General features: G+C 40.4%; 1 protein-coding gene and 1 pseudogene across 4 annotated transcripts; both read right to left on the bottom strand.

Moving 5' to 3' along the window:
- Positions 1 to 21494: 21494 nt before the first annotated feature.
- LOC143441685 (uncharacterized) lies at positions 21495 to 98091 on the bottom strand. Of its 4 annotated transcripts, none has more exons than XR_013109293.1 (6): positions 93963 to 94035; positions 42078 to 42171; positions 41133 to 41228; positions 27913 to 30638; positions 23678 to 23829; positions 21495 to 22405 (listed from the first exon to the last, which is right to left on the bottom strand). XR_013109293.1 is itself a non-coding variant. In XM_076930799.1 (4 exons), exons 1-4 carry the CDS (start codon positions 97917 to 97919, stop codon positions 30564 to 30566), a joined length of 303 nt encoding a protein of 100 aa, XP_076786914.1. In that variant the 5' UTR covers positions 97920 to 98091; the 3' UTR covers positions 30510 to 30563. The 4 variants fall into 4 exon arrangements, 1 of the variants encoding a protein (XP_076786914.1); XR_013109294.1 differs by lacking the exons at positions 21495 to 22405; positions 93963 to 94035 and adding exons at positions 22413 to 22775; positions 97882 to 98091; XR_013109295.1 differs by lacking the exons at positions 27913 to 30638; positions 93963 to 94035 and adding an exon at positions 97882 to 98091 and having other exon boundaries at positions 21506 to 22405.
- On the bottom strand, positions 76813 to 77253 carry LOC117706336 (large ribosomal subunit protein eL30 pseudogene; annotated as a pseudogene).
- Positions 98092 to 144179: the final 46088 nt, after the last annotated feature.

Genomic DNA, 144179 nt, shown 5'->3' on the forward strand with positions numbered 1-144179 from the left:
TTTCATGCCTAGTTGGGTTTTAAATGTACAAACAGCATTCCAAACTTCACCCAGATGGGTCATGAAAAATAAGATGGTAAAAGGAACCGGAATAAGCACAGTGTTCCTTCTCAAACTCCGGAGAGGCAAAACACCGTGGACCCCTGAAGCTGCCAATCCCATGTACTCTGGGCACTGAGCTGAATAATGCTTGGCTCCAGTCTGCTCTCCTAGGGCCAGAAATACCAGGTCCCTGGAGAGTAAAGAAATGCTCAGAACAGGCTCAGAGTAGGACTTTAAACTGCTGGACTCATCACCCATCCGGAACAACTGACAGATGGAGCCAGGTTTGCCGCCAGTGGGAGGCTGAGCTTCATTTCAGCTTCCCGCCCATCAATTCATCCTTCTGCTACGCTGAGATGTCCCAGCAGGAAGCCCAGCAGCAGCAGGGATTCAAAAGGACTGACAACACCTTAGCGAACCTTCTAAATCAGACACACAATGTAGCCAGCCTCTGAGAATACAAGCCCCTTTGTGGTTAAGGGGGGAAAAAAAGATACTTCTCTGCAGTGGACTGTGGAGGGGTTGAATATGTCTTGTCTTTATCCTATAGGTATGATTAAATATAAATGGGCAAAAAGCCATGAAGTCCTCGTCTTAACTATAAATAAAAGGATCTTTTAAAATTATGTTGCATGTATTTATATCTCTTTTTACTTGGATAAGCACACTACATGAAATGTACCCTCTTTTAAAATGCGTAAGTGAACATTATGCTACTAGTGACTCAGGATATAATGTCATACAAAGCATCCCTGGGGTTCATTCATCTTACTCATTTGAAACTGCATGCCCATTGATTAGTAAATTTTGTTTCTTCCTCTTCCAAGGTCCTGGAGGACAAAGGGGTTTTAGACATGTCTGAAGCATCCTGCCCTCTTTAATCCTCCAAACAACTGTGGCTCCAAATTCCAGCTCATCTCTTCTCTTTCACCAACCATCAATCTCCAAACATCAGTCTTTCTAATGCTTTGAACTTTATCCATTCATTTTCCTCTCTGATCATATTCTCTTTTTTGCAACAAATGGAATTTAAAATACATAATTGTAGGAGGAGCTAAGGTGGGAGGAGTAAGAAGAGGAAGAGGAGGAGTAAGGGAGAAGGAGGAGCTAAGAGGGGGGGAGAAGAGGAGAGAGAGGTGAGCATGGAGGCGGATGTTCACGTGTCTCTACCAGTCAAAGGTAGTTGGTATATCTAGTTTGGGTATTGGGTTACACCTCTGATTGTAAGGGCATCTTGTTATTGATCATTACCAAATATATAAGCCTTTGATTAATCTTTAAGCATTAGAGTCTCATTTTTCTACCAGGCCTGCATGGATGGCAGGATGGTCTGGGCAATGCTCAGCCTTGCAGAGACAGCATGGAAGACTGGCAGAGCTATCCCCCATGCTGGCGTCTCGTGGTTCACAGGGCTAGTGTTTCTGGCTGGCCATTTCTAGCTGCAGCGCACACGTGGCCTCTTGCCATGCAACATGGCGGCTGAGCTAGGCAAAGACGCCACAGCTTAGATATTCGGATTGACCGGCGGCCATATTTTAAATAATTATTACAACACATAAACCCCCTATAGATTAGATACAGAAATACTGTTCTCACTGCTGTGACAAAATACTTGATAAAAGCAGTTTAAGGCAGAATATGTTTATTTTAGCTGATGACCCTTTGTGGCTAGAAGGTGTGACAGAAGGAATTTGAGTCATTTGGTCCCATGTGTCCATAGTCAGGAACCAGAGGATAATTACCAATTGGACTCAACATCCTTTCCTTTCCAGTCCCAGATGTCAGCCACAGACTGGAGCAACCCAAGCTCATAGCTGGTCCTCCAGCTCAGTTCATCCTGATCTAGGCAATCCCTCTCAGACCTTCTCATAGATTGGTTACCATGGTAATTCTATATCTCATCAAGTTAACAATCGAGTTTAAGTATCACAAGTCGGAAGGCACGTTTAAATGGAGAACACATGCCTGCCAATAGCCATAAAAAATTAAATATATTTGGGGGAAAGTAGGTTGCTCTCATTTGCAAATCAAACTAGCAGATATTGATGGGTGTTTGCTGAACTGGAGATGCTAAGGTTGGTGTTATAAAGAATTCAAGCTTATTTACATTATAATTCCTACCCTCAGCAGTCTAAAGTTTGTCTTGAGAGTTATACAAATATAAAACAATGGAGAATCAATGGCATGGTGACTTATCACCCACGGTACACTTCTTTTCAGAATCCATTATTATATTTCTGATCTTGACTTTTCATGTGAGGAAAGATGTGGTGACAGGTTTCTTACTATTATTTTTTAAGTGAGAATTTGGGCTGGAGAAATGGCTCAACAGCTAAGAGAGGGTACGAGCACTTCCTGCCTCACTGGTCTCAGGAGATCGGGAACACTTTCCTGTCAGGTACCTGCCTTGTGCATCAGTTTGACTGAACTGCTGCAAGCCAGAGGAAAGACTTGTGGCATACATTACAGGCTCATTTGGGGTCAGATGAGCATATGGGACCTGCAGAAAGTTCATGGGTAAGATGTGTGCTAAAGTGTGGGTGTTAGATATGTCTGAGAAGCCTGTGTGTTGAAGTGTGGTCTTGTGTAGTGCTAGAAAGTGCTGGAAAGTGGTGGAAAGTTTAGAAGATGAAACCCAGTGGGGAATCATTAGGTCATAGGGACGGCCTTGAGTAATCACTCCACTTATTTCTGTCCCTTGCTCACCAGCTAGTAAGACATGTTAATCCAGCATGCCCTCCTGCCACCAGCAACTGCCCTGTCAGACCCATTAATCATAAATGAAAATCTCCAAGGCTATAACCCAAATAAATCATTTCTCCTTATAAGACAAATACCTCCAGTATCTCTTTGTGATTAGCACAGTACATGACCAACACACACACACACACACACTCACACACACACACACACACACTCACACACACACACACTCACACACACACAGGACTTCTCTGTGGCCTTCAGCTACACATTTATTAAAGTTTGTCAAAATAAAGTCAGTTTTGACCTTGGTAACTTTCACAGTATTGAATGCTCTCATGTTGCACTTACATTCTGCCTCTATGCGACAAGAAATCATCTCAGTGTGCATGCCGTCTAAGTTTTCTCCTCTGAGGCAGGGGTACAGAGAAGGTTAGGCAGGAAGCAGCCACAGTGAAAGCAGTAGCCAACAGTGACATATGCATGCTTGCCACAAAATCCTGTCTTCCATCACTAACTAGCTGTGCAATTTTTAAATGGAAGGCCTGAATTCTTCTTCTCTATCAAAGTATTTGGGGTTTTTTGTTTGTTTGGTTGGTTGGTTGGTTGGTTTTACTTTTGGCAAACAAATTAAGAACAGAGTTGATTTTGCTTACATATGAAAGGTATGGAAATTCATTGGAAGTGCGAGATTTTAATTGGTATGAAGGGTAGAGGATAAAGTGAAGATTCCCAGAGTATCTAGTGTAAACGCCTCATAAGAATTGAGTGATGTTTGCTAAAGCATTCGTACCTGGGTGAACACCAAGCTGGAATTCACCTGAGCACCTTATGATCTGCTGTAGTAACAATGGTCCAACAAGCCAACCTTGAACCAACAAAGCAAGAGAGTTGGAGAAGATGCTTTAAGATCATATCTGGACAGTTGGGAAAGTAATACTAACAACAGCACCAGGTGCTAGAGACCTCCAACCACTACATAGGGTCCAGAGAAAACCAGGTGCTATACCTCTAATTAGAAGACATAGCTTCATGGCTCAAATTAGCAGCCAGCCTCATGTATGGGCATTTTTCACAGTGGTCATTAAAACTGGCCATCTTTCTTTAGACTCCAAAGAAGTAGCTGACATTTTATTTCACCCAAACATTTGGTGTCTGTGTTTGAAGAACTGTTATTAACGTTCTTGTTTTCATTTACTGAGAATTTCAGATCCCCTCATGGTAAAGTTGGACAGAAGTTTTCTGAACTCTGTTCTTGTCTTAGTCCCTTCTCTTTTGCTTTGTCAGAAACAGTCTGTTTAGATACATACATCTGTAGATGCAGAAAGGTCCAAGCTGTGTTGCCATCTTAACAATTACTAAATTTGGGGATTGAATGGACTCATTAAGTTGGCCTCAAACTTTTAAAACACTACCATTTTTAAGTAGAGAAAGAGAAATATTTTGTGATTCCCCAAACACCCCTCATCTCCTTTTGTTCCCTCCTAGGGAAAAAGGCGGCATCCAATCAGAGACCAACTGAATATTTGTAGACATGGTACCAAGGGGAGGGATTTTCTTGTCTGGTTGGCTACCATTGCTCATTTATTGATGGTTACATTGTTATCTCAGAAGTAACATAAAGATAGACAAGTAACAAAGCTGGACAAATGAAGCGATAATAAATGAGAAGAGTATAGACAGACCAGCATGGAAAGCCTGGGTGGGCAGCACCCACTCTGGTAACATTGCACCACTCCAAGGCATGACAGTACAAGAGCTACTTTCTGTATGAAACTGAGGCCAAGGCATCACTGTCTTCAGATGTGAGCTCTACATCTGGCTTAGAGCTCTAACTTAGGTGTGCCAGCATTCATAGCTATATCAAGAGCTAAATGGTTTATTCAACAACCACCCCTTATATCACTAAATGGACACCCAGAGTAAAATCAATAAAAAATTCAATCAAATTCACCTTGCATTTTCATTTGCAACATAATGGTTTTACTGACTGAAATCATGACGATAGCCTCTTACAACAAGCCAAACACCACCTCTAAGTCTTTGTGCATTGTCACTATTAATTAATCCTGTGAAATACTATTATCACCTTTTAAAGGACAGAAAAACAGACACTGGACAGTTAGATAACTTTTGCAAGTCATAGTGGTGTAAGCAGAGGAGCTGAGATTTGAATAGAGGAAAATGATCTTGATTAACCTCTATTGTCTCACACGTGCATTGTAAATACAAAATAGAAACAAAAACATGGAAATTGAAGTTCAAAGTTGCACCATCCTTCTTCCATGGTTTTCTGTACACTCTGTCCTTTTCTCTTTGTTTCTCTGCATGACTAACTTCTCAATTTTTCATTAACTTACTTATTTATGCTCTTTACATTCCAATATCAGCTCCCCCCTCCTCCCAGTTCCCACCTCTCAGAGCTCCTTCTCCCCATTCCTCCTCCTCTTCTCCTCTGAGAATGGAGAGCCTCACCCCCTGGGTAACACACACACACACACACACACACACACACACACACACACACACACCTCACATTATGTAACTGCAAGGCTAGGTATATGCTCTCTCACTGAGGTCAGACAAGGCAGCATACTTAGGGGAACAGGGTTCACAGGTAGGCAACAGATTCAGGGATAGACCCTGCTCCAGTTGTTGGGGGACCCACATGAAAACCAAGCTGTGTATCTGCTACATATGTGCTAAGGTCCTAAGTCCAGCTCACGTCCACTCTTTGGTTGGTGGTTTAGTCTCTGGGAGCTCCCAAAGGCCCAGCTTAGTTGACTCTGATGGTCTTCTTGTGGAGTCCCTGTCCTCTTTAGGTCCCTCAATCCTTCCCCCAACTCTTCCAAAAGACTCCCTGAGTTCTTTCTAATGTTTGGCAGTGGGTCTCTACATCTGTTTGGTCAGCTGTTGAATGGAGACTCTCAGAAGACAATTATGCTAGGATCCTGCTGCAAGCATAATGGAGTATCGTTAATAGTGTCAAGAATTGGTTCTTGCCCATGGGATGGGTCTCAATTTGGACCAGTCATTGTTTGGCCATTCCCTCTATCTTTGTTCCATCCTGTAGGGAGAACACATTTTGGGTTGAAGGTTTTGTGGGTCAGTTGCTGGCCTCATCCTTCCACCAGGAGTCCTGCCTGGCTGTAAGAAGTGGCCACTTTAGAATCCATATCCCCCGTGGTTAGGAGTTTCAGCCATAGTCACCTCTATAAACACCTCAGGCACAGCACACTCTGGTGAGAATGTAGAGCAAGAGGAACTCCTACACTGCTGGTGGGAGTGTGAACTTATACCATTCTGGAAAATGATCTGGTGGTTTCTCAGAAAATTTGGAATAGTTCTACCTCAAAACCCAGCCATACCGCTCCTCGCATATACCCAAAAGATGGTCCTCCATCCCACAAGGACACAAGCTCCACTGTGTTCATCACAGCTTTATTCATGACAGCCAGAAAATGGAAAAAAAAAAACCTCAATGTTCCTCAACTGAAGAATGGAGAAAGACAATGTGGTTCATTTATACAATGGAACACTACTCAGCTACTAAAAGTAAGGACATCATGAAACTTGCAGGCAAATGGATGGAACTAGAAAATATCCTGAGTGAGGTAACCCAGATCCAAAAGGATAATGTATGATATGTACTCACTTATAAGTGGATATTAGCCATAAAGTAGAGGATAGCCATGCTACAATCAACAGGACCAACGTAGACAAATAACAAAGAGTGCAAAGGGAAGATGGTTGAATCTTACTCAGAAGGAGAAATAAAATAGATATCAGAGGAGGTAGATGAAAGAAGGGAACTGGGTGGGGGTGGGGGAGCAGGAATGGGGTCAGATCACATGTTAGGAGAGCATGAAAGAGAGAACTGAAATTGGCTGTGCTGGGGAGTGGGCATCTCTAGGAGATTCCAGAGACTTGGAACAGGTGAAGGCCCCAGGATAATTTTTCATGTTTTTAAAGCACTAAAAACTTAGAACCCACAGGCTACTCTGATCATGGAAACAACTAGGCTAAGTACAAAGCTTTATCTCTTGTTCCTCTCCTCCAAATGCAATCCCACAGTCTCATCCCCAGCTCTGCAGCTGATCACCTGCTCTGCTATCCCTGTACCCCATATCCACTGAATCACACATACTCTCCTAACCTCACGCCCAGTGGACAAAGCAGATTCTGATAGAACACATTGCTCTCCTCCATCCATTCAGCCCCCACCTCTAGCCCAGCTCCATTTCTAAGTGTTAGCTACCAATACCTAGAAATACATTATACCTGAAACCCCTAATGGATATGCCTAGCAGTATTCCAGAAGAATTTCTTCTGGGCAGCATACAGCCACAACATTCTCCTAATAACCAGAGAAAACAACAAAAACCAGGGGGTGAAGAGATAGACAAAGACAAGACCAGATATCAATACCTAGATTTATAGTCTTCCCAAACTCAGATGCCTAGAAGTCAGTGCAAACCAGAATCAATACCATCCAGGACAATATGTTTTCTACTATTGTCCAGAAAACCTACCACAATATGCCTTTGAGTATTGCAGCATAATTGATGCACACACACACACACACACACACACACACACACACACAGAACTTAAAACGGTCTTTAGGATAAGCGACCTTAACATTTCACCAGAAAACTCCTAAAGCTGATTAACATATTCAGCAAAGTACCTGGATATAAAATTAACTAACAAATAAAACCAGTATCTCTTCTATGTACAAATAACAAATGGACAAATTAAGAAATCAAGAAAATAGCACCTTTTACAACACTCTCAAGTAATATAAAATCTTGGGGTGACTCTAACCAAGCAACATAAAGATTTCCATAATAAAAAACTTTAAAACATCTAAGAAACAATTGAAAAAGATATCAGAAGGTGGAAAGATTTCCCTGCTCATGGTAGGATTAGCATAGTAAAAAAAAAATGGCCATCAGACAAGAGCAATTTACAAATTTAATGCACTATCCATTAAAAAACACAGTTGTTCACAGATCTTGAGAGGACAGTTTTCAGCTTCATGAGGAAACATAAGAAGCCCAGGATAGTAAAAACAATTCTGAATAGTAAAAGAACTGCAGGAGGCATTACCTTCCCTAATTTCCAGTTGCATTACAGAGATATAGCAATAGAAATAGCATGGTATTAACCCAAAAAACAGACATACTGATTAATGGAATCTAACTGAAGACCCAGAAATTAGCCCATGGTTAATCTAGATGGCAGAAGGTAGAAAAATCCAAATAGATCCATACTTAGCATCCTGCACAAAACTCAACTCCAAAAGGTCTCAACAGAAAGCCAGATACACTGAACCCGATAGAAGAGAAAGTTAGAAACAGCATGAATTCACTGGCACAGGAGACAACCTCATGAACAGAAAGAACAGTGTTAGCACAGGCAGTAAGATCAACAAGAAATAATAAATAAGCAGGACTGAAGTGGAACATTCTGGTTGTGTCATGTGATGCAGACTCATGCAAGTGTTTTGCATCACATAACACACCAGAAACTTTGGCTTCACAGGACCTCATAAAACTGAGAAGCTTATGCATGAAGAATTTCATTTTTCCAGCAAAGTCACAGCTTACAAATGGAAAAAGATTTTTACCAAACAGTGGAGGGTTAATATCCAAAGTATATAAAGAACTCAAAGACTAGATGTCAAAAATTGGGCACAAATCTAAACAGAGAATTCTCTAAAAAGCAAACTCAAACATTCACCATCTTTCATTGCTAGTGGGAGTGCAAACTTGTACAACCACTGTGGTAATCAATATGGCAGCTACTCAGAAAGATGGGAATCAATCTACCTCAAGATCCAGCTATACTACTCTTGTGCATAAACCCAAAGGATGCTTCATCATACCACAAGGACTCTTGTTCAATCATATTCATTGTTGTTGAGTTTTTGTTTGTTTGTTTTTGCTTTTTCCCCCAAGGCAGGTTTTCTCTATGTAGCCTTAACTGTCATGAAACAAACTCTGTAGACCAGGATGACCTTGAACTCAGATATCTGCCTGCCTCTGCCTCTAGAATGCTGTGATTAAAGTCATAAGCCACCACTACCTGGCTCTGCTGTATTATTAATTTTGAAAACAAACTAGATGCCCTTCAATAAAAGAATGAATAAAGAATGTACACAATGGAATATTACTCAGATAGTTTTTTTTAATGTCATGAAATTTGCAGGCTAATGGATAGAATTAGGGGGAAAAACAAATACATCCTAGGTAATCCAGACCCAGAAAGACAAATATAGTATGTGTTCACTTGTAACTGTACAATAGCTGTTAAATAACCAAGTTACAATCTGTTTTTGAAATATTTAATTCCAATGTGGGGCTTCTACCCTGCCTTTGATCATTAATTCCCCAATAAAGGACACATAACTTTTATTATTCACAATAATCCTTAATCATCATTAGAACTGAGCAGACATCTACCATCCATGCTACTAGAATCTACTTTCCTATTGATAATCCCAAGTTCTTACTTATTATGTTTCATCTGGGCTGCTCTTAACTCCAATTGCTCATGCTTTCTTGACTCCTAACCCATGGCATCTTGCTTCTCTCTTCACCTTCTTTTCTTCCCCTCTCATGGTTCTCCTCCAACCCCAACCCCAGGAACCCTAAAACTAACCTGTCTTTTCTGCCCAGCCTTTGGCCATCAGCATCTTTATTCACCAATCAGAAATAACTTGAAGACAAGGTTACTTATTGTCATTTGCATCTACGTGTGGACTCTCTTATCTCTGGGGCAACCAGGGTTTCAGGGCTTGTATTTAGAATTATAATACATAGCAACAAACCAAGCCTCAACAATAATCCATAGACCCAGAGAGGTTATATACAGTAAAAGGATTCAAGGGGGATACATGTATTTCTCTGAGAGGGAAAAATAGAACAAATTTTATGGGTAGATTGATGCTGTGGATGCAGAGACGAGAACAGGAGGATCAGGTGAAAGGGGGGTGAGAAATAGGATTGGGAAATAATAAGAGTGGAGAGATATCTAGAATTGGAGGACATTGGGGGCGGTTGTTATGGAAACCTAGTACAGTGGGAACTTCCTATAATATATAAAGGTAATCCTAAGGAAGTCTCCAAATGATGAGGAAGACAGAACCCCAACTGGCCATCTCTTGTCACAAAACAAAACTTCCAGTATCAGGAATGGATTTCATCCAATGGAGTTGTTGGATGAAGGGGTCCCATGGAAATTCCAAAACAACCCAGGCTGTTGCCAAGACAACAAACTGGCAGCAAGGTTCCATTGCTGAAGATAACACACACACAACTCACCCAACATGAAGAAGCTAAGTTGGTACCTACATTGAGGCTTCACACCTATGTTCTTGTGTCCTTGTCATAGAAAGATACTCTGCAGGCTACCAAAAGAGGAAATGTAAACACCAAGCCAACCACAAAACTTGTGATTTACAATCTGTCCTGCCTGCAAAACATGCTAATGCAATGGTGTCACAGAGTTTGTAGGAGTGACCAACCAATATCTGACTTGATTGAAGACCTACATAATCCATACCTGACATTGGGTGACCAAACAAGAGATTAACTAGTCCAGGGACTAGGGTAAAATCAGATACTACTGGTCTTTAAAAGAGTAGCAATAAAAGGAATCCATGAATCCTATTCATATTCTGTTATATCTATAGATTAGTGTCATCTTTAGAGATGCTTCCTCCTGAAGCAAATGGAAATAAATACAGAGACCCACAGCCAAACATTATGCAGAGGATGAGAGGCCTTGGAACAGTCAACTTTAAATTGGATGTCTCTATCAAAACCCTCCGCTCAGAAAACGAGGAAGAAAGATTGTAAGAGCCAGAGGGGATGGAGGACACCAAGAAAACAAGGCTTTCTAAATCAACACAATCAAAGCTCATATGAATTCGTGGAGACGGAGGCAGCATGCACAGAGCCTGCACAGGTCTGCATCATGTCCTCTGGATATATATTATGGCTTCTACTTTAGTGTTTTTTATGGTATTCCTGAGTATGCAAATGATTAGGTCTCTGACTTTTGTGACTTTTCTTAACCTCTTTTCCTTCTGTTTGTTTGTCTTGTCTAACTCCCATGTATCTATATATTTTATATTTTTTATCATTATCACTTAGAAGCCTGTTTAGTTTCTAATCAAAGACAGTGTGGGAGTAGATCTGAATGGAAGGGGACATAGGGAGCAACCGGAAGGAGTAAAGGGAGGAGAAATACCCTACCTCCACCTAACTTGAGAGTTGTGATTGTGGGCAGGCATCATACCCAGCCAGTTTTTATGTAAATGCTGGGGTCTGAACCCTGAGCTACACACTTACACAACAATAGATTTGTCCACTGAGCCATCTTCCTACCCAAAAGAAGTATTTATTGAAATTTTGAGGGAAAAAAATGGAAGAAAAGGAAATAAAAGATAGAAAGTTTTAAAGATACTTTGAACTGGACTGCCTTGTCTGGCCTCAATGGAAGAGGAAGCGCCTAGGCTTGCAGAGACTTGAAGGACCAGGGTAGGGGAGACACCCAGGGGCCACCACCCACTCAGAGGAGAAGGGAAGAGGAGATGAGGGAAGGATTATGGGAGGAGGTGACAGGGAGGGGGATGTAAAGTAAGTAAGTAAAAAAATTAATTTTTAAAAAAGAAAAGAAATTGCTTACACACAAGAAAGCAAGCCAGCTCCCTATCTCTGGTACTCTCATCCAAATGAGATATTTCGCTGATTAAAGCAAAAGCTGCTTCACTTCCAAAAGCCTGCCCACTATTTATTATCTTTCATTCTGTCTAGAGGTTAAAGTATGCAAACCTTCCGTTGCTCGCATACCTCATGTCTTGGAGACAGGCTTCAATTGCAATTAGCCTCTCTGCTTTTGCTGATGACAGCTATGCCCTTCATCTGTCTTGCTCTTTACAGCCATCTGCAACGTGGCCTGGCTCAGTCAACAAAATCATGCAGAGTGGCCCTAAATTTCCATTTTCATGGGACCCAAAGACATCATCTGTTCTCTAAACAAAGATTCCAGTGACCCCCTACTTCTCACCATCTTAACCAATATTGCCTGAAATTATTTGTCTTTCTTCATCTACAACCTCCAGTGGTACCATTCTGCATCTGCCTTACCCAGGATGCAATGTGCTCTTCGTTATCACTAGGTTCACTTTTCTACACAGCTTCGTGTTTAAGCAACATTTTCTACTTTGAGAGTTGTTTCAACTGGGCCAAAGGTTTGTGTTACTTTCCTATAAATGTCAAGCAGTGCCTAGGATGAATTAGTTTGGAGGCGCCCAGATCCATTACAAGGCTGACCCAAGAGAACCAAGATCCCAGCAGCAAAGCCAAAATGGGTTGAGGGTGGGTGGCAGGGTAGAGCCTCCATATATTTTATACAATGAAATGATAAAAGCTATTTAGTACTGCAGTGAATTCCATCCATTAATCTGACAGTATTTTTTTTAAAGCCAGTCCCCTATGTTTGTCTCTCTGAAAAGCCATTTGTACCAACAGAATAATTTGTTAAAAGCCTATGAGTAAGCAGGACAAACATTCTCTCCCTGGTCTCAGATGATTGTCATGTTCAGTTTTACAACTATTTTTTATAATAAAGTTTTAGTTGAAATAGAATTATATCGCCTTCCCCCACTCTTTCCTCTTTCCTGGCTCTCCCTCCCTCCAATCCTTCTCATATCACCCCACTCTAAAGTTGATAGTTTCTTTTAATTTGATTATTGTTGTTATATATGTATGTGTGCACAAATACATAGTTATAACTGAAATAGTCCATTTTATTGTTTTAATATATACAGTTTCGGAGTAGTATCTCTTACTCCCATTTTCCATGTTGGAATTTATATTTTTCCTGATTTAAATGTTTCACACATAACTTCGGGGGGAAAAGCCCACTGGTTTTCCTCTTTATTTTATTTCATACAAAAATGTTAAGTTCATGAACTTTATTTTAGATTCAAGTAACTTAACCTGACAGACCAGATGTAACACCAAGTTTTTTCATGATTTTAAATGCTTTATGCTATTCTTATTTGTGTGAGGGGAGGCTGTGTGCCTGAAGTGGCCAGATAAAGATATCAGATCACCTATAATAGGAGCTGATGGCCAAACTCTAGTCCTCTGAAATACTGACTAGTGCTTCTAACCATTGAGCCATCTCTCTCCTCTCCCCTTTTTGAGATCTTGGTCAATGCTAAGCCTTACTTTTCTTGTCTAAAATGAGCATAATAGTGTCTACATGTCCAGATTGCAAGAGTTATCAGAAGCATATGCAAGATCTCTGTAGTTAAGCATATGCAGTCCTCTGCAAATGACAGCTGCTAATAAAGCACTGAGTGACTCTCAGAGGACTTTCTCATCTCTCTTTCCCCTCCGATTTCTATTTCACTTAAAGATAACCATCACTAGCTTTGAGAATTTTTTTATACAATCAAATTCCTTTACTTGTAAAAAACAAAACAAAACAAACAAAAAAGGCACACATTAACCTTCATTATACTGTACATTACTACACACCGTACTACAACTGCAGCTGGAGCAGAGGACTATGTTCATCACTGGGCCTTTGGGATCAGGAAGGCCAGATGACAGAAGGGGGGCTCCACATGAACTCAGAATATTGACAAATCACTGTCTAATCCTTGGGTTTTTCATTTATGAAGTGTGAATAAAAACAATTTCTTCAGCAAAGCCCAACAAGGAGGCTCTGAAGAGATGGCTCAGTGATTATGAACATTGGCTGCTCTTCCAGATGACCTGAGTTTGAATCCCAGCACCCACATGGATGAATATACCTTCTCTAGTGTCAGTTCCATGAGTATCTGAGACCCTGTTCATATGGTACATATGCCATCACGTGTAACAGGCATGTAAGTAGTGAATATATATAAATACTAAGTCTATATACATAAAATAAAGATAAAATAATATTTTACAAAACAATAAAAATATCAAATTATACAACACATATGAAGTACTCAATAGACACTTACTAACTTTCATTTAACCTTTTAGTGACTGGGCAAATAAAAATGAGAAGATCCATCCAATTCTCTAGTAACCAAAGAAAGACAAAATACAACAACTCAATATGTCTGTTGTTGCAAGAATTGACATTAACTAGGGGTGTTGAGACATGAATTGTGTACTCCAGCAGAGAGGAAAACTAAGCCAGAGCAGCCATTTGGAAAAACACTCCATAAATCTTGATGGAATAATCTTCATATCTATGAACAAGCAGACATTGCAATGGAAATAGTCTTGTGAAATTCTCATTCAAGTCCATAAGGACATTGAAATGAGAATTATGACAGTGTGGTTTACCAAGTGTGGTGACAAAAGTAAGGTGTCACCGTCAAATTCTAGTGGTTTGCTTTATAGAATTCTATACTAAGCTAAAAAGAATGAACTAGATATGCAGGTGACACATAGTTTATAGTAAGAAAAGGAGGGAATATATGTTGTTTATACAAATTAAAGACACACGTAAAACAACTCTGAGTATTTTACAATGTGCATCAAAACCCTAGTCCATGTACCAAAGCCCCTGGAGCAGGTGGCTATGGGAGAGAATGGTAGTGAAGAGACAGTGGGGAGAGATTACAAGGTATGGAGAGCTTTGGTCATTATACAGACCAAAGTCAACTGTCATCATGAACTAAGGCTTTATAAGTGCCTGGAGTCCAGAAACCAAAACTGGAAAAAAATACGTGAATAAGAAAAAACACCTCTGAAAGACCCCATGGTTATGTGTGTGTGCGTCTATACTCAGGAGAAATTCTGTAATAACACACACTAAATTACAGTGCCTTTTTAAAAGAGAAAGTCAAGCTGGGGTTAACAAAGAAGTAGGGAAGGATAACTGAATATTTTTACACAGTATTTAAATTCGTGTCATCCATAGAAATAACATCTATTTGACATCACCTTTAATTAACCTCCTGTCTCCATTCTTTCTGCCTCATATCTCAATATTCATATTTACACCCTGCTGTGTCAGAACCTTTATGAAACTGACACTGGGATTCGAAGTTTTCACTTAGGAGCCTTTCGGGGGCTTCATTTCCTGCTATGTAATTCCTAAATTTGTAACATGACAGAAAAACAGCCCTGAGCAAGCTGTTACACACTCTCCAGACCAGATCTAAGTCCACATAAGCTTTATATTTGAAAAATTAGGCTCCTTGTCTATTTCTACACTATAATCTCTCTTATATTCCATTTTTCTCATGCCTGAACTGCTGTGCCCTTATTACACAATCAGACAAATTCCCCCACCTACTTCTGCCACAGCTACATCATTTCATCTCCATTGTAGAGTAGTCTCTCAGCCCCTGCTTCCCTGATCAGGCATTGTTACCTGCCCTCACATCGATTTTTTTTTTTCACGCTTTTAAATAATCCTCAAAGAAGCCTGAGCTCAGTGACCCAGGTTAATTATCACCAAAATCCACATCCCTGAATACATCATGAACTGGGTTTTCTGTAAATTTTAAAATTCTAGTAACCTGCAGGGCCTGGCACTCACACACACAATGGATACAGAATAACTATTGAATTGAATTGCAAATTTTATTCTCAGACTATTTCTTTAAATGAACTGCAAGGCCATTATTTTGAGCAAAGTGTAGGGGAAATGAAAAATTATATCCTACGTATCAAGATTAAAAGAATCTGATAGAGCTCCCTTTCCTATAAATTCAAATAAATATTCCCCCAAAAGTCATAATAGTCTTTTGCTATTGGGCCATAAAAGAAAGAACAAGGAAGGCTGACTGGCTAGGCTTTGAGAGTTGACACAGTAGTAAGTTCTCTGCTTTTTCCATCTCTCTGTGGTATACACTTTCTAAGAGATAAAGGTTAAATAACTCAGGCTTCTAACAAACGAAAAAGAAAAAGAGTTGGATGTGGAAGAAGAGAGAAAAGTGAATAGAAGTGAGAATAGAAGGAAAGGTACATGGTACCATCCCAAGACATTCTAATCAAAGGATAAGAGACACAGGAACCCCAAAGCAAAAACCTTTGTGGCAGTACTGATTCTATGTAGCCAAAAGTCATGACTGACAGCCTCTGCACAAGGCTGTTAGTGCCAGCAGAAAATGAACAGGGAATTCCATACCCTAATTAAGGTTTAGTGATTGGAAGCATCTTCTTTTCCTATTGATGGAACCAGTGGAAGCCAGTCAGGGCACTGAGAGGATTAGCACCACCCTTCTCTATGAATCTTTTGTCAAAGACCAGCTTTTCATTTTGAATGCCTACATCTATCAATATACCGCCCTCCAACCAAAAGAGTCAGGAGAAGATCTAAGAGAAAAGAGGGTGTAGAAGGGATTCCTACCTAACAGTACAATGGCAAGCCTACTGAAGTCAGAAATGCAATGGGCCAGAATCTATATTCCAAGTTTGAGAACTGTTTATGGCACAGGACTCCACTCATATCTTCACGGTGGAATCAAAAGTATAAAAATGGTGGACATGCTACAACCACAGGGTGCCTGAGAACTCAAGTGACATTGGTGCTTCATCCTCTAAAATGCACCCATGCAATCTGCAGAAACCTAAGCAGAATCACTTTTTCTGAGGAAATAGAAAATGCTGAGAGCTGGGAAAATTAACACTTGAGTGATAAGAGAAAGTTAACAGATGTCACCACTAAGTTGACTGACAAGAGCTTCTAAGCTCCTCTTACAAATGACCTGAAGAGACATTTCTCCAAGCAGATGTTGTGATGGCCACAAATACATAGGAAAATGCACAGCATCACTAGGAAATGCAATGAGAAGTCTCTCTGACCCCACAGCAAGGTTTTTTATCACAAAGGCAAAAAGTCAGAATTCCTAGCGAGCACAGAGGAAGGGAGCTGTGGGTGAGAGGGGGAATTAGAGGAACCATTATGGAAAACAGTATGGATGTCTCTTCAAAGACCAGAAATAGAATCACCATATGATCTGGCAATCCCACTCTAGGGCATACGGCCAAGGAAATGAAGTCAATATGTTGAATACATCTGCACTCGCATGTTTACTACAGCACAGGAACAAAGCACGCATTCAAAGTATGTGTTGATTGACAAATGAATGTATAAAAAATGTAGTGTGTTTATGTATAATGGAATATTACTTCTTTATAAAATGAATAAAATTCTATCATTGGTAGTAATATGTATGAAATTGGAAAACATGTTAAATAAAATCCCCAGCACAGGAAAATAAATAATGCATGTTCCACATTATATGTGGATGCTAAGATGGTAATTAGAAGGAGGGATGCTGGGAAGATGACTCAGTCAGTAAAATGCTTGATGTGAAAGCAAGAGAACCTGAGTTTAGCTCTCTCCAGCAGCCAATGAAAATTCAGGCACAGTGACGTGACACATGCTTGCAATCCCAGCACTGGGAGATGAAGACCGAGATTCCTGGGGCTTGCTGGCTAGCCAATCTAACAGAATAGATGAGCTCCGGGTTCAGATAAGTGCCCTGTCTTAATAAATCTGGTGGAAAGTAACATAGAAAGGCATCTGGTGTCAACTTCTGGTCTCCCACACATGTAAGCAAACATACTTACATGAACACATGAATACACATGCACACACACACACATACACACACACACATATGAAACAATAGCGGTTACAAGAACCTAGAACAGATATGGCAAGGAGGGGGAGTGAACGGAGATGGTTAATAACACAGGAACGAGCAGTTAGAACAATAACTTCTGTTGCTCTTAGGACAGTAGCATTACTATGGTTGACAATATTCTGTGTATTTTAAACTGCCTAGCAGAGATCACTTTCAATGTTTTGTTTCTTTAAAACTAATGATAAATATTAAATGAAATGGTAAATATTTCAGCCACCTTGATCTGATCATAGCACAACGAATAGATGTATTGAAATGTCACATTATATCCTAAAAGATATATTCTGATCAGTTAGAACTAATAGCACCAGTAGAAATGAGCATCTCTGTGTTTCAGGACAGATCATCTATGGAAATGGAAGGAAAGAAAAAGATAGGAAAGAAATTGGTATCAAAGACTTGAGAAACAATAACAAAAGATTTAGTAATATCTACATTATTATAGTTCCAAAAAAAGGAGAAATGTAAAGCTTAAAAAATAGCCACAGAAATAAAAGTTAAAATTACTCCAAATGTGTGGAAACTGAGGAAACCTCAAAGACTTTACCCAAAGAAACTCACGCCAAGATACATTACAATGAACTTTCTAAAAATAAATTTCTGGGAAATGTTGGAAATCTTGAAAGAAGCAGCACATACGGGTGACACTGATCTGGGACAGCAGGCTCTTCACCCAGAATCACTTAGTAGGAGGGAATTGGAACATTTTAAAATTCTATACGAATTGATAGCATGGATCCCTGTGATCACCATAAGTATTCTAAACAATGAAGAGAAAATAAAAATTACTCAGCTAAAAGAAAACTAAGAATTTATTGCTATTGTGCTTACTCTGGAAACAAAGCTGAAGAAAATTCTGTAAACAGAAAGAAAGTACAGAAGAAAGAGACATAGAGGTGCAGAAAGGATTCCCCCACAGTGCTTGGCAGGATGGAGCCACACTCCAGCCATAGGCTCCTGCTGGTTTTCCTGAGGATCATTGTTCTTTTTGTCTGTAAACTGTTTTATCATGTGGGGGTGTAAAGCTCATCTTTGCTATCACATGTTAACTAGAAGTTCAAACCCCCTGACTGTGCAGAGACTGGGGATTCAGTAGGGGTCCACAGACCCCCAGACACCCTGAATCTGGGAGGCAGAAGTTAATCTGAAGAGAGGAAACAACCAGATAACTCAGGTCCTAGCTCAACGAAAGAGATACCCTGTGTGTGTGTGTGGGGGGGGGGGGGGGGGAGGGACAGAGATCTATGAAGGGGGAATGCTGGGAATTGATATTTCAGGTACATGCACGGTTGACATTGCCAAGGCCAGAACAAAGAACCATCTGAAGATTAGAGAAATCAGAAACAGGTGATTATCTGGAATGCTTTGTTATCTCCAGATAGACAGGAAACTTTTTGCTTCATAGTGTAGTGGGATTCTGAGACCAGCTTTGACGTCATAGTGAGAAATGTTGTTGCTCTGATCTCACCTAACAAATCATAAAGTCAAGACACCCGAGGACTAAACTGTTGCCAAGAAACTTCAATATGTGGCAAATCTTACAGAATTTTAATATTATAGTACTCAGAGTATTTATATAATATTTATAATTAAATATATATAATAACTAAATAGTTATAATGTTTTAATATTACACTGTTCAGAATACTTATAATAATACAAAAATATCCATGATCCAATAAGGAAAACTCTGCAATGTCAGCATCCAACAAAGTGTACAAGTCGTTCAAGAAGGGGGAGGCTGTGACACACAATGAGACGGCTGATCATTCTGTCCCTCCCATCTTGTACATGGCCTGGACAACTGACATTTATCATTGAAAAAAATAGGACTTATGTACTTTACATTGTTTACTTTACATGTAAGATCTCCTTTTCAGGACATCATGATGAAGCCATGCACTTCATAATGATCTTGAAGGCTTATGCAGGTTGTTTTAATTATCAACTTGGCATAAACTAGAACCATTCGGGAAGAAAGTCTTAATGTCCTGTAGGGTTGTCTGTGGGGGAAATTGTCTTGATTCTTATTTGATGAAAGAACTAGCCCTTTGTGAGAGACACCATTACTTGGGGTCAGGGGGTGTCTTAAGGTATATACTACAAGAGAAGGCTAGATGGGAGCAAGCAAGGAAGGATCCATTCATTTCTCTCTGATCTTGACTGTGGTTGTGTTGTGCCTAGCTGCTTACGTTTCTACCCAAACTTCACCTTGAATTACAAGCCAAATAAATGCTTTCTCCCATGTGTTGCTTCTTACTAGAGTATTTTATATACTAAATATACATAAAAGTAGAATGGAACGTAAATTTGTCTGACAACAATATGCCCAAACTTACTCAAGGTTAGTTGTGGCTGTCAATCAAACTGCATTCTAAAAATAACCAGCAGGGATCTTACTCCCTCTCCCCAGCAGTGGATTGAAGGTCAAAGTCTTGTTTTTGCTTGTTTTCATCAGGAAGGTCTCAGCTCTGATACGTCAACATCACAAGACACTTGAGTGGCTCTTATACAGCAGCATGCTGGAGCTGAAGAAGCTCCATAGCTAAGCACAAACTGAACAGGAGCGGTGGAAATTTGCCCATGGTTATGCTTACCCTGCCCAGCAGGTGGGAAGAGCCAAGTGGAAAGTCAATGCTGACCCTGTGTTCTAAAGATTGATAGTGTTGACGACTGAACAGATTACCTCCTGTACAGAGTGTACTTTGCTGAAACAAGCCCTCAAGAATACACAGGGGAAAGACTCCCAGATACTACTTTAGTTGGCATCAGCCAGCAACTTGAAAGTCCTCTCAAACCATTTGATTTGCTTCTTTGATGATGACCCAATATGTCAGCTTTTCACTCTCACTCTCAAGTGACCTTGAACAAGTCATGAACTATCATCGGGCTTGTGGGAATAGAAATCAAGACAGAATGGAATCTATTTCTATTAATTTCTCATGGGGAGAATGAAATAAAACTGTGTACTCTTTGCTTTCCCTGTGCCAGAAAGGCCTCTGACAAATATATAACGAATTATTGTTCTTGGAACCAACCCCAAACTGCTGCCTTGAGAAAAGAGGCTCATAATCAATACTGCAGCCTGATAGATTGAGTCACCAAGCAGAGGTGTCCATGCGAGGAGACTATCCTGGGAAATTGTCCCCAGTAAGTATGTAAGCAGCCATTCTACTGGGCTTGCAGTCTTGGTGCCCTCCTCAGAGTCAAGAGGAAATCTTACAGGAACAAGTAAGACAACAAAGAGAGTGTGTAGAGCATGTCCTTGAGGCAAGAAGACTCAGGTGAATATGTCAATCCAATGACACAAAAATCCCTAAAAAGGTGCTGGAGAGCTGGCCCAGTGGTTAAAAGTACTTGCTGCTCTTGCAGAGGCCTTAGGTTTGGCTCCCAACACCCATGTAGAACAGCTTGAAACTGTTCATAGATGCACTTCTAGGTATACACAATTCCTGTTTAATATTTATTTTTATTATTTTTAATTATGTGTATGTGTTTGGTGTGGGGTCAGTGTGTGTACATCTGAATGCAGTGGTATTGAATTCTTCTTCTGGCTTCCTCTGGCACTAGGCCTGCACGTGATGCACTCACATACATACAGGCAAAGCACTCATCCACATACAAAATAAAAGTAAATGATTTCGTTTGCCAATTTCAAAGAAACCACTACTAGATATTTACAAAACATGTACTTTCATTTCTTGGAAAGACTTAAAACTCTATAAGAGATCTACATGAGGTACCTGTCCGATAACTCCCCTAAACAAGCAGAATTACTATCCTCATGGCATGTGGTAGTTACCTCTACTAGTTCTTTTTGTTTAGGAAAATATGACCCAGAATCTTACAGAGTCTAGGAAATAGTTTCAGCTAAACATTCCTCTGTATACACAATTCTTTTATACTATTTCTTTTTATTATTTCAATTTTGTGTGTGTGTGTGTAGTAGGTGGCATGTATATTTGAGTGCAGTACCCATGAAAGCCACAGGTATTAGATCTCCCTAAAATGGAGGTACAGGTGATTGTGAGATACCCTTCCTGGGTGCTGAAACCAAACTTGGATTCTCCAGACATACAGTACACCGCCCTTAACTGCTGAGCCACCTTTCCAGTATATATAATTAGAATTGTACATATAATTCTAATGATCCATGCACAATTCATTAAACTTACATGCTAAGCAGAGGTGTGTCTGATCATTTTATTTTATTTATTTTTTTAATTGGTTATTTTATTTATTTACGTTTCAAACGTTATCCCTCTTCCCAGTTTCCCCTTCATAAACCTCCTATCTCATCACCCCTACCCCCTGCTTCTATGAGGGAGCTCCTCCACTCACCCCCCACTCCTTCCTTGCTACGCTAGCATTACCCTACACTGTTGCATCAAGCTTCCACAGGACCAAGATCATCTCCTCCTGTTGATGTCAGATAAGGCAATCCTCTGATACATATGCAGCTGGAGCCATGAGTCCCTCCATGTGTACTCTTTGGTTGTTGGTTTAGTTGGTAGGAGCTCTGGAGGGTCTGGTTGGTTGATATTGTTGAGCTTCCTATGGGGTTACAAACCCCTTCAGCTCCTTCAGTCCTCCTAACTTCTCCATTGGGGTCCCCATGTTCAGTCCAATGGTTGGCTGTGAGCATCTGCATCTGTATTGGTTGGGCTCTGGCAGAGCCTCTCAGGAGACAACTCCTGTCAGCTAGCGCTTCTTGGCATCAGCAATAGTGTCCAGGTTTGGTGTCTGCAGATGGGATGGGATGGATCCCTAGGTAGGGCAGTCTAGGGATAGCCTTTTCTTCAGTCTCTCCTCCACTCTTTGTCCCTGCATTTTCTTTAGACAAGTCCAATTCTGGGTCAATAATATTTTTTAGATGATTGGGTTGGACCCATTCCTTCAGAAAGAAGAGAGGGGATCCATTTTGCTGTTTTGGAATCTTATAGGAAAATGGCAGGTTTTCTAAACACAAATAACCTGGAGAGAAGAAGAGATAACAAGTTCCATTTTGTCTTAGAATAGTCACTACGTCTCAAATGCTTTTTAATTACTATGAGTGAGCAGTTGTTTAGAAAATAAAATGAGAGTATCATATGTTGCCTCCTCCTAAGCAAACATGGAAAAGACTGTTTACTATGATTTGAGATACAGTCAAACAAGACAGTGCTTCAGCTGTGAGGGACTTGCCTCTCGATTATGAACATGGACCTGCTCAACACCTATCCACAAGCATTCCTGTCCAGGAGGCAATGGCTGTAGAAATCAGAGGACTGGTGAACATGGAGTGGATGCCTCATGCCAAAAGCTAATGGAACCCTGCAGATGAAGTTAGGCCTGGAGGCTGACCCTGTAATATAGAAGATGAAAAATGAACTGATGCCATCCGAGTGGGGGGCAGATTCAGCCAACTCGACTTTGACAAACGATTTTGACTTTGGTTCTAAAACAAAAGGAATGCATTAAGTACGTGCCTCAGGACATGCCACGCTGCACTTGCATTAATCAAGGCAAGTGAATTCTCATGGCAGACCCGATTCACAGGAGTATGCCACAGTGTTGTAGAAAAGGGAGGTGCATCAGGAGGTAGCTGCAATCATTACTGAGTGCCTGCTGTTTGACACACACTCCACTAAGCACTTTACCAGTAAAATTCTACTCCGTCTTCCTAGGACTCCCTGTGACAGGCAGAAAAGGGCCAGCTTGCATCATCCTGTGAGGCCATCTCTTTGTGTTTGGATCTCTTTTACAGCTCCCTGCCTAGTGACATCATAGTAGTAGCACCAAACCAGAATGCTACAATTTCGGTCTCAGTTTTTTTTTTTCTTTCTAATTCTAGGAAGTTGGCTATTTGGAGTTTGTCAGCACACATGTCTGGTGACAAATGTCATTATTGCTGGAGTTATATGATTAAGAACATAGACTCAGAGACATTATACAGCTCAACAATGCTATCCAGCCAAATAGTACTGAACCTAACCTTAAGTCTGAATCCACAATCGATGCCTGCACCTCATATGGTGGGACCACTTGGACCAATACCTGCTCTGATGCCTCAGAATTCATCTCTAAGATTCTCTGAACTCAAGCATCCCACTCAGTAAATTGGACCAGCTGGATGGAAAGACCTGGGGTTTCATGTAAATTCTGTAGTCTTCTGTGACAGTATCTGTCATGATTAACACATCACATCAAAATCTTCCAAGAGGGAGAGGGTGATACTGAACTCATGTATCACATACGTGTTCTTACCTCCTCAGTATCTTCTCTTCTCACTCAGCATCTTGGTTTTCAGAATTCCTGATGGACACCTTCATCCTTCAGGAACCAGCTCATCTTTCCCTGCTCAGTGAGTCTACATGTGCTGTGGTCATAAGACAGTTACGTGGTACATTAAGTGTGACCTAGAAAAATATTTTGATGGGAGTCATATGACAGTATAAGGAATATGATAGATTCTTTTAAATATGAACAGGATGCCTTTCTTCAGTGAACATGCAAAATATACTTGTGAAACAATTTGATGGTTGGAATACAAAGACAGGTAATAACTACCAATTAACTTTTTCTGAGACTGATTTTTACATAGTCCACGCTGGCCTCTCACTTACTATAGAGCTGAGAGTGACCTTAAACTTCTGGTCCTCCTCCATTTACCTCCCAAGCCCTGAAACTTGGAGTTTCAAGACTTATCTTGCCAAGGATCAAAGCCAGGACTGTGTGCATGCTAGGCACGTTCTCTGTCTATTGAGCTACATCCTCAGCCTTAAAAGTAATTTTTAAATATACAAATGTTAACTATTATTACTCTCACATTTTGCACTCAATAATTTTAACTATTGAAACTATTACTATTTAACTGTAGGAGGAGCTAAGGTGGGAGGAGTAAGGAGAGGAAGCAGAAAAGGAAGAGGAGGAGCTAGGGAAGAGGGATGAAAAAAGGGGGAACAAGGAAGTGGATGTGCTCATGTCTTTAGCAGTCAAAGGTAGTTGATATATCTAGGTTGGGCATTGGGTTACACCTCTGATTGTGTGGGCATCTTGTCATTGAGCATTACCAATCATATAAAGCCTTTGGATAATCTAAGCATTAGAGTCTCATTTGTATCAAGCCCACGTGGATGGCAGGATGGTCTGGGCTCAGCCAAGCATTGTGGAGACAGCATAGTAGATTGGCAGAGCCATTTCGTGGGTGGCAGGGCTGGTGTCTCTGACAGCCTGAGCAAACAGCCCGAGCTCAGCAGCGGTATGGCTGCAGCCGCTCCTGGCCACAGGCCTAGGCTATTTGGGAACATGGCGGCTGATTAAGAAAAGTCAGATTGAATGCCGCGGTTTTAAATATCTATCACAATATTTAACTATTGGAACTAAAACTTTAATGGAAACAAAGGGGGACTGTCTATCATGTTGTCTGCTTGGTTTTTAGTTTGTTCCCCAATTTTAGTTAATTTATATTTTTTTACTGTTTGAGAATTTCGTTCATGCATGTAATGTGTTTTGGTCAAATTCACCCCATTCATTCTCCTCTCTGATTCTTCCCCTATCCATGCCCATCACTTCTCCATCCCTACTTAATGTGATCAGAAAACAAATAAACAAACAAAACCTTAGTCCTCTTAGTGCTGCCTATAAGCACATGAGCATTAGAACCAATTCCAGGAGAATGAGTACCCACTCAGCTGCCACATCTTTAAAGCAAACAGACTCTTCCTTCCACAGCAGCAAGATCTTATTATAGAACCCAGGCTGACCCAGAACTCCAGATCCTCCTGTGTCTACTTTTCCGGTGCTGGCATTATAGATGTATACTACTGAGCCTGGTTACATCAGCATCTCAATGTTGAGCTTAAGCCTCTTCTTGCTCCTCCCATATTGTGCTCAAATAGGATTCCCTAGTTACTGAGATCACCAATAATTGGCATAGCAATAGCCTAGCAAACACTTCAATATTTGAGAGTAACAGACAAAAAGATAATACAGAAGCAAATACTTAGAGAGATTGACAACTGTATAGACATTCATGTTTCACATTAACTTATGTTAAGTCCTTTAACACAATTATCTGATCCGTAACCAAATTCTGAGAAGTCATCTTATGTGTGACTCTCTCTCTCTCTCTCTCTCTCTCTCTCTCTGTCTCTCTCTCTGTCTCTCTCTCTGTCTCTCTCTCTCTCTCTCTCTCTCTCTGTCTTTCTCTCTGTCTCTCTCTCTGTCTCTCTCTCTCTCTCTCTCTCTCTCTCTCTGTCTTTCTCTTTGTCTCTGAATCTTTTTGTCTCTCTGTTTCTCCCTGCTAGTGTAAAACTCCTATGCTTGAAAGAATTCACTAAGAATTCAGTCTTCAACAATAAATCTTGAATAAATTGCTAAAATCTGACCATCCTGCTAACTTATCAGACTTTACAGACTGAAGCATTTTCATGGGCTGCTGCTTCTTTTGCTCCTCTCTACCCTGTGAACAGTGGGGGCACCTGGCTTCACATTAGCACTGACTGTCCCTCTCTGACATTAAGCGTGTCTTTGGCTTTAGGCAAGCCACTTAGCCTCTTTGAACATTTCCTTTCTCATCTGTAAAATTAGGTTAATTGTTCCCTTTTTTTACCCAATTCTAACTAAATTCAAACAGAATATTCTATAGTTTGTCAGCCATAATCACTCAGATTTGTTTTTGCTGAGAGCACTGGTTTCTTTTGAGTTCAGTCAACCTGGTAAACACTCAGATCCTGGGCATCAACATGTTCTGATACCAGGAGCATCCATATCAGCCTCCTCCCAAGTTCCTCTTCTTGTTCTTGGTTGTCTTGAAACTTAGGAACTCCAAGACTTATATCATACATCCTACATAGTTGTTTTTAAATTCATGTGTGTCATATACATGTACACTCATGTATATGAATGGATGCTGTAACCTTGAATATTATTATTCAGGTGCCAGCTATCTTGATCTGTTCAATAAGGATGCTGACTGGCCTAAGGCTTGCCAATTTGATTGAGTTGGATAGCCAGAAAACTGTAGGGCAGTGGGCTGTGAGAAGCAGCTGGATGTTTGGTTGAGCATGAGTTTCAAACTCCAGAACCTTTATCAGACTGCAGGAGTTCAGCTCTGCTCCCAGGTCCTGGTTCTTTTCACTTAGCTTCAGTCCTCCAACAACCCCTCCCACAGAGAGGTTTATGACCATCAGTCACGAGGAATGGTCCCTCGGTCCCTCAGGCTCTCCCACATGCAGATGAGGTATCTCTAAGCTCTCAGGTCAAGCCAATAGACATTATCTGTTGTCAGACCCTAACCCACCCTGAAACTGTATATAAGGGCTCTATTTAGGGGAAGTAAAGCACACTCAAGAATCATCCTGGTGTCCGAGAGTTTTTGTCCCAAGAGCTGTAACACTTGGGGAGAACTCTGCTCTCCTGGAACCTGCCTGAGACACCAAGCTGCCTCCTTGCCAGCTAGCCAGCTCCTTATCGGCACAGCCTGGGCCTAGACTGGCTCAGCACGGAGAGACAGGTACAACACCTGGGAGAGACCGGTCAGCGACATCGACGTCAGGAGATCGTCGTGGGACACTCCCCCAGAACAAGGGACCGACAGAGAACCCCTAGGACCTACATGGATTACCAGTGCATGCCACCATAACAGTATATGATGCTCATGTCTCATGTCTGTCATACTCATGTCCTCATGCTCTGCAGCAAATACTCACTGACTGAGCCATTGGTCCAAACCCTCTATATAGGTTTGAACACAACCCAACAGGTATCTGACACCTCATCACCACAAAGGATGTAGTTACTAAATGCATTCTCTGCCTAGCTGATTATTTTAAGCTTAATAAGGGCAGGGACCACACACTCTGCCTGTTATGAAATAGAATGCAGCGAATAGCATCCTCGGCAGGCCAGTGCCAAGTATGCTCCTAAGAAAATAGGCCACAAACAGACCTGGCATAAAAGAGGCTTACTGGGAGGAGTGGGAGACATGTGAGAGCCTGGGGAAGGGGTAGAGACAGATGAGTAGACACGTAGACAGGTAGACAGAGGGGAGCAAAGGCATGAGCACAGAGAAGAGGGGACAGAGGGGGAGGGAGGACAGACAGAGAGAGAGCTAGAGTGGCAGATGGGTCCTTGCACCTCACCGCAGCAGCTCACGTTGTAAGCGATTGCTAGGTTCTTGAGAGCCAGCCAGCGGAATGCCTGAATATTAACACAGCCATTTTCTAGTCTTTTTACTAAGAAGTATCGCATGATGGATTTAAGACAGGGGTTAAAAATCAACCAATCCAAGTTTAACAACAGGCTCCACCCTGTGTTCGTTGCATGAGTTGGAACAAACTCTTTAATGCCTATGAACATTAGTGAGGGTGGTGATATTTCAGAAATTTTGTTGTACGAAGTGAAAGCACATTACAAACAGGTGAGCACTAGACCTAATATAATGTCTCTGCACTTACTAAATGTCACACATTTCTATCCTGTGGTGATAAATTGTTTACCTAATGCCTTTTTTTTTTTTCTGCTGTTGGACTAATTTTATTTCATTTTGATTTATCAGAGAAATAGCCTATCCGTGGGCTAAGAACAAATCTGTTCGGAGGTCAGAAGAGAAAAGCAGTCGTGGGAGGACGTTCTCTCCGGAGCCAGTGGCCAAATGGACTTATTTCTTTGCAGAGAAAATGAAGCATTGAGAAGACAGGTTCTCCCTGGAAGGTCTGTTCATGAAATTTGTTCCTGTAGTCTTGTTCAATAGGACCGAAGACTGTCCTAATTACAATACATCAGGATTAAGAAACACACTGGCCTGCAAGCAAGAAAACATTTATCTTGCTCAAAAACAAAGTAAAGCACATGAACATTCCTAACACAGAAATAAGTCATGGAGATCACCAAGTTGATCGGAGACATTTAGAAGAACATTCTAGAAAGAGTCTTACTTTTAAATACTGGTGTAAAAACCAGAAAGTAGGAAGATTAGACCCAAATGACCTTAAGTAATTGAAAAGACCTGCTTAAATTCTTTCTGTCACCTCTTCCTCAGGGCCTGTACCTCTCTCTAGACCCAGAGGCCAATGGTGGTTTTCTGTTGGAATTCATGAAAGACAAAGGTGGGTTTTGCTAGATCAAGTCTTGCTTGCTGCTGTGAGAGGGATTATTTTTTTTACTAGGGGTAGGCAAACACCTGAAAAATAAGTATATTTTGGAAGAGCTGACATGCCAAGTTATCAGCTGAGAGCTCTTTCCTGTTCGGGTCTTTGTACATCATAAGAACAAAACTAGCAGGTGACTCAAACTGAATTCTCTAAGCTGTCTTTCTCATCCCTGCCCCTTACTGTGAAGCCCAGTCCTCAGCAACCTGGCCTTCTGCTTTAAAGCATCCAATCGATTTCCCCAGCCAAGGGCTGTCTCTCTGGAATGGAGGATGCTGTGGAAAGTTCAAAAGACTGACATTTTTAAACACCTTGGGGAGAAGCTCCTGGTGGGAAAAAAAAAAAAAAAAAAAAAAACAGTGCATAACTGAGTGGGCTTCTCAATGTGTTGAAAATCTTCAGCAGATGGGAGCTAGAGATGCAGCCATGCTTTGGCTCAACTCAAGGCCATGTGATGCATCTGGGGAAACCTCTGCATTTTCTGAGAGTTAATTTCCTCATGTCTCCTTAGTCAGAGGTAAACATCCATCACTGGGTATTGGAAATATATAAGTGATTCCCTGGGCAAGATGCTCTGACTCAAGAGGACACAGTGATGAGCCATTGTGGTTATGAGTCAGGGGTCATTCTCAGCAGATAAAATAAGCCCAATTAAGATGGGACATGCAAGATCTACTGCCACCGGAAAGGCTGTTAAGAATAAAATGAAAGGTGATGTCATTTAGTCAACTCCCAACACTGAAATTCAGTCACCAGGTAGGTGGCTAAGTAAAAGACTCTTCAAGCAAACCTGCCCCAAGCAGTGAGGGGATTCAGTTACGTTTTAGTGGTTTCAAATCTGTGGCAGTAGAATGCTAGGAGTCTCAGCAAGAAGAATGAAAAGAACTGGCTAATTCTCATGAGACTAGTTCTAAAAAGTATTTGTTAAAGAGTTGTTTCCAACAACCCCAGTAAGCCTGGTTCTCCTTGAGCCTGCTCCCACATGAGTCTTAGTTATCATAGTAGTTTGTCTCCCATTAATTCACTCCACCATCAGATTTCTTCTTGAACTCATCAACACCATATTATGAGATGGAATATTTCAAAAAATCTGCTGGAAACTTCCAGTAGTTGAAGATGAAAACTGAATCGTCATTTATATAATGGGCAGAGTGTGTGTTCTTCTCAATATCATGAAGCTTAAACATGACCATTCATGGATTCAGCTATAACATCTAACACTACTATACAGTAGTTATAAGAAACAGAGGTAATAGTTGTGCAGAAGCATGTGCATTTCTCCCTTATAACTGAAGTTACCAGACAATGCACAAATATCAGTGGCAGGAAGCAGACAGATCTTAGGTTTAGTTGTTAGCAAATTATTCAGCCCATTATGGACAAAATGGCATGATGTCTGTGATGGCATCATGTTTTAATTGCTAACTTGATATAGTCTAGAATCATCTGGAATCATCTATAGGGTTTCTCAATGAGGCTTGTATAGATCAGGTTGGCCCATGGAGATTTTTATGGAGGTTATCTCTACTGCAATGATTGATATGAGAAGACTCAGGCTAAAAGTGAGTGGTAACATTTCCTGGTATTGGTCCTAAACTGTATATAAGGGGGGAGGAAGCAAGCTGAGGACAAGTATGCATGTGCTCTCGTGCTCTCTCTCTCTCTCTCTCTCTCTCTCTCTCTCTCTCTCTCTCTCTCTCTCTCTCTCTCTCTCTGTGTGTGTGTGTGTGTGTGTGTGTGTGTGTGTGTGCTCTTGACTGTGGATGTTAACTAGTCGCTTCAGGTTCTTACCACCTTGACTTTCTACAATGATGGTCTGTAACCCGGAATTGAGAACTAAAATTGACCCTTCCTCTCCTAAGTTGCTTTTGTTGCGGCATTCAATCACATTAATAGGAAGTAAACCGAGACAATGCATCACGTGACAGACTGAGAACACATCTTCACAAGGCTATCAATGTTCATATTTAGAAGAAACAGAAGGCTGGAGCGAGGGAAAGCTATGGTATGAAAGGACTATTCCATGTCACATCTGTTTCACCACTGCTGGGCAGCTGTTCAGGGGCACCATCACTCTAGAAGAGAAAAGACAGCAAGTGATGAGCTTCCTGGTGCATGAGTCATAGCTCACCATGGACAGGGATTCCCAAGCTCAGCTACATGCTGGAATCACTTGGGACTCTTAAGAAATATCGATGCCCACAGCCCCTTTTCCCCCAGAGTCTAATTTAACTTGGTATAGTCAAGCTTAACTATAATGCAAGAAAAACTAAAACACAAATACAGAAGATTGGCTCTTCCATCAACAGCTTCATGACAGAAGAGACACTAATGTGTGTTCCTGGCTCCTGCTGCACTCCCTAAGGCACAGGACATACAGCCTCCTCTAGGGCAGATGGTGAGGAAAGCTTCGGGAAGGGATAGACTGGGGTACCCCACAGATATGGTCATGTGTAATAGGCCTCAGTTAGCTCCAAATGCATCAAGAGAGATTTCTTAAACAGGTCCAGTTTTTCATACACTGGTCACAATTTGAAAAGAAATGTTAGAACTCTAACTTGTTAAACTTTTTAAACCATAAATACAAAATCATTAGCATGGTTTCCTGAAGCAAAGAATATTAACAATTATAAGTTGAAAAGCAATTGTTTTGACTAATTTTAATGGCCTTTTAGAATTATTTATTTTATTTTTATTGAAAATAAATTTTATAGTATAGTGATCATGATTTTCCCTCACCCCTCTAATATTAGCCTTTTAAATTTAATCTTGAATTAAAACTAAAATAAATTTTGTATAATATATTTTCTCAAATAAATAAATAAATAATAAGAGGTATATATTTTACACCATAGTAGAGCATTTTCTAAATATGTATAAAACTCTGGGGTCAACCCCCAGCACTGACAAAAATAATAATAAATGTATCTATATACAAATAAAGAATTCTAGCAGCACAGAACTGGAATGATATTGTTAATACACATGCTTTCACTGAACTTTTTACAATAATTTTTAAATTTTTTATGTTGTCACATTTGATCCATAAACATATAAAGTAAGAAAGATAATTTATTTCTCAGACAACAGAGCAAAGGTACTGAAAAGCAATAATCTTCTCTAATAGTTAATATTTGAAATAGTATGGTCATATTTGCATGGGTTGCATGTTTTTAGGGGAGGCTGAGTGACAGGAAAAAGTAGGAAAATGAACTAAGATTTTTGAACCCCTATTCTCCATGAGACATCTTTTATAGAATGAATAGTAACACCTTTAGCCAAAGAACTGAGAGTGACAGTTATTATTGTCCATTTGTTAGACTGGAAGATTTAAAAAACATATTTGGGGCTGTGTGCATGAGGACATGTTTTACAACCACTGCAAGAGGAACACTGGCGCTGGAGTCTAGATGGAGAAAAGAGACAAGAGATTCAGAGCAATGGCTGGATACGAATTTGCATGAAAGGACAAATGATTCTGATGTTTTGGTGCACTTGTTATCCTCATGGCGATGGAAGGAAGAAGCCAATGTACTCCACAGTGTGCTTTTCTGGGAGCATGGGTTTTCAATGTCTAGAGAAAACCAAAATATGCCATAGACTTTCAGAGAGATCACCCTATTCAGAAGGCTCTAGTAGCCTTTTTCTCGGAAACCTCAACTACATACTGCAGACTTTCTAGACTTTCTAGACTTTTCTATCCTACCAACTATCTTTCAAAGTTTTCTGTACCCAGTTAGCTTTAGACCTGTCCAGAAATTTCACATCAAGCTCACAAGACTAATCCCATTTTATGCTAGCCTGATTGTTTAGCCAGGATAGAGCAAGGTCTTGCTGTAATAGCAGAGGCATGTCATTGGGAAAATACATGTGGCCTTAGCTCCTGGCTCAGGTTTCTCCAGCAGTACTCTCCCTTCCCAAGCTGACCCCTTCTGCCTTGTCCACAGCACACAGGCAATGTTGTCTTAGCCTGAGTCTCATTCCTCTGCTGACATTCTCATCTCAAAGACCAACATAGAGAATGTACTCCAGCAATGTACTTCCTAGACAGCCCTCCATATCCTTAACAAGAAAGGGGACATCTAGATAAACCAGATTTACAACAAATATAGTAAATCCTAACATTATAATACTCATTTCCTGTGATAGTGTACAGGTTAAAACAAACATTTCCTTTAATGCGACTCTGGAGATTTCCAAAGATGAGTAAGATATTAGTAAGGAAAGCTCTGGCGTGTCATGACTCTTTCTTATGCTGTGAAACCATGCTCTTCAAAGTCCTGCAAATTGTCTCCCAGTGTTTGTGACTAGGAATTTACTATCACTCTTAGCCTCTAATTTTTTTAGATAATAAATTGCGAGTGGTGAAGCACATATAACAGACCATGCCAGGTGCAATGCTTTCTGGTTAAAAAGAAAAACAAACAAACAAACAAACAGCTGTCATAAAAGATACTGAACTTGTCACTACATTTCAAGACATTTCTATGGTGCCACTAGGTTTTTCAAAAGAACATAATTCAATTAGAAAGGAGTGACCTTATTCTGATTGAAAAGAAAATAAAGCCAGGAATTTGAGAATGCACAGTAAGTAAGGTTGTGTGCTTAGGCTATTTCTCCAATGAACAGGATGAAGAACACAGCAGAATAACAAAGACTGTCAGGAGGGCTCCTTGGTTTTTTATTTCAGCTTTTATTCTCACCCAGGATCCACTTGTTTTACTTAATGAGGATGGCTTTAGAAAACATCTGAAAGTAAACTTGAAGTGGTTACAAAGGCCCAGGTAAAGATACATAATCATTGCAAAAATGCTAAAGGCATCTTTTATGCAGTACTCTCCCAGGGGATTTTCAGTCATTGATTTTTCAATACATCTTTAATGAACAGCTATTATAAGAAGCATTGCTGGATACAGTAAAGGGAAACAAGGATTAATCTGGAGGAAAGAAATTTAAACTACTAGAGAAGACAATATAAATAGACACATGATGATAACTGATCAATTAGAAATAGAGGTAATAATGAAGATAATAGATGATAGATTGATAGGTTTACAATAAAGATAGATAGATAGATAGATAGATAGATAGATAGATAGATAGATAGATGAGAGACAGACAGACAGACAGACAGACAGAGTGAGTACTGGCTGGTTATGTGTGTCAAATTGACACAGCTTCAGTTTTCACAGAGAAAGGAGCCTCCCTTGAGGAAATGTCTCTATGAGATCCAGTGATAGGGCATTTTCTCAATTAGTGATCAAGAGGGGAGGGCCCATTGTGGGTAGTGTCATCCCTGGGCTGGTAGTCCTGGGTTCTATAAGAAAGCAATCTGAGCAAGCCAAAGTAAGTAACGTCCCTCCATGGCCTCTGCATTAGCTCCTGCTTCCTGACCTGCTTGAGTTCCAGACCTGACTTCCTTTGGTGATGAACAGCAATGTGGAAGTGTAAGCTGAATAAGTCTTTTCTTCCCCAACTTGCTTCTTGTGTGTAGGAATAGAAAACCTGACTAAGACAGTCAGACAGACAGATAGACAGGACAGACAGATGGACAAACAGACAAATGGATGGATGGGTGGATAGATGACAGATAGATAGATAGATAGATAGATAGATAGATAGATAGCACATGAACATGTGCAAACACACACATATGAGAAAAGAGAAGCACATCGATGTGATAAGCATCAAGTTTTTGAAGGTCATAGGAAAGATTTTACTGGCCACCAGTGATGGCCAGTGGTGGCTTAGAACCTAGAAGGGGTAAAAGGAAAGAGGTTACACATGAAGCATAATAATGTACACTTTTAGAGGATCCTGTTGGAGCAGAAAATGTCGGGGACTGCATATAAAACAGGAAGCTGACTAGGCAAGAGAAAATGTCTCTATTAGGTGGGGCACAGAAAGTAGAAAGAAATTGCAAAAAACATCACTAATGTTGTAATTTAGCGATTTCAGGGAACCAATGTTTCATGAATGGACCATTACCCACAAAAGCAGTGTCAGAAGCAAATAAAAACAGATAAATAAGTATTTTATTTCTCTTATGTATTAAGACATTAGTGTAACCAACTCTAAATCTCCACAAAGTAATTAGGATTATGAAAATGAAATGTTATTAGTATAATACCAGAGATTTAAAACAAGGGTAGATTCTGCAGTATTCACAACACTGTTTTGTATATAATTCCAAAACAGAGGACAGGGGTTTCCTCTGAGGGCAAATTAAGATAATTTCCCAGTTCTACATGGCCCACACCAAAGCAAACAACAGAAGCCAAATAGGAAAATTAGCATACGATGCACAGAAAAAGACGCCAGTATTGGTCTAGAAGCCAAGCATCTATCTGAGGCACTTCTGGTCCCTGCTGTATTTCACTGTGTTTTTAAAATTGGAAGATATGGTCCTGTCACAATTGCTGCTGGCAGATGTACTTTTTATTGCAATTTCATTTGTTTTACCAGCAAAGCCAGAGCAAAGAGACCAAAAACCCTTCCATCCAGCCCTGATCTTCACAAGGGTATGTAAATGAAACTATAAAAAAGGGCACTGAAAGTTGGCATCTGGCAGTAAGTCAAGATCTCTCCATTATGAAATTAAATGGCTCAGCCGCTCCAGGAATGGGAGGTTAGGGGAAATTTGGAAGACCATTGCTTTAGCCTTGCAACCCAAGGCAGACGGTTTTAAAAGCTAAGTGTCCCCCTCATGAGTAACTCTCAATGAGTTACTGTGGATCTGAAAAAAAAAAAAAAAAAAAAAGGAGGGGGGATGTGAGCTATCCACACTGTTGGGATATGTCCTCATATATAGTCTTAGAGTAAAATACTAGCTCATTACATATTTTACTTAAAGAACAAGCATGGTCACAAAAGGCCCTTAAGCATGCTTAGAAAAAGGCTTAAGATAATCTTTAGAATGAATAGGGAATCCAGAGTCTCAAATCATATGTGAAAGAATTTTTCTGGACCAGGAAGATGTCTCAGTGGGTAAAGTAGCTTATAGTGCAAGCCTAATGAAGGAGTTCAATCTCTATAACTCATGTGAAGGTGGAAGGAGAGAACCAATCTCACAAAGTTGCACTGACCTCCATATACATATCATTAGCTACACAACAGTGATCGCTATTTTTTTAAACTATCTATCCATTTACATAGACCAAGAGCAATCCTCATCTGTCTTTTTTTTTTTTTTCTACAAGCTCAATGTAAATCAAAAGCAATGATTCTCTTGTCATAGATTAACAAAGTTTATGCAGGCCAGATCTATAGTTTTGGCTTATCTTGGCCAAATTGGCCTATATAGGACAATCTGTATTTACCAAGGTACAAGTCGTCTGTCTTATATCCTATGTTTGATGTCTTGATCAGCTAGACTGGATAATCAGCTAGTCTCTGTTTTATAATAGAATTGTTTATTCTTTATTCATAACCTTTCTAGTTCATGGTACACACCAAAAACCTGTTACCACATCCCTAGATCACAAGACTAAGGAACTCAGGCCCAACCTAGGGTAAATGCTCTCTTTGATCATTAACTTGTCCGAAGCCTATTTTTCTTGCTACTACGATTACTTACAGTGGATGAACAGTCATTGTACTCCTTTCTCTAACTCATGCAGCTATTGCCAGCCTATGAGGGAGGGACACATTTTATTCTTGATTCTAACTGTAGGCTTTCTGTCAACTTCCCTAACTTCCCAAAATTATTTAAATCATGCTAACCTCCTAAAACTATTTAAATAAATCAGAAATTCCATAAAATCATTAATTCATTTAACAGCATTATCTTAATAAGTTTCATCTTCACGTGATCTGCCAGGAGTCAAGACTTTATTGCCCTCCTGCCAGGGAGAAAATATTAACCAGATAAGCAACTTGAGCAAGAAATGTTTTATTGCCCTCTTGTTAATGAGAAAATATTTAGTTAAGTGGTATGGGCTAAGGAATGCTTATGGGCGTAAAGAACTTTGCAATTATGGGATGGCCCTGGACGCTGACTGTTAGATGACCTGCTTGTTTTTATAAGGGTGGCCTGAACAATAAAGTTTAAGCACTTGATCAGACATTCAGACTAGTGCTTCTTTTTTGTGTCTCTTGTCCTATCATTCTTTCCCCTCCCCAACCCCCCTTCTCTAGGGTTCTATTGAATCCCTGCAGGCCAGGGCATTGATCTGCAGAAAACTTACCCCAATAGAGTTAGTTGTCATCCAGAAAGTAATCACACCAGGCTATAGGCAGGGAGAGTCTCCTGGTATCCTCTCAGACTAAGCCAAGTAAATGAGGAATATGGCAATAACCAACATGAGAAGGCACATCAGTAGCAAGAAGCAGTACTGGGACAAACATGGCAGCCACATCTTTCCAGAGTGCACCCATCCATCATAGCCAAGTGAGATGGTGGGCCGGGAGCTCACTTGTCACTGTAGCTCTTCCTGCTAGGCGCCTGCCGGAAGACAAGGACCCAGGAAACCTACACAATCCTGAACCTCTCCTCAAAATGTTCTAGCCACTCTGTATCAGATAATTGCTTCCATCCTTCCCCATACAGGAGCCATGAGCTGCCAAAGTCTCCCTTGTATGCTTGGAGACAGAGAACATGCCTTAAAATTGCTTAGAGTTTTCAAAATTCTGTTCATGAAATAAACACACAGAAAGATTTGTGAGATTAAGGGAGTAGAGCAAGGTGAGAATGTAGGAAAGATGAAGTGTTCTTCTTGCAAGGAAGGAAGACCAACCCCTGAGCATCTGGCCTAAAGGCCTTATACTGTTAAGAGCTTCCAGAAACACCTACTTGGGTCTTGAGAAAATTCAGTAGGTAAAAACACTTGTTGCTAAACCTAACAGCAACCTGAGTTCAATTTTCAATTCCAAGATCCCACATGATGGAGAGAACCAACTCCCTGTAAGTTTTTTGGCTTCCACATGTACACCATGGTGCATGCAGTTACACATATGAACAAGAGAGAGAGAGAGAGAGAGAGAGAGAGAGAGAACATGAAAAAAAGAAGCAGAAATGCATAAGCATTTCTTGAGTTTTTGATAGAGCAACAAGAAACCAAGATGCTTAGTTTATTTTATTTTTTCTTATTATTGGTCAGGTGGGAAGTGGAAAGAGGTTCAGATAGAAACTTGAATTGATATTCACAAAAATGTCTTTAGCAACTATGTGTGCCAGCTGGTACCTCTTTCTTAGCTAAACTTCACTTTTATATGCAGAGGGAACTTGGTTTAATTACACAGATTGGGCTTATGGAAATGACAAATCAGAAATTATCCTTTAACTTATGTTAAAGTAAATTCCATCTGCTCATAATTTGAAAGAGAACAGGCAGAGGGTTCTCTGGGGAAGATTTCAAAGGTCTCCTCTCTATTTTCTTAAGTCTCCTTCTCTCCTGTTCTTTCCCCTCCAGTATTTAAATCAACACTGAGTAAACATAATCTAAAAATGGAAGATTTTATAAAAACATCTTGCCTCAAATATTTGAACAGCTATAATAGAGAGTCTTAGTTCTTCATTCATCTTGGGTTTTTTGACCTTTACATATCAAAGTACAGGATGAAGGAACACCCTGCCCAGCTCCACGGTGGTAAGGAGGAGCTTTATTAACTCAGATGCTGTTGACATGTCAAGCTGAGAGAAGTCCTTGTGGATTTCATTATTTTTTAGTTTCTTTTTTCATTAACTGTTTTATTTATTTACATCTTAACTGTTTCCCTCCTCCTGGCTCCTCCTGGCAGAGTTCTTCCCTCTTCCCCCATCCCCTTTGCCTTGAGAGGATACCTCACCCCAACATTCCTTTTCCCTGGGGAATCAAGTGTCAACAGAATTAGGTGTATCCTCTCCCACTGAGGCCAGACAAGGCAGTCCTATGCTAAATAGGAGAGGGATAAGGATAAGGGGAGGGGGCATTAAACCAGCTCTTTGGTTGGTGGCTTAGTCTCTGGGAGCTCCCAGAAGTCCAGGTTAGTTGACACTGTTGGTCTTCCTATGAGATTGCCATCCTTTCCTTAAATCTTTCCCCTAACTCTTTCTTAGGGGTCCCTGACCTCAGTTCAGTGCTTGGCTGTGAGTATCTGCATCTGTCTCAGTCAGCTGCTGCTAGAGCCTCTCAGAGGACAGCCATGCTAGGCTCTTGTCATGTATATCCTTTGGGGTTTAGGTTACCTCACTCAGAATGATATTTTCTAGTTCCATCCATTTGCCTGCAAAATTCATTGTGTCCTTGTTTTTAACAGCTGAATAGAATTCCATTGTGTAAATGAACCACATTTTCTATATCCATTCTTCAGTTGACAGACACCTGGGTTGCTTCCAGTTTCTGGCTATTACGAATATAAGGCTGCTATGGGCATAGTAGAGCATGTATTCTTGTGATATGGTGGAGCATCTTTTGGGTACATGCCCAGGAATGGTATAGCTGGATCTTCAGGTTGAACTATTTCCAGTTTTCTGAGGAACCACCAGATTGATTTCCAGAATGATTGTACCAGTTTGCAATTCTACCAGCAATAGAAAAGGTGTTCCCCTTTCTCCACATCCTTGCCAGCATTTGCTGTCACTTGAATTTTTGATCTTAGTCATTCTTATTGGTGTAAGGTAGAATCTCAGGGGTGTTTTGATTTGCATTTCCCTGTTGAACATTCTTTAAGTGCTTCTCAGGCATTTGAGGCTCCTCTGTTGAGAATAGCTCAGTGGTTAAGAACACTGACTGCCCTTCCAGAGATCCTGAGTTCAATTCCAAGCACACACAGTGAGGTGGCTCACAACCATCTGTTGTTTGATCCAATCCCTCTTCTGGTGTGTTTGGAGACAGCTACAGTGTACCCATATTTGCCTGTCTTGAGACAGAGTCTCATATAGCCTATGCTGCCCTTGACTTCCCTCTGTAACCAAAGATTAAGTTGGACTCTTGACCCTCTGGCTACTGAGTGCCAGGATTGCAGTAAAAATACACACTATGCCCAGTTTACATGATGCTGGGGATCAAACCAAACTTCTGCATACCTGACAAGTGCTCTACTGAGTGTGAAATACTATACTAACAGTGCTTGAGAGATGCAGGACAAGATAGAGTCCAGACTAAGGACAATGCTTGGTGTTTGCTTTATTGCTAACAATCCAGTGCTGTACTTCTTACATCAAAATGGAAGATTCTTAAAGGCACAATAAACTAGTTATTTTGTGTTCAAACAACACTGGTTATGGTTATGTTAGACATTTACTGAACATATGTAATTGATTTATTTGTTGAAAGATGTCTGAAATGTATTTACCCAGAAAAGTGGCATTTTGGAAGTTTATTTTTATTACTATTTAAAGAACATTCTCAGCCACCTGTGGTGGCGCACATGAGTTAGAGGCAGGAGTAATTCTGTGAGCCTGGTCTACACAGAAAAGCCTTGTCTCAAAAAAACAAAAAAAAAAAATCTTTAAAACAAGAATTTTTTTCATAAGGTGTATAATTTTTCTCAACGTTGATCACAACATTCGTCTATAATTTTAATTGATACTTTATTTATTCTTTGAAAATTTACTTAACATATTCAATTATGTTCATACCCATTTCCACAGACTCCTCCATTCCATCCCCTCCCATCTCATTTTTATTTTATTTTTTCTTTTTAATAATTCAGGGGAGGCCATTATTGCTGGCTACATGGATGAAAGTCCATTCACTGGAACATGGGTAACATTTGCCTCCTTCTTCCCCAGCAGCCATCAACTGCCAGTAACAAGTCATTTAGAAATGAGGCCTCCTGAGCTTCTCCTGTATCCATAGTGAAGTTTCGGTTGGCTTGGTCTTGTACAGACCTTATGGAGGCAGCCCTCGATGCTGAGAGTTTATAAATCCAATGGCATTTCACAGAATTTGACACAGTCCTCCCTATCCTCAGACTTTTCCTATTCCCCTGACCATTTTCTGCAACATTTTCTGGGCATCATGGTGGTGGATACGGAACAACCATCTAGGGCTGAGCACTAAACAATCAGTTCATCTCAGCTCTTTGCCCTGTTATGAGTCAGAATTAACCACCACCCACTGCAAAAGTGAGCTTCTCTGATCAAGGTTGAAAGCAACAATAATCTAGGGTTACCGACATAAATAAATAGAAGGACTGACCATAAATTTTAAGTCAATTTTACATTCTCAAAACAACATCTATCTTCTCTCTTTCCAAATGTTTAATTACTTATATACTATCACAACTTCATTTTGGAAAAGTAAGACTTTGATCCTTCTCAAATCCAAATCTTAAAACAACTAGAACAAAATACTTTTAGAGTACAGATAACCACTGTCACCCCTGGCTTAGTCATTCACCTCTATGATTCATACACAGCATTGTTGTCTGAGTAAAAGCTACACATCAACTAACCAAGTTATAAGTAGAGATACAATTAATGTAAATGTAAGCCATCTCACTGATAATGTGGGGGCTGTGGGTGTTGTATTTTAAATTCCAGACATACATCAAAATGTTCTTTTCAATTTTCTGGAAGCATGAGGCATGGAGAGAAAACATACAAAACACGAGAAGCTCCAAAATGTAAAGAAATGTCTACAAACCAATCTCTCCATATCCTTGTTAGTGCCTGTGGCATCACAGGAGGAGTAATCAGTGGGGTGGACACAGAAGATCAGGGAAGCCAGCTGGCCAAGGTTCTGTGGAAACAAAATTGCTGTCACAAGCAAGAGCGATAAAGATCCATAATTTTTCCTAACCATAAACCACCAAGCAAAAGTGCTTGCTACTGAGCTAGAGAGACAGCTCAATAATTAAGAGCTCTTTCAGCTCTTCCAGAGGTCCTGAGTTCAGTTCTCAACATTTGTCCACATCAATAGGCTCATTACTGCCTGTAACTCTATTCCAGAAGACCTAAATATCTGTCTTCTTCAGGCACCTCCAATCACATGCACATACCCACACAGAGACATGCACACCTATGCAAAATTAAAATAGTAAAATTATGATAATTTTTGTTTACTTATTGTATGCACATCAGTGTTTTGGTTACAGATAGGTGCTGAGAAACTCAGGACCTCTGGAAGAACATTCAGCATCTTAACCATCAGAGTCATATCTCTAACCCCATAAAAATAAATATTTTTTTTAAGGCTAGATATGCTGGCAGCAACTTGAAGAATAAACAGATGGTGATGATATAGAGGAAGCCACTTGGCAGCTTCACACATGGGTATAATCTCAATGCCTCTTATATCGAGTGCCTCATTGGTTTTCTGTGCAATTCCTCCAGAAGATAATAAACTCATTTGGATAGTTGTGGTTTCCTATGGTTCTGTACCTCAGCAGTATCCAGAGAAAGCCTGAGGACATGTTTGTATCACATCCTTAAGGAAAATAAAACCTGAGTCTTCACTTAATAACAAAGAGAATGTGTTTTTAAGCATTGCTTAAAAACTTTCTACATATTTTCAGATTGTGGGAGCATCTCACTCTGGTTGAAAGTTTTCAGAGTAGACTCAGAAGAGGACAAATGCATCAATACTTACTCTGATCCATCTTTCTCCTTCTTCTCCCATTGTGGCAAATTGAAGTGCACCTTCCAAAGAACACAGAAGCCTGTTTGTGGCTGTGTGGCTCCGTCTTGTTTATTTTGGAAAAGAACAAAGACACAGTCAACTCAGGTCACCAACAGTGAACTGAAGTTTGTAGAATTTGAGTCTATATATGCCTTCAATTTGACAGCTAGTAAAATGTTACATTTCTATATTTCTGGTCACACACACATACACACACACACACACACACACACACACACACACAACCAAAAAAGCAGATCATATATTGGTCTCTCAACTCTGTGCAAAGAATTCTCTCCCTGAGTATCTAAGACTACTTAACCAGAAGTCTGATGGCATTTTTACCTAAATAAATAAATAAATAAATAAATAAATAAATAAAAGTCTTAAATGCTTATCCTAACAACTTGCTAAGAGCTTGCTATTTTCAAATATGAAAGGTCTTAAACTCTACAGCATTGGGCATTAGGATGAGTATTACACAACAAATGCCACTGTGGGTCAAGTTATTTCTATTCTTCATCACTGAGTTGAGAACAGCTGTCATACAAGTAATTGGCAGTGGAAACTTACCAAAACAAAACAATGACAAAACCCCACCGTGATATGCAAATTGTATTCACCTTAGCCTCCACTTTCCAAAACCAAAGATCACAAAGCATCCACAAGAAAGCCACTTTCCAAGCCTTCCCTCTTACTGGGTTCCTATAGCCATATGAACTATAAGAAAGTTTTATTGCAGCCTAAGCAGTAAAAAGCTAGAAGAACTTGGCACTGGTTCCTGTGTGAGTAGCTTCGATCATGACTCTGCTCATCATTGGACTAAGTAAATACCCCTATTCCTAGAGCAAATCCAAGCACCCAGGCACCCGTCAATAATTGAACAACCAACCCCTCGTAGAAGGCATATGCTATAGACTGCAATAGAGAAACCAGAATTGATAAGCATGCAGCTTTTACTCCAAGGGATGTGCATAGCTGCTTCCCGCCAGGAAGACTGTGAATGGATGTGTTAATAAGCTGGGAGTCTTTGTTATTATTCTGTAGAGCCAGGCCTCACCCAACTCTCCCTTATCCTGAGCAATCCATCCTTTTGAAAGAGGACCCATGTCCTTCACAAAAGAGCTTCACTATTATGCTCATCACAAACCTTTCCTCCCTAGACCCTTATCCTGAGTACTGTTTCTTAGTCAATAGAACCCGTTCTTATGGAAGAGGTCATAGGTACTTTGCAAAAGCCCAATACTTTGCAAAGGAGTTTCAATGTAGTCATGCCCTAGGCTTTATTGTGATAATTATCATGAGAAAACTTTTTCCCAAATGGAATTGTGTTTAAATATTTAAAAATAAACTCTTTAGGGTCAGATTTGAGAAGTTTGAACCAGCTGGGCTAACTAAGTCATGCTGAAACAAGTTTCCTTCTTGCCTCTTGTGGTCCATTTCCTGGCTTGTCATAACATTTTCAGGGACCCCGAATTTTCTGGGACTATCTCTGAACGTCAGCACAAGTTAACACAGAGACTCAAGGCTAACCCTCAAAATCTGGGTCCAAGGTGAGGTGTTTAACAAGTCAGACAAGATTTTGAGCTTGCCTTTCTATCCCACCCAAGCCTCTGTAGATGATTTAAAGTGATTTTCTCAGAGTGAAGAATGAAAAATTATAAAAATCATTTTTATAGAATGTATACATATATAGATGCTTTTTAAGTTCTTTTAGGGACATGGAAACTTTTCTCTGAAACAAGCCAGGCCAGTTTCAGGAACTAGCTGTAAAGAATGAAAGTCATTCAGGTGGTAAAAACACAATGACAGGGCTGTGGCTCTACAGTTGGAGCTAGTGAGAAATAGTTAATAGGTAGTTGAAAGGGTAGGGCAGTGATATATGGTAAAACCACATTTTTGAGAAGAATGAGTGTACTGAGTAATTTCCATGGCTATTAACCATTCAGGGTGGGTTTCTCTGGAATGTTTCGCTATTCTTATGTTATATATCCTTGGCAACCCCTCACCCCCTCCTCACTCCCCTGATTTGTGGTTTTCCTCTTTAAAAGACCCCTTAGCCCACCACTCAAGGTCAAACTCTGCTCTTGAGAGAGCTCGTGGTTTGACCTTGGCTGGCCAACTTCCCCAATAAAGCCTCTGTTGATTGCATCCAGGTATGGTTTCTTGTGATCTTTGGGTGGTCGTGATTTTCTGAGACTTGAGGAAGGGTCTCCCAGAGTTTGGGGGTCTTCAAGAGGATCCATGAAGCATTGAATAAACTTAAGAAAGTACTGGTGAGGTTAGGAGTCTATCACCAACCCATTTGTATTTGAACATCTTCTAAAACATGGTGAATGTAGCAGTCTTGAGGTTCATGTCTGAAAGCTTTTGTGTAAAAGAACTCAACCCCTAAACCCTGGCCTTGTGGCCCTGTTTGTTTGGCAGCTATGGCCATGAGGCTTTATAGGAATGGGGGCTAGGTAATCGTGGCCGTGAAGGAGCTTTATAGGAAGGGCAGAGGGTAAGAATTTACACAGACTTCAATGTTAAGAAAATGTAGGTTTGAAGACAAATCTTGGGTTTAATATTGTCTTCAGTTTTTGTTTGCAAGCTATAAAGTGATTATCATTTTATATCTTAAAATTAGTTAATAATTATGAGTGTTGATATTCAATAAATACTATTTGTTCGCTATTTATATTAACTAAAGGCTGGATGATTCTGAATGACTAGAGCAGTTGCATTCTTGCAATAACTAATCTATATAGTAGATGACAGAAGCATATAAATTCCATAATCTTACTCACATAACTTAGAACTTAGGGACAGTTTTCAGAATGGGTATTGCTATGTTCTCAGGCTGGTCCCTAGTTTCTCACCTTAAAGGACTCTCCTGCCCAAGCAACTGGAGCTACAGTTGTACAGCCTGTCCTGCTAAACTAAGCTAGGATTTTAACCTTTGGCTTAGGATGCTAGAGATGCAGCCCACACCCCTTGGGAAGAACAAAGTAGCACAGACCACTATAGTGAAGAGGTCAGAAACTTGACAGAATTATTCTACATTTTATGTGCAATAAACTCATCTTTTGGCTAAGTGTTTTCTTTATGTTAATCACACCATTTGAGAATAAGATCATTACCATAATTTCAAGCCAGATTTGAAGAAAGCATTACTTAAATACTGGCCAGGTTGATGGACTCTCTGGCCAGGTTCATCTCTGGGTTTCCAGAAAATAGCCATTAGTCACATCTTGCAGAGACTTAGAAAGGCAACCCCTCAAGGCCACCGTATTTCCCATCACGTCCAATTAGAGACAAGCCTATATTCTGACATGTTCCCTACCCACATACCTCCTGCCCACATGTGATCAAGCACATCCAGTGTAGTTTGGTCAAAAATACTTGTTTAGGGGTGTGAAAGCATGTGGCTTGTTATCTCCAAAAAAAAAAAAAAAAAAAAAAAAAAAAAGGGCGGTGGTGGCACACGCCTTTAATCCCAGCACTTGGGAGGCAGAGGCAGGCGGATTTCTGAGTTCGAGGCCAGCCTGGTCTACAGAGTAAGTTCCAGGATAGCCAGGACTACACAGAGAAACCCTGTCTCGAAAAAACCAAAAAAAAACCCCAAAACAACAAAAAAAAAACCAAAAACAAAAACAAGCAAACAAACAAACAAAAAAAAAACCAAAAACAAACAGCTTCTATCATTTCAGGAAGTGTCTGTCCTTGGGTAAGGGATTTATAGGTCACAGGCATTTTTGATCCATGGATCTCTTGGGCACAGTAATTGAAACTTAAAACATAACTTTGGCTAACATTGAAACATAACAATTATTGCTAACTCTGACCCTTCACATAAATATATTTATCTTTAAATCTTACTCTATACATGTTAATATCACTAGAAATCATAAAATCAAGTAATATTTTAAAAACTTGATTCTATGGTTGAAGAAGAAATTCAGATATTGGGGCTAAGGAGATAAGCCATTAAGTAAAGATGCTTGCTATACAAGCATGAGGTCCTTAGATCAAATCTTCATTGCCCATGTAAAAATCTAAGCAAAGGCACATTTGTACCTATAATCCCAGCTCTAAGGAGTGCAGATAAGACTATTGGAATCTGCCACCTGCCAGCTGTCACTGAAAGACCTTGCTCAATGAAGTAAGGAGATGAATACTCCAAGTTCTCCTCCGGCTTTTGTGGGCCCAGGCACCTAGACTTACATGCAAACATGCATACACAGGCACACAGACATACAGACATACAGACACACACACAAGTATGAAACTTTCACACATGCATATATATATATATATACACAAAAATAATTATTTATGTATTGAACTATATAGAAAATGAAGCATTTCAAGAATTGAAGATATTCCAAGGTAATGTAAAAATCAAATGGGGTATCTATAGATAGACTGTTTGCCTAGTTCATCTTCAACTTCTCTTCTACACGTTAATGATTCCTGGTGATGGGCTTTGAGTGGGACTCCTAGAGTTGCTGCCTCCACAAAATGTGTTAAGTAGATAGGCATCCACTATTCTTTGTTTCCACTTGGCAGCATAACACAGTGTTTTGAAACCTGGAGAGAAAAGCCACAGAATGGAAGGACACTAGGTCTTTGAATGACCGACAACAAAGAAGGGCAGCCATCTATCAAGAACGAGTTCCTGAGACCTCTCAGTCTAAGTCATTGAGTTCTCAGCTTTAAGAACATAGAAAGTGGCTTTTCTTTTTTACATTTAGTGTGTGTGTGTGTGTGTGTGTGTGTGTGTGTGTGTGTGTGTGTATTTGTACACATGTGCATGCACACGCATCACATGAATGCCTGGTGTCCACAGAGGCCAGAGGAAGGAATCAGATCCCCTGGAACTGGAGTCACAAACAATTGTGAGCCATCATGTGGGTGCTGGGGATCAAACCCAGGTCCTCTAGGAGAGCAACCAGTATTCTTAACAGTTAAGTCATCTCTCCAGCCCCAATAATTTTCTTTTTGGGGGGAGGGTTGGGGGGGTTTCGAGACAGGGTTTCTCTGTGTAGCCCTGGCTGTCCTGGAACTCACTCTGTAGACCAGGCTGGCCTCGAACTCAGAAATCCACCTGCCTCTGCCTCCCAAGTGCTGGGATTAAAGGTGTGTGCCACCACCGCTCAGCCCCAATAATTTTCTTTATCATCAAATTAAGTTATGAAAGTCCACTTAAAGCTTGTAAACATGCTTACAGTAAGTTAACTTTATGTTGGACAGAGTCTCTATTCTGTCTTATGGAAACTATAGATCCATATAGAATTTAGCTGCAGAAGTGCATTAGACCTCTTTAGCTGACAAGCTGCTCAAAATTTAGCCTTACACACCAGAAACATAAATTTTCAGCTCTACTTTAATAAGTATGATTTAAGTCTATTTCAATGAGTCTAATGAGATAATCAGTAGAAAAGACTTCCCAAAACCAAAGGTATTGTTTGATTTCCCTATAACAATGAACTGTTCTTAGAAACAAGGGTCAATTGGTAACAATTTGAAATTCTTAAATCTCTCTTTGTATTAACTGGTTAATCAAACTTGTGAGTTTCAGATTGCTCCCCAGTGGGCATTTGGTGGAAGGTTATTGAAGATGCAAATGAGCTTCCTCCACTCAATTCATAAGCTAGTGCCCTTGCACTGTTATAAGAAGCTTATGTTTGGCACTGTTCAACTTTTAAAGCATTGTTTTAATTAAATATCGTCAATGCTTTTAACCTTTGGAAACTCTGAGGTTCCCATTGCAGTATATCATAAGTCATCAAACTGGATGCAGGACTCTGAACGCCAAGTGGAGCTAATCAGGTAGACTTCCATTTGGGAAATTGAACCACTGGCTTCATTCCATAGCTACAAGCCAGTGTCAAGGTTAAGATGATCCTTATGAGAGTTGGAAGGAAAAGAGAAAAATAGAGAGCACTTCTGAGACTGTGATATTTGATCAGGCACCTACAAAATATCAGGTTTCTGGATGTCACTTAAGGCACACATATTAAACACATAGCATTGCCCCCAGGATAGCAGGCAGCTAAAAGAAAACAATGCAAGATTTGCCTGTATTAGCTTGCAGAAGATTCCATTGTCAGCCCTAGTTCTAAAAGTTTCCTATGCAACAACATTCCCACGCAACAAAGCTGAAATTATTCATGCTTTGAATCTGTACCTGAAGGACTTGCAAAGATCTCATCAAAACCCATCAGATCAAGCCAGGGTCTCCTGTGAGGATTCTGATGGGAGCCAGGCTGGCATTTATTTCAAGGATCTATGCAAAGCAAATAAAAATGTGAACAAAGAATTCCCATTAAGAGAAGTAGATGAAAGAAAGGTCATCTTTGAAAAAGTAAAAATTCTGAGACCTTTATAAACAGCCTTGCAGACAAGGCAATAGATAGCCTAGAACAAACCCTCAAAGCAAGCAAGCAAACATGCAGATCTGGAGGGATTGCAGGTTTGCTTTTGTTAGCCTGATTGGATGACATGTGACTACTCATTAGTGCAGTCTGGCTCTTTACAGATCTGGGCTGGAGTTTTCTGCTAAATGATCCTGGGCAAGTATTGATTCCTCAGAGCTTTTCTTCTGCATCATAAAATGCTGATGATAGACCTAGATTGCTTGTCAGTGAATTCTGGCTATCAGTGATAGCAGGATAAAATGATGCTCGTAAATCCCTAACAAGCAGTGCTTCCACCAAGCTACGACCCCCTTTTATTGCTTCCAGTAGGTACTCACTTGACTAGATAAAAGATTGACACAATATGAGGGTACCAGCTGAGAGACATTCAGAGGGCCAAAAAGTCAGTTCCTTCTCCAAGGTCAGGATAGAAATGACAAGAAACTCTGTGTTAGTGGAAAATGTTTATTCAGCTCAAATCATGTCTTAGTCATCCTATCCATCGCTTCATCTCTCCCCCTCCCCCATATGTGTGTTTCTTCCTCTACCTTCCATAGGCATGAAGCAAGAAAGCTATTCCATCTATTACCCACCCTTAAAAATAAAAATTAGATAAACTAAAAGAAATAACTTATGCAGAAATACTTAAAAAGCCACTACAAATTATCTGAGTCACTTTACAAATTTTAATTTTTTCCTTTATAAAGTGAGGTAAATTAATTTTCGCTAATTTTTCATGTTGGAATACTAAAATACAATCATGAAGATGTCTTGGTAGTTACATTTGCTATAGTAGAATCCCACCTTGGTCATCAAATCCTAACCCATATTATTGGACAGTCACTTCCATGAGTCTTAGACTTAGTCCTTTCTCCACTCTACCTCTCAGAGTTCCCAAGGACACAGTGCCCAGAACCCTTTCCTGCATCCCCAAAATATCTTCTAACTTTACAGTTAGCACTTAGTTTCTTTCTTTAACTTACTCATAAATAACTTTTCCCTCTACTAACAGATTGTGGGGATAGCATTTTCTGTTTTATCTCAGTCACTGAGATCCTGGGGACCTGCTTGATGGAACAGGCAGAATTCTATGTGGTGTCTGATTTACCAGCACTTACTGGAAATCTTACTTCACTTCTAAGTAAAAAGGCACTTATGAAAAATAGGAAAGTGAGCTTCTTAAAAGCTGTCAAATATAGCATCAAGTGGGGTAGGAAAGATGGCTCAGCAGTTTAAAAAACATATGTTCTTGAAGAGGACCCAAGTGCAGTTCTTAGCACCCAAATCAGGAGGTTTACAACTGCCTGTAACTCCAGCTCCAGGGAATCTGACATCATCTTCTGGCCTTGGAGGGTGACTGCACTCATCTACATATATGCCCTCCAAACACAGACACACACACACACACACATGCAAACACACAGAAAATAATTTAAAATAAAATAAATTTAAAATATGTGCATAACACCAAGAAAGGGCCAAATGTTGCATTTCTTCCTTCTTCCCCAGTACATACACTGAGACAACTTGAAATATCATTATTAAAATTAATTTAGGAATCACAGGTGGCTGCCGACATCGGGTCCCATGACGGTGCTGAGATGATAATAAAGATAAGGAGAGAGTGAAGAGAAGAGGTGGGAGGGGAGGATGGGAGGAAGACAAGGGTAAGAAGAAAGTCCACCACAAAGCTCATTACTGGAGAACTTGAATTCCACCGTTGAGTGTGTCCATCTCATACTTCCATGATCTACCACTGAGCATGAACTGGATGCAAAACACAAAACCCACCCCCACTGCTAATACAATGACAATGCTGTTTATGCTTATTTCATTGGGCATTGTTAAGCAAGATGGAGTGAATTCACTTGAATTTTAGGTAGGTGTCCTTCCCAACTTTTTCAATGAATCAATTAGGAAATTAAGTAAGAATTTCAAGAAGGCGCCCTTTTTGCCCTTCCATCACTGTTTTGTGACTGAGGTTAACTTATCTCATGAATAATGAGGTAATGTCAGGGAGGGAAAACCTGTGTCATCCAGATGATTAAGGCAAAATACTGGCTTAGTCTCAGAAAAGTGGTATCATTTTGGCAAAAATGAGAAGTTAAATAAGTTTGCATGGTGATGTGTAGCCCTGTGTCCTTTCCAATAACACGTTAGGTTTTTCTACCAAGCAAGTTCTAATCAAATTTTATCATAACGCCATTATTAAAATCACACTTCATTGTTATAATTAAATATCAAATAACTGTTATTATCATATAATAACCTAGTATTAAAGAGTGTAGTACATATGTTGTTTACAGCTATAATACAAATATCATAGTCCACAGCTCCCTTGAGCTAATACTTAACCAACTTCATTCTTTCAAATACAGTGGTCTAAATTATTAAGGGAAAGTAAGTTTTTCTGTAAATTGAAAATGAACCACTACAGGTCAGTGTAGAATTTTGGAATAGCTGGGATTTGCTCACTGGAGAGTATCAGAATGCAAGTTTGTAGTAGCTGAGAGCTGTCACCTTCAAAGGTTCCTCTGCTTTCATATTTACAATGTTGGAGAAATTAAATCACAAAGTGCTGTCTTGAATTGACTTGTTCTTACTATCAGTGTACCTTCATTTCTTTTTTTTGCCTTATTGCAACAGTAAGTTTGAGTTAAAATGCTAAAATATAATAGTAACTACCTTGACTGTTTCAGATCTTAAGAGAAAGTATCTAGTCTTCATCTATCATGAGTGATAGCAGCTGTGTTTTTTTCACTGATGCCTTCCATTAGATTTTTAAAACTTATTTATTGTTTTGTGTGTATTTTATTCTATTCAAGAAAGTATATTGAATTGTGCAAAATTTTTTATCTCCATACAATTTTTGTCATTATGTGTTAACATGCTGAATGACACCAACAGTTGTTTGAAACTTACATTTTTGGGATGTGGTTTACTAACAATGTGCTGTATTTTAACATATTACTATATTTAAACTGCCAATGTTTTCTTTTTCTTTATATTGCTTTTTGTGACAGGGCTTCATTAAGTAACCTTGGTTACCCTGGTACTCACTATATAGCTCAAACTTGTAGCAATCCATTATCTTTTCCTATGCTTTTACTTTTAACATATTTATAGCATACATATAATATCTGTAGTATATTATATAATATGTCAATATATAAATAGTTTTCTCATAAACAATGTACTTTGGGATCTTGATCTAATCTATTTTATCTTTTGATTATTTAGACCATTTATATTTAATGTAGTTATTGTTGGCTTTTGAGCAGACCTGTGCAGATCTTGTCTGCTGGACCTGGGATCTAAAAGAATGGGACAGACTAAGTCTGCTGCTACAGAGACCTTTATTTCAGTTTCAATGTATTTTTATACATAAATGAAACAAAGAAAACCATGATCCAAAGAATGTTATTTGAGGTCAGAAAGGCATGATCAGAAAAGCATGTAAATAGATGTAGTAAGCACGCAGTAAATATTAACAGAGCAGCCCTTTCCCAAAGCTTTTACAGGACAGACCAGTTTTAACACAATTATCTGGCATATACTATAGATTATATCTAGGAAATCACAGAGGCGAAAAACATATCTAGATTCAGGGTGAACTGACCAGACTTGGTTCTATAGCTACATTCTGACATCCAACAAGAGTGAACATGTCTTATAAATTAATGTAAATGTTACAGGAGGCACAAAATCACATCCAATAACAACCTGGATAACAAAGTACACCCGAGGTAAAAGACTTTCTGTCTTCCTTCCTGGAATTTCTCTCACAGTTCCCCAAGGCATTGCTCACCATGGGTCATTCTAATGACCATGTTCCAATAGTTCTTTTTTTCTTCCTTCCCCTGCCGCCTTTGGAATTAAATGAGGATTTATACTATCCCTTTTTATCATCTTTACTTTCAGTTCCTGTGTTGTCTATATTAGCTTATACTTTTTCAGTTTTATCTGGAATCTACAATCTGTATGTTTGACTAACCATCACCTTTCTTCCAGTTATGAACTACCTCATATAAGGCATAAAAACTTGACAACGAAATATTTTTATCTCCCTATTCTTGTCTTTTGCATCACTTTTGCCACCTGGCTTACATTGTATGAATTGTAACTCCTACAACATAGTGATGTAATTGCTGTGATTCATATTTTAAATCTTCAATCATATTTTACACTGTATTTACATGTGCTCCTGCACTCGGAGTTCACTCGCATGTAAACCTGAGTGTCTGTTTTATTTTTCTGTTCATCATCTTTCAGAACTTCAGGTGACAAGTTTTGGTCTTCATCTCCTCGTACAAGGTTCCTTCTGATGATTTTTGTCTCAAATGCTGTTTATTTTACCTTCATTTTGAGCTGTGTTTTCACTAGTATACAGATTTAAATCGGCAGCTCTCTTGTGACACTCTAAGGTTCTCCTGTCTTTCTGCTTTATGTTGTTTCTGACAAGATATTTGATTGTCATGTGTTTAGCTGTGGTTTTATGTTTATCCTGCTTAGGATACTGTAAGATCCAGCAATCTGTAACTTATATTTTCATTTCACTTAGAGCCACGGCAGCCATTATTTTTAAGTATGTTTTCTGCCTCTGTTTTTCTACTTTAAATTCTAGGACTACGCCGATAATAAAGTTTGATGTTATATGGTAGGTAAATGAGATGACTTCAATGTCTTTCATTTTTTAATCATCTTTTATTATCTCTGTCTCTACTTAGAAATTTTTATTGCACATCTTTCATACTCTTTGCTATTTCTCTTCTCTTAATTTCTACTCTGCTGATGAAACCAGTGTAGTGGTACTTCAGTGTCTGACACTGTGATTCTCAACATAGTAAATCATTGTATATTTCTCTGGTCTGTCTCCATTATGTTCCTGTTTTCTTTAGCTCTATGCACATATCTACTGTTGTTTCAAAGTTGCCTAAAAGCTTACCAATTCTGTCATTTATATCACTTTTAATCTATTTTTGTTGATTACATTATCTGGATATTGGACACAATCCTTGCTTCTTTGCATATAAAGCATCCTGGTTTTGGATGGTGGTATTTGTAAATATCACTTAATCAAGTCTCTGAATCTTGTTGTCCATACTTAATAGAGGGTAGGCTTTTTTTCTTGGAGACATATTTGTGGGCATGCTTGATGTGTTTATAAAAAAAAGAGAAAAGGGAATATGTTCTGTGGGTGTGTGTAGAGGTATGGGGGAAGGGGATGTCTCAGTGGGCCCATGCTGAGGCATCTCTTCCCCCTGAGGGACCAGTCACACACCGGTATAGTATAGAATAGTTTATTCAGAGCATGGGAGGGAGCCAGGAGGGTAGTAGAGGCAGAGAGAGAGAGAGAGAGAGAGAGAGAGAGAGAGAGAGAGAGAGAGAAGTAGAGGCCAACTATGACCACATGGAGGGGGGGGAGGTGGGAAGAGGTGAGGGGACAGGGAGAAGCAAGAGGCAAGAGAGGAGCAAGGATGCAAGAGAGAACAAGAGAGTAAGAGGCAAGAGAGCAAGAGAAAGAGGAATTGGTAAGCAAGTGGGCCAGGCCTACCTGGTTGTTGTCAGGTAACTGTGGGGAGGAGCATATCTGGCTGCTGCCACCTAACTATGGGGGTGGAGTTTAGACAGAATGCTAACAATGCCCAATCCTTTGGAGACTCCTTTTTGAAAGTTTGTTAACACAGACTCTGTAGTTTAATGAGCTTGATCTGTTAGAGGGAATGATTCACTTTAGTCATCTTTGAAATGCTCTGAGTTCTCATTGGTTTTATTGTTTGGTTTGGGGTTGTTATTGTTGTTGTTTTGGTTTTGTGTTTTGTTTTGCTTTATTTTGTTTTGTTTTGTTTGTATAATGGTATATTTTATATCTTCAGTGTGGCTCACCATAACGTAAACATGCTTCATCTCACTGTGAGCTTTCACTGCACATGTATAACCTAGCACTCAGTCACTCTGCGGGACAATTATACACATACCTTAAATTAATTTTCTTGGTGTCTTTATTGTGCTATTTGTTCTTGTCAGTTTTTGTTTGTTTTGTTTCGTTCCTTTGCATAGATTGATGTCTTCAGTATCCCTCCCATGTTGCCTCTGGACCACAGTTCCCACACATATCTCTGACTTCACAACTCTGAACTGTCATTTTATACTCATTAAATTTCATTCCCTTTACCACACTGGGGGAAAAAGTGTTTTCAAGCCAAAAATAAGGGTGATTTCCATGTTCATCAGGCTTGGGGCACAATCTGGAAACAGGTGATCACAGTCACCATATCCCTGAATGGAGAATTCCTACTGATCAAATCCATAAGGTCTAAAATCTCAAAAGATCAAAACCTTGAAAATATAGTTCTAGAACACTAATTTTAAATGTTTTTAAAGAAATTTATTTATATTTGCATATTTTATTTGATAATCTATCAAAACTGAGGTAACTACTTCCTTTGCCACTTTATATAATCAACTATGGAATAACAATATATGCATTTTGGCAAGCAAAGCCCTGAACTACACAGAACAGCTAAATGGGTGTGGCAGACACGAACAGATCAACCACATTCAAAAATAAATGTGTCAAGAAGTGAAATGGATAAATGCATATCACTGTGGTTGATCATGATGTGTGGTCATTTTAAATGCCATGACCAACAACCTAAGCCTTCTAACAAATGGTATCAAACCCTGTGTTTCACCACCACACATATGTGCAATCATGCAACAACTTGGTGTCTCAAGGTGCATAACTTTCTCACATGCGTGTCTGTAAAGGGGACAATTCTTCACGTGTTCATTAATTTTGTATTCACACAAAATTCTTGTACTGAGTCAGCTCTGGAAAAAGTATTAACTACCAGTTAGAAGGCAAAAAGCCCAAGGACTCACACAGTTGCCACAGTAAATACTGAAGTTCAAAGTCCAGTGAGCCTGAAGTTCTCTGTTTTCCAACATCACAGGAGAAACTCTGAGCTCTAAAGAAGAGAGAGATGCACCTTTCTTACATGCTCTTCCTGGGTCTCTGGAGGATTGGATGGCACTACCTATTCCGATCTTTCCTACCTTGTATACTCATATACTTTTAAGCTGATCTCTGGAAATCACACCACAGACTCATTTAAACAACGTTTAACACCCTCCTAGGCACTCAGACTGCTTAGTATAATGTAATGTGAAACTGAAAGCACTGTCACTCCCTTCCCAGAATCCAGTTTCTGGCTTTACTTGCAGCCTTCCTTGATTTCCCAGCTGTGGTTTCAGGAGTGCACCATCTGGCACTTTCGTTTTTTTGTGATCACATTTAGACTAGGAGTTTTGATCTTTTGGGGTCTCAGGCTTCTGGTTGTGTTTTTCAGGGCTATGATCATTTCAGTCTCATGAAGATGTTTCGCTCCCTAGGTGTTCGTGGTAAGAACTGTTATTCTGTTGAGCTAAAAATAGACATTAATTTTTGAAGTTTTAAAAATATACCACTTAAGGGAGAGGGAGATAATTCAGTCAGTAAAGTGCTTGTCTATCTGCATGAGAGTCTGAGGTCTATCCCCAGAACACACATAAAAATAGTCACATGTGGTGGCATGTGTCAGTAATCCCAGCACTGAGGAAGCAGAACAAGCCAGTAGATCAGTGGGGGCTCACTGGCCAGCTAGCTGAGCCTGCTTGGTGTGTACCAGGTCAGTGAGAGACTGTGTCTCAAAACACAAAGGTGATGTCGAGGAATGATACCCAAGGCCATCCTCTAATCTCCAAATGTACACACATGTGCACACACGCGCACACACAGACACTTATCCCTCAATCACTAATTTAAGTGCATGAAAAAGAAGTTATACTTCTAGCCTCACTTTCAGATAAACCCCGTTATAATAGATAATTTTTATATATTTGTATAATTCTTCAAAACACAGATTACATGTGATACCATTGGTTTCCTGAACAAAATTCCTTGTTGTTCTCATGACATCCTTCATATCTATGCTTCTCAGTGCTTTTATCTTATGTTATCCATCATAAAAATAAGACACACCAAGACACAGGTGATCTGTGGACACTTTTGGTCTTCACTGTAACCCCAAAGCCTCCACCCTTGTATTCTTCTCAGTAAATATGCAGAAAACAGGATAAGAAAAAATATATCCCAGGAGAATACAATGCTTGAATTCAGGAACACAGAATAAAGCAGCATTCTTTGGCAGGAATTTCAAATAGATGAACTATGAGGTGTCTATGGCCGCTGCTAATTTCACACACTTGCACTTTTTCTTTTGTTTACATGTGTGTACATGCATGTGGAAGCCCAAGGTCAGTACCTGGAATCATTCCTCCACTTCGTTCATTGACACAGGGTCTCTCAATCAAACCCAGAGTTCCTCTATTTGGCTAGCCTTCCTTATCAGCTTGCTCTAGGGATATCCCTGGCATCAGTTTTCAAATATGGGAATTATAGGCAGGCAGGCCACCATGTCCACTCAGTATTTATGTTGGTTCTGAGTATCTGAATTCTGGTCCTTGCCCTTGCTCAGCAAGCACTTTAACCACTGAGCCATCTCCCTCTGTGCCCCTCTCCCCACCAGCTTTTGCACCACACTGATTGAGGTACAATTTCTTCAGAAGAGGCAGAAGTCCCAATTATTATATTTCTTTCAGAGCTACCAATTCTTTTTCTCCCCAGTAAAACCCATGCTTGGAACAATGCCCACAACTCTGAATAGCACCTGCGGTTCTATCTCCCCCTCTTCCTTCCCCCTCCTCTTTGTTCCCTTTTTCCCTGTTCCTTTCTGGCTTTCAGGCTCAGGTTATCTGGTGTAGTGAAGGAGAAAGAAATCTTAGCAGTATGCAGCCATAGGAAAGCCATCTTATCCAGACCCCCAGGAGGCTTTCTCTATGAAAAGGCGTTGGCTTTCTGCTAGCATAAAGAAGACAGTTGGCTGAAGTCACATGTGATTGCTGAGGATGCTTGGACATGGTTTCGTTCTTTTAGTGATATAAATACATTGCACCATCTAAACCTCAGAGCTTTCTAAAATTTAGTATTTTCAAATTAGTCCTACAACAACGGAGCTTTAATAGACTCTAAGAACGTACCCTGAGACTTAGACCTGACATGACATAAATAAACGTACAGAGTCATGACTAAAATACCGCCCATGGTGCCCCGGGAGGGAAATCCTATACCAAGAATGCATCCTTGTATCTTGTAACAAGGATAATTCTGCTTTGAATTATTTATGCCAATCTAGTTTCACAAACATTTATAAAAGGAGCGGGGACAATGGATTAGTGATGCTAAATGGAAGAACAATTGTCTTGGGCATCAGTGTGTCTCCTGTTGTTGCTCTCTCTGTCACCACATGGTAAATACACAGTTTTCCTATGCAGATCAGGATGAGTGGAATGTGCTTAAGAGCGCTGCCTGTTCCTTTTCATACACTCGTGTGTTAATATTACATCTACATATTATGCATTATACAATTTTCTATAACATAATACATGACTTATTATATGTTCCATGTAATGCAATAAGTTACCTTTAAAGGTATTTGGAGCACTTCTGTTTGAACTAGAGAATGTTTCCTGTGAGTTTTTGGGTTTTAAGCAGAATTTTCTAAGGCTCATTTTACAAAGGGCCAAAAAAGGTTTCCTCTACGTCAACATCATTTAGGAGTCGTATTATGTTCCCAGCAGAAAATAAGGTGCTTTTCCTAGAATGGAAAATGAAGTTGGTCTCAGGGAAGAATGAAAGAAATTTCCAGCAGCCATGAAGGAGAGGGGCTGAGAGGATGGAAAGGAAATGATGAAATCAGACAGAGAGAAAGCAAGAATGTGTCTCCCTGTACACAGGCTCGGGCAGCCTGAGCCTTGTGCTAGGTCCTCCTGGGAGAGTAGCCCCTATGCTAGGTCCTCTTGGGAAATTAGCCTCTATGCAAGATCCTCTTGGGAGATTCTCTCTTTCATTTGCCCTTTAATGACCTTGAAGCTCTGGGGAGAATGCAGATCAGCTGGTGCAAGACTCTATGGACACCTTGTATCCACAGTGTCAAAATACGGATTTAACAGCCAAATCCATCTGTAATAACTTCTGCCTTCAGAATGTGAAATACTCTCCCTGCAAGTGTCATCAGAGATACACAGTGAACTTTAAAGTCACAGGAAGAGGACCCGAGACCCACACTTTTCCAGGTCCCTTCCACTGCTAGGATCCTGAAACAATGCGTCTTTCTCATTTCCTCCCCCAGAGCAGATTGCTGCACTCTGTTGCCCTTTACTGAAACAGTTTGCAACTAGAAGCATCCCCAGGGAGGCAGCAGAAAAGCTGGAATCTGGAAAACAAAGGATGCAGAGGACAAATTGCACTGGAAGGCTGCAGGGCATGATGCAGGGTTCAGCTCCTGAGAGGATGCTGCAGTGACCTCTGCCTCAGCCCCCTGTTCACAGCCACTCCTTTTTGACCTTGTTGCTTTTATGCAGAAATAGATGTCGTGACTGGTGTGAGCTAAACCATCAATAATGGATATATGACATCCCTCAAATCCATTAGAACCTTTTTTTTAAAAGATAAAGGCATAGAAGCAAGCTGGTCTCTAGTCACCTTCCTTACTCCCTTATGGGGAGAAAGATGGCGTTTGATTCTAATAGCTGCAGAGAACTCCTTCCATGAATTGAAAATGAGTTTAGAGTCCTCTTGAATGGCGCATGGATACTTTCTCAGGAAGCTCATCTGCACCAGTGAAGGGCAGTTTTCTTCCCATCTGGGGAAGTACTGGGACACTTGCTCTCTAGCAGCTAAACAGTCTTGCAAAGACTGTAAGGCTAAGTAAAGGAGGTGTTTCAAATCCTGTACCTCTGAAGGCCAGGCTGTCTAGTCACAGGCTTCTCAGCTGCTCATCAGATCTCTGCTTTCATGAACAAAAGAAACAGGCAATAATAATAATAGTAATAATAATAATATAATTATACTTTTCTTAACCCTAGTGTCTCTCCTAGTTTGTATGCACCACTTCACAATTCTATAAGACGATGTAATAAGGAACATGCATGTGTTCACTTAAATTATCAGAACTGTAGGAAATCTTGTAGGAGATACGTTTCTGCCCTATCTGGCAGCAAGGGCTTTGCTTTTCCCTTCCTCGTGAATGGGATTCCTGGGGAAAGAGTCTTTGGGGTCTATTATTTTAACTCTATAACAATAAAAGGTAAGGGAATATGTGTCTCTCTTGAGCATATCCTGACAGAGTACCTCCCCTTTCCATCAGTGGACATGCTACTTTACAAATGCACATGATACAGAAACCAGCACCACGACCACTCCAAATATGCCTGGAGGTCACTTGGGTGCTGCTGTTTTTATGAGCTAAAGAAGACTCCCTGTGCATTTTTTAGGGGCCAATTAAATAAGCCATATGAATTATTCATTTCTCAGAGCACGGATATGATCATATTTTAAACGTTATTACTTCTTCAAACAGACAATCCGTTTCCTCCAGGAAGCCCTTCCTGCTCACCCTTGCTGAAGAAAATCTCTGCCCTACACTCCTGTGGCCTTTGTGACAGGCCACACTACATGGCCCGTTTACACCTTGCATCACAGCTACTTTCAAACTCAGAGACCTTTCGGGGGGGTGTCTAAGTAGCCACTGGAGCCAAGAATAAGCCCCGCTCCCCCTCCTCCAAGAGCACTCATTTATCTAGGTCAGAATCTAGCCAGGAGACTGGAGCTATTCAATTCCCCTTTGACCATCAGAGGGCTCTGAGGTGCCATAACTCAAAGAATTGACTCGCAAGCTCTTTGGGAGCTGGGCGGCTGGATTCAAATGCAATCTAAAAGCTTTTGGGGGCAGAAATGACATTCATCTTAATCAGTGTTAAAGGTTAATGGACAGATGTAGCTGGCTCTGTAGACGTGAGAAGGGGTATTTCCACCCCTCCTGGAACAAAAAAAAAAAAAAAAAAAAAAAAAATCTGCAAAAAGAAAAAAATCTGCAGAAGCCAAGAGGAGATAATTAAAAAGCAAGTGTCAGTTTTGTTTGCACCGTATCTATTTTCTCTTCCAAGCCACATACCTTTACCCTTCCTGTTGTGTCCTCTGCCACAAGGGGGAGGTCACCTGAGAGATGACAGAGGAGATGGTGCTGACTCAGAGGCTGCAGAGGTGCCCTGTACTGCAGCTTCCTTATCCCATCTCAGAACAACATTTGCTCACTCAAAAACTCCCGTTCCCCAGTGCCAAGCCATGTCTCTTTTGCGGCTCCACAGTGCTCACAAATGCACACGGAAGCTTCTCAAAGGCAAAGCCTGCTCTGCTGAGTGACTCTCCAGCCCTTTCTCCTCCGTTAGATGCGATGAGCTACAACGAGTCTAGCATCTCCAAGCAAAGGAACCAGCCACTCTGTAGAATTAGGGGGACAAGGGAGGCTGAGTGACTGGTCTGCAGCACACACCTGCAGGGTGAGTGTGATCCCACCTTCCCATAAGAACATGCACCAGAAGCAGCAAGCATGAGCCGAGACAAGGTGTTCCAGCTGGTCGGAGGTAGGACAAGAAGCCAGCCCAGCAGAGCTGGGTCATGAGTCAGCAGGTTTCCTGTGTCCAGGCAGAGTCTTCCCTGGGAAGGAGCTGTATCTATTTAAATTATGGTTTCATTCTCCCATATGGAAGTAATCCCTGAAGCATGCTGCCTTTTTAAAATTAGCAGTATAGTGTTTATCAGCACAGAGCTCAGGCAGGCACTTTTTCTCTTTGTCCTTTGTACAGCAGAGCCAGAGACACTGGGGTGAAGGTGTGGTGCTAAGGCAACCACAAGCACAGTTCAAGATCCAGCCTTGTCACTCACTCTCCCTGGAACCCAAAGCAGCCACAACCCCTTGCTGTGTCTTCATTTTCAAGTCAATACTGTTGGTTCCTAAGAACTGTCTTTTTCTGTTCCTCCACCAACTTCTTGATGGCAGGACTCCATGTTTGGCTGAGGTCAAGGAAGATGTCCACTTCCCAGCCTGAGGGAGTGACTACCGATTAGGGTACTTCCTCTCAATTTACTTATTAATATAAGCATGATAAGTATGTTGACTATACCATAAAATGAGGTGTAAGACCACGTCAGACTTCCGAAGGCATTCTCTACTCAGGGGCAGTGTTGGGTACTCATTCCTATATAACTCATGCTGTAGCCATGAGGAAAAAAAGCATCATCTCTATAACGTAGATGAAGACAAAGTACGGTGGCTCACACCTCTAATCCTGATGCAGATTTTGAGAGCCCAGTTATGCATGACTCAAGGACTTAAAGCTTCTGACACTGAAGGCTCTTGAAGACCTACCTGTGACAGTGTCTCTTAATTCATTGCCTCCAGCCCATAAGAATGAAAGACTTGGGCTTCTAGGGAAGTGTGCAGAACAGAATCAGGCAATACGACTTTAAAAAAAATAAATAAAAACAATTTTACAGAATTTTTACAGTGAGTAATTGAGGGTAAGTGTGAGAAACATCCTTAAGTGGAAAAGGTCTCCAAGACAGGAGAAAGCCACTGGTTTTCCTTTGTCCAGGATTTTATAAGGCCAAGCTAGAAACTGGACAAAGGCTGAGATAATCTCTATTGAGATTGGTTAACTCTCAGGACTATTATGGACTAGGTCAGCTGATGGTCCCTACATTCTATGCATGTCCTCCTGAACCAACTATAGATATAAACATGTACTGTCTACCTAGTTAGGGGTGGTTGAAGAACCCCTTTGTTTATCTGTGACACTGGCTGTTAGTTGTTGACCTTGACTCTCCTTTAGCTATTAGTCACCTGGCCAGCATAATTACCCTCCAACCTCTTAGGTGTCTTGCTGACTGTGAATTATACTAAGCTCTCCGGCGTTGGTGGTAGCAGGCCTTCACTGTCTACTAGTCATTAGCTGCTGGCTGGTTTTGCTACTTCTGACCTTGCAGGTATCCCAAGTACTGATCATTATGTTAAGTGGTCTTGGTTCTCATTACTATTAAGAAGCAGCTTCAGTGTTTTGGGTTATCTCTATATCTGTAGGGTGGTCTGGGGTCTCTTTTCTGAAACTGAGATGAGCTCATTAGAAATCATCCTTATCTACCACTGCTGCAATTAGAAGCAGTGTGTTAAAACAGTAGAGTCTAGACAGTTTCCATCTTGGCTCTTTTCCATGACTGCCTACTCAGACCTGCCTCAATCCCAACCTGAAAGGCTGAAACAAGCAAAGTGCCATGAGTTCAGGCCATTCTGAGACATAGCCTAGGCCACAAAATAAGAGCTGGTTTCAACCCCCCCTAAATTAAGGTAGAGAACATACTTCTCATGTATGTTTTCTAATGTGTACAGCTGTACAAGTGATTAAACCAAGTTCACCTTTCAGAGGCTCAATGATCTACCCTCCGTGATTAAGTTACTTTCAGTTGGGTGCTCTGTGATTTGCAGTTTAAATAGCTGAGACCATCATTATGGCTTCCCTGTTTCCAGTCACCTCACGTCCTTGTCCTTTTCCAGCCAGTTCCTTCTCTAAGTAATTGAGAGTTGAAGTGAAGCAGGGGAAGGAGTGACTGTGCCAGTGTGAACAAGCCCAGTTCTGCTCTGTTGAGTTGTTGTCAGGGGCAACAAAAGAAAGGGGAAGACTTATAGAGACATTGAGAGAAATGAATACAATGCTAAAACCCTTAGAGGAAAAGGATATTGTACATGTGAAAAGGTTATCCATAATATATTCAAAACTCCATTGAAAGTAAATTTGAATGATACTGAGGATAAACTAATATACTATTCAATACAATGGATCTAAAGGTTCAGGAATGTGTGAGGAAGAGAAATTGTCCCTAAGGGCCATGAAAAGCCATCAGTGTAATTGACCTGGTAGAGACACACATAAGATTAAGATATCAAGTGAGGTATGATCAGGAAGGATTCCAAAAACACGTGGTTTCTCTGTCTCCTCCTACAGAACGGAACGTTACTGACCACAACCAGCTCAAAGGGTTGGTCTGCGGCTTTTTCAGCATGCCAGGAAATGAGAAATATCTAACCCACCATTTTTTACATTCTTCACCTATGATGGACTAAGGAAAGATCATAAAAATTAGTAAGTCCTGTGTGGAACGAGTCTGACTCTTGGGGTTCTGAATGACCCTACAAGTTTTTACTTCCCTTGATAATGGTCTCTGCTTTACTTTCCTGTGAGTCAATGTTCCAAACACAGTGCATTCCCTGGTACTCAGAGGATGTCTTAGTTTCCAGTCACTAAACAACCATGACCATGATCACAGCATTGCAGTGCAATAGCTTCTAGGAGCCAAGCACCTGGCATCTGGGTCCTCTGTTCACGTTCTTAAAACATTAGCAAGTATGTGGGCCGTGAGGCTTCTCAAGCAAAGGCTCAGCACCAGTAGCACCTGCTCCCCTAGTCACAGGGTTGTTTGCAGCAGTCAGCTCCCTGCAATTACAGAATTTGTGACCTCTTGCCTTTCTCAAGCCAACAAAGAGAGAAATGGAATGGTTTGTGGCAGCTGAGGAACAAGAGACTTACACAAGGCAGAATAATCAAGGATAGATGTTCACTCCCTCTACTGTATTAAGGTGGTTAGAAGCAGGTTACACGTGCCACTCACATGCAGAAAGAGAGATAACACTAAGGCATGATCCACAGGAGGCAGGAATCCTGAGAACCATCATACGGCTTGTCTAGCTCAGAGACCTCCACCCCATAAAGCAGATGAGTCCATGCTGCTGTGTTCTCAGGTCCTCTGGGGGCACACAACTGTTCTCATGCTCTTCCAACCTAGTTCTCAGTGCCAAAGTTAATGCAGGTGTTGTCATAGGCTGTAGGTGGAGCAGGTCAGAAACAAAGAAGCAGAATCCCATACATCAGGAAGAGGAAGAGGAAAATAAGAAAAGGGATGTGTTGCTCACAAAATGGGCTTAAACCAAGTGTTAAAAGGGCACCTGCTATCCTTGGAGCCTGGTTTGAGGTTTGCCCAGCACTAGGGTCCAGGTGTGAAGTTCAGAGGCCTTTAAGACCAAGGAAGACTTTAGAGGTAGTGGATGGTGAAGTCTATAGTAGCTACTGGATAGATAGAAGCAGCTTGGTAATAGATCCCTACAAAATCCCCACCACATGAGGCAGTTCTGAGGATGAAAATGATTGCTAAAACACAGAAAATACACAGCAACTACAGTTTCCTGAAAATTAGTCATTAAAGAACAAGTCTGTGTCCCCCAGGAACTTCTCGTCATGGTGGACAACCACTCCACAGGAAGAAATGGACCTTTCCTATGAATCCTTAGGAATCCTTACCTAAGGCCCCCGCTGTCTCTCAGAAGCAGTCAAATGCCCATTCACTTTTCCTCTTCACTTTGGAAAAAGATGAAGAGACCTTGACCTTTCCCACATTCAGACATTCTTGGAATTACAGTAATGATGTTTAACATATTTAATTTATTCCATAACGGCTTTGGGTTCTGAATAGTTCGAATTTTCCTCTTTGTTGATAGTTTGACTTATCTGACCTGTTCATTTTGATAAGCCAGTCTTGTCCCAAGTGAGTGATATTTTCTCCCAACAGTAGGCTGCTTCTAATGATGCTAGTCTAAGTTGGAGGGGAGAATTATTTTGGATAGACTTGTACTTGGGCTTGGATTTCCTTCCATGTGATCTTCATAAAGAAGGCAAAACATACGGTGAATTATGAGAAATGGCCAAGGGTCTCTTGAACATCTATCTAATCAAGCCTTAGGCTAGAGGTACAAAAGGTCATGTAGCTCACATGCACTTGCTTCCTCGGCTGTGAGAGACGTTGGATCTAAGATCTATCAGTGGCTGTTTCCTTTTGTCTACCAGCCTTGTGCAATCTTCACAGTAGAAGACAAGTCAACAATGCTGAGGCAAATGACACATCCTGCAATGAACATGTTGGGCCAGCTCCTCTCCCGGACCCACACCAGAAAGGCATTATTTAACACTCTGAGATTGGCAGAGATCACGGAACCAAACTATAAATGCATCATTCATCCTAGCAGCTTTAGGGGCACATACGGGAGTAGCAAGTCTTTTCTCTGAAGTATGACAAAAGGCAGCTGCTCTGTAGTCCTTGATGGCTGAAACACAAGGAAAAGAGTCCTGCTGCCCATATGGAGTGTGTTTCACAGCAAGACAAAAATCTGTGTTCTTTTGCATCCATGAAATATCCTTTTGTGTGCTAACTTTTAGTTGCCAAGGTCTCCATGGTGGTGGAGACAGTGGCAGAATTTTCACAAGTTGTGATTCAGGGCTTCAATTTCCTCTCAGAGACTCCAAAATCCCTAAGCTTTCACTCCATGAAAAATAGGCGTTTGGAGAGCTTGTTGAGTACTGCAGGTTAATAGAAGCAATAACCAACATGACTATGATAAAAAGAAATTATCCCTGATATTTATAGATTGCTTATAGGAAAATTCCACCAGGCTTTCAATTTTGAGCTAAGATGTGGAAAATGTTCACTTGGAGGAACAAAACCAGGGAGAAGGAAAAAAGAAGAGAGGAGCTTGGGCCGAGGTGATTACTCATAGGTTGTAGATTATATTCTGGACATGAGGCAAAGCTTTGCTGATGTCATGGACAGTAAATCAGAAGACCTATTATGAAACTTACATCAGAATGTAGTCTAATGGTGTCATATGTACTTCTCGAGGTAATTTAAATGTACGCATTTTTAGAATATATAAGGGCATAGCACAGTGATACAAGGTCTGAACAGGAAAGAAGCTTTATACTTCCATTAAATTAAATGTACAGTAAGAAAAACCTAGAAGAATAAAAGCACTCATAAGAAGGAGCTGTGAATGGTATGCAGATGGTAAACCTTTAATGAGAATACTACTCAGAGGACACATTTAATTTTTTTTGTTTGGTTGGTTTGGTTTTTTTGAGACAGGGTTTCTCTGTGTAACCAGCCCTGACTGTCCTGGACTCACTTTGTAGAGTAAGCTGGCCTCGAACTCATGGAGTCACTTGCCTCTGCCTCCCAATCACTATGATTAAAAGTGGGCACCACAACACCCAGATAAAGACCCATTTCAATTAGAAGCTATGGTGAGAAAGTTTTCTTCTGAATGGGAATAGAGACTGGTAAAGAAAGTTAAAAACAAACAAAAAAAAAAGTAGATCTTTCATTTTATGTGAGTTTGAGAATTCAGATTCCATTTGACATGAAAACTATAATAAATGAACATCCAAAATAAGCCAAAGTAAATGCATAGTAATTCATGGAGTACTTGGGCCCACAAAAAGGCCATACGAAAATGGTGGTTCCTGGCTGCTATACAAAAGATTTGAAGAGGTCACTTTGCTAAGCTGTAGACAACTCTGAAATAAATAACAAAGAAAAGGAATTGAAACTGACTCCCCATAGAATGATGTCCTTCCTGGTCTAGATGTACTGATTCTAGAAGTTCTAAGTGAATAAGCCAACAGATTCTTGGTGTTGACAAAACTGAAGACTGTTGTATTAGTTACCTTTCTCATTACTGCAGAAAACTACCCAACAAGAGCAGCTTAAGGAAGAGCCTGTTTGGGCCCACAGTTCAGGTGTAAAGTATAGCGTAACTGGAAAATCTTGTCATCAAACGGTTAGCAGCTGGCCATAGTACATTTATAATAAGGAAATAGAGATGGAAGCTAGTGTTCTACACATTTTCTCCTTTTGGTTTAGTCCAGGATCCCAGCCCTTTGAATAGTGCTGCCTGCTTTAAGGATGGGACTGCAGACATCAATTGGCCCAGCCTAGAAACTCTCACAGACCCAGAGATTTACCTCCTAGGTGATCATAGATACCATTAGGTTGGTAATCAGCATCAACCATCACAACTACATTGGCTTGGGAGACTCAGAATAACACTGATGGAAGGGACTCCACTTCCCAATCACCAAATGAAGTTACTGTGGTACAAAGGGCTGAGGAGCATGGAAGAAAGGTGCTTACGTTTATCAAAAATCTTGACTGGAAGTCCGATGGCTCTACAAAGACAATCAAAGGCTTTGTCTTCCTCAGTGATATCATTACTCCTTACTCCAGACAGATCAACACTTCCTGGTGTCATTCAGTTCTATAAGAGTTACTAAATACCCGGGATAGTTAGATGAACTGAAAGACAAAAGCATCCTTGGAAAGAGGCCAAATGATTGAGCTGATGCCAGCAGGAATACAGGGTACAGTACATTTAACTTCAGCCTTAGACAGAAACTCAAGCCTAATTCTGATGTCATTAGACTTTGGGACACCGTATGACCCTGTCAGACCATGATAGGGAGGAGCAGTAATAAGAATTACTATGAGTCCTGACCTAGTACATGTGAAATGTTCAGTTCCTGGCACTCAGTACGGAGTCAGTATCTACTCCCTACAGCTTAAATGTGAAGTTTTCCTTTGTCTAGGAGGGCTGCCCTTATCTATTTCCTATTAGGTCATCATCCCATTGCACTTGGAGCATTTAACTTACTTACAATGTTGACAGCCAGCCCAGAATACAAAATCTTGCTTAGACTCTTCCAGAATGGAGCCATACAATTCAGAATTACATGAGGTAATATTATTATGGCACATAGAATGAAATAGCTCCCTTAGGACAAGATTTTATTGCAATTAACCAGTAAGTTCCCCAAAGCTAAACACAAGTTAAAGGTCTCTTGAAATTTGTCAAACACTGTTGGACATGTATTCTTTTTTTAGATTCCACCTTTGCTTTTGTTTGACTTCCCAGGAAATGAGAAGTAGTAATATAATTGCATCATAATTTTTTTTTTTATTTTTCCAGCCTTTAAAGGTTCTCTGCTCATAGATGCCTAAGACCTAAAAGGAAACCCTCAGAGTTATAGCAACAGAACCAAAGACACACTCTTCCTTTAGCAGAAAACAATTGTATGAACCCACATTTGATAATGGCACAGGGGTTACTGGCATGACTTGTGCCTTCAGAAAGATCTGTGTCATTCAAGGAGTAGTGTGGCTCTAGTTAGGAGTCATGACGCATTTATTCTAAACCCAAAATCTAGAGTTTAGCTATGACTATGAAATTTCCTGATGAAATGTCTCTGCACATTCACAAATTTAACAGGCAATGTCATTTTCAGGACATTCTGAGTTAAAAGTCAAGAAAGACAGGAAATATGGCCCAAGTGCTCTCCAGCAAGAGCGTGAAGACAATATGCAACAGGGGAGTTACACATAAGAACTCAAACAAAATCGGCCTCAGGGAAACTGGAGCTCATTCCTTCAAATCCCATGAGAATTAACACATGAAGCCAAATCTATTTGTCTTCATCTTTTAATTTAATCACCCGTTGATCTCATTATCTTCTAATTTGTTTATAACTGATATAATTAGCTTATAGTAAAAGTATAATGAACATCTTTTTTAAATTTAGAATTCATGTCTTAGCTGGAGTATGACTTTACTAATATGAAGCTCAGTTGCAGAGTTATCCCAAATAGTCTAAAAGGAGGTTTACATCAAGCATATGCAATGTACAGAGGGGTGATTTCTGTTATTCTCAAGAACCTATGGCACAAAAACTTATTACTATAGTTTTCATCCATGGACATAGTATTAAACTGAGTCCTAATGGTTTATTATTATACCCATAGAGCAGTGGATCACTCAACCCTCATAAGAGACACTTTTATTTGCAATAGATTGTGATTAACAGAGACCCAAACCTAGTGCCTAGTGCCGAGAATAAGATATTGTAGAATGCTCAGTCCTAAATGGGATACCTGTATCACAATCCAGGGCTGAGATCATTGCAGAAGGGGGAATAGAAAGATTGTAAGGGCCAGAGACAATAAATGACTACACAGAAACAGTGACTTCTGGACGCAAGGGAGTTCCACATGTGAACTCACCAAAGTTGTGACAGCATGAACAAGATCTGAGCAAGGTCAAGCCACACCAAATCCCAGCATTCAGACAGGACATATATTAAAGTTCCATTCATATCTTAGGGTCTATTGGCAATTGATAAGTGCTAAAAGATAATAAGATTTGGGGGTGGGGCATGTATAGTTGATCAAACCCTAGTAGATGGCCACACAAGACTATTGGTTCAGCACCAATTAAACTCAATGGGTTAAAAACAAAAGCAAATAAGTTGAGTGGATCTGGAGAAGTTGGAGGGAGGCAGAATGAATATGAGCAACCTATATTGTATGAAACCCTCAAAGAACTAATCAAAACTAAGGGAGCAAAAAGAAAAAATGTGAAATAAATAAGATAGTAAAGGTCAAAAAAATACAACGTGAAAAGTTGAATCTTAAGGTCAAGGTCTACCTGCAGTTGGATGTGGACACTTCCTAGCAATGTCCATGTACTTTCAAACTCATACTACTATTGATTTCCAAGGAGACAATTATTGTCCACAGCTTAGCAAGTCTATATGAAGAAAAGTCTATGTGGTGGACAACATCTTATCCTAATAATATGCTAATGAATGAAAATAAATTTAATTTCTACTTTTATAGAACTTATAGTATAGTAAAAGAAAGATATTAAGGTAGTTAACAGGCAAAGAACCCTCAGTGTATGTGTGTGTGCATGCACACTCACAGAGCTTCATCTTAAGGAAAACTTCAGGGTAAGATAGTAGAGGACTGTGACTTAACTTGGAAGCTCAACAAATATCCTAAGGAAGCTGACATTTAGAGGGTGAAAATCCAAGGACACATCAATATTAAGTACAAGCTGAAAGAATTATTAACATTTTAACATACACAAGAGTTCTGTAGGTAAAGAAAAGAAAGTGGGTATTTGTAACTGAGAGCAACAGGAATTATTCATAGCTTCAATAAAAAGCAATACAGTGTATAGCTTAACTATCTGAGTAGAGTCTGTGTTTCTCTGGTGCAGAGGACACTGAAATTTAAAAAAAAAAAAAAGATGGAAGGGGTTCCTGAGTTTGGTTTAGGTAATCTACCAGTTATAACGTGTTGTTACAGCGGCTGGGAACACTGAGGGTTCCTCCAGGTGGAAGTTAGGCACGGCTACTATGGCTCCACAGTTCCTCACGGCACAGCCCCAATGACATGAGAAAGTCCATGGGTTTTCACAGGCTTTAATGTCATGGCAGATTGTGGTTGGATCTGGATGTGCACCCCTTGTTGAACCCAGGGTAGATCTGAATAAGGAGGAAGAGAAGGGGGAGGGGCTGGGGAAGAATGTTTAATTGGCTCCACTTTCTGGCCTTCAGGTATCTCATTAGTATGTAAATCTCTCTAGGGCCTGAGGCCTGTTCCTCATGACTGATGGCCATAGACCTCTCTGTGGGAGGGGCTGTGGAGGGCTGAAGCTAAATGAAAAAAAACCAGGACCCAGCTGTTTCTCACAGCCCACCGCCCCACAATAACACTTTGTTTCATTTAGATTGTGAAATAGATATGAAGTCATTCATATATTTTAAGCCAATTTTATTCCCATAATTAATGTGCTTAATTCAGTGCTGAGCATAGCATGACATAAATTAAACACAGTTGGAAACTCATGCAGTGTACTTAGTGTGATCTTCTCTGAAAATTCCCTTAATTGGGACTCAGCCTTTTAATGTCACAGCTCACATTTTCCCTTCTCTTTTGTTCTTTTAGAAATATTTTGTGACTGTCTCCTAAGAGTTGGAATGTCCTAGGAGGTACCAGTCATAGTAATATCTGTCTTCAAGGAGTTTGTGGCTTTAGGAAAAGATCTTGAAATATAAACAATTATAGCATTACTGCTGCTCTTGGTTGACTACCAGAACTTAATAACAAAACCCTGAAGGGCCACACAAACTGGTTACAGGGCATGGATAGATCAGGTTGATCTGACCAGGAACTTGTAAGGTGGCTAGCTCCCATAGTGCTGAAAGGAACTATGCTTTCTACTGGGGGATGGAGGCCAGAGAATGGGAGGAAATCACTAAAAGTTTTCTCCAGCTGTGAACTGCAAAAGTGACTGTCATTAAGTATCCAAGGAAGAACATGCCTAGTTTCGTAAATCTAACCAAGAACCCATGGTTGGCGAGATCACAGGCTCCAGGGGGAGAAGGCACAACTATTATTTTGCTAAATGAAAATCATACCAAAATATCTAATATCATAGTTAGTGCTCTATTGCTGTGAAGAGATACCAGGACCTTGGCAACTTTTATAAAGGAAAGCATTCAAATTGGGGCTAGCTTATAGTTTCAGTGAGTTAGTTCATTGCCATCATGGTACAGAGAATGACACATGCAGGTAGACGTACTGTTGGAGACGTAGCTGAGAGTTCTACATATGGATCTGCAAGAAAGAGACATGGTGCCTGGCTTCAGCTTTTGAAGCCTCAAAGCCTACCTCCAGTGACTCACTTCCTCCAACACCGTCATGTCATGCCTATTCCAAGGAGGTATACACCTAATTCCTCTTAAGTAGTGTCACATCCTGTTCCCCCTGTTCCCCTTGGGGTCAGTGGGTGAGAAGGCACAGAATCAACGGCTCAGACTCTGGGAGCAGGTGATAAAGCAGCAACATGCTTATTTATTAATTTATTGGGAGCACCCTTTATACCCTCCACCACATCCCATTGGTTTCAAGCAAGCATGTCCTCCAGAGGCAAGATTGGCTGTCATTGTCTGCATCACCAATCTCTAGGCTCTCTCTAGACTCTCAGTTTGAGCCTCATGTGGAAGTGGCTCCATGCTTATGTGGAGGTGGCCACTGCCTTGTCAGTGAGGTTTGTTGTTCCTCCAACATTGACACCCTTCTGCTTTTAGATTTTGACAGCCTAATTGAAGCCTGGTGTCATTGCTTTAATATTGTTGACCCCACCCTGGAGGATTCCCAGTATACCAGACTGTCCCTGTCTTAGTTTGTCCTGGCTTCCAAGATTCCTGCCCATCACTGACTATCAGCCCTCAAAGACACATCACTCCAGAGGCATGTCACTCAAGAAGAAGGTTAGGAACAGCCTACATGCTGGCCTTCTAGATCTCTGCCATCCAGGTTTTGATCACTTCCTTGGGTGGGGGTGGGGGATAGTGTTATGATTCTAGAGAGCCATCATTACCTGGAGCGTCGCTTTATTTATGAAGCACTGCCTAGAAATTTTCTGTACAAAACACTTAAGCAAAGTAGTTATTAGTATAACAATTCCTCCCATCACAGCATAAGTGGCTATCCATGAGGGATCAAACAGCCCCTTAATAAACGTAGGAGGAACAACAGGCCTCACTAACAAGGCAGTGGCAGCCCCCACATAACAGTGAGTGGGGGCCACTCATCCGCAGAGGCAACTACCGCATAAGGGCCAAACTGAAGCCTATGCAGACCTGTAGGGTATAAAAGGCGCTTTCCAAGAATTAATAAATGAACTTGCTGCTGCATTCTCACCTGCTCCTGGAGCCTGAGATGTTGATTCCACTTCACCTCATCCCCAACCGCCAAGGGCAGCAACAATCCTGATGACTAAGCATTTAAATATATGAGCTTATGGGGGCCGTTCTTATTCAAATCAAGACAATCTCTAAATTTACATTTCTCTACACATAGATAAGCCCATCTCTAAGTCTTCATCTGAAAAGTTTCTTTGTGCAGTAGATGTAGTTAACACAGAAACTCTCTATAAGGCTCAAAAAGAGGTTAAGAGTCAGAGGTCAGGGAGGACTGGAACAAAACAGAGTCCTCTAGACTTGATAGGACCACTCTAATCGATCGACACTGTTGCTGTACAAGGTCTGGACAAGATCAAGCCAGTCAACATTTGAGCATGGAGTGGGAATTGTTCATGAAGTCCCACCCCTAACTGAAGAGCAGTGGACAGTTGGTTGGTTTCTGGGGAAGGAAGAGTCGGGTTTTCTTTAAGGGTGTAACTCTTGGTAGTTCAATCACAGTCCAGAAATTCATGGATGGCACAAATTGGAGTCAATGAGTTTTTAAATTTAAAAAGAGAACACGAAGTTGGAGGGTAGGTAGGTGGGACAGAAATGGGGGATCCAAGAGGAGGAGTTAGGGGTAAATGTAATTAAAATCGATTGTATAAAATCCATATAGAACTAATAAAAATATTTTTAAGGATAGCAGTGAAAGGAAGAGAACATGCAGACTAGCATTTGACAAAAAGCATGAGGGAAGTACATGGCAGGGATGAAAGTAAACTTCACTGAAACTCTGAAAAGCAAAGTAACCAAGGGCCAACCAAAAAAAAAAAAAAAAAAAAAAAAAAAAAAAATGCCATTGGAGAAATAAGAGAAAATCCAGAAAAGTGTTGAGTCTTAAAGTCCAAGGAAAGATTTCTGAGAAAGTTATGTCAAAGGCAAAGACTGGACACCAATGTCAAGGTGATTGGTGGCTCCCAGGTAGCCTTGTGATTGAATGAATGAACTGATCAGATGTGGGTTTCGGATACCTACCACCATCTTATTTTAGAGGTGATAAGGCGGTACCATCAAACATTCCAACAGCCATGTAGCCAAAGACCACCCCGTACACTGCAGAGATTGCCTCAGTTCTGTGGGCCCGAGCATTTCACCAATAGCTGTGTTTCTCTTAACCTCTGCTTTCTAAGGAAATGGTTTTATTTTGTCCACCTTAGTGATGACCTTATAATCTTCATCACTACTGGAGACTCTGCATCTAATCCCTTCTCTGAGCCATTTGTTGATGCTATATAAAAGCTGCAAATCCCCAAGATAATATTTCTGAAGGAAAAATCATTTCCGTGTTTCTTGGGAGTATCCATTCAGGGAGCTTGGCTTAAGTGCTTTTCATTTTCTTCTTTGCTATTGATCATTTTGTAGGCAGAAAGGCGATTTGGCTTAGCTGCTTTCCATCTAGATCAGGCCACAAAGATTAAAATGTTGCTCACGCTTCCAGAAATATGCTGATGGTCTGCGTTAGGCAGAGGGGCTCCCTGGAGAAAGGGGGATAAGAATAACAACAGCATCAGTGTGCCCGTGCAGTGGGGATGTGTCCGCCTGCCTTTTACGTATCTCCCCAATCATCAAAGCTTTCTGCACCTTTGCTACAGCATATCACCTGCAGTGGTGACAAAATGGAAAAACAAAAAATCATATTGTCCCAATCTTTTTTATCCAACATAAGGAGATTGACTCCTAATCAATTTTATATGCTTGTGATCCATTCATGATGTGATATCCGGATCATTTTCAAACACAAAACTCATCTGTTGTTGCCTTATTTAAAAATCTCTAATGGTTCCTTTAAAATGAAGGAGAATAACAAAGGGACAGTATCCTGAGTATTTGAAAGAGTATTTGGAAAAACTCAGGTCTGAATGGATTGTCTTCATCAAACCCCTCCCCTCAGGGTTCAGGGTACTATTTGGAAGAGGAGGCAGAAAGATTATAGGAAGCCAATGGAGTCTCACTGGGTATATAAACCAAGGATAGGCACTGGGCCCAGCAGTAGACGCCCAGCACAAAGCAAACCCAATGGTGTTTTTGTAGATTTCTTTTTCTGTCTGATATTGTTCTATTAAGGCTTTTTTTTTTTTTCAATCTTGCTGGTCTTTTGCTTGTATGTTTTATGTTCTGACTTTGTGGTTTTTATGGTGTGTATGTCTGTGTGTGTGTTTCTTATGCCTTTTGGTTTTTTGTTTTTTAATCCTAGTTGTTTCATTTTCCCCTTTGTTTTCTAGAAAGAGAGAAAGAGAATCTGCTGAGATGGGGAGGTGGGAAGACTCTGGGAGGAGATGGGGAGAAAGAAACTGATCAGAATATAATATGCAGATTTCAGTAATTATAATGATTACTGTATTATTAGTGTATACAATAATAAATAAACTTATGTATTTATTTATTTACACAATAAAGGCAACATACAGGTATCTAATAGCCAACATCAAATTAAATGGAGAGAAAGCTAAAGTAATTTCACTAAAACTAGGGACAAGATGAGGCTGTCCACCTTCTCCCTATCTCTTCAATATAGTACTTCAAGTCCTAGCTAAAGTAATAAAACAACTAAAGGAGATCAAGGGGATACAAACTGGAAAGAAATAAGTCAAAATGTTGCTATTCACAGATGATATGATAGTATGCACAAGTGACCTCAAAAATTCTACCACAGAATTCCTACAATTGATAAACACCTTCAACAAAGTGGCTGCATACAAAATTAACGCAAAGAAATCAGTAACCCTCCTTTATACAAATGAAAAATGAGCTGAGAGAAAAATTAGGAAAAGAACACCCTTTTCAGTAACCACAAATAATATAAAATATTTTGGTATAACTCTAACCAAGAAAGTAAAAGACCTTTTTGACAAGAAATTCAATTCTCTGAAGAAATTGAAGAAGATGTCAAAAGATAGAAAGATTTCCCATGCTCATGAATTAGTAGGATTAACATAATATAAATGGACATCTTACCAAAAGCAATCTAAAGATTCAATGCAATTTCCATCAAAATTCCAACACAATTCTTTACAGAAATTTCTTTATTGAAAGAATTCTCAATTTCTTTTTTTCTTTTCTTTTTATTTTTTTTTGAGACAGGGTTTCTCTGTGTAGCCCTGGCTGTCCTGGAACTCACTCTGTAGATCAGGCTGGCCTCGAACTCAGAAATCTGCCTGCCTCTGCCTCCCAAGTGCTGGGATTAAAGGCGTGCGCTGTAGAGTGAAAAATTATAAAGGCCATTTTATGAAATATGTGTAGATTTTTCGCCTTACAGAACTCGGAACTGAAAATAAGATTTCAGGCCTTCACATTCCAGGTGAAGGACACTTGCTGGATTACATTCCCCAAGCCTGGCCCAAGGCAGGAAGGCATTCCTGACTACAGATAAAGATGCTACCACCTAGGTGGGGCCATAGCCCTATAGCCAGAAAAAGTAAAGATAGTAATCTGAAATGGCAGGATAGGACACAATAGCATGGTGAAAACCACATTTTTTTAGAAGAATGAGTGTGCAGAGTGATCTCACATGACTCTAGATCATTTGGGCTGGATTCTCTGAAATGTTCCACTGTTCTTGGTTACCCCTCCCTTGGTCTTCCCAGTGCTATGTTCAAAATTTGTAAAACAACCAATCATGTGTAAGTGTGCGAAAATGCCTTCCTCCCCCCCCACCCCATGCTATAAAAGACCCTTTAACCCACCACACAGGGCCAAAACCCTGCTCTTGGAGCTAAAGAGCTTGTCGTTTTGACCGCCGGCTCCTCCCCTAATAAACCTCTGCTGATTGCATCCAGGTATGGTTTCTTGTGATTTTTGGGTGGCCGCAATGCCCTAAGACTTGAGGAAGGGTCTCCGGAGTTTGGAGCTCTTCAGCGCCACCATCGTCCGGCTTTTTTTTTTTTTTTTTTCAAAAGGAGCTCTGGCAAAGTTTTATTAAAGGAAAACTTTCTTGTTCACTTCTCACCAGTCTGCTCTGGCATGCTTCTAATAATATCAGAATCACCTGGGTCAATGATAGCCAGTGTGCAGACTCTGTAGTATTTTCCACATGCTGTGCCCAATTCAATATTATTGCCACTGTAGTGATGGACGCCAGTTTTAGCCAACATGGCATAGTATTCTATTTCAGATTTCCTCAAAGCTGGGCAGTTGTTGGCGAGGATAACCAACTTCGCTTTGCCTTGTCTGATCATCTTCAGAGTCTGTTTGTACCCCAGCACGTACTTTCCACTTTTCATAACAAGCTGGAGCCTAGAGTTGATCGACTCCAGAGACTTTTTCATCTTCTTTGTGGCCACCATCTTCCTGCCTTAGGTGTGAGACAGCCCCCAATCAAGATCAGCCTCCAAGATGGCCGGGGATCAAGAAAGGAATTCTCAATTTCATATGGAAAAAATATCCAGTAAAGCTAAAACAATGCTTAATAATAAAAGAACTTCTGGAGGTATCACCACCCCTAATTTCAAACTGTACTATGGAGCAATAGTGATAAAAACTTAAGGTTGATCAATGTAATTGAATTGAAGACCCAGAAATAAACATGCACACCTATGGACACTTGATTTTTGACAAAGGAGCCAAAACCACAAAATGGGAAAAGAAAAAAAAAAAAAAAATCTTCAACAAATGTTGCTGGTCAAACTGGATGACTGCGTGAAGAAGAATGCAAACAGATCCATATTTATCACCCTACAGAAAGCTCAAGTCCAAGTGGGTCAAAGACCTCAACATAAAACAGGATACACTAAATCCAATAGAAGAGAAAGGAAGAAATAGCCTTGAACTCATTGGTTCAAGAAACAACTTCTTGAACACAACACCAATGGCTCAGGCACTAAGATCAGCAATTAATAAATGGGACCTCCTGAAACTGAAAAGTTTCTGTAAGGCAAAGGACACTGTCAATAGGACAAAACAGCAGCCTACAGTTTGTAAAAAGATCTTTATCAACCCAACATCTGGCAGAGGGTTAATATCCAAACTATATAAAGAACCCAAAAAGTCAAAACCAAATAACCCAATTTAAAAATGGCGCTAAACAGAATTTGCAACAAAGGAATCTCAAATAGCTGAGAAGCACTTAAAGAAATGTTCAACATCCTTAGTCATTAGAGAAATGCAAATCAAAATGACCCTAGGGTTCTAATGGCTAAGATCATAAACTCAAGGGAATGCACATGCTGTTGAGGATGTGGAGCCAGGGAAACACTTCTCTGTTGCTGGTGGCAGGGCAAACTGTACAACCGTTCTGGAAATCTATCTGGTGGTTTCTCAGAAAATTGGGAATAGTTCTACCTGAAGACCCAGCTATACAATTCCTGGGCATATACCTAAAAGATGCTCCATCATACTACAAGGTCACATGCTCCACTATGTTTCTTATTTGTAATAGCCAGAAACTGGAAACAACCCAGATGTCCCTCAACAGAAGAATGAATACAGAAAATATGATATATCTATACACTGGAATTCTACTCAGCTATTAAAAACAAGGACTTCGCAGGGCTATGGTGGTGCACGCCTTTAATCCCAGCACTTGGGAGGCAGAAGCAGGCAGATTTCTGAGTTCAAGGCCAGCCTGGTCTACAGAGTGAGTTCCAGGACAGCCCGGGCTATACAGAGAAACCCTGTGTCAAAAAACCAAAAACCAAAAAACAAAACCAAGGACTTCATGAGTTTTGCAGGCAAATGGATGGAACAGAAAATACCATTCTAAGTGAGGTAACTGTGTGACAGGGGACCAGAAGGGTTAGGGGAGGGGCAATGATGGTGATATAATGTAAATTAATTAATTAATTAATTAATTGAAAAATGTGTAATTTTCACTAATTTAAATAGATAAATAAATAAATAAATAAATAAATAGAAAACTAGAGGGTAGTGGCATAGCTCTTTCTTGCAACAAATGACAATAGCAAAATCCCTCATGGTAGCTAAATAGCACATGCCACTGGAAATTGTGAGCTTGTTAAATAGAAGCCCTCCCTACACATTTTAAATAATGGGATGGGAAGAAACATATATAGTCAAGAAGCAAATGAACAGATATTCACCATCACTAATTGTTAGAAAGTATAAATTGAAACTACCAGGTTACACCTATTTGGATGCCTGAGAATATGAGAAAAAATGCAGAAAATAAGAAGTGTTAGTAGGTGTATTATTTATTTTCTGTTGCTATTTTAAGTGCCATGATCAAAAGCAATTTAAGAGAGAAAGAGATTATTTAGGAATACAGTTCCAGAGAAAGAAGCCACAATGGTTGAGGAGGTGCAGTAACAGCCTGCTGGAGTAGGAAGTTGAAAGGCCACATCCCAAGTTTACAAAGGAGCAGATAGCATGTGGGAAGTAGGGTGAGGCCTTACTTCTCAAGGCCTGCCTTCAATAACATTCCTCTTCCAGAAAGACTGTGAAAGATCCCCGAGAAAGGAGTCCCTTACTCAAATCTCGGGATGTCACGGCCACCCAATAATTCACAAGACACCGATCTAGATGCAATCAGCAAGAGGTATATTTCGGGATTAACTGGCTGATGGTCAATTCACAACCCACGCAGGAGTAGAGGACTTGACCCAGCGGCCTGGGGGAGAATGAATTTTAAAGGGTAAAACCACAAACAGGGGGGGAGTTTGAGGGGGTAACCAAGAGAACATAACATAAAAACAGTAGAAAGTCCCAACCCTTAATTCAGCCAGAGTCATGCAGAAAAGTCTCGTACACTCATCTTTCACAAGAATGTAACCTTGCCCAGCCATCTGTGCTTTGGGCCTTCCCCACCCGCAAGTGGGTTCTCTTCCCTGAGGTCTGAGGAATGTTAATCAGCCTCTCCCTTCCTCTCCTGAATGTTAATCCAGAAAGTGTCCTCTGACTCAAGGATAATGTACCCTCGGAATGTAGAATGTATGGGGCAGTGAAAACCTAAAATCTCACATTTACTTCTGCCTTCTTGGTAGAACTAGTGAACCTGCTAGCCTGCGTTGTTTTTTTTGTTTTTTTTTTTTTTTTTTTTTTTTTTTTTTTTTTTTTTTTTTTGCTCAGGTCTAGGGGTCATAAAAACTTTCTATATTTTTCATAAATTTTCTATACCTTTCAGCTGCAGCTCCTAAAAGTGCCATAACCTCCCCAACAGTGGCACCAACAGGGGACTTTAAATTCTTTTAGGGACCTCCACAATGTTTCTCACACCAGTTTGCAAGTTTGGTTGTTGTTGTTTGGTGTTTGTTTAGTTTGTTTTTGTTTTTGTTTTGTTTTGTTTTGAGAAAAGAGTTTCTCTGTGTAGCCCTGGCTTTCCGGAAGTTCGATCTGTAGATCAGGCTGCCCTTAAATTCAGAGATCCCTCGGGACTTAACTCATGCACTACCACACCCAACTGTTATTGTAGAGTGAAAAATTATAAAGGCCATTTTATGAAATATGTGTAGATTTCTTGCCTTAGAAAAACTTACTTTCTCGAGAGTACCTGAGCAGGAAAAATGCAGACATTCCTCAAGCCTCTCCCACAGGTGGGAGAGGCTCAAGGCAGGAAGACATTCCTGATTACAGATAAAGATGCTACCACCTAGGTGGGGCTATAGCCCTATAGCCAGAAAAAGTAAAGACAGTAATCTGAAATGGCAGGATAGGGCACAATGGCATGGTAAAAACCACATTTTTGAGAAGAATGCAGGGCGATTTCCACATGACACTAATCATTTAGGGTGAGTACCTCTGAATTGTTCCACTGTTTTCATGTTTTGTATCCTTGACAACCCCTCAGCCCCCTTCCCACTCCCCTGGTTTGTGGTTTTTCCCTTTAAACCCTCCAAGGACTGGCCGTGGGGGTCGGACCTTGACTCCAGCTCGAGTACCTGGTCAGACCGCTGGCTGCCAGCTCTTTCCCTAATAAACCTCTGCTGATTGCATCCAGGTATGGTTTCTTGTGATCTTTGGGTGGCCGCAATGTCCTGAGGCTTGAGGAAGGGTCTCCGGAGTTTGGAGCTCTTCATTATTTGCCTGTCTATCAGTACTTCACCAGAGTTCTCTTTGCTCCACATTCGGGCCAGCATTTGCCATTTTGAAACACTCAGTCTAAGGAGTGAAAGATGAATCTCTTTGTGGTTTTGATTTTCATTTTCATTTTTTTTTTTTTGATGATTATTGATGTTGGATTCCTTTCCCCGGCCTTATTCCTTATTGTTTACTTCTCCGCTGTCTTTGGGGGGGGGGGGGGGGAAGAAGACTTCTATTCAGATCTTTGGCCCACTTTTAAGATTCGCTACTAACCCCTTTCCTATGGTTACATCTCAGATGGTGTTGTTCAGACACTTGCATTAGGTATATGCTTCCCAAATATTTACTCTTAATCTGTTTGTTGTGTTCATTTTGTGACTGGATGCTTCGCAAAAGCTTTTAGTGTGAAAACCACATTTGGTTTTACTCTCCTTGTTTGAACTTGCCACCTTCCTTGTTTCTTTTGTATCATGGTTGTTCTGAGGAAAGAGTCTCCAACATTCCTTAATCCTGCTGATTCTTAAGAAGTCCGAAGCTCTGGGAGTTAACTGTTGCCTGTTTTTGTTTAATTCCACTGTTTTTAGCTTTTAAGAAAGCTTTCCCCAGAATTTCTTTTCAAATGCAACACTTTTGTTAATTGGCTCCTGCCTTGGTTCCTAGGTTGTTCTAGAACCTGTGCTGTAGTATCTCCCCCCATGTATTCCCCCAGCTTTTGATTTCCTACACTGGTTGTTGGGGGGCAGAGAAGATCCTCTTTCCTGAGTCATTCTCCAGCTTCCACCTCTAATCCAGTGGCCCTTTCTGAGTCTTCCAGATGCTCCACAGGAAGGCACCACAGGGATGCTGCCTGGTGACAGCTGGCAGAGGCAAGGCCTCCCAGCACAAGCTGAAGAGTAGGCGGGCTGTCCTCCATCTCTGCCCACACTCACCCCCCCCCCCCACACACACACTTCTTACTCTGTCAGACTTCCTCTAAGAACTTCTATTTTAATTCTGCTCATGCTGTTAAGTGTTTAGCTTTATGTCGATTCACAGAGAAACAAACTCCATAAATGTTTCGTAAGTAACACTTGAGCCACGCTTCCGTACATTAATACCAGTATATCAATTGACTCACCACACTAGACTAGGAAAGAATCATTTCTAGACTGTCACTAATGCCCTACCTAGGGTGAGTATGTCTCCCCAGGAAGAGTCTCAAAACATTATTCTTTAAATATAAGCATCCATGTGTGATCTTTGGATGAGACCATGTTGAGCCCACCCTGGAACCTGCCCTTGAAGGAGCATCATCTCCGACTTCCTCATGCTCTTATTTGAGCTCATGTTGCCATTCTCCTATATGTGTCTGTAGGTGGGATGATGTCCCATAATTTGGGTTTTACTCTGATCCATGACCTAGCAGCAGGAGGTGAACATAGTGGGAACTGATGGGGGGAGGGGCAGTATTGACAGGTAGATTTCCAGTCTTCCCAGCTTCTCCTCTGTGGGAAACGGGAAAGTTGCAATGATGCTTCCTCTATCCAGTGCCAACCAAGCCTCCACCCTAGATCGTCCATGATGTGGCTAGTTTTACTGCCTGTCACATCAGAAGAGAATACTACAGTGTCCCTTGAAAAGTCTCACACTGCAAGAGAGTGAGCATTCCAGAAGCAACAGTCAAGAGAGACTGGAAGGTCTGATGAGCTGCAGTCACTGCTGCCTGAGAAAGGGGATAAACAGGCTCATTCTCATTCTCATTCTCTCTCTCTCTCTCTCTCTCTCTCTCTCTCTCTCTCTCTCTCTCTCTCTCTCTCCTTCTCCCCTGCCCCCTCTCTCCTTCTCCCTTTCTCTTCCTCTCCTCTCTCCCTTCTTCCTTGTAATTTTTTTATATGTGTTCTATTGCCCTTCACATGTTCTCCTTTAAGACCTTTTCTGGCCCCCACCTGCTGCATTTAAAGTCTCACACCCACATAACTACACATACAAAAAAGTTAGAAGTTGGTTTGTTTTCCCACACTCCTTTTGACCAACAAACCCATACTTTGAGTCTATTTTATCTACCTATGACGTTTTAGCATTTTCTGTAAGAAATTTCCTCTTCCATGTGGAGCCTTTCAATCTGATACCATCCACTTGAAATCAAACAGACTTGCTTGAGGACTCCTTTCCCTCTTGATTTGATTGGTAGCCCCTCTTACTTTATCTTAAATGCTAATTTTCTTCTGTATCTGTGGTTCCCCCACTCTCTTTGTTCCTTTCAAGCAATCCCAGCAGGAAGAGAAAGAGGTCTTGCTGAGTGCCTGTTCTTCAAGAGCCCACCTTCCCAGAATGTGACAGTGTACATTTCTTGTAATTTATACAGAATCAATGCCACGTTGAGTGAATCTGATTTGACAATTCTGCTGACAGAGACACTGGGTCCCAACCACAGGAAAAAAAAAAAAAAAAAAAAAAAAAAAAAAGTCCTATTGTCAGGATAACAGCCCTGCCATGTATTTTATTTAATAAGTAGATTTTAATGTAGTCTAATTGCTCACAACTCCTCAAAACAACTGACCAGGGTCCGCTGAGAGACATTTGTCCAACGATGATGAAGATTGGACTAGACTAGGACATGCTTTTCTCTTAGCTTTGTTTTCCCATAGTCTAAGGATTAAAACATTGGGAGTCTCCTCTGAAACCCTGGCATGTCATCAGGAAAACATTGAGTTCCATCTATAAGAAATTCTACATATCCTTCTACAAGATAAAGCAAATGAACAAGGTTTCAACCTCATTTTCATTTGTGAGCTACAAATAAATTAATTAATAAATTAGTGAAGGTAAATATATTGCTGACTCTTCCTTCATTGTGATCAGAACATCTAACAGATCACTTTAGGGGGAGAATTTATTTAGAGCCATGATTTTAAAGGATCACTAATAGAGAAAACAGTGTGGTGTTTACAGCACCCAGAAAGAGTATGGAGCAGAGACTCTTCTCAAGATGGCTGACAAGAAAGCTGAGAACCATGGCTCTAACCTTCAAAGAACAGCTCTAGTGACTTCCTTCTACAGTCATCAAAGAACCCCACTAGCGAGGGAGCAAGCACCCAAATCATGAGCCTGCAAGAGACATTTTAGAAGAGTACCACAAACATTCATTGCCTTGTTGTTGTTGTTGTTGTTGTTGTTGTTGTTGTTGTTTGAGACAGAGTTTCTCTGTGTAGTCCTAGATGTCCTTAGAACTCACTGTATACACCAGTCTGGCCTCAAACTGACAGAAATCTGCCTGCCTCTCTGCCTCCTCTGCCTCTGCCTCTGCCTCTGCCTCTGCCTCTGCCTCTGCCTCTGCCTCCTCTGCCTCTGCCTCTGCCTCTGCCTCTGCCTCTGCCTCTGCCTCTGCCTCTGCCTCTGCCTCTGCCTCTGCCTCTGCCTCTGCCTCTGCCTCTGCCTCTGCCTCTGCCTCTGCCTCTGCCTCTGCCTCTGCCTCTGCCTCTGCCTCTGCCTCTGCCTCTGCCTCTGCCTCTGCCTCTGCCTCTGCCTCTGCCTCTGCCTCTGCCTCTGCCTCTGCCTCTGCCTCTGCCTCTGCCTCTGCCTCTGCCTCTGCCTCTGCCTCTGCCTCTGCCTCTGCCTCTGCCTCTGCCTCTGCCTCTGCCTCTGCCTCTGCCTCCCGAATGCTAGGATTAAAAGCATGTGCCACCACCACTTACCTACATTCATTGCTTTTTAACACTGAAATAAAAACAGGATCTTCCCAAGGGACCAGAGTATTTCCCATTTTCACCCACAGTGAATTCTCACAGCATTCGGTGTTGAAGATGATATAGATTTGGACACTTCTGTAAGCGTGTAATGGTATCTTGTTGCTGGTTTAATTTGCATTTCCCTGGTGAGAAATGACAGGGAACATCATTTCCTACTTGCTATTTGCAACACATGCATACAACCTACAAGGGTCATGTCTTTGATCTCAAGAATTTATTTATGGTTCTTTTTATAATCTCCGTGCCTATGCTTAAATTATCCTGTCCTGAATGTGGTCTGCCTTTTCCCCTAAAACCCTTAGAATAACAGACATTTTATCAGTTGCTGATCTATCATTCCTATAATATCTGTCTTAGTTTCTGCTGCTTGTTCTATCAGCTCCAGTGTGTTGTCCTTTCTTTTCCTTGTTGTTCTTCCTTTTCAGCTGGTCTTTAGCTTGTATGTCAAAAGGCAGACACAATGTACTAAGTAAACAGACTTGTGGTAAATAGGCTTTTATGATATAGTGATGGGGGAGGGGGAGTATTCCAAAGTCCTCTGATCAGGTCTTCTGCTTTTGGTGAGCTGGAATTGTAAATCCCACAAATAGTTCTCAGCCCCACCTTAGCTGGGGCAGGGTAGCTAAAGAATATAACAACATCCTTCCATCGTATTTACAAGGCTCAAGCCAAATCCCAGCAGGTTAGACTGCATTAAACCAATTTCTCCTTTAGGCATACCTTGTTAAGAAAAGTAGTATGCTCTGACATGACACGTGTCAAAAGGCTTCCCTCCACCCCTCTCCCCTGCCAGAAGGGCATGGGGTATCTTCTCCAGTCAGAGGACCCATGGGGTTTTTGTTGTTGCTGAAGTCCAGGTTTAATCCATTGTGATCTGTTAAGATCCGAGACGTTATTTCAATTTTTTTTTTTTTTTTTTGTATCTATTGAGACTTGCTTTGTGACCAGCTATATTGTCAACTTTGGAGAAGGTCCCATAAGGTTCTGAGAAGAAGATGTTTTCTTTTGTGTTTGGGTGAAGTGTTCTGTAGATGTGACGAATCCTGCTGGGACAAGATGCCCCAGGGTGGGGTCGTACCCAAGGAGGATTCCCCTTCTCCTCAGAGAAGGGGAAGAAGCAATGTGGAGAGAGATTATAAGTGTGGGATAATTGCTATGAACTAATTATTGCTACTATTGCTAATTATTATGGGAAAATTATCTTACAGATGATATTGTCAGGTCATTTTTTTTCCATGCTGTTACACTATTTTAAATAATAGCAGAAACAAAATGAAAAGAACATTCCCAGAGGGAAGTTCTCATGGGACATAAGAGTTCTGGTGGAAAAAACCCTGAAGCACAGAGAGGTAGCCAGTCATCCAGTGGGTGCAGCAAGAGAACGCTCAGCCAACTTCAGACTCTGGTATGTGGTTTGTACTTACATCCAGCACTTGATGGCTTTCAAAGGACCAAAGAGAAAACTCAACAGCATTCTCTGCCTTCAGAACTTTATTGTCAAGGGTGAAATGTAATATAGTAAATGTTAAAATTGTGTTCACATACTAAAATATTACTTAAAATAAAATAACATTAAATGTGTCTAGTGGGTTGATGGGACAAAGGGAGAAGACAATGCATGAGGATGAAGAGGGGCATCGTGGTTACAGAAGCAGGGGATGCTGCAAGATAGGAAGAGAGAGAATCCTACCAAGGAAGATGTCCCGTCTTGGGGCAGTAGAATGCCAAGCCAAAGTTGAGACATAAAGGAGCAAATTCTTCATAAGCAAAGCTTTGCTTCCCAACATTCCAGGCAAGTTAATGTTGTTACAGCCGTGTCTGTCCCTACATTGTGAAAAACAGCACTATCGCCACTGATACTTCTTCCAAGTGCAACATCCTGCCCTGACACAGATACATTTCCACAGGTTCCATCATTGGCTCACCACTGAAGAGTTTTATGGTGGATACTGAGTCATACGCTCTTGTCCCCTGCTGTGTGATGCTCTGTTGCCAGAAGGCACCCAGCTCTCAGGAGTGCCTTTAGAACTGCCTCAACTGATGGCTCTCACTTAAGGTCAAGTATTTCCAGGACTGACCAATCTGATGGCCAGTCAATACAGCAGCCTAAAGAGACCATGCTGTTACAGGACCACCGCCATCAGAGCTTCCCCTGGATCAACTGCTGAAACTATACCTTCCCCAGTGTCTCCATGTGTCCAACAGCTACTTTTTTCCCCTTTCATGGTTATTGATCTCAAAAACTCTCATAAGTGTGCCACAGACAGAATTTCATCTCAGAGTCCCTGCACCAGTGTATTATTTCTGTGACACTGTGATTTGTTGGAACAACTAAATGGAGAAATGATTTAGTTAAGAGGGGAAAAAAAGACCAGTGAAAATCTAAAGGTAAAACTCCCTAAAGTGTGTGGGAATTTTAGTACTGCTAGCTTCCTCCATGGTTTTTCTTAACTTTGACTGTACTGGGCCTCCAGCAACTCACCACTTAATCAAGATTTTCCTACACACTATTGATTATTCCAAGTGATTGTCCATATTCTCTGGACTCTTCGATGTGACAATCAATAGTTTTCCCTGTCATCCATCTTTTCTGAAATGTCTAAGAGTTGTTAAGTCTTCCTTTGGCTCAGCTCTACGCCTGCTGTAAAGATGAAGGGCAATTTCTAAGCTCCTTGTATCCCAGAATAGAAGGGTCAGGTAAGAAGCTAAACCTCTAAACTCTTAAAACTTCTCATGCTAACATCTGGCTCAGAGCTTGACATTTAGAGAGAGGGAGAACTGAGTGGAACCGTCCTTCAGAACAGTACCTCTCACACTGTATGTGCTGAAGGATTACTTTCTCCTAATTTATCACACAGGCGTATTTAAGAAAATATACTAAGAAGATTTTCTGTAAATATTTCTAAAACAGCGATGAATATGCAGTACCACTCGTGGGAAGGGGCTGGGCTTGCTACACCTAGGCCAGAGGAGGATATCACCTGTCCCGCTATATCATTCTCCACTTTATTCTCTTTAGATATATCCTTTCTCTGAACCTTGAGCTAGTCTGGGAGCCATCCAGCCATGACAGTTCTCATGCGTCTTTCCCTCACAGTGTTGAGCTTACAGGAGCATCCGGCCACACCCAGCTTTCCACATCAGCGCTGAAGATTTGAACTCAGGCCCCCATGCATGCACCCCAAGCACCGTTACCCACTGAACCACCTCCCCAGCCCATGCAACACCACTTATCACCACATTTAACAGACATAATACTGGAGTGTCAAATGCTACTGAATTTCTAAATGTTTACTCTGAAGCTCTGTGATTGTCCTTTTATGTCTTTCAAATCCAAGTAAGTATTATGGGATAACAGGATTTTTAAAATGTGGATCTATGCTGATGACTGTCAATCTACCCTTACTATTCCTAAACTCCAGAATTCCAGAGGCCATAAACACTGAAACCCTGCTGCGATTTTCCAATTCTGGCAGTTATAGTGTAGAAAGTTGTTACAACTTCAGGGTTAGCAAACACTGAGTTAATGCTCCTGGGGGACATGCAGAATGAGGTTCCTATGAGCCTCTGGTAATAACATTTTAATTTACTGATCAACACATAACCTTGTTTTGTGTGTGTTTATTTGTAAAGACACCTTATTTAACACATATTGTGAGCTCATTAATATTAACTGCATGGCTTATAGCACTGTATTGCATGCCTGAACGAAGCCTATCTAATCACATGTTGCTTTCCTTGGGAGCATTCAGGAACTAGTGAATACTTTTGCAGGACCCTTGGAGACCATTTTAAATAGCAAAATCACCAAGAGGAAGTGTAGCACACTGAAACATAGCACTGGTAAGCCCTGGAAGCATAGCTGTTCACAGTTTGAAAGCTGGAACAAGCAAGAAACAACTCTGTAGAATCAAGGCTGAGGATCTGGGGAAGAGAATCTTGGAATTTCTACCATTCTGATATCTGTGAATGATTCTGAATGTACCAAGAGTATGAACACAGGGGTTGGAAAGAGATCTTAGTGAAAACTCCAATTGATAAATATAGAACCCAGAAATAATGAAAACTGATTGTGTATATGGGAAGTATACACACACATGTGTACAGTGTGTGTTTGTGTGTGTGTCTGCCTTCTGATATTTCTCTAAAGAGTTGTTAAACTTTACTATTTCCACATCTAATCTCTGTCTTTCACCAAATCTTTCTTCATTCTTTTCTCTATCCTTGTAATTGGCATCTACTGTTCTCAAGATCAGAAAACTTTAGTTTTTTTTTTTTTTTTTTTTTTTTTTTTTTTACCTTACCCAGAATATATCCAAAGTTTGGTAATGTTTCAAATGCTTATCTGGTCCAAGGAAAACCATCCCTTGCTGATTTTAATGCAATAGCCATTTATCCACTTAGACTACTAAGGTCAATTAAGAAAACAGATGCTCTTTAAAAAACAAAATGTACTGCATTTTATGGTTCCAGTACACAGTTTTTGGGTTGGTTTTTGTTTTGTTTCATAGTTTAACATTTCTGAAAGTAGAAAAACAATTATAAATAGTAGAAGAAAAATAGTTCACAATTGGTTTAAATGATAACTTTTTAACGTTTTATAATTTTGTATTATTTTTGTTTGGTTGGTTTGGGTTCATTTCATGCTGCATAAAATAATGATTGGTCATAAATTATCAAGTATCTTAAATAAAATGAAATATGACAGATAAATGGTGGCACTTATCTGTGCAAAAGCACCTGGGAGCTTGCTATTTCATCCAAAGCGAAGCTGTATTGGAGCTTACTGAGCTGTATTTGATAGCCTCCATTTGTCCCGACTCATCTCCTAGCTTGTCTCCTAATGAATCCCAGCCACCTTGGTCTTCCCTCTGGTCCTCCTGCAAACACTGTGGTCCATGCTGGTCCCACCATCACAGCCTCATCTGTGCCTCACTGCTTTGCCCTTCCTCTGATGCCACCTCCTCAGTGAGCTCTCTCCTCTGAAACTTCTCTTTATTCTCAACATTTAAACTCATACTGACAATCTGTGTAGTGTAAGAATTGCTTTCTGTCACCACATAGAACATGAGCTTAAGTCCCAACATGTTATAAGCTGTGCATTGTCATGTCCCTATTCCTGGGAACTTAGTACTTACTTTGGAAATTGAGCAAAAGTATCCCTAAGATTGAAAACTGGCAATGTGCTCTCAAAGGACCATTCTGACAATGTCTGTGTTTTGCACCGGGCATTCTGTCACTTGTATAACAGTATAAAATCATTAAAGTCAGTGACCTATAATCCATTCTTCCTTCCCACTGCCTACTAATATATCTTAATTGGCCTCAATTGTGGCACCCCACAAACAACCACCTCTAATTTCAGCTACAGAGGATCAGATGTCCTCTCCTGGTTTCTTTTTGACCGAAGCAGAAAGCTTTTCTTTCTGTTCCCCCAAACTTCCCGGTTTGCTGTGTCTTTATAACCTGCCCCCAAAATTAAAGTTTCAGAGCTTAATCAGAACCCAGACTTGCTCTCATTTTTTATGTCTCTTGTCCTTTCATTCATTCGCCCCCTTCCCTAAGGTCTCGTCGAATCCCCGTGGGCCGGGGCATGTTTCTACATCTTATAAGCCTTAAAGCTATAAGCTCCTCAGACAGCTCTGTCACTTACTACCTCCTACTCCAAGATGGCACACTCACCAACAGAGCCACTTCCCCATAGACATCCCCCTAGAACATTCTCACTTGAAGCACAAGACCATATATATCTCAACTTAACCAAAGTCATCAGAAAAATATTTACTTACTTATTTGTGTGTTTATACGCATGTGTGTATGTATGTGGGCATGCACCTGTGTGCCAATTGTACATATACCCATGGAAGCCAGAAGAGGACATCAGGCACCCTGCAGCTGAAATTAGAGATGGTTGTTTTTGGTGTGCCCTATGTGTGGACACTGAGAACTGAACTGGGATCCTGTGGAAGATCAGCATAGGTTCTTAGCCACTGAGCCATCCCTCCATCCCCTCCAACCAAAATTATTGACTGAGAAATCCATTAGCTGTCATGCATTTTGACATTGATTTTATTGTCGAATTATTTATCTGCTTTTTTGTTATTTAACTTTTTGTGTATTTTCTTGTTTACTTCTTCTTATGTCTTGTTCCTAGCACCTACATCAGGCAGCTCCCAACTGCCTGAAGCTTCAGCTCCAGAGGTCCAATGATCTCTTTTGGCATCCACAGACACACTCACACACACACACACACACATACACACACACACACACACACACACACACACACACACGTATACATATACTAAATAAATAAAATATTTTAAAGATCAGAAAAAGATAAAAATATTATCCATAGCTAGAAAAAAATTAAATCTACAGAAAAATCCTAAAAATTACACAAACCTCACAAAAAGAAAGTATAAGAAGGCAGCTATCATGCTGCCAGACTCTCAGAAATGTGTCTGTGATCATAGACAAAATTGTCCCAAATTCATACAGAAAGGCAAAGGAATTAGAACAGCCAGAACAACTTTGGAAAAGAATGAAGTGAAAATAATTCTATTCCATTTTTAGATCTACTGTACAGCTCAGCAATCAAGATTTTGTGGTGCTTATAGCAGAAGAGACAAAAGAAAGTAGAAGGAAAGAAATGAACCCAAGCACAGGCCACTGTGCTCTAAGGAATTGCTTTTGGCAAATGAAAAGTAGCAGCTCAGGGAGAAAGTCTAAACTGTTCATAAGTGGTGCTGTGATAATTGAATATTCATAAACAGAAATTAATATCAATCTAAACCTCTGATCTCATATAAAAACTAATTCTGAATGAATCCAAAATTTATATCAAAAAACAACTCAGGTACAAGATGTTTAGAAGAAAACTTAACAGAAAATCACTGGAACCTATAGTTCGATGCTTACATATGGCCCCAGACAATGACCTCTAATCGAAAACCCAATTAAAGTGAATGTCATCCAAATTAGCTTTTGTTACAGTACAAACTTGTAAAGATGGTGGAAGCCAAGTTACAGACTTGAAGAAAACATTCCAAGTCACACTTCTGACAGGAGGTCTGAACCTAAGATGTCTTTCCAATTAGGAAATAAGAAGTGTGTGTAGACATGCGCTGATGAGGTATGCATATGGAATTGAGAGCAGGAACTGCTGCTCAATCCATTTGTCATTAGGGAAATGCAAATCAAGGCCACATGGTGCCAATGCAAGAATACACATACAAATCCCATGAGTTCCTATATGAATGTAAAATGGCACAGACACTTCTGGGGAAATAACTTGGCAGTTTATAATAAAACAGCTATATATATATATACCTACCTTGTGATCCAGGAAAATTTGCATTTATGCAAAACTACATATGCAGATTTCAAAAGTGAAAACCACAAAAAAAAAAAAAAATGCCCTTCTATGGGTTAATAGTTAAGTAAACAAGTTTAAATGACTAAAATGCTAAATTTCATGTTATAGATCTTTTGCTATGAAGATCAAGAGGAAAAGACAGACAGAGACAGACCATTTTAGCCAAATAAAATCTGAAAAATATCCATCGATGTGTGTGCACTATAAAAAAATGTTAAAAGAAGGCTTAAGAACCTTAAATGGAAAAATGTTACCAATGTTACCTAAGGACAGGCAGGAAGAATGGGATGTGTTTTGTTCAACATTTCTCATACCATATGTAAAGTGAAATTTAAACGCTAAACTCTAGCTTTCCAATGGTACTAGAGTGAAATACAAAGGAAAAAGAGATTGAACAAGGCATAGATAACAAAAGAATGATTATTAAATTCAATCCTAAAGAAAGGGAGGAAGGAGCAAAGGGTAGATGGGAAACAAACAGGAAACCATCAGATGGTAGACTTAAGTAAAACCATGTGGGTAACTTTCATAGCAAACAAGACTCATTTCAGCTAAGCTCTTCCCAAAAAGAGAAATCAGGATGGGATTGGATATAAAAGCAACTTGCTGCAGAAAATGCTTGTGAAGGGTGCAAGGGGAGACAAGCAGAGCAGGCTGGAAGAACCTTTCCACTACAGCAGACGTCGGACAGCTATGACAGCGGAACACAGAAAGGAGAACTGTAGACAACCATTGGCTCTGAAAGTGGCATAGGCTCATGGCAAATCTCACCATGCTGGGACAATTCAGAGGCAATGTGGTTTCCATGGGCACACCATGGTGTGTCTGCAGGTAGAACAGGACATATTTGTCAAGCTTTAGAGAAGACATCCTTGAAGAGAACTTCAATAGTCAACATCAGCATCCGCTATAATTGATCAGGGCCCCTCACAGCTCCACACTGCCACATGTACCCATAATGCCACTCACCTCTTTCCCTTAGAATACATTTAGTCAGATAATGGCAGTCCTGTTGTGTCAGTTGATCTCAGAGCATCATCCTTGTCACCTCCTTCCCCCATCCCTTCCCTCTGCTACCTAACCAGTGCTTAGGATCTTTATTGGTGATAGAAACCAAAGCTTTGAAACACCCTGAATCCCGATTGGTGGCATCACCCTCAAGGACTGCTGCATATAGGCATTCACTGCTACATTTGGAAAATGACAGCCCTTTCAGGGGATCACCTTGCACCACCCACATTCTTCCCTACATCCCTGTGTGAAGCAGCCACTGCCCTCCTCCCCTACCCCAGGCAAGATCCATCATTTTCCTCACCATTCACCACCTTTTGTCTCCCCTGCTGGTATCATATAAAGGACTCCAAATGCCCTCCCAGCATACAGAGTATTCATCTCAAATAGACCTTGTGACTTCTAGGAAGGGCCTTCCTTCTCCCAGTGCCAACATTCCTACCCTTACAGAGCTCATGGCACGAGGCAAGGGAAGCACAGATTCTGCCAACAGGCCATTAGATTCCACTCAATATTCCAGTAGTATTGAAAGTACTCAGCATCACAAACAAAATGTTTAAAGGAGGAAGAAGAGAAAATGTCACTCCTTGGTTCAAAAACTTAACTTTCCATGTAAACTGAGTCTCAGCTAGGTATTTTCATCCAGTGAACAAGGCTTCCTCCCCACTATCCTAAGGAAAGGGACTCTGAGCAACTCAAGCGTGCTGATCATGGCTCTGGCAGGCCTTACCCTTCTCCCTCATCCCCCCACCTTGTTAAAAACCATTAGATGACATTTCTAAAGCTAGCCACAAGCTCTGTTCTCTTATTTGACCATTTCCTCCTCCTTAGGCTGACCACCAAGACCCAGCTACCAAAGTGTTGAAGTTCAGCAATCAAAAGTCCCCTTCGGCTCACCCAATTAGTATGCCCAATTAAAGTTAAATACCTCATCCTAACATGAAATTTCCCATATTACCTTCACATCACCTATGATCTATGTCTGACTCCAGAGACAGTCCTTTGCTTCTCCCTCCTTCAGGACAAATCTCCCTTAATCCTCTCCTTTGTTCCCTTCCCCCTTTCCTTCTTCCTCTATCTCCTGTGCTTGTCTCTTATCCCTGTCCTTTATCCCTCTAGGCCAAGTAAATCTCCTTTGTGCTGAGAACTTGGTCTTGAGAATTCTGAGTGGATTCCTTACACTAAGACTCATCTGTTACTAAGTTCCTTCTTACTGTGTTGCATGGTGGTTAGAATTCCCTAAGCCTATAGTATGGCCTTGACACTGAACACTTCAACACCCTGATCATCTCTTCCCTTCAGTTTTCTCGTGACAAGATCCTTCATCTTCAAGTCATCCCTTCAAGTAACACACAGGACCCATAAAAAGACAAAGAGCCTAGGTGGGGAGAAATGGCAAATTTTGAATAGCTTTTCCCAAATAGGAACTCCTGCTAGCTACTTAAATAGACATGCAATCAGCATTCTAGATAAGCAATGGAATCTAAATTAAGGCTTCCATGAAATGTCATTCTTCACTAGACTGGCAAAGCATCTGACAGTTGAGAAAATGGAGAAACTGGAACGTCAGTGGGGGAAGAGAAATCACTGTAGATGCTTTGGAAATGGCTCAGCATTCTCCAGTAGTGATGGAAGCATGTGAGCACTGAGATGTCTCTTCCTACCCCTAAGCATATACCCCAAAGCTCACAGTCCAGAGATAGACCCAGCCGTTTTCACAGTTGCATAACTCAAAACAGCCCCAAGCTGGAAATCATCCAAAGGACATAAGCTAGAATCAATACAGATTGTTAAGTGTGGGTACAAGATTAAGCTCCACGTCTATAAACATATGTAAAGTATAAATGCACCTAGTAACATGGAACAGTATTACAACTATAACGACCAAGTCACCAAAGAAATAGTGTGCACACACTGTGTGCAATTCAAACAATGAACACATTAGCATGAAAACAATCCAGAGGCAAATTGTGCAGCAGATAAACCTATGGAGACAAGCAGAACTAGATGGTTATCTTTCTTGGGTGAACATCACATCTGGTGGAGGTCTGATCTAACTATGGGAGAAGGGCAAAGTTTCTACTTGGCCTGACTGTTTTAAGAGTATTTGCTTTGTGGTTGTTTTTATTATGTATGTATATTTCATACTGTTCTATGTGTATGAAATATTTCTAATCTGATCTAAATCTACCGCCTTCTAATAAGAATGGAAGTTTCAGTTACAGAACTTAAAGAACACCACAATGGCTTTTGCCTTTACATTTCTCATGGCACTGGCTCACTTTAAATTTATCTGCTGTTTGAGCTACTACCTAGGCATCTTGATAGCCATCTACTGATGCAGTCTGACCTTCTGCTTTATAATTTTGAATAGTCAGCAGGAGGCATGAAATTGCATCAAGAGAAGGTACATTATGTAATATTGTAAAGTATCAGATACAATGACAGGGTTGCAAAGCAGCAAAATGTAAATGAGACCCTCTGGATGTGAGCCGTGCCTTTAATTGGAGCAAGGATGTCACATAATCGAAGTCACGATGGTCTTGTGGGAAAGAGCGGAAGACTCTCTGTTTTCTTGACTCCCGTGAGCCTGAGCTGCATGCTGTCCTTTGAATCATTTCCTCACCTTTGAATCCCAGTTCTGAGCAGGCAAGAGAACCATTTGGTAAATGAGTTTCAGGGAGAGCGCTGCCAAGGTTATTTCCTCTTAGTAGCAAGTACAGTAGTTTGAGGAATGAACACAGCCAAGTCACTATTTGGAAACATATGAAATACTCAGTCTTAAATGGAAACATTCTAATGTCAGAAACCTTATCTCCATTTGCTGCAATGTTAGATACCCTTTCTAAAATGGCCCTGGGTGGTAGTTAGTTAGTTAATTAGTTAGGTAGGTAGGTGGGTAGTTAGCTAGTTTGGTTTGGTGTTTGGTATTGGGGTCTGGGGTTTTATTGTTTTGTTTCATTTTTTAAACCAGCTCTCTTGTCTCTTTGTGAAGACACACTCAAGTCTTATAAATCCAACTTCTTGCACAATTACAGCCAGAGAAATTGTGTAAAATCTCTCATCCACAAATAAACAGAACATAAAACAAGGAAATGTAGTGTTGACAACATACAATTCTGATGAAATATTCTGTGGATGTGAGATGGCATACTAAATACAGTGTGGTGACACGGGAAGCCCTTGATGGAGTCCAGAGCCGTCATAGCCTGTGAGACCGTGTGCTAGCCTCTCTATCTCTATAGATGACTTCTCCAGTTGGAGAGAAGTGACAGCTCCCTGCCAATCATGTGTAGGGTGCAGAGAAGTGAGACGGAAAAAAACAGAAGTCACTTAATCAGCCTAGGGACGTGTTATCAGTAGTAGGCCAAAGGGAGAAGAGTCTCTCAAACATTGTATTCAGCCAGTGGCAACTCTCTTCACTACTCATGACGCCTCCTCTCACCACATTTACTTATAGTGGTCCCTTCATTCCTGCCAGTAACATCTGTAACTCCACTGAGGATTGCTTTCTAAGTGGTGACTAAGGAAAATGGATAAAGAAGTAGAATAGAGGTAGAAACACTGAACCAAACTTAGGGTTCATATTTTCTTCTGTGCAAGTGAACTAGAGTGAAAACAATGATTTCTTATGACTGATTTATTTGAATGCTTAATGTGAAAAACACGTTGGATTAAGAGTCCCGCTGACTATCCAGCCTATAACATATGCTTTGGTGTTTACTCTAATAACACTGAGGGTTGGCTCAAGCCCAAATCTCTCCAGGACCTCCTGTGTCAGCGGCCTTTCAAGATGGACCCAGCAGTCCCAGCAACTGTAGGAAATGGTAATGTAAAGTTCTTCCCTGAGCAAGGTAACCTGCATCATGCTGAGTCTGAATCCACGACCTTGGCCTTCTTAGCAGAGCTCTAACTGGGTGAGGTTATAGGTCCAGATGGCAAGAAGATGTAGAACACGTTGCAGAACTCACTCTGTACTTTCTGAAAAGTAAATGTTTTTGACGACATGTGCTGCCCTTCCCCCACTAGGTACTCAGCCCATTGTTCTACAGAAGCAAAGGGAGGGAGACAGATGGTTAAGCTGGAGGGAAGGGGAGAAAAGAACAAACTTAAAGAGGGGCAGATACTTAAAGGAAAAGGTTAGGATTCTGAGCAGTGCCCAGAAATGAAACTATGATTTCTTCTCAAAGGCTGAGAAACTTCACCGTACACCTTAGTCATTGCAGGACAAAGCCTGGCTATCAGTATGAAATATCTCCTCTTCAACAGAGCACATTACCATCCAAACAAGATATAGCACATGATTAGAACAGTAAATATTCATGAAACTTCTCCAACCATAAAATATGTTGAAGGTAGAAAGGGTAATTTCTAACCTACGATTACTTGAGACTTTCTAGGTTGTAAGAATCGGGGACAGGGCCACAGGCTGGCTGGGGACATCCACTGCAGCAAAGGTAGAGCTCTTCCCAACCCTGTTACTAAGGGAATTTTCAGAGCCGGTCTATAAATAGCCCCAGCAGAAATGAGGCTCAGCAAGAGAGCTGCGGCCCTGCATGCTGCTGCTGCAGGAAATTCAGCTCTGAACATTTTTTTTCCTTTCCACTTAACTTTTATAGATAGTCGGAAAGGAAATACACACACACACACACATACACACACACACACACACACACACACACACACACACACACACACACAGGAAAGAACACTGAAGAAAACAAGCCAGATAAATGCACAGCTTGGGAGCCCAGGACTGTAATGCCTAAGCTTTGCAGGACTCCTCCTCACACTCACACAACTGGGAATATTGCTTTTGATGCTAAGCAGGGTACCAAGTCTGATGCTGTGCTTCAGAATTGATACCTGATACTTACTCATCCTGGGTCTGTGGAGACAGGTTGAGTTCACTCATCCAGTGTCTTTCCTTCTAGTGAATATCCAGATTCTCTTGCATAGTCTTCTTCACCTTCCCATGTAATAGGAATATATTTTCTCTGACAGTGTTTCTATTTCAACACTCCTTCTCCCACACAGCACCATTTTTGCTTCTGTTCCCCAGAATCTCTTCTGTTCTCTTCTGAAGGGATTCCTACTGAGCCACTTGGGAATATTGGATTAAAGAGATAGACGTATCAGCTCCTGGGGAATGGCTGTTATAGAACTCACTAGACACCATTCCTGCATGAAGTTTTATCAAAGTTGCTTCGTTTAGAAACATCAAATCCTGGCACCTGGTAAATATGTGGATAGGGAGCGCTCACTACAGTATCTGCTAGGAAGTCCTGTTCCTTTGGAGTACTTTTAAAATTCACGTGCCCCAAGGCTCTATGACCTTGTCTTTAAGACTGAGGAAGCATCTTGCCATAGCCTACTTAAGCTTCCTTGATTTTTACTACTTTCAGAAAGCAAAATCTGGATCCTTCTCTGAACTAATATATATAAAAAAAATCATTGAGAGCGAGTTACACTGGGCATAATAAACAGATTATATGGGGTTTGACTCTGTAAGAATAATCAATGAAAGCTTTAAAGATTCTCCTCTTAGAAAATATCAAAACATAAGACAAAACTAGAAGACAGCACCATATAAATGTAGATAAGCAAATCAATCACATAGAGAAAAATGTATAGAGGATTATATATTGATATATGAATATAAATTTAAGTGTGACAATGTGACATTTTAAAGGGATGGAAAAGGTTACTGTATAACTGGCCATTATAGCAATCAAATAGCAGTTATTTGCCATGTATTTAATATAAGATAAATTCAATTAAAATATAAAATAATGACTTGAAATATAGAAATTTAATTTTTGAAACTTCATGTATGACAGAAAAGAAGAAAACTAAGCAAGCCATACAACCACACACACAAGCACACACACATACACACACATGCACATAAATAATTATTAATATGCTTGACTATATACATTTTAAGTCACCAGTACCCTTGGATTATCAGGATAAGAGGTTATAAAAGCCCCACAGAGCCAAAGACAGGCTTAGAGAAAAGGGAGGCACTCCAACTCTAGTTCTAGTTTCAAGTTCCAAATGGCCTTTCCTCTTGTGCATATGACTATAGTCCTGATTGTCCCACCAATCATATTTATTATTAACTAAAGGCCTCTGTCTTACTATGGCTCCTAAAACATTCTGGCAAATGAACCCCAGCTCTTATCCTGTCATAGCTTCCCAAGACCCACCAGAAGACATGCCAGCTCATACCAGCAGAGGAAGCATAACAGAGCTCAGTTTCAGCCGTAGTTCCCAAAAGAGCCTGTGACTCAACTGCAGCCCACCTGAGCCGCAGTCCAGGGCCAGTGCCTCTTTACAGTGACTCACACAATGATCTAGTAGGATTTGTCCCTGGGAACTGGGAGAAACCACATTTAGTAGCTTTGAGCCTGCCAGCAAACCCACTATCCATGGATGCTGAAATAGACTCTCATCCCACACTGAGGCTTACAGACCATGATACTAGAGATATATGGTCCTGGGTGATTCAGCCCACTCAGAGACCAGTAGAAGCCTCTGGTAGCAAGCTAATAAACCATGGGCCCAGAAGTCACATGATCCAATTCAAACTCATTGATCACAACCCTCTGAGTCCCACACCCCATGAGCACAAGGAGCCAACAACACAGCAGACTTTCACTCACAAAAACTAATTCATAAGATGTTTTTCTCTTCATGTGTAGAGCCACCAGCAGCACAAGGCTAAATGGATAATGAAGAATTAAACAAGCGTGACGCCACCAAAGGAAACTAGCCATGCTCCAAAGAGTCTACAAATTGCCTTAACGCCTTTTCAAATGTGGTCCTAAAGACAGCCAAAAATCAACAAAACAAACCAGACAGTTAGTCAACTAAATATAATTAGACAAGCAAGCAGTGCAGCTAATAAATAAGTAGGAACACGTAAGACAGAAACAAACAGAAGTTCTGCAACTGGAAAATACCAAAGAAAATTATTTAATGGCAGATCTAAGCATGGAGGTAAAAGATTTATATATTGCTATGATTTGTTGTTGCTGCAATAAACACCATGATCCAAAGCAACTTGAGGGAGAAGAGGGTCTATCTAGCTTGCATGTTCATCATCAAGCGAAAGAATGGCAGGAACTTGGCTCTGGAGAGACAGAGCAACCATGAAGCTAAAGGATAAAGATGGAAAATTTCTCAGCTCATCACATGTAAACTAACTGCAAAGCTATAGTCATCAGAACAATGTGGTACTGATGGACACAGCCATATTGACTAAAGGAATGAAAAGTTAATCCCAGGAATATCCCATCCCAACAAGGATGCCAAGTCTGTAATGGGAAAGGGGAGTCTTCTTAACACACACATGAATAAATTTAGGGCCTGACCCCACGGTTTGTAGAAGTTTTCTTGAAGCTAACAACCTCCTTCACAGAAAAGCTAAAAGAATAAACTCTTAGAAGGAAAATTGGAGCAAAATCTTCATGATCTTTGATTTTTGGTGGATATTACACCAAACAAACAGGCAACAAAAGGAAGATAAATCAGACTCAGTGTGCATCTGTGAACATTATTAAGAGAGTGGAAAGGAGAGTGGGATGAAAATGGCTGTATATAACACTGTTGATAATCAATTAAGGTCTAGGCTTATAAACAACTCACAAACTCAACAATGAAAACTTCTTATCCAAATGAAAAATAAGCATCAGGGTCCTCAGTGGAGCCCGAGACCTATGACAAAAGGCAGGTTTATATCCCAGAAGTAACATTTTATCTAGGTAATTTCTAAAAGCATGAAAATGGGCACTAAGTACATGGAAAGAAAGATGCTTAGTTATCATGCTGCCAGGGAAATGCAAATGAACTATAGTAAGAGACCACTTTACACCCAAGATGGCTGCTATAACAATCATTTTATAAAAATAACGAGTGGTGTCAAGAATCTGGAGAACTTGGAACTCTCGTGCATTTCTAGGGAGATGTGAAATGATTCAGCCACTGTGGAAATAGTTTTGGTAGTTCCTCAAAAACCATCTAAACATAGCACCACCACATGACGGAACAATTTTGCTTTCAAGTATAAATCCCAAAAAACTGAAGCCAAGACCGTGCACGGATAGTTCTACATCAATCAGTGTTGATGTCAGCATAAGTAAAAGCAGGTAAACAATAGGAACAATCAAGGAACCGCAGTCAGAACATCCCAGATGTCAAGCAGTGGATGAACAAATATGCAAATATAATGGAAAATTATGTAGATATAAAAAGGAAAGAGGCTGTGAGGATGGATTCGTGGGTAAAGCATTTACTCTTCCAGTATGAGGATGTGAGTTAGACTGTCAACACACACATAAAGCTGGGTGCTATAGATGAAGACAGGAGACTACCTGGAAGTCTGTTGTCAAACTGACCTACCATACCCAATATCGAACAACAGGAAAGAGATACTCTGGTTCAAACAAAATGGGAGTCAAGGACCAGTATCTGAAGTTATCTACACATACATTTATATCCATAGACACACACATACACCATATATCCATACTCATAGACACATCCAGATACACAAAAACATCATACACACACTCATAGACATACACACATATCATACACCCATACTCACAAATACACACACACAAAATATAACCACATTCATAAACACACACACAAATATATCATACATCTACACTTAAAAAACATTCACACACATACTCACATTCCCCCCACACATTCAGACATATACATCATACACCTACACTCATGGACATACACACACCTACATCATACACCCACACTCATAGATACTCCTATATGAGCACGAGCATACCATACACACAAATTTTAAAAGGAAAGAAATTTTAACATGTGCCACAATCCATAAAAGTAGACATTAAAAAGATTGTGGGTGAAGTAAGCTGGACACGATTCTATTAACACAAAGTACTAAAAGTTAATACATTGAAAGAGACAGAAAGTCTAGTGGAGGTTACCTATGGCTGAAAGCAGAAGGGAATGGATGCATTTTTAGTATTTCATGGTTGTTGTTGCTGGTCTGGTGAAAATGTTCTGTGTGTGGACAGTGTTGATGGTTCTAAAAAATTGTGGGATACAATATTATGCGCTTAGAAATCATTAAAATGATGAATATTATGTTAGCTACATTTGATCACAATTTTAAAAAGTGATTTGAAAGAACAGAGGAAAGGATAAGAAATGCAGGTGTTGAAGAGGTATAATAAATTCTACCAGGCACCATTGGTTTAAAAATAACAGTAGCATCTAGGCAGGGGTTCAAAGAAATTGCGGGGTCATTTGGGTTATAGTGCTATTCTTTAGACTGTCAGGAACACAATTGTCTCAGACAGCTTGTCTCTACCCAATATTTATAACCCTGGCCCAAAGCCACTTTATAAAATAGAGACTGATCGTAGACTTCTTGGTAGATAACAGCAGAAGCAATAATCAGAATTGTGGGCATAGTAACAAGTCTGAAGGAATACAAATATATTAGGATGTAGTTTTAAACCTGAGACTCTGACCTTGGCAGCTATATTTCATCTAGACATTTTTTGCAGTGGTAAAATTAGACATTTTCATGATCATTTGAAGGGCAAATAGTTGTATTTTCAATCAGGGTTATGTTTCATGGCTTCTCATACAAAAGATTTTCTATTTCACTACAGTAATAAGTTTTTAGTCATCTGAACGCATGTAAATGACAGCTTTGAGAATTAGGTACCATAAGGTCATTGGATGACATAAAATATTCAACTTCAAAGTACAGAATGACATGTGAAAATTAGCTGAAATTAAACACCACTGAATTTCAAAGAGCACAGCTCATCCATGCAAACACAGAGACCAAGGAGAAGCTATTAGGGCAGTAAACATCCATTCCCAGAAACTCATTTACGCCCCTTATCTGGTCACCTCTGCTCCCTGGGCTGGTCAAACCTCTAACCATTTAAGCCAAGTAGATTGCTTTTCCAGTCTGTGTGCTCTGCACTGGAATATCTGCTTGTCATTTCCCCACCTATTTTAAACAATTTAATTTTGTTATTTTCTTGTTTACCCATAAGCCAAACAGATGAGAGGCACACATCCCTTGCTGCTTGTGCTGAGACTAAACATCCCTTTTCTTGACTGTCAAACACTGCTTAAAATGAAAGACAGTATATGCCGCTCATCCCAGTACTTAAGGGATGGAGGCAGAAGAATCAGGAGTTCAAGGTTTTGAAAGACTGTCTCTGCATCTGCTCTTCTCTGCTCTAAGACTAGAGGTGGTCCAAACGCCTTCAGTAATTACAAAAGGACTTTTCAAGTCCTTTAATGCCAGTGACACTCTCTCAAAACTTCTTGCAGTGTTTCCAGGCTCACTTCAGGAGCTGTGCACAAAGCAGGTACGGCCCCACTCTCTCGGAATAATCAGCTAAGTGGAAAGAAAAGGAATTCAGTGAAACTCCTTCATTCCTTTTCCCATGAAAAGCTGCACAATGCTGTTCCCAGCATCTCACTCCTCTATCATCTGCATCTCCATCCCATCCTACTTGAGAGCCCATGCAGGAAACTCACCCTACCTGGGAGGAACTGCTCTTTCTATCTATGGAATGCCAGTGCTCCAATCTGTTCTTTACTTTTCTTATTTGGAGAAGAAAGCAGCTAACTCCCAATCCCTCCAATAAACCAATAAAAAAAAAAAAAATAGGTCCCAAAGCCTTGAGAAGACACAATTATACACATGGCCAATAGCTGTCCATATCTATCACAAGAAGTCCAGCTTCACTCGTCTCCCAAAGGCTATCACATGCTTTGTTCCATCATGCTTAGTAGTTATACTGTCAAGTGTTTCCAAAACTAGAACACACCTAGACTCCCCATACTAACCCTCATCCATACCTGTAGGTCCCGCTATCCATCAGCTTTACTTGTAGAACTTCTTGTTCTAAAATCAGACTATCTCCCAAGAATGATTCAATAGGCCTTGTGTGACTGCCGGTGCTAGTGCTGAAGTAGAGAGTTAATCTATAACCAAGACAGTGCTGATGACATTAGGCTCACTCATGACATCTCTATTAGTTGTGTGGTATGGGAAAGGTAGTTAAAGAATATGAGCTTCTATTTCTCTATTATAACATATCATCTATCCTACAACATTGTTGATATATGTTGTAAAAACAGTACAACATTTAACAACAACAACAAAAAAAAAACCCTGTGTAATTGGTAACTAGTTAGCATATGCTACCATGCCTACCTACCCTGTCTGGTTTATTTAAACACCACTCCTACTTACACGCATGAAACACTCTAAAATCAAAGTGCTAATAATACTTCATACATTTCCAATTTATTAATTGTCATACAATAAGATACAAATACAAAAAGCTGGAAATAAATACCCCTACATATTATTTCAAGTCAAGAGAGTATTCCTGCACAAATAAGAAAAGCACTTGCCTCTCATCAAAGAAGCTTCTTTTTACAACAGATGGAGACCATTGCAGATAGCCACAACTTGCTAAAATGCCGGATACAGCTGATTTTGGGGTCCCCAGCCCCAAATCAAACATCTACAACACAACCCTTATATATAAGGCTCAAGGGACATCACAGAAGAGGGGTCAGAAAGGTTGTAAAGACCAGAGGACCAAGAAGTATGTAGCAAAATTGAATCATCCTGTATATGACAAGAAAATTACACCTGTGAAATCTCCAAAACAGGGTTACTTAAACAAAGCCTAAACAATGACAACAGTTAACATACCAACATGGATGGAGATGTTACACAGAGCCCCACGACTAGATGAAGAACTACAGCCAACTAAAGACTGCTGGAGAGAGGAGAGAGAGAGAGAGAGAGACAGAGACAGAGACAGAGACAGAGACACAGAGAGAGAATTAGCCTTTCCCAGAATGAACACCTGCAATGAATTTAAAAGAGAATGGAGGATGGATGACATGGGAGGAGTTAAATGGGGGATGATGTAATTATATTTTAATTATGTAAAATAAATATATTCCTGTAACTTCTATATCTGATATACATTTTAATAGCCATGAAAATTATTTTCCTATATTTTTTTTTACCAAGAAACCCTTAGTAGATTATGTGAAATGACTAACCATAAAACAGTTCCCAAAATATTCTTCCCTTAGGGAACAAAACCAAAAGACAGAGGATAAAATTCTATTAAAACACGACCTATAAGGTCTGCTTGACATTTTAATTTCCTTAAGATGATTTTTTTCTTCTGTTTCTTTACCAGAAAGACACAAAGAAGATGGAGGGGAGGGACCTCTATGTTCTAATTGCAAATCCATCACATAAATTATTGGCAGATTCCTTTTCGTTGGATGAGCTAATGTAATTTTCAAAACTCCCAACTGAGCTAATGTGATTACACTCAGTTCCCATTAAAGAGGGGTCGTCAGGGCCCAAAGCCCCTGCCCCTGTTCTACCACAGGCTGGGTCGATAATGACAGGAGGGACGGTAGCTGCTCAATAATGAAAACACTGTCATCTTCAGACTGTGTACAGAAGGCAACACTGTTTGGGATGCTAATTTGCATTGTTTATGGAATGCCCAGAGCTATGAATGTCAGCATCTCCAACATTGCAAGCCTACAGTACCAAGACTGATAGACATTAAAGGTTCAAGTCCCCTGTGTACACAAAAGGAAGCCACAGCCTCAGAAGGACAGCCCACTTCCCAGTGAGCGTGGGGCAGGTGTGGTATGATCTTCCTACTTGCTATGTCCATTCAGAGGGCAAACCTTTAGCTGATACCAGCAAAGAAAGAAGCCATTTTAAGATATATCAAGCACAAATGTGTGCTCCAATTATGAAAAATAGTATTCAGAAGATTAAAAGCAGAATTACCATATGACCCAATCATCCCACTACTGTGTATTTTTCTAAAGGAAATGAAACCAATGTGTTGAAGAGATACATGCAGACTCATGATCACTGCACTATATTTCAAAAGAGCCAAGACAGCATCAAGCTAAGCATCCATTAGTGGATGGATAGACAAAGGAGACAAGGAGTGTGTGCGTGTATGCACATGTGTGAGTGTGTGTGTGTGAGTGTGTGTGTGTGTGTGTGTGTGTGTGTGTGTGTGTGCGCATGCCTGTGTGCATGTGTGTGTGTACAATACTATTCAACCAGGAAAATAGAATCCATTCATTCATGACAATAGGAATGAATGAAGAGAACATTCTGTTAGAAATGAAATCAGGAGGCCACCTAGAACTGAAAACTCAGCAAAACCAACCATGGCAGGGGAAGTCACAAACCCTACCGCTTTGTGTAGCTTAGCTAAATTGACATGGCACCAAACTAATTTAATCAATAAAAAATCATTTGCAATTGTTTTCTAGGGGTGAGTATGTTGACTTTGCCTATATCTGGTACTCTATGGAACACAGCTCCTTCTTGGATCTCCTCTAAGTGCCAGCATGGATGAGCTCAGGACCTTTGGGCTGGTCTCTAGATGCTGTGGATAAAGGACCCTTGTCCAAGGGTGACCTTCACAAACCCACCTGTCTTGATGGGTCACACATGTAAAGTGCTGACCTCCAAGAATATTTGGGATCCCACACTCTGCATGTGTATCACACAGCAATCCCTCAGCCTCACACACCAAAAAAGCTTCTCTTCTACCCCTTTCTTCTTCCTCTCCCCCATCTTCTCATCCTTCCTTCCACACTCTGCTAGATTCTCTAGTCTCTCTTGGTGTGTATGTTTTTCCTATACTTCCCCCAAGCTTAATATATATATATATATTATAATTATAACTAATACTATATATGTATATATATGTTAATTGCATATCTGATTCAACAAACATTACTAGAAAAATAAATATAAAATAAATACGTTAACTGTTAATGCTTGTATTTTCAAAGCCGAGAAAATTTGATGAGAGAATTACAATATATCTTAGATGAATTCTTTGTCATAGAAATTACCCAGAGATGACCGGACCTACAGGACAGCCAAGAAAACTGAAGGTGGCAGGAGGCCAGACTAACAATGTTTGATTGATGGATCAAATATTAGTCTTAAATTTTAAACTGAAAAGAAATCGATCTCGGTTAAATCAAGTTTATAAAATAAAAATGAAAATGGAGAAGTTGGAAATGGTTTAAATGATTTTCTTAAGCCATCAAAGAATTCAATTAATTTAATGTAATTTGTTCTAAAAACTGATGTCTTAAAAATTATGGGTGGCCTAGTAGTGAGTGGAGCCATTTGCACTGAAATGTGAAGTTAATCTATACCCCATGAGCGGACACTAGTGAGAATAAAGCCTAAAATATGTTGGCTTCGGTGTGTGGTAGGTACTTATATTTCTCCCTCCAGTAATTAAAGCTGATACAGCTTTCTAAAGTGTCCCAAACATGCTGAGCTCCCGGCACATACACCTCAGCTCCAAATGATAGATTTGAACCCTGATTGAGGTGCAACAAAGGGCTGACATTTTCAGCATGTAATACCACATTATCAATTTTACCCAACCTTTAAAACATGAAGCCCTTGGTAGAAACACTGGTCAACGGGTGCAAAATTTCAGTTAGCCTCGAACAGTATATTCAACAGATCCCTTGTATAACGTGGCAACTGTGGTTTATAACAATATATTACGTTCTTTTAAAATTGCTGAAGGAATAATTTTGTGTACACACACACACAGTAATCATAACAAGAGGCACTACATATACTAATTAGCTGAGTTTAGTCTTTCCTTAATGTGTAGAGGGGTCCAAAATATGAACTACAACTTATATGTGTTGAATAAATAGTTTCTGTGTTAAATTTTTTAATCTTTTAACTTTTACAAAAAGTAGCATTTTTTTTTTTTTTTTTGCTGAATTGTGATTAATTTATAAAGTAGTTCAGGAACTGGAAAGATGTTTCAGTGATTCAAACGATTTACTGCTCTTGCAGAAGACCTAGAACCAGGGTTCAGTTTCCAGCACCCATACAGTGTTTCACAACCATACATTACTCCAGTTCCAAGAATTCTGAGACCCTCTTCTGGTTTCTATGGGCACCAGGCATGTACACACAAAGTACACATAACTGGGCAGGCTAAGACTCATACTCACACGCACACACACACAAAATAAAAGTAGGCCAGTGTCTTGACATTCCCCCTGGCTTTTCACTGAGCAGCAGACAAGACACCAACCCAGTTGTCTGATTAAAGCAACAATTAAGCAGTCAACATGTAAATCTATTAATATAAGAAAAAGTGCTGTCATCTACTTTAAGCCACAGATGTGGTGGTGAGACGCTCAGGGGGCTTCATATGATAAGCATATGAATACATGTGTGTGTGTGATGTGGGATGAATAGATAGATAGATAGATAGATAGATAGATAGATAGATAGATAGATGATAGATAGATAGATAGATAGATAGATAGATAGATAGATAGATAGACAGAAGTGTGTGTGTGTGTGTGTGTGTGTGTGTGTGTGTGAGAGAGAGAGAGAGAGAGAGAGAGAGAGAGAGAGAGAGAGAGAGAGAGAGAGAGAAAGAGAGAGAGAGAGATGCATTCTATCTGAACACACAGGATGGTGTATTTCATGTGGATGAGCCCCACCTGGCCTGTCTGTGGGCTTCCCAGCAGGAGCCAGGAATGCACCAAGATTTTTGGATAGAAAGCAGTAAGTAGGATGCATAGAGGAAGTTCCAGGTATAATCTGGAATTCGGAAGACAAAGACTGATGTGATTTGATTTGTTTTTCCCCTTAACAAAGCTAACATGCTTAGCAATAGAGATCCTGCTGAAATTTTCTCCATTCTTATAAACTCACACAAGCACCCACAGTCAACTGAATTAACAAGGCAATGTGGAGAATATCCTGTTCAATTACACAAAGGACCCAGTAGCCAAAGAGTCATAGATAACAGGAAAACTGGATGCACAGAAAGATAATGACTTAGACTAGGGGTGGGGAGAACCACAGATCCATAAATGGCCTTGGGCAATTGTCAAGGTTATGAGCCCTGTCTCCAGCTGCCCTTAATCCCTGTCTTTATTAGATTTCCTTTTCATTTGCTTCCCTAACTCCTCTGCGCTCCCTGCCTGTCTCTAGGGTCACCTTTGGTGTCATTTCTGCTTTTGTGTTTTAAAACTGGGTCTTTTCATGTTGAAGTAGCCACAAGGAATCGTACCGATGACCATGGTTTACTTTGAAATTCATCAAACAAAATACGATAAACTCGTAGTTGGCTAACTGAATGGATGTGTGATAAAGCCAGTGCCGTCAAATATTAATGGGAGCTCCCAGAGACGTGGGGGTGGGTATATCCACTTTACTCTCAGTAGGAAACGTTTTTCTAATAAAATGTTGGAAGAACGGTAGGCGTACTGGTCTGACTTTGACCAGTGGATAGCTATTCATTTGTGTTCCTCTATTCTTGTGATACAAACCTAGTCTCTCACGTTTTAAAAGCTGTTTGTAATAGGAAGATGTTACAGACTCGTTGTATCTATGTCCTGTCTTGACCTAGAAACAGACAGTAGCAAGCTGTTTGAAAATCACGTTCTTGAGATGTGGATATATTCACAGTGCCAAGGTGTGTCACTGTGGGTGACCTTTCACAATGACCTCTCTCACACTAGATAGAAAGAGACAAAGACACAGAGAGAATTTCTGAAGATGTTCTGAGTCTATACCAATACTCCTCTCAAATGAATACTTCAGGGTTCTCCTTGTCCTACCCTGACACTTCTGCATCGTCTTATTCCACAAGAAGAAATTGCTTTTCTGTTACTGGTGCTTTGCTGAACAGCTGTCCTGTCCAGCTGCCTTCTGGACGCTTATATTTATACCCACAGATTAGAGCTGCCCTCAGTTGGTCACAGAAGCTTCTTTTCTCAGGGGTCAAAGGTTAATGCAGAGTCATAAGTAAACAAAGTGTTGAAGATAACTGACTGTTCTGGGGACAGGGAGATACATTGCACTTAAGTAGGACATTGTCAAAGAACGATTAAAAATTTTAAAGAGTGTTGGTCCCCAGGTCACCAAACTGTCATATTGAAAAACTTTACATCTATCTTCTAACATACCTTGTACAGTGTGAGAAAGATTGCAGTAATTCAGCCAACACTGATGACTTGAAGTGATAAATGGTTTAAGTTTTGCATGTGCTCTTCCCACCCTCTTTCCCGTGTTTTAAGACTGGGCGTGGGACTGGGCAGACGGCTCAATGGTTAAGTGTTTCATGTACAAGCTTGAGGAGCACAGTGAGATCCCCAGAAACCACCAGAGAAACTAGCTACATAAGCAAGTCCAGGGTGTGATTGACAGATTTTACTGATTGAGTCCGTAAAGGAACAATGGAGGAGAGTTTCTGACATCAACCTTGGGACCTGATGTGCAGATGTAGTGGCATGCACACGTGTGCGCAAACACGCATGCATACACATTTGTATGAGACTGAAAACACCCAGATCTTTACTAACATTGTCAGAGTGCCTTCTCTTATACCTGAATCCCTATCTATCTACCTATCTATCTACCTATCTATCTATCTATCTATCTACCTACCTACCTATCTATCTATCTATCTATCTACCTATCTACCTATCAACCTATCTCTCCCCTCCCTCCTCCATTTACCCTTAGAGCTATTAGGGTTATGCTCATTACTTACCCTTGAAGTTAAAACTCCTTGTTGGTTTTCTTTGTTTCTTTCTGGAGTATTCTCTAGTAGATCCTTTTTGGGAAAGCAATATTTTTTCATGTGTTTCATGGTGATCACAGTTTGAATTTCCAAGTTCCAATTCCTTTTCCTGGGATATAAAACCATTAGTTCCCTTTGTCCTGAATGCCTTTGACACAGTAAACTTTTTATTCTATTGAAAAATAGGAGGGGATTGCAGGGAAGTCTGAAAATAAGCTGTTATATTATTCAGAAACCACATTAGTTTGCTAATACACAAAGGATTCTTGGCCCTGGTTAATGTGCAGTAATCTTTAGATTATGTATTGTGAACTTTCTAGACCTGCACCCTCATGTATTTAAGACCCTCTTGGTGTGTGCATCAGCACTAGTAAAATTATCACAATATTACCTTTAAAATAAGGAATTTATGAATGTTATAAAAATATTTTTCCTTCAGAGGAAAACCAGAAAGCAGCTAATAATCTCAAAAAAAAAAAATGGCAAGAGAAAACAATCGGGGTTTTTCTACATGAACACTGAGTAGCTGCATAGTAGGTAAGAAAAAGATACATTCACATAAATATTCTCAATTAATAAACGAAGACCAAAAAGAGTGAAACAGAGCATCACCACTTTGAATGCAGGCTTACTTTAGATCCATCAGAAACCCTTCTGGCACCCTTGAGGATGACTGCATATGATTTAATAAATCTGTCATCACCTGCTGTCTGCCATGATTTGTTATTGATGTGAGGACAGAAGGACAAGGTAGATGTGGATGAAAGAATACATTAGCTCCCTTCATTGTCCAGAATAACCTTCCAGCCCTTCTGAAGCCAGGGAGCATTTGAATTTAGAGTTTGTCCATCAACCGTGCCAGCAACTCCCCACACGATGAACAGACTTCAGTACCGGATTCCAGCCACAGTGGCTTCAAACAGGAAAGCTGACTACAGTGCCAGGAACCTAGAACTTCACGGTGCCTGCAGTAGACAAGATCTAGAACTTCCTGAGAGTTTTGCATAGACAGCCCTGGGCCAATCTCACTTCATTCCCAAGAACCTTGGGGGCACACACTGTAATTTTGCCAACTTAGAAATCAACTGTGATTTCCTCCGGTGTAGTAACCTATTATTGAAACTTTCACACTTTAAAAGAATGAAGTCTTACTCTTGAGTTTGGTTTATATTGAGACTCATAGGAATTCAAGAATTTCTCTGTAACTTCATATGCTAATGAATGTGGCACTAGAAAGGATGGCATCAGTCTCAGGAACCCAAAGAGAGGATGTGGAGGGAGCTGCCAGCCATTGGCCACTTATCTAATAAATGCTACCCAGGTGTGAGAGCTAATCTTAGCTGTCAACTTGATACACCAAGGAAGAGGGACCACAACTGAAGAATCTTCTCCATCAAGTCGGCCTGTCAGCATCTCTATGTGGCATTTTCTTGATTGCTAACTAACTGTTCAGTCCACTATGGGCAATAGTATCCATAAGACAGATGGGTTTCTATTCTATAAGAAAGCCAGATGAATATAAACGGGGCTACAAACCAGTAAGCAGATTTCTTTTGTGATTTATACTTCAGTTCTTATCTCCATGTCCCTGCCTGACTTCCCTTAATGATGAACCTGGAAGTGTGAACTGAAATTAACCCTTTTCTCCTCCAAGTTGCTTTTGGTCAGGTAGTCTACAACAGCCACAGAAATCCACTAAAACACCAGGGGCAGGTCCCAAGCCCCTTCACTGTGCAAAGTTTGTGTGCCACAGGAAAAGGCAGGACTGCCATCAGTTTCCCAAGATTGAAGAGAAATGAGGAGGAAGTATTGTGAAGTATCTCATGAACTCACAGGATCAAATGCCTTCAGGACAAAGAAAAAAAGAATGTTTGCAGAGGTGGTATTTCTGTTGGGACTGCCCAGAGCTGGAGTTTCCAAGAAACACACACACACACACACACACACACACTTTTTTTTCAGCATGATGTAGTCTACCACAAGATTAACCACATCCATTCTTTAAAGATGAGCAACAGAAATAACAATATAGTGTTAAAATGAGAGAAGCCAATGAACGCAAGAGTCTAGAACAGCACTGAAGGAGCACATGTCCTCTTGAAAATTGCTTTGCACTATCCATGAAGGTAATGGATGACCAAGTGCAAAAATTGGGGAAAAGACGACCTGGAAAACTGAAGGGCTGAAATGAAATCTAAGAAGTCAGTGAAAAGAAAGGATACGGATGGTAGGGAGAGGCAAATCCCTGTCCCATTATAGGTTGCAAACCAGAAATCCTACCTGAAGCAGAGAAGCATGTGATACAAACGCATGAGACAGAAAACAGATACAAGGGCCAGCACATTGTCTTTAGTGTGGCCAGCAAATGCACCAGGAGCTAGGAGGTTCTATTCTGCAACAGCAAAGACTAATGGATTTTGAAAGAGACGTCCATGCTGAAGGCCTATGCCTGTAAATGCTGAGTCATGTCCTACCAGGATATACCAAGGACAGGATCTGGGGAAGCATGGTAGATCTTCGATTGGTCTCACTGACTTTCTCTTTAAAGATGTAGAAAGAAAGAGGGGACACACCAGTAAAAGAAGAAATGACAGAGCCAGTCTTCTAGCCTTCTCCATGCCTCTACTCATCAAAGAGCAAATGTCTTTGGAGCTGGGAGTGAGAAGTACTTACTACCTGGACCCAGAAAATCTGGTGCCAGTCACTTTGTCATTTATATGTAAAAGCTACAGAAAAGCCATCTGTAGAAGCAAGGGTTCAGGAACTAAACTCCAAATCTGACTTCTCAGACAAAACTAACCACGAAGGACTGGAGAAAAGTCAACAGAAATAACTAAGACCCAGGAAGCATGCACTACCAAGGGCTGCAGTGAGCACTGGAGACATGTCGAATTCAATCTTCAGAAGATGCAGTGAGCAGAGTGAGCATGGCTCCATCAGGAGAGTGCTTGCTTAGGACTCACAAGACCCTGGGTTCAAACCGTGGTACCATGTGTAGGATCACATCTGCTATTCTAGCTCTGTGGAGACACATGGAGGAAAAACAAAAGTTCAAGGTCACCCTCAGCTATTTAGTGAGGTGGAGGCCAGTCTGGGTTTCATGAAACCCCTGTGACTCACACAAACATGTATATATGTTTATGTAATACATATATGGTATTTATGCATGTATATGTATGTGTGTACATATGTGGACATGCATGTGTGTTTATGTGTGTATTTATGTGTGTGTATATATTTATGTGTATCTTTCTGTGCATGTATATATGTACTTGTCTGCATATATCTGTGTATTGTGCTGTATATTTATTTGTTTCTGTGGATATATATATATATATATATATATGTATGTATGTTTATGTGCTTATTTGTGCACTTATATTTGTATGTGTATGTATAGATGTATATGTGTATCTGAGTATGTTTGTGCCAGTATGTACATATATATCTGTATATGTGGATTTATAAGTACATACAAGTACATCTATATGTGTGTGTGTGTGTGTGTGTGTGTATGAACATGAGGGTAGACATGTAGGGTGCATGTGTATGTATATGCATGTGTCTATGCATCTATGTATGTGTGTATTATATGTATGTGTATTTGTTTTTTTATGTATGTGTATTTGTATATATGCATATATATGTGGGTTTATGTGTCTGTCTGTATGTATAAGTGTATGTGTGTGTGTCTTGAGATTGTGTCTGTGTATTCATGTGTGTTTGTATATGTATAAACATGTGTGTAAATATATATGTGTGTGTTCATGTGTGCATATGTGTATAGGTAGATAAGTGTACATGACTATGTGTATATATCCATGTGTGTGCATGTGTGTCTATGCATGTATGAGGATACATGCTTACAAGTGTTTATCTGGTTTTGCTCATATCTATATGTTTATGTATTTGTACATCTGATTATGTCTATGTATATGTGTGTGCTTTTATGTTTGCTTGTGTTTATGTGTGTATATAGTATTGTACATGTGTTTGCATGTGTGGGTGTCTGTGTATAACTGTATGCATATGTGTGTGTCTCACCATAACTGTGTGTGTGTATATATATACATATGTATGTGTATATTTTGCCTTGTGCAATATTTTTTTAGTTTGTTTTTTAAATTGTGACTTTTCTTTTCTTTTCTTTCTTTCTTTCTTTCTTTCTCTCTTTCTTTCTTTTTTTAGATAGAGTCTCACAATATAGCTAGCCTTGGCTAGCCTGGAACTCATATGTAGACCAAACTGGCTTCACACTCAAACAGATCCTTTTGCCTTTGTCTCCTATGTGCTATGAAATATATATTTTTAATGTTTCAAAAGTAACAGTAATGGATCTGTCAAATTTTTTAAGTTTTCCTGACATTTAAAAAAAGGAAAAAAAAAAGGAGTGATGGGATAGGAGAGGAGGCTCAGTGGTTAGGAATACTGGTCTCTCTTCTAGAGGACCTTGGTGCAGTTTCTAGCACCCACATGGAAGCTCACAATTCTTTGAACTCCATTTCCAGGGATCAGACACCCTCTTCCCCAGGGGTTTCTTGAGTACTGAGTATTCAGCTCCCATGTCAACAAGAAAGTCCATGGGGGTCCCTTCCACTCTCAGGGTTACCCTAGGCTCGGGGAGGGGGGGCCAAGCCTCGACCCCACTAATCTTTATTTTCACCAAGGGCCAGAACCTTGGGTCCCCTTTTTTAGGACACTCTCTGGCCCAATGACCTTTTTCCTTGCAATAGGCACACTGGTCTTTGTCTAGGGTGTGGCGAGCTCTTCTGGGTCTCCTTGGCTCCTGCCTCTGATATTCACCCAGGTTCCCTACCTATCTAGTTCCTCTGTTTCCCTGGCACCTGCCCTCATCTACAACTGCGGCCAAAATCCTAGTCAAATTCTTTTCCTGCCTTCTCTGTCTTTTATCTTCTTCCTTACTCCTTTCTTTCTTCCCTCTCTCTGCCTTTTCTTCTTCAGTCTCCCTCTTATGGTACACTTTCTCTGCCTCTTTAATCACGTCCCTAATTGTATAATCTTGTAATCCTTCAATACTCTGTAACTTCTTCCTAATATCTGGAGCAGATTGTCCAATAAAGCCATAATAACAGAAACCTTCTGTCCCTCCAAGGCGGGGTCGAAAGGAGTGTATCTACGATATGCCTCCATGAGGCACTCTAAGAAGACTGAAGGGGCTTCTGTGGGTCCCTGAATAACCTCTCTTACCTTGGCCAAATTGGTGGGGCACCTCGATGCCCGCTGGAGGCCCGCCACAAGAGCCTGGCAGTAGATGGACAGTCACTTCCTACCTGCGGCCGAGTTATGGTCCCATTGGGGTCAGTTGAGGGAAAAGGCTTCATCGATCTCTGCTGGAGTCTGCAAAAGTTGACCCCCGGCATTCCGAATATTTTTCAGGGCCTCTAGGGAAATTCTCTCTCTCTCTTCTGTCGTGAAGAGGGTTTGGAGGAGCTGCTGGCAATCATCCCAGGTGGGCTGGTGTGAGTACATCACAGACTCCACCAGCCTAGTCAGGGATGCGGGGTTTTCTGAAAAAGGAGCATGGTTAATTTTCCAGTTATATATACCTGGATGCAATCAGCAGAGGTTTTTTAGGGAAGAAAGCTGGCAGCCAGCAGCCAAAACTGCACACTCTCGCAAGAGTAGAGTTTGACCAAGCCAGCCAGTCTGAGGAGGGTTTTAAAGGGAAAAACCACAAACCAGGGGAGTGGGAAGGGGGGTGAGGGGTTGTCAAGGATACATAACATAAAAATAGCAGAACATTTCAGAGGTACTCACCCTAAATGATTTAGAGCCACGTGAAAATCACTCTGCACACTCATTCTTCTCAAACATGTAGTTTTACCATGTCACTGTGCCCTACCCTATCATTACCAACTATTTCAGGTTAAATATTTCTCACTTTCTCCAGTCACAGCCCCACCTAGATGACTTGTATCTTTTTTGTGGCCAAGAATGTGTCTTCCTGCTTTTGTGCTTTTCCCACCCACAGGTGGGGTCTATTCCCTGAGGCTTGAGGAATGTAATCCAGCAAGTGTCCTCTGATTCAGGGATAATGTCCTCCACCTGGAATGTGTCCCAGGGCAGTGAAGGCCTGAAATCTTATTTTCAGTTCCACGTTCTGGAACTTACACTTTTTCTGCTCAGGTCTAAGGGCAAAGAAAAAGTCTACATATATTTCATAAAATGGTCTTATAATTTTTCACTCTACAATACGAGTAGACCATAATTCTATGAAGACAATCTATATCAAAAAAGACAGAGAATGGAACAGAGTCTCAGTGTGTTGGCTGGGGAGGTGACTCCCTGGGTACAGTGTCCATTGAACAACCATGGGGCTTGAATTTGTATCTTCATCACATGCATGCAAGCCCAGTGCTGGTGAAGAGCAGAGATGGGTGAAGCCTTCAAGCTTTCAAGCTCACTGAAACAGCAAGCTCCAGGGCCAGTGAGAGACCCTGTCTCCAGAAATAAGACAGAGAGCAAAGAAGAAAGATGTCCCAGTGTTGACCTCTAATCCCCCGTCCCCAACACACACACACACACACACACACACACAAGAATTTCCTCACACAGAAGAGAAGCTAATACTAAAGAAGACAGGAGAGAATCTTGGGAAATTTGAGAGCTACAAAGATGAACAAAGTGTTCTAAAGTTTCAGAAAGGAAAGACCACCTACAAAGAATGGCAAATTCAAGAGCTGGGAGTAGAAAATCAGGGGTCAGTGTTGATACCATGTCAAAGGAAAATCATGTCGAATTTGAAGACTTCTAGGTTCCCACAAAGCAAGAACCTGGATTTAAAAGATCATTTTGAGTATGATGTAGCTCAAATTGTATAATCAAATGATTATAAAATGAACAGAAACACTGTATTACACCAGCTACCTAACTATCTTTTATTTCCACAGATGCCATGTGGAGAGGCATTATTCTAACACATGACTTGATAAATATCCAACAGATAAGCCATAGTGCGTGGGCCTCAAACTTTCTGAAGTATAGATAAAAATACAGAGTTAATGGGGCTTATTAGGACCTGAATTGATACCTTCCCTCTAATCAATGAGGAAGCACTGACCCCAAGTACTTTAGAATATGACTGTATTTATGTGAAGGTCCATTAAAGAGAAAGTTAAATTACAATGAGATGCTTAAGAATGGGCCCTAATCCAGTTTTATATCTGTGTCAGGTATAGTGGTATACACCTGCAAACCCAACACTCAAGAGGTTGAAGCAGAATCATGACCACAAGTTTGAAGCCATCCTTTCCTACACAGTGAATTCAAGGGAAGTCTGTACTCACAGATACCCTGTGTCAAATAAACACAAAAGCAAAACTACTGGGGCACACAATGAAGAGACCAGGGACATTGCCCCAGCCTGCGGGGATTCGACAAGACCCTAGGGAAGGAGGGGAAAGAATGATAGGACAAGAGATACAAAGACTGAGAGCAACTCTGGAGTTCTGATCAAGCTCTGAAACTTTAATTTGGGGGGCAGGTTATAAAGACACAGCAAAACGGAAAGTTTAGGCAAGGGTAATTGCTTAGGGCTATCTCACTATTGAATCATCCTTGTCTAAGACCATATTCTTATTGTGCAAGACCATTCCACTGTCATAACCTGCTCCCAGGAAATGCCAGATGTTCTTTACATTCCTGGGACCTGAGACCCAAGAACATCCTTTCTTAACCTTGTACTGACTAGGCTTTCTAGAACAGCAGGTAATTTCCTGAGGTTCTCTTAGAACAGCAGGTAATTTCCTCGGTTTGGCTCCCAGCAGGACATAGGTACACAGAGATGCCCATGAAGAGAAGCAGCCATCTCCTATATCAGGGGAGAGAACAAACTTGCAGATACCCTTAGACTTCCAGCCTCTGGACCTGTAAGATAATCAACTGCTGTGGTTGAAACCACCCCATCTGTGGTATATTGGTCTGACAGTGTTGGGAAACTAATACATGGCTCAAAATAGAAAAGATATATCAAACTTCCCTTGATATATAAAGCTAGCACAGGAGGAAGGAGAGGTGGAGAGAACACTAGCAGGTCTAACCTTCTCATTTTAGACAGTGGGAAACCAAAGGACACCGTCTAAATTTTGTATGACAGTAACCAAAGCTTCAAGCATATTAAAGCTACAATGACAATGGAGAGAACAGTTACTTAGTAATATGATCACCTAATATGGATGTTAGGTAACAAATGAAGGATCTTGGGGTGGAATAAAGCTGTACTTTTCTCAAGCTGGAGTCAATAATGAATATACATATTTTTTAAATTTTGTGTGTGTGATGTATGCACATGAACATGTTCATGCGGAGGTGTGCATTTGTACACGAGTGCCCATGCACATTTGAGTGTGTGTGTGTGTGTGTGTGTGTGTGTGCATGTGCAGTGTAAATCAGTATAGTAAATGTTAAGTGTCACGTCTGTCAGTTTTTCTTTCTTTCCTTCTTTCTTTCTTCCTCCCTCCCTTTCTTTCTTCCTTTCTTTCTTTCTTTCTTTCTTCCTTTCTTTCTTTCTTTCTCTTTCTTTCTTTCTTAGACAAGAACTCTAACTGGGCAGACTGACTGGCAAGCCTCAGTATTCTTCTCTCTCCCCAGTATTGACATTACAGATGTCCGCCATTCAGCTGAGATTTTACATAGGTGCTGGGAATCAAGAATCAAGCCCTCTTGCTTGTGTGGCAGTCACTGTATCAACTGTGCCATCTCTCCAGCCCTTGGCATCTCTTTTGTATCAGACTCTGTTTTGATCACACAAGATCTACTAGGATCTGTAGAGTGAAAAATTATAAAGGCCATTTTATGAAATATGTGTAGACTTTTTCTTTGCCCTTAGACCTGGGCAGAAAAATGCAAGTTCCAGAAAGCGGAACTGAATGTAAGATTTTCACTACCCCAGGACACATTCCAGGTGAAGGACATTGCCCCTGAATCAGAGGACACTTGCTGGATTACATTCCTCAAGCCTCAGGCAGCAGGCTCACCTGTGGGTGTGGGGGGTGGAGGGGGCGAAGCAGGAAGACACATTCCTGACCATAAAAAAATACAAGCCATCTAGGTGGGGCTGTGACTAGAGGAAGTGAGAAATATTTTGTAATGACGGTATAGGGGACAGTGATATGGTAAAACCACATTTTTGAGTGTGCAGAGTGATTTTCACATGACTCTAGATCATTTGGGCTAGATTCCTCTGAAATGTTCCACTGTTCTTGGTTACCCCTCCCTCCCTTGGTCTTCCCAGTGCTATGTTCAAAATTTGTAAAACAACCAATCATGTGTAACCGCACGAAAATACAACCAATCATGTGTAACCGTGCGAAAATGCAACCATTCATGTGTAACCGCACGAAAATGCCTTCCTTTCCCCACCCCATGCTATAAAAGACCCCTTAACCCATCACTCGGGGCCAAACCTTTCTCTTCAGAGAGAGAGCTTGTGGTTTGACTGAAGGCCAATTTCCCTAATAAAGCCTCTGCTGATTGCATCCAGATATGGTTTCTTGTGATCTTTGGGTGGTCGTGATTTCCTGAGACTTGAGGAAGGGTCTCCCGAGTATGGGGGTCTTCAGGATTAACATGCAGAAGTGCTTGTCCTCTGTGACAATCCAGAGAAATGTGACACAGGACAGGTCAGAGGAGAAGAGGGGGCAATAGAGAGGTCAGGGTCACCCTTAAGAACAAGGAGACTGGGTGAGGGGCAGTCAGGGTGTGGTGATCCTGCTGAGAGCACAGGTGCTCACACAAAGACCTGTGGAGTACAGAGCAAGTAGGTGTGGGGAGGGATCTAGGGGACAAAGAAAAGGAACTAGCACAACACAGTGAATAACCACCAGTTATGTCCTTCAAAGGCAGCACATGTTTTAAGAGGAAAATCAACATGTAAGACAGATCAAAACTGACCTGACTTTTTGTGCAGGAAAAAAAAAAATTGAAGTGTGTGTGTGCACACATGCATGTATCAGTGTGTGTGTGTGTGTGTGTGTGGTCTGCGTTTGTGTTCATACATATGCATGTGGAAGCCAGAAGACTTTGGGACTCTTCTTCAGGTACCGGTCACATTCATCCATTCATTTATCTGAGCCAGCGTCTCACTGGCCTGCAGCTGGCTAAGCAGACTAGTCTGGCTGTTCATGGAGCCTCAGGAATTTGCCTGCCTCCCCTTTCCAAGTCCTGGTCCTCAGTACCATGCCCAGCATTTTTATGCTGATTTCTAGATCAAATCCAGGTCTTTGTGCTTGCAAGCCCCCCTCACCCCACAGTTGGAGCAGCTTGGAATTTTAAATACTGGTATTCAGACAGGTCTCACTGAGCAAACCTTGTTTAAGCAAACTTTTGGAAAGGTGATACTAGGGCGTGGGTATTCCAAGAAGCAGGATGGATGCAAGTGCCTGGTATATGTCCAGTAGCAGCATGACTAAGGAGAACAGGGACACTGAAAGGTGGGGATTTGGCTTTTAACCTGTTGGAGTTCCATTTCACCTGCTGACCCCCGCCCACCCGCTCCGATCATGTAGCACAATGATGCATGCACCTGCTACTCTTGCTGGTTTCAGGCGGCTATAAGAAGAGACCAGGGACAGTCCTCTGATAGACAATAAATAGCTAAGGAAAGAAGAAAATAAAGCAAATTTTAGACCCCAGCATATTCTGCAAGGAAACTGAGGAAGGAAAGTGAAAAGGTGGGAGTGGGGGAGGGGAGGAGGATACGCCCATTGCGTGACAGCGACTGAGTAAATGACATTCGACTTGCTGTTATAATGACAAAGCAGACAGCCCAGGGGAGGTGGGAGGAGAAAGCTCAGGCAGATGCAAAATGAATGCAGATGCAAAATGAATGCAGAGGTGGGGAGTGAATGTCAGGTGGAGGCTCTGGCTGACTACAGAGACTGCTGTGTGTGTTTCTCACTAAAAACAAGAAATAGTTAAAAGAGGGTGTCCTTAAGATCCATCCAGTGAGGAGAAAAATAGAGGGCATTGGGTTGTTTTGTTTTAATGTGTTTTGTTTAATAACAGCAAACAAAGAAAATTCTCAGAGATATTTTGAGCTGAATAACAATGTTAAAGTATGTAAAGGTGGGTTTGAACAGCAGCAAAGCAGTAGGGGACTTTGACACCTACCAACGCTTAAATCAAAGTAGAGGTGCCCATATGGATTACCGAGCAGAATTTAGGGGTAATGTAATTCCCAGCCTTCAATAATAAAATATCAAAATGTTTACATCTTTACATAACTTTAAAATCATACATAAACTGGCTTGTGAATTTCTGAATCCTAAAAAGATATTCATGTGATATTTTATTATGTTTATTTATTTACTCTCTCTCAGTCTCTCTCTCTCTCTCTCTCTCTCTCTCTCTCTCTCTGTGTGTGTGTGTGTGTGTGTGTGTGTGTGTGTGTGTGTGTGTGTGTTGCTGCTGTCCCTGGAGCTTGAACCTGGGCCCTTAAGTTTACTAGTCAATTGCTCCACCCCCAATAAATACTCCCCACCCTGCAGGGCCATTTGTCTTGTCACTATGGACCAAATCACCTATGACTAAAGCTACATTTTGATGCTAAGCTGCTTCTCTTTCCTGCTCCTTTGTCCTACTTGAAAATACTCTCTGCCTCCGGACCTTAAATCTGAAAGCATGAAAAACCCAAGTTAGAGGGAAAGTGGGACACTAAAGAGAAGACAAAGAAGCATCATCACTCCTGGGACCTGAATTAGGGTTGTTCTGCTGATGGCAGAAAAGTTCTCTTTAGATTCATTATCCTGAGCAGGTGGCTGTGTGTGTGTGTGTGTGTGTGTGTGTGTGTGTGTGTGTGTGCGTGCGTGCGTGCGTGTGTGTGTGTGTGTGTGTGTGTGTGTGTGTGTAGGAGGCAGCACTCATGTTACTTCCCTTAGTCCCCCGGAGACCGGTTACCTCGGTTACCTCATCATTCTAACTAGCAAGCTTTGTGAGTCTCCTGTGCCTTCCTCCTCCCCAGCGTGGAGGGAGGGGCATTACAGAAGAGCACAACCACAGGCATGAGTGAGTGCTGGGCATCTGAACTCAGGTCCTCATGGTTGAATCACACGCTCTCTGCTCTCTTACCCCTGATTTTGTTTTCCTTTTGTTGCTGTTGTTGTAACAACATAATAAAGTTAGTGAGATTGGTTTTGAGAGCTACAAGAGAGGGTCAGGAATTCTTCAAGGGAATGAGACTGGAAAAGACACAGGAAATAGGAAGGGAAAGGATCGGGCACACACGTGGCATGGCGGGGAATGCGGATGAGATCGAGGCAACTAGGGAACAAAGTATTTCCCCAAGACTCAGAGCCCTTGCTGGCCTGCCATTCATATGGCACGATGACTTCAGACCCAGGAAGGGTTAGATTTCACATAGCACATCCATTATTCAGTAAATTATTAATGGGACTCACATCATCTAAACACACATTTTTAAAACGCAACAGATACTTGTAAAGGGGTATTGTTTTCTGTACCAAAAGAAATGTTCAGCTTAAAAAAAAAATCAATGTCACCTTGAAGCAGTAAGAGCAGCTGCATAGAGGAACTGCAGTCACATTTAAAATAATTGGCAACCTGAGCAGGGCTATGTAGAGACTAGAGACTGGAAAGTGAGAAGGGAACCAGAAGGGAACAGAGGGGTGGGAGGAGGCTCATTCAGCAACAACTAACAGAATATAAAAGACAGATCACTGGAAATAACTGGGAAAACTTGACTTTTGTCTTAGAATCGAGGTAATTAGTGGCCATCAAAGGATAAACAAATAAATCAAGGCATAAAATTAGAGTCACGAATAACCACAAGTCAGCAATTTTATCTATTAACATTTTTTAACATCTTGAGTATTTGCTCCCTCGTGTGTGTGTGTGTGTGTGTGTGTGTGTGTGTGTGTGTGTATCTGTAAATGTATGTTTCACCCAGAGTATATTACATGCCATACTTAGCAGCTCATAGCTTTGCTTGTCACATTACTAAATATCACACACACGTTTTTCTCTGCCTCAATTATCTCTCTAAAGTGCATTTAGCCCTCACACGATTCAATGCATTTGCTGTTCCATGCACTACTTAAATAGAACCTATTCTTACACATTTGGAATATTAGCTAAGTTTTTTTTGCTGCATTTTTCAGTGTTGCTACAAATCATTTGTAGTTCAGTCAATTACAAATCTCCGCAATCCTGACATGAAGCTTGTATTTCTCAAGCCATACCATATAGCAAACTAATTACTTGCACTGTATCACCCCCCTCCAAAAAAAAAAAAGTCTATGATTAAATAAGTTTAAAGAAATTTCCATAGTGCTCATTTGCATTTAGGATGCTGAGTTCTGAGTGCTCTACTTAAGCCAGCTTTGTGCAAATGGTTTAAATGATTGAGAATCATTCACAGCCATGCACAACCACCAAAATGTCTCAGAAATTCTTATCTTAGAATATTAGATATCTTAGAAATTAGAAAGGTGTAATTGTTGTGTTCGAGTGTAAGCAATCTCCTGGTTTGTACTACTTATTAAGAGTTGGTATGCATAAGACTGTTTCCAAACTGATAGCAGCAACTAGGGTCCTCGTCTGCCTTTGCCAGATTTATAAGTAACGAGTTCTGGTGCTAATATTCACTGTAGCTATTTATTAATGAATTGATCCTTGATCCACATATACTAATGATGTATATTTCTTTGTGCTTCTACAGATGCTTTATTATTGACCTTCATCTATTTGTTCTATTATGGTAATTAACATTTTTATTCATTAGAAAGAAATTCCTACCCCTATGTAATATTGATATTTTTTCTGTCTTTTACATTTAAATTTTTTCCCTCAGGTTACTTTCTTTGCAATTGCCTTATGGTTTTTTAAAGTTTTTAGTTATTTCTTTTTCTGCAAATGAAATTAGCTAATGGTTAACATGTGAGTTCTGCCTTGCCATCCTTATTTAATGCTTCCCCACCACCACCACCACTTAAACAAATTAAATAACCTTCACCTATTGAGCTGAAAAGATATATTTCAACTGGAAACCAACTTCAAGAGCAACATGCTCCAATCAATATATTTCTTATAAAAAGATCTTATTTCCAAAAAAAAAAAAAAAAAAAAAACCAAAAAGCAGGCACTAGAAGGTTTCTGGGAATGGACATTATATGTCAGACCTTCTGGACAGTCCTATAAAAGTTTATGGAGGAATATAAAAGGAGAGCAGCATAAATTGAGAGATATTTGATGGCCCTGGGCAGGAAGACTTGGTATCGTAAAGATATCAAACTTTCCAATTTAATCTATAAAATTAATTTAATCATACTAAAAGACACAAGAATTTTTAGTAGAACTTGAAAAGCTAATTTTAAAGGACTAAGGAAAAGTAAGCTGTTAGAACTCCTAAGATACAGATGAGCAAGAGACAATAATGACCTAACAAATACGAAGGTTGATTCTAATGTTTTTTGTTCTGATCTCACTGGTCTAAATAAATAAATCACTGAAATAGGATGGACAATCTAGAACTAAGTACTTGTGTGTGTGTCATTAAGTGGCATCTCAAGTTACAAAGGAAAAATTAACTACTAATTATTAACTAATCAGGATTGATACAGTGATTTCCTGCATCTAAGGCTCAGGGATCATTGCAGAAGAGGGGGCAGAAAGACAGAAGAGCCAGATGATCAAGTCTGTTTGCTGTGAGATTGTGTCCCCTAGAAAAGCCAGAGAAGCTTCGCCCATGGAGTGTCCTCAAAATGGCTACCTAAACACAACCAGAACAAAGATGACACTGATGGACATGCTAAGATGGAGCTGGGGAGGGGGGATGACACTGATGGACATGCTAACATGGAGCTGGGGAGGGGGGCTCAGGAGGCTTCAACCATAGACAAAAACTTCAGGCAACTAAGAAATGCTGAGAGTGGACAGTCTTCCCCAGAAAAAAGTATCCCAACTGGTTATCTAATAACAAATGATCATCCCTGAATCTTATACATGCAAGTAACATTATACAGACTGAAAAGGTTTTATTTATGTAGTTAGTAACATGTGTGTACATATATATGTAATGACAATTAAAGAAAAAGAGGTCATGAATTTATTTATTTATTTATTTATTTATTCACTTTATACCCTAATATCAGCCCCCTTCTTCCCAGTCCCTTCACACTGAGAAGGGGAAGACCCATCCAGGTATCACCCCTCCCACCCACACTGGCACATTAAGCCACTGCAGGACTATAGGCCATGAATTTAAATGAGAGCAAGGGGATTGTGAGGGAGCAAAAGGGGAAAACACGTGATTATATTATAATCGAAGCTTTTGAATCATTTAAAAAGTAAACAGGTCATTGGTACAAAACAGAAGCTGAAAAAATTAGAGGATGCATAAGTTCCTACTATCACAGCTGTATTTTTAAAATAAGGATAATGAACAGAATTTAGTAATAAAAACATTTACGTTTTCCCAATATGATTCTAGAGGAATTCTGTCAAACGATGTCATATAAGTCATGGAAAGAACATAAAACACAGCATTGTAACCCTTATACTAAATGTATCAGGGAGCAGAACACCGACTGGGCCTTTGATGAGCCACTCAGATCCACAGTGGAGCCACACACGAGGGCAGCCATGGCTCATTCAAAGGATGATCCACAGCCATGCAAATCATACTGCTTCTTGGAGTGATGATTAGCCAGGCCAAATGCCAACTGCATTGGCACAGTGAACCACGTCATAGGTGTTAGGGCTGTAGGGGTGAGATGACTACTTCTAGCTGCACCAAAAAGTTCAAAGTTCAATTTTTTAAAAATTGACTTAAAAGGAAGTTGAATTGTCTACTTAAAACGGTAAGAAATTAAGCACTTTCAATCAGTGACATTTGGGGAGTGTGTATGTTTATATCACACACATGTGTGAGATACATGCATATATAAATGCTTTTGTGTATGCGTGTGTGCACCTTTATAGGTTATGGATCAATGTGAGGTATCTTTATCACTCTCTGCTTTTTGTTTTGTTTTGTTTTGTTTTGTTTTGTTTTGTTTTTGAGAAAAGGTATCACATTGAACCTGGAGCTCACTGATCTGGCTGGCCAAGAACCCTCCTGTCTCTGCCTCCCTAGCGTCAGTGTTAAAGTTGTACACCACCATACCCAGCTTATTGCATAGAGGGTGGAAGGATCTAAACTGGTGCTGCAAGCATTTCACCAATTGAGCCCACCCCCCTAACCACCAGCATTTCTTTAAACAACTCCAGTGCATCTGTTGTAACTGAAGCAGGAGCAGAGGGGTTGCTGAGTAGTAAAACAGCTGAAGGTTACAGTCTTTGCTTTGTAAAATTTTAATTTGTGATGAAGAGAGAGAAGACTGTTGAAAAGGGTGTTAGGAAGGGTGACTTTTAAGAGACCGGGTCCCAAAACTGAAGCCCCACAGCCTTAGCCCCACCCTCTAGTGAAAGTGACCACGACCTGCTTTGAGATATTACCACTAGAAAGAATTGCCTCTTATGGAAACCGTAATACTGATTACGTCCTGCCCTACTGCTTTTCATTGATTTCACCCCTCTGAAGAATTGATTTGGGCTGTTGATAGGATCCTAATTACAAAGTCAAACCAGTAAGAAGGCTTATCCACTAAAATAGCTACTCACTTCTACAAATGCATTGAAATACAACACAAGGAACCCATGTGGGGATGGATTCAGAGTAAGTAGTCCAGCTTAGAGACAGAGACATCTTCACTTCGGGAATTTATTGTCGTAGATGTACTGACCAATTCTAAATTTAACATTTCAGTTTCGATAGCTATGGATAGCCCTAGGGCATTGATCACATTCAGTTGGTTGAATTAACTTATGGTCAATAGTGGCTCACACAGATAAGAGTGACAAATCATGAGGTGGCAGAGATGACTCAGTGATTAATAGCACTTGATGCTCTTACAGAGGATCTGTTTAGTTCCCAGCACCCACATGGTGGCTCACAACTATTTGCAACTCTAGCTCCAGGGAATCTAACTTCTTCTGTGCCCTCCACCAGGGATACTGCATGCATGTGGTGCACACGCCTAAACACAGGCAAATCATTTGTACACATAAAATAAAAATAAGTCTTTCTTTTTAAAGGTAAAATACTAGGTGTGGTTGGAGTATTTAGGAAGATGGGCGTGTTTTAGTGGATGAATTAGTCTATAATGAATGACAGGTACAGACTCCACTAGCAATGTTCCCCAGGAAGGGCCAGTGACACTCTTCACCAAAATACTGAAAACAATGTTGACGACAATTCCTGAGCCAGAAGTGAGTACTGAACATTATACAGTTATATAAAGCTAATGGAACCACAGAGAGGCCCACAGCTAAGAGAAAAATGACCACGGAAGTGAGTAGAACCATGGTGTGGCTACCCAAATAACAACAGGGCTAAGCTGGTAAAAACAACACCAAGTTTGACAGCCAGGGATTAGTAGAAATAGCTAGTGGGTCTAAATACCCTTGGAATTAAAATAGACAAGCACCTCCTCCAGATCTTATGTGATATTTCATCCATAAAACTTATGGTCAGTTAAGTCAGAAGACAGACATTGATGAGTCCAAGCCAAGCCACAATGCTTCCATTTTGGTTAGTTCATGATCCAGAGCATTCTGGGTAAAAGGAATCTTGGTATTGCTTCTCTGAGCAACTTTGAGCAGTGCAGTTCACTAGGGAAAGGGGGAACTCAATACCTGGAGACTTAGGTTTGAGGACAGTAATACATGGAGCAGGAAGGATAAGGTTTTTAATAAATAATTGACAAAAATTTTCATAGTTTAGAAGGTAGGAATACCACCCCAAAAAAGAAAAAATAAAAGAAATTTATTTTTTAAAAAGGAAATTTCTTAGAAATTTAATTTTAAATTTTTAGAAATGTATACATTTCTTAAAGAAGTAAACCTGTACCATTTACACTGAGTTATGAATAGACAGAACTGTACAGTGAATTAATTTGACAGTGAAGCTACAGATTGCTGACATTTGTGGTGGCACCTGACTGTAGAATACGCTGAACTGATAGAGCAAGACAACTGTGAGCTAAGTATGTCTCCCAAACTAAAATGAAAAACAGCCATGACAGACTACACATATGCTAAATAACACTGATCTAGAATTCTTAGAGTTTATATGAAAATAATTACCAACAAAAAGAATGGATATGTTGAAGGAGAATTTATTAAATATATACTAGAAGAAAATTTCTCAATGATAAAAAGAATATTTATTTCAATGATTTTTCAGACAATTAAAAAAAAAAAACTTTCACTCTGTAAACAAATAAGTAGACATTTCCAAACCCCCAAAACAAAAGAAAAACCACACAAAAACCTTCCCTCAGCAAAACAGGAATCAAACAGATAAGTTAAACCACTAAAGAAAAAAAGAAAATTCATGGACTATCTCTTTAGTAACACTGAAGGCCAGGCAATATGGAGAAATTGTGTCATTTCTTAAGGAAAATTACTTGCAAAATAATCTTAGACATTGTCAAATCACCACACAAAAAGAAGGGAAAAAGCAGACAACTGCGTGTATCAAGAGACTCAGAAAGGTCACCACTCACAGAACATCTTAAAAAAAAAAAAAAAAAAAAAAAAAAGTCAGGATATACTCCAGCAAAAATTAAAACACAAATTCAATGAGTCATGAAGAAATGGGGGGTGTGTGGGCTTTCAAAACATTGGCAAATAAATGAGCAAACCACATCATTGAAGCATAATAACACACATTCTAAACCAAAAATAATAATCCCGAGGTCAACTTATCTCTGAAGAGATAAACAAATAAGCCCTAGAGACGTAGGAGGGCTGCATCCATGAGGTGGAAATGTCAGCTGCATTCTAGCTGTGGACATAAAAGTGCCTCTTCCAGGTGGAAGCAATCGGAAGCTAAAAAAGAAGTGACCTGCTGTGGAAATTTGATGTCAAATTTGCAACTGTGGTTTTTGTATCCATTTACAGCTCACTGGGTTATGTTCTTATTGACCTAAACCTGTAGCTGTTTTAGAGTCCTAGTTTTTAGTTATGCCAAGGGGAGATATGAAGAGCAACATGGCATCAGAATGGCTAAGAATGTGAAAAGGACAAAGAGAAAGGAAGAGACGGGACCAAGAGAGAAGAGAGGGGGCAACCTAGAAGCCCTACATGTTACAAGCCTCTGAAGCACTATGTAGATAAGTTGAGAGGACCAGATATTTGATTAAAAACAAACAAACAAACCTGCTACAAATTGCATATTGTGGTACAGGAATTATCAGGTATACAGAGGGGCTAAGTTCCTGCAAGTTGGTGGGAGTTTATATTGGACAGAATAAACAATACCGAAAGGAAGTGTAATGTATTTTGTGGCTGCAGAGTGGTAACATAGAGAACTTAGGGGCTAGAGAGAGAAATTGTATCCTAGTACCAGTTTAATTATTCAGGAAGCCACAAATGCCACTCAGATCTCATGACGCTCTCAGGAAAGTGAAACTGCCCTCTCTGTACTCTGTGGCTCAATTAGGGACACCATTAAGTCAAATGGAATTAGATTCTCATCAATATAGGGCTGCAGGCAAGACTTCCAGCGTCTCCATCTGCTAGGACCGTCTAAATCTAATTACATGCAGACAACATAGGTAACACCAGACTCTGAGCTGCTCACTGACAAAAGGACACTCTGAAATGCTCCTTAGATATCAATCTGAATTAGGAAAAAGCTAAAAGCTGGAGAAAGAGAGAGCCACTGGGACTGGGGGCTGAGGGGGTCTCATGGTCTAACCATTTATCAGGAAGGAATAAATCTCAGAGAATTAAAGTGACTTTCTTAAACACTGGCAACCAGACAGTAAGAAGCAATGAATAGCAATTAAAATGTCTAGTCTATTTTGTCATATTATTAGACCTATCAAGGTTGTGTACCAAAGTGAACAAGAATGTGTACCAAAGTGAACAAGAATCAAATGAACACACACACACACACACACACACACACACACACACACACAAACTAGACTTATGGTTTACCCTCCTTGATGGCATCTTTAAATGTAATGTATTATGTAGATATTTAGCCCCTTGACTACACTGCTTATGTATAAAACACTAACTTTCCTTCTATTTATTTAATATTTTATTTATTCTTTGATAGTCTCATATATCTATGATGTATCTCTTGATGACATCTATGCACAACTCCCCCAGATGCCCTTGAACATGTGCTCCTCCCACCTTAAAAATATATAACCCATTGATTCACCTTGGCTGCTCAGTGGAGGCCAGAGGCTGAGCACTGGCACGCGCGCGTGCTCACTGTGTTCACCTTCAGACTGCAGATGTAAGTAGCTACTTCCAGCTCTTCATGACCTTCACAGATGCTTTTGTGTAAATCTACACCTGAGACTCCATGCCATTGTCATCTGTGAGCATGTAAAACTTACTAGAAAGACTCCAGCAGGGTTTTTTTTGTTTTTTGTTTTTGTTTTATTTGTTTGTTTGTTTGTTTGTTTGTTTGATAAGACAGATTTCTATTCTGGTCTGTGAATATCACAGAATATCACATGCTAGGTCTTTGCCACAGTTCAGTGGTACCCAAAGTAAAAAGAAGATAAGTCCACCCCAGGGAAAGGACAGGCTAAAGACAGAACAGTAAAACCAGCACCATTAAGGAAAAGATGCCTCTGTATAAATCATCCACATTCCAGCCCTAAGATAGACAAAAAAAAAAAAAAACTATTTGAAATTAGACTTATTAAACTCTCTTGTTAAATAAAACATGAACTTTGACATCAAATAGATATTAATGTGTATGCAGTCTCTCTACCATGTATTCATGAGCAAGAAGACATTGGCTACTCTAAACTGCCATCTCCTTGCTTACAAAGAAAATAATACATTCCCATTTTTGTTTGTTGTAAGGATGAAATGTGTTAATTTATAAAAAGCCTTACACAGAATGTCAATACCCTATGCTGGTCAAGGGTTGGTTTTTGTTGTTTTTGAGGGTTTTTCCTTTTTTTTTTTTTTTTTTTGCATTATGTCATTAGAAGTCACTCTATTGCTACTCTTTTGCCATTCTTAAGGAGGGTGTTGAGGAGAGAATGGTTCTCTGCCCTGGTCAGACCTTACACCAAGAGAAGCAAATTCTTTTGTACCCACCTTACTATGAAGAGAGCTACACAAATGATTCCAGTGTGGTCCATGTCTAGGGAAATTAACAGCAAATATGCTAGAGAGTTTGTTTCTAAGATTTAGACTAGTTTCAAGTCCGCCTCTGAAACAATTTTTCTCTACAAGGGTTGTTTTATAATGTCCTCTCTTCACATACAAAACTCTATGTACGAAGTTGTCGCTAACATCAATTCCTTAATGAAATACGTAATTGGAAATCTTTTTCTAATAGCTGGAATGTTTGGTGAAAAAAGTCACAAATCACAGGAAAGCTCTTTGCTATTTTTATGGTTGAAAAATCTATACCTAGGGTTGGAGAGATGGCTCAGCAGTCAAGAACAAGGGCTGCTGCTCTCCCAGAGGAGCTAAGTTTGTTTGCCACACCCATGCTGGGTTACTTGCAATCACTTGTAACTCAGACTCCAAGGAATCCAATGCTTCTAGCTTCCAAAAGTACCTCCACTTAGTTACACACACACACACACACACACACACACACACACACACACACACACTTTCTAAAAAAATTTTAAAGACCAACAAGGAGAGGTATATAGAAGTGTTTGGATGGAGAAAAGGAACCGGAAATGGTTTGATCATATTAACTTCATAAAATTAAAGAAATAATTTCTAAAAGATTATCATTTAAAAAAAAACTAAAATCACAATGGTCTGAATGATTGTTGTGGTATTCGTGTTGAGGTCCAGGTATGGTTCTGAGTCCTCCATCTCTTCCCTCTCAGGATGTCCAGATGCTACTACACACCGGACTGGAAGGATGAAACACAGTCTGGAACAGATGGAGTTCTGCAGGATCTGGGTCAGGCTTGGTGTGAGTGCTGGGGATGAGAGGATGGCAAAGGACTTCTCGGAGGATGCTCAATGAAATAGCTCTCTGAGACAATCTTAGCTTGTGCATATTTCTTTATTTGAGATGAGCTTGTACACATACATTTTATTTGGAGTGAACCAAAAATTACATAGTTTTGGGAAACTGGGTAGGAATATCCAGGGTGGGCAAAGGTCATTGGTTGAAGGCTAAAACACTGAGATGTCTCACAAGCGTGGGGAAGCATTCCAAAAATCTCATATGCTTGTTGGATACCCACTCTTGCTGGTGGGGAGTTGAACCTGAAATTTCACCAAAGCTATGTGACATTCTGCTGGTACAGAATATAAGGGTTCTGGGTTCACCGGAGAAGGTCAGAGAAGGAGAAGCCCTGCTGGTAAAAGAAGTCCCCCATTTTGCACCACGCCCAGAAGACTATCAGAATAATGGTAGACTTTGACCTTTGACCCAACAGATTAGATTTCCCTAATATCCATATGTTGAAATTCTATCCCCCAAAGTGGTAATACTATGTGGAACCTTTTAAAAATTAATTTTAGGGCTATCCTTTGTCAGTGGAACCAGTGTTCCTGTAAAAGGAATTCCTAAAAGCCAGACAGCCCCTTCAAACATGAAAAAGGCTGTAATAAGGGAGTACCTATGAACTAGGAAACATAACTATCAGTAAATACCAAATCTGCCAGCACGTTAATCTTGGGCTTCCAGAGCTTGAGAAACAGACTCTTGGGGAACTATTTTATAAGTTACTGAATGTATTGCATTTTGTTGGAGTGGCCTAAATGAATGAATAGAACATCCTAATCAGGCAGATGACTCTTCCTGCTACTCACAAGCATATCAGTTATTGTTGGATACTTACTGATGATTTCAAGAACTGGGACCACTTTAAAGAGAGAAAGGGCAGTAGAATCAAGATAAATCCCAACTTCTCTGGATACTCTCTTTCAACTTCACAATGCATCAAATATTGGCATGATCAATGAAACAGACCAAATGGTCATAGAAGCAACAGAGATGAGGACGACAGGAGCTGTAAGGACAGTTACAATGAATATGGAAGTTACGGTGAATAAAAGGCAAGATATGAGCTACAAGCTATGGTTTAGAATTTCAGTTTGTCCACCAACCCTTAAGGAAGATGTTATATTCATCTTGCAGATGAAGAAATCATTGCATGTGTCCATAGTCACACATGTTACTGTGAAGAGAGTTGAAGAGAGTGAGGAGTTGAAACCAGATTTTCCTGATTGCAAAACACAGGTGATTTCCACTATGAAGAATCAGTAAAAGGGAAGATGGGGCCATCCTTGAAGTCTCCCAGGATAGCCAGCGGCCTCAAGTACAAGTGCAAAGAAAAATAATCCAAGCGGATATGAACTGAATGGTCACATTGTATAATCTTTGTATTTTGTGTTTCATAGACTTTCCCTTCTATGTGTCAGCTGATGTTGTCATCCCCTGATTCTATGTGTCAGCTGATGTTGTCATCCCCTGATCTTGGCCACCAGGAGCCACTTGGCAACTCAGCTCTGGTCCCCACTCTGGGAAAACCCTCATCTCCCAGAACATGCAACACCATCTCTCTCCCACACTCAGTCTTATTGAGGATTGTGGGCTTGGCAATCTTGTTTCAAATCTGTTCATCTGGCCTCCCTATTATGACCTAGTTCAGACTCAAAAAACTTATAGCCAAGACAAAAGTGGCAGATTTTCAAAAAAAAAAAAAAATGCACAAAGCAGGTTTATTAATTGCTTGCCTTTGTTGCTTTGAAAAAATGTAAAAGGCAAATTAAGGAAGAAAAGGGTTATTTTTCTCTTACAGTGTGAGAATAGAGTTCATCACAGCAGAGAAGACATGCCAGCAGGAACTCGAGGCACTGTCACACTGAATCCTTCGAGGGGAGGCAGAGACACCAACAAGGGCACGCGTCTGGTTTTTTCCTTATTCCATCTGGCACCCCAACCCATGAAATCTCCACATCTACATTTAGGGTGGCACGTCTCACCTCCATTAATCCAACCAGGAAATTTTTTTGCATGGGTACCCAGAGATTTGTCTCTTAAGTGATCATAGGTCTTATCAAGCTCATGATCAATTTAAGCATCACAGAAAGATGGTAATATATCCACGAGGAGTTCTCAGAGAGAAAGTAATTCAATGGCCACAGTAGAGAAAAAGGTGTTTGTGTGTGTGTGTGTGTGTGTGTGTGTGTGTGTGTGTGTGTGTAAATCCTTGGACATTGAGTAATGGCACCTCAGAAGACCAATTCACCTTTTGACTTCTGAAATGCCATCATGTTTTTGGTTTAGCCTTTTAAAGACCCTGTCTACATTCGTGAAAGTCTTGAGACATGTTACTGCTCAAGCGTCTTCTTAACAAAAGCAAAATTCATTTTCCTGGAAACAGGTCCTCCTACAATGCTTGCATTCCTTTGGACATTGCCCAGAGTCTGTCAGAGGAAAACCACTTTCAGGTCACAGACTTTTATCCAGAAAATGCTTTTTAGTCACATTGTACCCCAGAAGGAAAGCAAGAAAATGCTTTTAATAATTTCTACAGATAATTCCATTTGAAACAACCTTGTACTCTTTTGGGAAAGACATTTTTAATAATAATATTGTCTTCTCCCCTAATAAAATCTGATATTTGAATCATCACTTTTAATTTTGTAAAGTGCTTTCTTCTATTTATTGCATGGCTTCATATTTAAAACCATGACACAGAAGCAAAAGTGACATTACAGATTAGAAAGAAAAAACAAGGGGGTGTAGAGTAATGTCTCTTAGTTCCTAGAATGGGTTAATGGCAAAAATAAGATTGGAAACTTTAGGACTTCTGGAATTATTTTATTGCTTAGGTTACTCATTAACCCTGATGTTTTTATTCTGTTTCTACAAAAGAGAATCATTCAGAGCTCATCCAACAGATAAACAGATTTAGAAGGCAGAGCGATATTAACAAAAGCACACAACCTCTCCAGCAGCATGATGCAAACTTTCCATTAGAAAAGAAAATCAAAGTAAAATGAAACACGTAAATCAGGAAAGGGTAGGGCCAAACTCTGTCCAGGATGAGCTGCTGCCAAGTGACTGGGGACTGTTTGAGTCTGGGTGGTCAGTGTATCACCTTCTGTCACAGGGGCTGGTCAGCTCAAGCCCCCACCCTTCCACACTCACATTCTGCTCATTGTCATGTCACATGCCACTGACGTGTCTCCTGTGCATTGCTATCTTTCCACTGTGACTCCTTGGTCCCTGGGTCACTCCACATCTAAGATCTCCATCAAATGTATTTTCTAAAATGTGTCTAGATAGTCTCCGTGCTTCTGGCCCCGCCCCCTTCCATGACCTGTCTCTCAAGGCTATGAAATCGATCCATGTGACTTTTCCTCTTCTGCACCATCAGTCCTCTTCTACCTTCCACTTACAACCCCTTACAGTTTCCAAAACTCACAGCCTCCTTTGACAGCTCTCCAGACACCTGCTCCACGTGTGAATGAATACATTCATAAAGGAAGGAGAGAGCCTCTGGTACCCCCTTGTGATGACTATTCTTGGTTGTCAACTTAACTGTATCTACAATCCAGAAACAGATGGCACACCTGTAAGAGATTGCTGCTTGGTTGGAAGTGGGTGAAACCACTTCTAGTCCTGACCTTTGGTGTAGGAAGACCTGTACCTTTGATCCTGATCCTGAAGTGGGAAGACACACCTTTAATCTGCACTGCACCTTCTGCTGGAAGCCCATATAAGGACATGGACGAAGGGAGGTTTTATGCTTTGCCTGCTTGCCCTCGCATTGTTAGCTCAGCCATCCTTTCACTGGCTTTGGAGCCTTTGGGAGTGGGGGTCCAGCATATACAGAAGACCAGCTGAGGCACCCATTCTTGTAGGACTGAGAGACTACTGGATTCTTGCAATTTCCCTTCACAGCTAGCTATTGTTGGGTTAATTAGACTGCAATGTGTAAGTCATTCCAATAAATTCCTTTTATATGTGTGTGTGTAATTTTATACATGTATGAGATTATATGTGTGTGCATGTGTGTATGTATAGAGAGTAGAGAGAGACAGACAGAGAGAGAGAGCGAGTGAGAGAGATTCATTCCATAAGTCCTTTGCTCTAGAAAACCCTGACTAACATACCCCTATTTGAATCTTCTCATTTGTTTAGCCTTTTGCCAACTGGCACCACTTTTTCTTTGATATCACCCTTGACCTCTCTGAGTAGGCTTTGTCCTCCTTTCCATTAATATATAGATTCTGTGATGCTCTACGAGCCCCAGCTTGTAGACTGTACATTACAGCTCTCCTACATCCTTACCCAGACTGGGAAAATAGCTTACTCCAAGATCATAGACCAGATGACAGCAGCCTTCCCCTAGAAGGAGGTTCTGAGTTTAGACCATTTCTATTAAGCCCTGGGATTCCCACAGGACCTTGACAACTTTCTATATTTATGTCCTTTCAGCTTTCCTAGTACTTTTTATCCTTTTAATGTTCAGGGGGGAAAAACTTGCTTTTAAGATCACATGAATGAAAGAATCAGAGCAGAGCATGATGCCTGATTTCTTCAAGAAATCAATACCTACTAAAAATATGCCACATGAAATACCCTTATAGTTTCCGGGGAAGCCTTTGGGGAGCACATGGGGCTTTGACTGTGAAGTTTTACAGGTATGATTCTCGAAGTGGAAAGGAATGTTTTTCCCCTATACAACAACTTAGCTGAAATCATGTGCCAAAGCTAACATCTGAACCCTCGTTTTTTCAAACAGATTGATGCTGAGAGTTCTACTGTACTTCCTTTGCATGGCCATCGACAGGGAAAATCAAAGGGAAAACTTCTGAGGCAGGAAAGCTGAAAAAGATCCTGCTAACACTTTGGTGGTCGTTTGGAGGTTACAGGGTACCATCATGTGCTGAAAGCATATACAGAAATGTCAAAAAAAAAAAAAAAAAAAAAAAAAAAAAAAAAAAAAAAAAAAAAACCTACAGAAAATACCTATGGATTTAGGGAGAATTGATACTGGCAGGTAGATTCCTGTCCTGGTTTTCAAGTTGGGGAAGAATTGCCAACCAGAAATGAATTGAATTACCAACATGAACTGCATGGTTATGTTTTCATCACCAACTCCTTCCATTATCCTAGCCAATCTCCCTCACATGTACCTTTAAGTCTCTGCAAGGGTTATTTTAGCCCCTGTCTAACTGGCTGAAATCATCTAACCAGCATCTGATCCTTTTCATTCTCATCTATTTTACTGAGAAAATAAGGACCAGTGGGCAGAAACTCCCTCACCTGTACACTGACTGGTTACTACATTCATCTTCCTACTTTGTCACAATGTAAGTGTCTGATGGTCACTCCACCTCTCCTCCAGGTCTCATTCATCCCTAGGACATAAGCTCTCACCTTCCCAATTCCCAACTGCAAGTGCTAATGCTGAGAGTCACCCTGGCCTCTTCCACCTGCCTACATCCTCAGATGGCAAGCAGACCGCTGCTGCTTCAGCTGTCATTCACCTGTACAATCTCTAATGTGGACTCCTTTCCTGACTTCATTGCCAAGGTGTTTCACTCCTACACATTCAGAACTCACCCAAATCCAGTCAACATCAAATTTCCTACATGACCACTCCTGGCTCACCATAAATGGCACCTTTATTTCCCAAGCTATAAAACTGGTGAGTATTTTTTCACCTTGTTTATGGACTTTCAGCCCAGTACCATCAGCAAGTTTTACTGAGACAGTTTTTTTGGTTTAGAGATATCTAAGTAACATGAGACCACGTCCCAATCAAGATCTGTTACAGGGCTCCATGATTGCTTAGGGAATAAGTCATATCTGTAAAGCTCTGTAAAGCAAACTGCATGGTGAACAATGCTAAGGTATGCTTATCCATCTGAAAAAGAACAGTAACAGATGAAAATGTGAATCTTTATCCAAAAACAATGAAGAACTTCAGAAGCTTTCAATGGTACTTTGTTTAACAACAACAAAAAAATGACTTGTTAGTCTTCTCCAAGGGGATATATAAACTGAAACCAGGGAAGTTCGGCTATAGAGTAGCTAGTCCTCCTGTTTCTCTCTCTCTCTCTCTCTCTCTCTCTCTCTCTCTCTCTCTCTCTCTCTCTCTCTCTCCCTTCCTCCTTCCCTCCCCCCACTCTCTGTGTGACCCCACGAGTTCCATGACAGATTCTTACTAGAGTGTGGGGATGCACAGCTTTTCAACAAGCCTCCATAGCCCACACCTGAACAAGCATTCTGTATCCCTTTCACTTAAAAGAGTCAAGTTGCAAATTACGTCCAGTTTACAAATCACTAATGCATACTATCCCTGAGTTTGCCCTGAGACAATGAGCCCTGTGCTTGGACACTTTTGGTGCAAGCAGAAGAAAGTGACAGTAACCTTTACAGCCCAGGAATCTTTCACCCCTGGGTGAGGCATGGTGGCTGCACCACCAATTCTGGACATCAAACATAAAGCATTATCGATATCTCTTGTCACCACTCCATCCCAGACAAGAAGTAGCTTAGCATAATGACATCTCCACTGCACTGATAGAGGTGCCCAGCAGAACACGAGACCCTGAGGGTGTGGTGGAACAGCAGTGCTTTTAGCAGGTCTTGAACACAGGGCTATGACGAAAGCACTGGCCAGTGTAGACCAGTATGAGACCACATCCACTAACAAGAGATTCTGAGCCACCAGAGAACAGGAAGGGAAGCATCCCCAACACAGTTATGGTCAAAAGAACTTGTAACGAACAGACATTAGCAGACATTGGGCAGACGTCACAGGGAAACCCTCTTTATAGAGCTGCTTAGAACTCCCTGGAAACACAGTACTACTTTGGAGGATGGGGGTCCTGCACAACTGTCCTGTCCACATACCTGAGAGTAACAGTCTTTGGGATTGGCCTTCAGTGAGCCTATGAGCCTGTTAATATGACTCAGTGTTTAATACACTTCATGTGTGATAATGTGTGTGTGCTATTCAAAACATCTTGTAGGGGAAACTCTATAAGATACAACACTTTGGGAATTCTGTTTAGGCATGTCTTCCCAAAGCACTTTCATTTATACACTGGGCCTGAGTTTGTGCGATACCACACACGAGGATATTATCAATGCACAGGCCACTGGTGAATCATTGCTGAATGACACTTCAGCTCTGAGTGTGTGTGTGTGTGTGTGTGTGTGTGTGTGTGTGTGTGTGTGTGTGTGTGTACACGTGTGTGTACCCACATACACACATGTACACATACATGCAGGTACACATGTATGTGAAGAAAAACAACCCCAGGTGTTGTTTCTTGGCCATCAACCTGCCTTTTGAGACAGGGTCTCTCCATTTTCCCTGGAGCTGGCCAGTTCAGTTAGACTAGTTGACCAATGAGCACCAGGATGCTCTTGTCTCTGCCTCCCCTGTGCTGGGATTACAGGTACTTGCCATTCCCACTACACTTGAGCACAGCAAGAGAGTACAGAGGCAGCATTGTCCAGTGGGCACTGCAATGTGTGGCAGTGTCTGGCAAGAGTAACAGTAGAGTGTGGGCCAAGATGAGACCACACCACTCACAAGAGATTGTTGAGCCCTGGGAAAAGATAAAAAAAAAAAAAAAAAAAAAAAAACAGTCTACTGCACTCAGCTTTTTATCATGGGTTCTAGGGATCAAACTTAAATCCTCATGTTTACAATGTTTACATAGTAAGCACTTGACCAACTGAGCCATGTCTCCAGTCCCAGCTGTCTCTTCTTTTTAGGGCATCTTTTTCAAGGCCATATGTAGCTGGTGTACAACAGGTACTCTGAGCTTACAAGTAAACATTGGTTTGAGAATCAATCCTTCTTGGACTCAAACTGGGATGGAGATCTTGTGTGCTGATCATTAGAACTGGGCAATTAGCTACAACTCTTTATATATTGGTTCCAGGAACTATTTATATCTGTTTACATATAAATTTATAATAAATAATACATTTATATTAGCCACAACTCTTTATATACTGGTTCCAGGAAATAAATTTAAAGATGGAACATAACGTCTATACTATCCCTGTACATAAGGCAGTAAACCTTTCCTAAAATGTAATCAATAGTTCCCATGTCTTGCTGACTTCTCCATGTCTAGGCTTTATCACTGATCTTATTACAGGACCACAACCCTCTGCAGTCATGAAGGTAGAGATCCTAGGACTAGGGCCTCTTTCAGTCTCTTCAGTGCACTAATTCAGTCTTCTGTTCATTTATCCCTTTATTGCAGAAATAATAGGCTCAGTCACTTGTCACTGACTGAGGACTTTGCTGGAGTTAATAGAGCTAGTGTCTAAAATACTCATTTCCCCTTTTTGTGATCAGGAAATATTTTAAAGAGAAAGCAAGTTAATAAATGAGCACATACCGTAGGACTGAGGGTTTAATACCTTAACAGGAAGGCAACCAGAAAAAAATATCATTAAAGAAAATTATTAATGCACATAGGAAGTCTGTGGAAGAGATTCAGGAGGCCAAGACCTTTCAGAACTCCTGAGCTAAAGACTTCCATTTAGTCATTTTCTTGGCCTGCTTTTAAACGCTAACACAATGGCCTTGGAAATCCATACAATAAATCAAATATTCTCTTGATTCTTTCCTCTAATCCAGGAAAGTAATTATAGAATGCAGCTTCTGAGCTGTTCTTGTGCCCATGGATGAAAGATGAGAAAAAATAACAGTTTTGCCAAATTAGCAGAGTGTGTGCATGCAAGGAAATTCACAAATTACAGTGATTACTTGGAGCATCTGACTCCAGGAAATCACATCCAAGCAATAAAAATGGATGGAAATGGAAAACCCAAGAGCGAGCTCTGTGGGTTCCATACACACAGACTGCCTGAACCCCTTCCCATAGGTATCAGGATGGCTCTGTGACAGTGAGCACCTGCCAGGCAAAATAAGAGACCCATGACCAGGCCTGCTGGAGGTGGACTCTATCTAGATTATATTCACAGTGAGCATTCCAATATAAACCATGGCCACATTTCACACCCTGTGCAAAGCTTTCCTGTGCCTACCTGGTGACCATAGGCTATAATCGGGCTCTTTACCATCACCAAAGACCTCCTTGGAAATCAAAGTACTGCCTAGATCCCAACCATACCCCATAATACTCTCTGTTCTTCCTTTAAACTCTTTGATGTGTTCTTCAAACCAAAGAACAACTGCATGTGTTTTTTTAGTCTTTAGAAATTCCAGCCCTATATTTATAGCTGAAATGTACTATCTAGGACACGTTTACCTGCCTATAAACCATGTTAATTCCTTAAATGAAAATGTCGCTATAAAGACCAATAAGGAACTGGAATGTTTGGTTTATGAAAGACATTTGAAATAACAATTAAAAATGACAGGACAGCAAATACTAAATGTGCCTCATATTTGTGTTACTGATTTTTGCCTAAGAAGATAACTCTGTTTTCACTCAAGGCAAAATAGAGCCACGTGGCCAACTGTACCATCAGCATCTCCCTCCAATCTGGAGCTTGTCAGTTAGACATAAAGAAAACCATGGGTCAAGAGAAACCCCAAATAACTTCTGACCATTCTGTGTCTCTTCATTCCAGACACTTGGAATCAAACTCCATCAGAATCTGTAGAAGCCAATTAAGGACCAGAAACAAAAGAAATCAAGATTCACACACATCTCATCCTTAGTATTTTAAGTCTTTCAACACCAACAACAGCCGACTTCTGGCCTTTCTCTGTTTGGAAGAACAGGTTTCCATGTGTTTAAGACACTGGAGCCTAGGCTGGTGAGTTAGCACTGTAGGAAGATGTACTTTCCACCAAGATGACAACCTGAGTCTGGTCCCTGGAACCTATGTAACAGAAGGAGAGGACCAGTTCCCATTAGTTGTCCTCTGACTTCAACATACATGATGTGGCACTCATGTGTGTATACACACAGATAATAGATAGATAGATAGATAGATAGATAGATAGATAGATAGATAGATAGATAGATAAAAATTTTAAAGACTGGAAAGTGCCCCTTAAGAAGTCAGGTGATTCCTAATTAACACAATAGCAAGCTATGCATCTCACAGACTATGCATGAACATGAATGAAAATTATAAAATAAACATAATGCAATTTAAATAAGTGGAGAGAGGGTTCAGTCCTATAGGTGAAAACACTTGTCATACATACATACATCATTTATGTAAACACAACAGGTGCAAAACCAATTAGTCCTCTTGGGCTTCTTCATAGAACAAAACAGAAAACTTAAATTCACAGGAAGAAGTCCCAAGGCCAAAAGAGCCAAGAAGATTGAGTAATTAGAGTGATTTAACTTGACTGATTAAATATACACATTTTAATAGTAATCAATTGACAGATGTATGTGTCAATAACCTAGAATAAAATTTACTAGCAAATATTCAGGTTAACAGAAATTCATGTCTCTTACATGCCGTTTGTGTTTAAGACAGTCAAATCTAGAAACCAATTTTTTGTTTGATAAAGTACATGCATTCTTACATGACACATGGTTACCCTCATGGCAGGGGTGCAAGATTTAAATTCATTTCTTTATACCAAGAGCTAAAATAACTTACAGATTTATTGGTGATCAGGATGTGAAGAACAAAAGCTTAAATCCCTATAGAAAAATATTTTCATGTTTTATGAGTAGAAAATTATTCCATAGTTTTTTTAACGAAATACATGAAAGAAAAGCTTAATAAAAATCACCAGCATAAAAACTAAACTATGGCATAGTTGCAAGCTGAGCAAACTGAAAATATTTGTAACCTGAGTGATCATTTAGTAACACTTAATTTTTTACTTAGGGCAAATGGACCTATGAATAATTTTATTTTATGGTTTATAATCCTACAGTTACTGTCATCATTTAACTGTTCACATTGTCCCAGATTTTGGCAGAGAGTCACCCTTCATCTTGGTTTTTATGTCCTTCGATAGCGTTGAGCACCACCTTGCTTTCTGGGCACCTGTTTTCTTTCTTTGAAAAACTATTCTGAAACTCTGAACTAGTTGAGTCAGCACCATTTTTAATGACCAAAAAGCATCATGACCCTCCTTCAGTTCAATATAAACGGAGCAAGAGAGACGCGAGTCATGTCTTCTGACATCAGGGTTGGTCTCATACTATGAAGTTGAGTAAAACAGCTACTTGCAGAATTGTATATCTAAAATGTTATCATTCATTTATAAACAGTCATCAAAATAACAGAAGGGTGTGCTTATGATACACACATACACAGTGACAAAGAACAGACAACCACTGACACCTGGAAACTGACCTGGTACTCATAGCCAGTTCTTCTATTTCCCTTCCCAGAATATCAGCATCTGCCAAGGTCTTTCCATGACCACAGGAAACCATAACCAAAATACAACACTCCATGATTACATTTGAACATAAACAAAAATATAAACTTTTCCAAACCACAA

This window comes from Arvicanthis niloticus, chromosome 3 (assembly GCF_011762505.2).
Source record: "Arvicanthis niloticus isolate mArvNil1 chromosome 3, mArvNil1.pat.X, whole genome shotgun sequence".
Classification (NCBI taxonomy): domain Eukaryota; kingdom Metazoa; phylum Chordata; class Mammalia; order Rodentia; family Muridae; genus Arvicanthis; species Arvicanthis niloticus.

What these genes read in the sequence shown, in the direction of transcription:
- LOC143441685 (XM_076930799.1), bottom strand. Translation starts at nt 97,919, where the DNA reads ATGAGTGAACTCAACCTGTCTCCACAGACCCAGGATGA. An exon ending in TCTCCACAGACCCAGGATGA is followed by an intron (nt 42,172 to 97,881) that starts GTAAGTATCAGG and finishes AAAATAAACAAG; the next exon opens with ACGGAGCCACACAGCCACAA. An exon ending in AAGGAGAAAGATGGATCAGA is followed by an intron (nt 41,229 to 42,077) that starts GTAAGTATTGAT and finishes TTGTTTCCACAG; the next exon opens with AACCTTGGCCAGCTGGCTTC.